Source organism: Nicotiana tabacum, chromosome 5 (assembly GCF_000715075.1).
Source record: "Nicotiana tabacum cultivar K326 chromosome 5, ASM71507v2, whole genome shotgun sequence".
Classification (NCBI taxonomy): domain Eukaryota; kingdom Viridiplantae; phylum Streptophyta; class Magnoliopsida; order Solanales; family Solanaceae; genus Nicotiana; species Nicotiana tabacum.
Genome location: NC_134084.1, coordinates 76002623 through 76146801, shown reverse-complemented (window position 1 = coordinate 76146801; position 144179 = coordinate 76002623). Strand labels below are relative to the sequence as shown.

General features: G+C 38.6%; 1 protein-coding gene across 7 annotated transcripts; it reads left to right on the top strand.

The window, feature by feature from the left end:
- Nucleotides 1-97022: 97022 nt before the first annotated feature.
- Nucleotides 97023-127315, top strand: LOC107831638 (serine/arginine-rich splicing factor SR30). 7 transcript variants are annotated; one of them, XM_075253690.1, is made up of 14 exons: nucleotides 97023-97178; nucleotides 97810-97897; nucleotides 98767-98832; nucleotides 98963-99037; nucleotides 120406-120508; nucleotides 120608-120654; nucleotides 120741-120798; nucleotides 122714-122763; nucleotides 122898-122954; nucleotides 123027-123190; nucleotides 123260-123343; nucleotides 126620-126653; nucleotides 126771-126839; nucleotides 126927-127315. In XM_075253690.1, the coding sequence occupies exons 2-14, from the start codon at nucleotides 97814-97816 to the stop codon at nucleotides 126939-126941; spliced, it is 906 nt and encodes a 301-aa protein (XP_075109791.1). In that variant the 5' UTR covers nucleotides 97023-97178; nucleotides 97810-97813; the 3' UTR covers nucleotides 126942-127315. The 7 variants fall into 7 exon arrangements, with proteins under 7 accessions (XP_075109791.1, XP_075109789.1, XP_075109793.1 ...); XM_075253688.1 differs by having other exon boundaries at nucleotides 126620-126662; XM_075253689.1 differs by having other exon boundaries at nucleotides 97049-97178; nucleotides 97783-97897; nucleotides 126620-126662.
- The last annotated feature ends 16864 nt before the right edge of the window (nucleotides 127316-144179 follow it).

The following is a 144179-nucleotide window of genomic DNA, read 5'->3' as shown; positions in this document are numbered from 1 at the left end:
ACTCTGAGCTGTCAATAGTCAATCCCGAATCAAATTTACCTTTTCTATGACTTGCTGAACCAGGTCTGGTCGATGTAATCCTGGTTCTCTAACATCAAACCACCCTATAGGCGACCTATACTTCCATCCGTAAAAAGCTTTGTATGGAGCCATCTGAATACTGAAATGGTAGATATTATTATATGCGAACTCAACAAGAAGCAGATGATCATCCGAGCTACCTTTGAAGTCCATTACACAAGCTCGTAACGTATCCTCCAGTGACTGAATAGTATGCTCAGCCTGCCCGTTTGTCTAGGGATGAAATGTTGTACTAAGACTTACTTGAGTCCTCAATCCTTTTTGGAAGGACCTCTAGAAGTTAGCTGTAAATTGAGCTCCTCTATCGAGATAATAGATAAAGGGACAACATGCAGTCATACTATCTCCTTGATATAAAGCCTTGCATAATCCTATGGGAAAGATGTAGTTCTAACGGGCAAAAAAGGGCTGACTTTGTAAGCCTATCACCCATAACGAATCGAACTTACGCTAGGTATGAGGTAAGCCTACGCTGAAGTCCATATTGATTACTTCCCATTTCTAAGTCGAAATCCCCAAGGCTTGTAATAACCCACCGGGTTTCTGATGCTCAATTTTAACTTGCTGATAGTTAGGACGCTGAGCAACAAACTTTGCTATATCCTTTTTCATTTTGTCCCACAAATACACTTCCCTGATATCATGATACATCTTTGTTGCTCCTGGATGGATAGAAGAACGAGAATAGTGAGTTTCTCCCATAACCTACCGACGCAGCCCTACAACTTTAGGCACACATAATCGTCCTCGATATTTGAGGACCCCATCTTCTGTAATTTCAAACAGCGTCTTCTCCTTCTGAAGCGTGGTATCCCTATAATGAACTAACACATGATCCTCGTACTAGCATTCCTTTACTTCAGTTACTAAAGAGGATGTTGTCGTATCCTGAAGAGTAATTCCAATGTCACCTGAGTCCAGTAACCGAACTCCAAGACTAGCTAGTTGATGAAACTTATGGGCTATTCCCCTTTTTTGGCTATAAATATGACAGGCTACCCATAGATCTACGGCTAAGGGCATCAGCTACTATGTTCACTTTCCCCGGATGGCATAAAATATCAATGTCATAATCTTTAAGTAGCTACAACCATCTCCTTTGACGTAAATTCAATTCTTTTTTTAAAAGATATACTAGAGGCTTTTATGATCCGTATAGATACTAACATGAATGCCATAAAAGTAGTGCCTTCACATCTTTAGTGCATGAATCACCAAGGCTAACTCTAAATCGTAGGTCGGGTAGTTATTCTCGTGCTTACTTGGTTGTCCAGAAGCATAAGCTACAACCTTACTAAGCTGCATCAGCACACGATCCAATCCCACGCTTGAAGCGCCACAATAGATAACATAACCATCGGTCCTTTCTGGGAGCGGTACAACCGGTGCTGAAGTTAATCTGTCCTTCAATGCCCCGAAACTCTGTTCGCAAGGATTGGTTCATTGAAACTTAGTTCCCTTCTGAGTTAACTTACATGGGTATCCTTTTTTTTACAATTCAGGAAATTCCCCTCTTCGGAGGCCAAAACTTCATCCTTTATCCATCACAATTACGCTGTTATCCCACTATTAGGGTAGTATTTCATCTATTCTAAACATTACTAGTCTTAGACTCCTTTAAATTCTTTCAAGCTATACTGAGCCTTCTGTAACTTAGAGAAATCATCAGCTTTCTTATGAACTTATTCTCAAGGACTTATCCATTCTCGTTACCTTTTTCACTCATCTTTTCTTATCCTTCCTCTTGTCTTCCTAAAACCTTGTCGACCTATCATACTTTAGCTTGCGACCTACACATATTTATTTATAATTATTGGCAACCTTTCTTCAACCTGCTTGCACCATAAATTTCCTTATGTTATTCTCGAACATCAAGGAAGACACCACATACCACTTTGGTCAAAGGTGCTTAGAAGAGAAGAAAATTTTGTTGCAAGATTCTTGTAATAACCTGCCAAACTGAGAAGCTACGAACCTTCATTGGTTTTGTGGGTCTAAGCAAAGTCTTCACTACCTCATTCTCTTGTGTATCCACTCGGATGTCTTTACTCGAAATAATATGCCCGAGGAAAGCTACAGAGTTCAACCAGAATTCATATTTAGAAAATTTTGCATACAACTTCCCTTCTTGTAGCACTCTAAGCACAGTACGTAGATGATCTGCATGCTCAGCCTATGAACGAGAATATACCAATATATCCTCGATAAATACAATTACGAACAGATCTAAGAAAGGCTTGAACACACGGTTCATCTAATCCATGAATACTGCTGGGGCATTGGTCAGACCGAACGACATAACCCGAAACTCAAAGTGCCCATACCTAGTTCTGAATGTTGTCCTCGGAATATCTTCATCCTTAATCCTTACCTGATGGTACCCGGATCTTAGGTCTATCATTGAAAAACTCTTGGCACATTATAACTGATCAAATAGATCATCAATTCTTGGGAGAGGGTAGTTATTCTTGATCGTCACCTTATTCAGTTGCCTATAATCAATAGGCATTCGTAAGGAACCATCTTTCTTTCTCACAAACAACACAGGTGCTCCCCATGGTGACGTACTAGGTCTTATAAAACCTTTTTCAAACAAGTCCCTTAGTTATTCCTTTAACTCTTTCAGCTCTATGGGGGCCATTCTATAGGGGGGATAGATATTGGATGAGTACCTGGTAGTAGGTCAATGGCAAACTCAATTTCTCGCTCTGGCGGAAGACTCGAAAGTTCATTGGGAAAAACATCGAGAAACTCATTAACCACTGAGATGGACTAAATGGTTGGTGACCCTACTTCCATATCCTGAACCCGAACTAAGTGATAAATTCAGCCCTTATTGATCATCTTCCTTGCCTTGAGATATGAGATAAATTTACCTTTTGGTGATGTCGTATTACCTTCCCATTCTAAAACAAGCTCTCCTGGGGACTGAAATTAAACCATCTTTGACCTACACTTGATGTTAGCATAACAAAAAGCCAACCAATCCCTACCTATTATAATATTAAGTTCTACCCAACTGAACACCACGTAGCTTATCCTTGTTTATTATCAAATCTATCACGGGCCATTACGGTGACATCCATATATGTAAGTAACAATATTAAGACTTAACTCGCATAACTAATTTAGAAAAAGGTTTATATACATAGGGGTTGACTAGGCCATAGACATATCATACCCAAAACTATATACAGGATATTGTCTGCAAAACCTCTAAGTAGGCATAACCATAATATATATACAAGTCAGGTCGGGGCTCCCTACATCCTCATAAAACAACCAAACGCATTTAGAACACTGACTTGGTAATATTCCAAGAAGAGGTGGAACTCACCAACCAAAAACTGACACTTGGAGGAAGTCTATAGTAGAGGGTCCTTGGCTCGTCCTATATAAGAACTTCGATCGGACACACTTCGAAGCGGAATCTTCATGTCCTTATCAGTTACCTTCCTCCTCTTGGCCCGATTACTATTTTCTTCCTCTATGTATCCCATAACATACACCGACGAACCTTGATTGACGGACTCCCAAGACTGTGGACTATCAGGAACCTCATAAGAGTTGGTGTCCTCAAATACCTTGACATAGTTTTGAGCCTGAAGGAATTCCGGTTGTGCCAATCCATGCACTACTCCCCTCATACCCTGATCAATGGGCTGTGAAACTAAGGGTCTTGGTGAGGTCGGAACTCCTATCACCCTATCTACTGCCGAAGTGGTCGAAACTACTCGAATGGATGACTCATATGGATCCTCAGATGGATCCTCCTCAACAAAACCCATGATCTCCGATGGATCTGAATCCATGGTATAACTTATCTCTCTTTCTAACACCTTCCTAGCCTTCTAACCCGTGCTAGCGGTTGTAGTCTTCGGAGGCATCACTGAAAACATAACACATCGTTAGGAACATGAATGCTTATATCGCACGATCTAAGATAAGAAGCGAGGATAACATCATATATGTCATGTAGCCTCTTGTCTATAAGTGTGGTGCACAAGACACACATAAACAAGACTCTACTAGACACGGTCTGGAGGCAACCCTAAGACCGAACTGCTCTGATACCACTTTTGTCACGACCCAAACCGATGGTCGCGACGGGTGCCTGAGTCCTACCTGTCAAACACCCATAAGCATGCGTCTAAGATATGAACTTGTATAACATCTGTTGAACTACGAAGATAACATACATGAAGGAAACCTGCCAACAAGGTATATGTACGTATACATGCAGAATACAGTAGGCGAGCCGGCAAGGCTTCTATAGACAACTGCATATCCAATAAGTTGAAAGCCGACAAGGCCATATACAACCCAACTAGACATACTGTCTACAGACCTCTAATAGAAACATAACTGTACAAAGACGGGACTGAGCCATGTCATACCCATATACATATATATGTACAAACATATCGTACCAATATCAAAAGCAGCTCCGGATCAAGTGGAGCACACCAACTCTCGCTGATCAGGGATCCTAAGAAGGGGAACCTTCAGCTTGCCTACCTACACCTACGGGAATGAAACGCAGGCCCCGTGAAATAGGGCGTCGATAAAAAAATGTACTGAGTATGTAAGGCATGAAAATTAGTACGTGAAAGACATAGATGAAACATGGAATAAAACAACACATCTTTAAATCTGAGTAACTTTATAAATTCTGAAACATTTATAATGTCATGCACATGCATATAAATGCCATGCCATGCATTGGTATGGGTGTAAATTATATCATCAAGCCACTGAGGGCATCCCATCATATCGTCTCGGCCACTATGGTCAACATCATCAACATATACCAGTTGATCAGGTGGTGGTGCATATATAACACCGTAACCTTTTTCCATATCCCATATACATATATTTACATATATACGCATATATAACGCTATCAGGTCATGGGTCAATGCACATGTATAAATGAGTGCAATGCATGAAAAATACGTAATAATCTCAATATTCCTTCCGGATAAACTTTTTCATCTGCGTATTATTCTAAGACCCATGAATAGAAGATAATAATAATTCTCATGGGGAATAAAAAATATAGACACCCCTAGTATTTCTATGAATAGAGTAATTTATGGAAACTGTGCGTTTGCTCATTTCTTCTATATAATTCGGACCATGCCAAAAGAAAGAAGGGGTGGCCTTAATATACCTGGAGTAGGAAAAACTTTGTATAATATTCTGTTGGAAACCTATTGAACTTAGAACCAAAAAATCGGATTAAGCTTCTGGGCTTTGTAATTGAGGAACAAAATCTTGCTTTGATTTGAAGTTTGGATGAAATGGTTCCCGTTCACGTTCTTGGTTTCAAACAAAGAATAGATTGAAGCTAAAGACACGAAATGAAATGAAGTCAAAGACACGAAATAAAATGAAGTCAAAGACACAAAGTAAAGCTTGTTTTGAAATGAAATTTGCTTCTGCTTCAACACTTCTTTTGAGCTAAGGTTAATACTTTAACCACATGATTCATGTTCTGATCCTAAATGAAATAAGATTCCTACTAAAGTTACATTGTACCTTAGGTGGCCACATAGATTTAATGACTTATGAGTCATGTTTAGCCATTGTGGCTTTATGCCACGTGGGAGGGTGGGTGAAGATTATTAATCTTTACCCACTTATTAGTTAACTGGGTAATATCCAGTTATCCGATAATTCATTAATTACCCGCATAATTTAAAAATTACCAAAAATTACTTAGAAGTCTATTTATTTTTAATATACTTCATATATACTTTATATATTATACTACCGTGGTCATATGGTACCTTGCATGGTACTAGTTCATAATTATCGGGTATTATCACTCGACCTGTATTTTACTCCAAATTGGTCACTTTCAACGAAACTCGTTTTCGTCTGCTGGCTTTTCTTCGATCTGTTTTGGAGGCCTTGTTTGAGTTGTCCTGGGTAGCACCTGACTGTCACGGAAATAGAGTTTTTGAAATTATGCATTTATCGATAAAAATGAAGTTATTTTCATAGTGAAATATCAAGTAATTTTGGATGAACTAGTGACCTTAACACATTTCAGAGACATTGCAACTCTTCTTATTTTAGAATTTTGAGGGTCCTCCTCAAAATTCTGCCCCAGTTTGGTAAATGATCCTTCGGCCATTTGTGAGCGACGAAACTTGTTGAACCTTCTTCGGACTTTTGAGAATCATTCTCAAAATTCTATCCCAGTTTCTTAACCAATTTTTGACTGTTTGGCATATGCTGGCGTCGGCTAGACTTGCTCGGGAATTTTGTGGGTCCTCCTCAAAATTTTGCCCCAGTTTCTGGTGCTGGGGAAAATGTTGATTTTATTAAGATATGACTGAACCTACAGGACTGCCTACGTATCCCTTCTTAAACGGGAATCAGGTCAAGCGTAGTTCAATTACATCAGATGAAGAAATGTAAATAGTCTAAATATAGTATCTCTTAACAGCGTCTGAATTGATTGGTTTTGTCCAGACTTCTCCGTCCATTTTTGCAAGTGAGTGCTCCTCCTATTTGCACCCGGTGACCAATGTAAGAACCTTGCCAGTTGGGAGAGAATTTCCCTTTGGCTTCATCTTGATGCGAGAAGATCTTCTTTAGTACCAACTGTCCTGGTGCGAATTGCCTTGGTTTGACTCTTTTATTGAAAGCTCGGGACATTCTGTTCTGATAATGCTGATTGTAACATACTGCATTCATTCTCTTTCTATCTATAAAGGCCAGTTGCTCATAGCGGCTCCATATCCATTCTGCATCGCTGAGTTCGGCTTCATATATGATTCTTAAAGAAGGAATCTCTACCTCGGCTGGAATGACAACTTCGGTACCATAAACCAGTAAATAGGGAGTTTCCCAAGTTAATGTACAGACCGTAGTGCAGTATCCCAATAGGGCAAAGGGTAACTTCTCGTGCCATTGTTTGTTATTTTCTACCATCTTCCTTAGTATCTTATTGATGTTTTTGTTGGCAGCTTCCACAACTCCATTCATTTGAGGCCTGTATGTTGTAGAGTTTTATGCTTGATTTTAAAGGTTTTGCACATGGCTTTCATCAGGTCACTGTTGAGATTGGTGGCATTATCAGTGATAATGGACTCGGGAACTCCGAATCGGAAAACAATACGATCCTTGACAAAGTCCGGGACAACTTTCTTGGTTACAGCTTTGTAAGATACGGCCTCTACCTATTTTGTGAAATAGTCGATGGCCATTAAAATGAACCAGTGCCCGTTTGAAGCGGTAGGCTCAATTGGACCAATGACATCATTCCCCAAGCAGAAAAAGGCTGTACATACTGAATGCAATTCATTTCCATGGTCATCCAAAAGTATCCAGCTCTGAGTATTTTCTTGTCTAGGACAAAACCATTCATATGTGGTCCACAAGTTCCAACATGTATCTCCTCGAGCAATCTGGAAGCTTCTTTTGCGTGAACACACCTTAACAACCCCAGATCAGGAGTTCTTCTATACAAGGTCGTTCTGTTTTGGAAGAAGTGATTGGATAGCCTCTGCATAGTGCGTTTCTAAATATGGTTTGCGTGCTTTGGATATTCTCCTCTATCCAAATATTCTTTGATATCGTGGAACCAAGGTTTTCCATCTGTTTCTTCTTCAAGATGAGCATAGTAAGTTGGCCGGTTGTGGATTCTCACCGTGATGGGATCGATGAAATTCTTGTCTGGATAATGTATCATTAATGACAAAGTAGCTAGTGCGTCTGCAAACTCATTTTGTATTCTAGGTACATGTTTGAATTATATCTTTGTGAATCTTTTCATCAATTCCTGCACATGATACAAGTATGGTAGTATCTTGGTGTTCTTCGTAGCCCACTCTCCTTGAACCTGATGTACCAGAATATCTAAATCTCCAATCACCAGTAACTCTTATATATTCATATTGATGGCCATATTGATCCCCATGATGCAAGCCTCATATTCCGCCATGTTGGTGCATGGAAATCTAAGCTTCACAGATACAGGATAGTGTTGACCTGTTTCTGATACCAAAACCGCTCCAATGCCCACTCCTTTGAAGTTTGCAGCTCCATCGAAGAACATCCTCCAACCGTCGTAAGATTTAGTAATGTCATTTCCTACGAACACATAGATAGAGTAGCAAAGGTCTCCCAGGTTCTGGAGGGACTAGGACTGGCTGTGTAGACAAGTATTCCTTGATTTTGTCAAAAGCCTTCTGACAATCTTCGGTCCAACTTATTTCAGCATCTTTCCTCAACATTTTGAAGATGGGTTCACATATAACTATGGACTATGCTATGAAGCGACTGATATAGTTGAGACGTCCTAGGAAGCTCATCATGTCCTTTTTGCTCTTTGGTGGTGGTAACTCTTGGATAGCCTTAACTTTGGACGGGTCTAACTCGATTCCTTGGCGGCTGACAATGAATCCCAGCAACTTTCCTGCGAGAACCCCGAATGCACATTTTGCGGGGTTCAGTTTTAAGTTGTCCTCCTTAACCTGTCAAAGAACTTTCTCAAGTCTGTTATGTGATATGCGGCCCTCTTGGATTTTATGATGACGTCGTCAACATACATCTCTATTTCCATGTGTATCATATCATGGAATATGGTTGTCATGGCTCTCATGTAATTAGCCCCAGCATTCTTTAGACCGAGTGGCATCATCTTGTAGAAGTATACTCCCTACGGTGTGATGAAAGCTATTTTCTCTGTGTCTTCTTCATCTATCTAGATCTGGTGATAACCCGTGAAGCAATCTACAAAGGATTTAAGTTCATGCTTGGTGCAAGTGTCGATCAGGATATGTATGTTTGGAAGTGGAAAGTCATCCTTGGGACTTGCTCTGTTTAAATCTCGATAGTCGACACATACTCTAACTTTTCCATCTTTCTTCGGAACTGGTACAATGCTGGATAACCAGGTTGGGTACTCAACTACTCTAAGGACTTTGGCCTTGATCTTCTTAGTGATCTCCTCTTTGATTTTTAGGCTCATGTCTGGTTTTAATTTTCTAAGTTTCTGCTTTACTGGCGGACATATTGGTTTGGTAGGCAACTTGTGAGCCACTATGGATGTGCTCAGACCAGTCATGTCATCATATGACCATGCAAAGATATCCTCATGTTCCTTCAAGAAATGAACGTACTCCTCTTTCTCTGGTGGTGATAAGTGAATGCTTACGCGAGTTTCCTTAACGGTCTTGACATCTCCCAAATTTACTGTTTCGGTTTTGTCCAGGTTAGACTTAAGCTTATTCTCAAAGTTCTCGACCTCTTGGACAATTTCCTCAGGTATTTCATCTTCTTCCTCCGAGTCACTATCCTTATATTGCGTTGTCTCATTACATGTCACAGTCATCGGTTCATCAGGAAAAGTAATAATAACGCTATAGAAAGAAAAATGTGAAAGATAATAATGAATAATAAATGGCAATGCATTGGTTAAATTTGAAAATATCCAAAACAAGTACGGCTCGACGAATCGAGCAATTATTTTAAAACAAAACAAAATTACTGAAAACATCTGAAATACCTAGCATGGCTATGGAAATAAATTAGGCTATGTGCCAAGCTACCTAGGGACTCTGCGGGCCCGGGATGGTATGGCAGCCCAGTTCCTGAGAATAGCTCCTTTCTCCACAGTCTGAATGGTGACACCTTCTTCCTTCTCCTCCTCAATTATCGCACTGAAATACATATCCTCGTCCTATAGGAACAAATTCCTCAGCCCAGCTAAAGCTTCTTCTTCTGCAGTTCCCCATATTGTATCAGCCTGGTAAAAAGTCTAACCAGATGTGGCATTGGTTGCTCGAGAGGGTAATAAGGTCCTTGCCATGGAGGTGACCAATCATCATACTCTTGCCATGTATACTGGTAGCCGAGCCCGAAGGTTGTAACATGATATGTTAGCTGTGTTGGTTTGGTAATGCCCTAGAGATTCTTCCCAAGCCCTTTGCCTGGTTCATACCCAGACCATGTCAGTATGTTTTCTATTTAGTTACTCCACCATTTGTCTTTCTCAACTGCATTGATATGTTCAATATGGTGATAAGTTTCCCCTCCTAGCCTTCTTCTATTCCCGATAACCGGGATGGTTTGACTGGTGTAAATAGGGTTACTTTCATCTCCGTGAATGATCACTTCCTAATAGTTCCATTCAAACTTTACAGCCTGGTGTAGTGTGGAAGCTATATCCCCAGTGGCATGTATCCAAGGTTGACCCAACAGAATGGTGTATGTAGCTGATATGTCAAGCACTTGGAATTCAACATCGAACCAAGTTGGCCCCATTTGCAGGAAAAGCTTAATCTCCCCAATTATAGCCCTTTGAGACCCATCAAAGGCTTTCTCGTTCATACTTCCTGCCCATAATTCATGGAAACCTTTGCCCAATCTTTTTAGAGTGTTCAACGGATAAATAACCTCCATCGATCAGGACTCTAGCAATGAATTTGTCTTCAAATTGTACCGTCATATGCAGTGCCCGATTATGATTCAATTCTTCAGGCAGTAATTCATCCTCGTGGAAGGTAATCTTATGGCTTTCCAGCACTTGCCCCACCATGTTGGCCATTTCTCCGCAGGTGATATTGTTGGGCACATAAGCATCATTTAACACCTTCATCAAAGCATTTTTGTGTGCCTCTAAATTTTGCAAGAGTTATAGGATGGATATCTGAGCAGGGGTTTTGTTCAAATGATCAATGATGGAGTATTCTCTCGCCTGTGCTTCCCTCCAAAGATCATACAATCCCGTTTCAATGACAGGTTGCTTAGTAGCAGCCTCTTTGCTTGATCCTCCCAAGTGTTCCGGTGTATAGATCCTTCCCATTCTGGTCATTCCTTGTGCGACATCAAATTCTTCCATCTTTGCCTTTCCCTTTCGCCTAACTTCGACAACGTAATCCCAAGGTATGGCTTTGAAATTAAAAGGAGGTGTGGGATACTGTCACTGTGAAAGGCGTGGCCACTTCTACCTCAAATGGAACAAGTGTGGCTGTAGGTGGAACTACCTCTACCTCAAACGGAACTGATGTGGTTACCTCAACCTCGATTGATGACTGCATCTACACCATAATAGGAGTGAGTGTGACTGTAGGTTTAAAGTCGTTGCCTTCCTGAATAAGCCCGATTGCCCTTTCAGGATCCTATTCTTCATACGTCTCTATCACATGTACCAATCACCCCTATGATCTTGGAGAGGATTTTTGCAGACGTTGGGCGCAACTTCCTTTGCCTATATGACCTTGTTGTCAATTAATGTGTGAATTTTTTCTTTCAATGTTCGGCACTCGTCAATGGTGTGACCCTTCATACCGGAATGATATGCACAGGTTTTGTTTGGGTTGACCCATTGAGATAAGTTCTCCACTGTCACAACAGGAATAGGAGTGACATAACCAGCAGCCTTCAACCTTCCGTGCAGTTGGTCGATGGGTTCTGCAATAGCGGTGTATTGTCTGGGTGGTTTGTGATCAAAGTTAGGTCGGGGTTTCTGGTAATTTGGACGAGTTGGAGGTGAATGATAGTAGGCTAGCTTGGTGTTATAAGTATGATAGGCGATGGTGGGTTGAGAATATCTGGGAGATGAGGGTTGGTATGTGGGTAGAGGTGTTTGGTATGTGGGTGGAGGTGTTTGGTATGCGAGTGGAGATTTTAGGCCTTGTGCCACCATTACTGCCCCCACGTCTTTCTTTTTTGATATGCCGCCTGATTGCAATGCTTTGTTCGTGGCCTGTAGTGCCTCAAAATTTTTCAACATCCCGCTGTTGATACCTTCTTCAATCTTTTCCCTGAGTTTAATGATATTAGAGAACTTGTGATCCTCAATGACCATTAGCCTCTCATAATACTATGGATCTTGTGCCCTGATGAAGAAGTTGTTCATTTTTTCTTCTTCTAGTGCTGGTATGACCTTGACTGCTTCTTACCTCCATCGAGTATCATACTCGCAGAAAGTCTCAGTTGGTTTCTTCTTTAAATTTTGGTTGTAGAAGACATTCGGTGCATTCTCCATGTTGAACCTGAACCGGTCCATAAATTCTGATGCCATACTCACCCAATTAGCCCACTTCTTAGGGTTCTGGCTTATGTACGAGGACAGGGCATCTCCAATAAGACTTCTCATGAAGAGCTTCATTCGTATCCTTTCATCTTTTCCGACCCCCACGAGCTTGTCACAGTGAGTTCTCAAATGAACCTTGGGATCACCTGTTCTATCAAACATTTTGAACTTGGGAGTTTTGTAACCCTCCAGCAGTTCCACGTCCTGTTGTATGCATAGATCCTCATAATTCAGACCTTCTATCCATTTGCCTCCTTTGACACTCTGAACTCGACTTGTCAATTTCTTGAGTTCCTCGGCCATGTTCTTGATGAGCAGGTCCTTCTCAGCATATTCTGGTGTATAGGAGATTGGTTGAGTAGAGTGAGGTATGGTTTCCACATATATAGGGTTGTTTTGGTGAGTGCTAGGGACTTGGGTGTAGTGGTGGTCGTTGGCTGAGTTTTGAGGATCGGGAATAGGTTGTGGTGTGATCTGAGGAGTGTGATAGGTAGTGGCTTGTGGATACTGGACTGTTGATGATGGTGTAGTGGTGGAGTTGGTATTGGTAAAGGATTGGGATTCTGAGGTGGAGTTTCATATTGATGTGGTGCGGGAGGAGGTTGGTTTGGTGTGTCTTGGGGAAGTGCTGGGTTTTTCATATTTTGTTAGTTGATGTCAGGGACGTTGAGGGTAAGGGAGAGGTTTGCTAAGTTGCATACCTGCTTGAGTTCTCCCTGTAACTCTTGTATCTTCTGTTCCAACCGCAAAACCAAGTCATTTGGCACTGGAGTACTTCGACCGCCTGAAGTTTCCACATTCTCAGCATTTTCCTTTTGAATACCACTTAAGTCATCCATATTAGCTTTCCCTCAACTTCTCGTGTTACTTGGAGGAGGAGGTGGTGGAGGGCCTCTAGATCTAGTATGATATGTTGATGATGCCAGTATGTGCAAAGGCCAAATACATATCCAGGCCCCTAAAATTGTTCCAATTTTTCATTTTAACACTTTAACTGGAGCTTGTTCCTATCAGACACTCCAACATAACGAAAGTGTCCTAATTAAACACAAACTTCCAAGGCCAAGATAAAAATCAGACGCGTAATCGTAAGCCTTTCCACCTGTAAAAGCCATGAAATAAAAACCTGACACGTGTTTTTAACTCCACATAACTTGAATTTATATTAAAACAAAAAATTATTCCATTTTAGCAAAAAAGTCTCGCTTCCTTATTCCTTTTATGTTATCTGAAATATGAGAAGTGAGAGTAAGTGTCCGGCAATGGAGGTGAAAAAGTTTCATCCACTTATTTCTCCGTTATACTCCGTAGTCACCATTTTGTTATGGTAAAAGATTTTATTTCAGTTTGATTCTAAAACTTATAACAGCAAGAAATTTTTAAAGAAGAAGACACAATCTTCAAAGAAGAAGACACAATTTCATTTTGATTCTAAAAGTTACGCTCTCAACTTTGATAATGGAGATGACTATGGAAATGATAAATTTTTGTGTAATTTCTCATCTCAATTTGCTGGTCCTTTTAGGAGAAAATGAGAAAATTTCTTCCTATGTGGATTTTGATTTCTGCTCTCGGTTTGCTTTTGAAATTATTTGATTTTGAAGTGAAGAGTCGATATTGATTTTGGGTAGGTGAATTACGTGTTTTTCTTAATGGGTTTCTTTATATTTTCTTGAATTTGGTTTGTCTGTGAATCCTTAACCCAACTAAGTTGATGTCTATTTTCTTTTGAAAATTGCTTACTTGCTGTTTGAAATGAATATTAGAAAAATCAGGAGGTGAAATTAGGAGGAAGAAAAGTGGGAGATGGTAATGGTGGAAGAGAAGATAAAGGAGAAAGAAAAGAAAGAAAAGTTGTTTGAAAAGAAGGGAAAAGTAATATTCAGATTAGTTCAAGCGCCTAAGGAAAATGTGGTACACCCCTTTTGCCATGTCAGCTATTTGTGTTTAATTGGGACACTTTGCATCATGTTGGAGTGTCTACTAGGAATAAGGTCTAGTTAAACTTCTAAAATGAAAAATTGGGACAACTTTAGGGGTCTGCCTATGTATTTCGCCAAAAACAAAAAGTAAACAAGTCAGTAAGGATTCTGAAAATTTTGCGGTATTTAAACACATATTGCGGGAACGTAAATTCGTGTCCTAATTTTGGAGCCCCGTTATGTCCGAGGTAGGCCTAGAGACAAATAGATTTGGAGAAATTTAGTGCCAATAATTTCCTCATTTCATTAATGAAAAAATAGATGACCCAAAACAACACTAAATAAGATATTATCACTAATGGCTCTTGGCCTTATTATATTTAAAAAAACAAGTAAACCTAATCTCCTTAGTCCTAGAAGGACCCTCTCCAGACTGGATTCTCTTGTCAATCAGTTCCCCCAGTTCGCGTAGGTTCAATAGTAAAAATGCCCTTGCCAAATGTTCTCCTTCGTTTACCTCAGCATTCTGGCAATCGGTGACTCTCTTTCTTATTTTCCTTTCCAATTCCATCAAATTGTACTCCATATATTCCAGCCTTTCGCTAGATTTAACAGCCATCAATTTCCACTCATTGATCATTTCCACGTCGGCCTTATGCTGTTCCATATGCTCAGTTTCAGACTCACGAATTCTTTTGCGCAATTTGTTGTACTTCACCTATGCTTCGGCAACTTCGTCTATGACCCTGTTTCTTGGAACGACCCTTGGCTCGGAGATCTCTACTATGTTATCATCCAACCATGAGGGGTAAAAGTATGTATGACCCGCATGATATTGATACGGCTCGTTGGTATCCTTTTCCACGATAATCTTCAAGTGCCACATGTGTTGTGCTTCATTTTTATATAGGATGGCGTCACCCTGAATGTTGGCTATAAAGTGACTCATTTTAGCGACTCGCAGTATTACCTGTTTATTGCCTGCCTGTCTCATAACTCTTAGGGGAGCATAAGGGTATATGCCCCTTAACCCAATCAGTAACAAGTGGGGAACATTTCTGGAACTTATGATGAACTTGTCAGTGGGGAACCACTCGAACATCCACTGAACCTGGTCTTCAGTTAACTTGTTGAAAAACTGCACCCATCCTACAGCATCCTTAGGTTGAGCAAACATATCCAGAATGTAGGTCATTCTCTTAGGGTGATGGAAGGCTATGTGGTCGTTCCATGGCCTTCGCGGAAATTCCTGACGATATTGATCTTTTTGGAGATGTTCTAGCAACCAAACTTGCAGCACCAAATTGCAACCCTCAAAGAATATGAACCATTTCTGACAGTATTCCAAGGCCCGGTACATATCTACAATGATCATAGGGACAATGGTATATATCTTCCCCTCGATCCCGTCTATCAAAGTTTTGGCCACCATGGCCAGCCTGGTATAGAGTTTGTCCCCTTGGATCAGGAATACTAGCATGCCCAAGAAACACATGATGAACACAAAGACCCTACGATGAATCTAACCCAAGGAGGTGATAGATAATTCATCATCGAAAATATGGTAAGAGCTGTTGTGACCGTATTGTTCATAGAGGAAGTCAAAATGTACGAGTTCTTCAAGCACTCCAAGTCGTCATTCCTTTTTAACCCCATCATCTTCAGAAATCCCCTAGTAGTCTGATTTTCTGGTGCCAATAAACCAGGGCTATCCCAAGGTAGCCCAGCAAATCCCCCTATTTCTTCTAAGAGGGGGGGTCATTTCTATTTCTCCAAAGTGGAACACAACCCTTTCTTTGTCCCAAAATACGATGGCAGCCTCGATCAACATTTATTTTGGCTAAAAATCCAACAAAGAAGGCAAATTTTGTAAGACTCGTTTCACATGATTTTGGTCACTTGAAGGAAGATCCCTCCACCAATCTAGCAAAAGTGAAGGTATGTTACCGACCATGCCAAACCTGGGGACTTCAAGCCTCATTTTCTGCAAAACAAATAAAGGTTAGGCCCTTTCTCCCTCCAGGTTCATCTATTTATACAACAATGATTGGTATATTGGCACTTATTTCTCCAAAATTAATGCACACAATCGTGGTTGCGTCCGTTGGGATTATGGAAAACCCGATGGACTTTTGGGTGAGGCTTGTCTTAAAGGGTTATTATGTGAACAACAATTAACCCGGCTAGTTTTGACTATGATGCATGCACAATTGATCTGAGTAAGGTTGCTATAGAGGTCTAAACTGGGACCCTCAAGCGGACAACTTGAGGGGAAAAGTCACGGAACCGTCGAATGCACCGATGATCGACTAGTTTTACCGCAAATACGCCTTTTCGAATTTAAAAGGGTGATATATAGGAAGAGTGCAACCATTCATCAAGCGTTGATATAGGATTGATTACGCACGAGTGGAATATGATGTTGAGCATGATTTATGCAACAATAAATAGCATGTTGTCAAGTATTTGCATGTTTGAAAAAGATAAATACGGTATTTAAATAACTGAAAGACAGTTACAAGAAGAAAATAATGAGACAAGTCAGTTTCGGGAAATAAAGGAAATCATAAATGCTTGAAAATAAGCATTTAAATCCAAGTAAGGGGGAAATGGAAAGGGTGCACAGGATAAAGCATGCTTAAGACTAATTTACAAAAACAAGTTTGTTATGGTAAGAGCCTAAAATATCCCCATCAGAGTCGCCATGTTGTCGCGCCCCCTTTTTCCTCGTGGAGTTCGGGTTTCAACATTCATTGGGACCAACTCATTTCCTTTCGGGAATTGGATATTTGAATTTGAAGAGTCGCCACCTAACGGATTTAAGGTGCTTTAGGGCACCTAGAGCAAATAACTCATGAAACCGGTTTGCATTACCAAAGACTTGAGTAAGGGCTCGAAATAACCTTAAGGGGAAGGTGTTAGGCACCCCTCGAGGTCCACAACGGTGGGTCCCGGTTAAACTTATTTTTTGTGGATTAGTCATTTAACAGATAGATAGTCTAAGCACACATATAATATAAAAAAGATTTAACAGATAAGCAGTCTAAGCATACATATGCAAATAAGATGAGGGAAGTCCTAGGTTTGTTAGCCTATAGGATCACATCTGTACAATACCCGTTACATCTTCCTCAACTAGAGGGGTTACATGTGGCATTAGCGCACAATCATCATATCTTTACTACCCAATTACCCTCCCCTTGGTCATAGCCTAAAGCGTTCTAGCAACGTTAAGATGTATCCTATGCGTGCACTACATGTCCCTTTACTTATATAGTCTGGAGGTATTTAGGACTTCTAGTTAAGGTGGATCTAGACTCTTCTACAATAATTAAAAGGAGAAAACTCTAGGAGACAAACAAAACATGTAGGACTGGACCAAGGATAGAACACTTAAAAGGCTCACATTTTACCTCCACAAATAGAGTAAGCAAGTGCACGTCTCAAACAGCAGTGTTTCAGACACATTAAAAAAAATCTTAATAACAGGATATCTAGGTGAGCACAAATCAGAACATATGCAAATTTTTATTAAAGCGGGGAACCAATACCTAATCAGTTGCCTACTGATTTTAGAGGGGCTTTCTGAATCTGGACAGTTAACAAAAGCACAATTTTATAGTATACAGGATTTTAATTGCCCTACAAGCTTTCCTAGGCATGTATCAGTGATATCACATGAGCATGGTATCTAATTAATCGGAAGTACAATAAACCAGCAAACAATTTTGAATAGGCAGTTTGGTTCGTTAGACCCTATAGGCATGCTGTCTAGATGTGAGGACTGATTTTAGACAATGGAAACTAAATGCAGCAATTAGTTTTAAAACCTCGTTGGCATGCATGGACTGATTTTAAATTACAGGCAAAGTGTCCAGAATGCAAGATTGATTTTACCCTATAAGCATGGTTTCTAAGTGCTGAATATGCTGAAATCCTATTTAGCATGACTCCCAAATGCAGGAGATTGATTTGAAACTTATATGCATGGTGTCTAGAATGCACGCAAACAGACAAACAGCACAATGATATGATTTCTGATTGCAAAAGTTGATTTGAACCCAATAGACATGATATCTAGAATGTAACACAAGTGATGAACATTGCAATGTCCTATAGGCATGGTTTCTAGGATGTAAACACTAATTTTAAAACCTATAGGCATGATATCTACCCATTCCCAACAAAAATATGTATAATAATCCCTCCCAGTTTTACTAATTTCCCCAATATCTGTTTGCAAAGAAATTAATATTACAACCCCAGCGTAAATGAATTACACGAATAAACAACACTATACTATAGGGAGCCTGGATAGGCCCAAAGCAAAACCTGGGAAACCAGGCCTTCAAATAGTCCCAAGTGCCATATCTCATAGTGCAAGAGAGGGTACCTTGGTGTGTCAAAGTTCCCAAGGGCCTCAAAGGAAGCAAGAAGCAAACAGAGTCATTCAATTCCTGAAACTTAGGCAAAGGTTCCAGTAAACAAACAACATTAAGAAATAGGATAACTTAAGTTAGCTATTACTAATTGACCAAACACAAAGACAAGTCATGCTGAGGATCAAACAATCACATACAAAGGGGCGGTAGGGATTGTGGACCAAAGTTGTGAAAGGTGAACATCTAGATAGGGAGAACATACTAGTAGGGAAGTAGACAAAGCACAGATCTAATTTAGACATGAGTAAACATGCAAATTTGCTGAAAGTAGAAACATATAGTTCTAATTCAAAACAGAAGTAAACATGTTATTGTAGTAAACACATGTATTGGGTAGTAGTAGGCATGCTAGTGTAGTAGACACATAGATTGAACATTAATAGACATGCTCGGAAACACATAGTTAGAAATGCTATGGAACATACAGATTGAACAGAAGTAACCACGTAGATTAGACATAAGCAATCATGTTAGTAAACACATGGATTAAACAGAAGTAAACATGCTGGTAAACATATGGATTTAAACAGAAGTAAATAAGCTGATAAACACATGGATTTAAACAGAAGTAAACATGCTGATAAACACACAAATTAATTGAATGACAGTAGTAGAGGCATACTAGTTGAAAATTTGCAATAAAAGAGTGAAGTAAACAGGATAAAAGATCTAGTCTTGGCTTCGAGCCGACTAGATAGCGCAATAGGCAAGTAACAGTAGTTTGCAATAGAGAGAGAGAGAGAGCAAGAATTTTTAAGTGTTTTCCCTTAGGTCTGTGTGTGTCTGTTTTAAAACATAGTCTTATACTTATAGGAGTCGAGTAGTGTAAAGTAAAATAGGCAAGGCAACTTAATATTGTAAATAAGGTAAGGAAATCAATCAAATAACCAATTGAACTTGATAGGGCAGACATTCAGGGAATTATTCCCATAAATAACTCAATTTGAGTTTCAAATAAATCAAGGCATCTTAATATTGTAAATAAGGTAAAGGAAGCAATCAAATAATCAATTAAGCTTGACAGGGTAGACAATCAGGGAATTATTCCCATAAATAACTCGAATTGAGTTTCAAATAAGGCAAGAAGTGAGTCTAACAGCCAATTAAGTTTAGAACCCATAAATCAAGCAATCAATTACACAAATAAGGTAACATGAGAAATTAGAGATCATTCTGGGGTCAAAAAGCCCCCTAAATAGGCAAGACACGTTAATTAGAAATCTCAGGATTAAGGAAAGCAAGCGAAAATTCAGTAAATCATTTCAGCAAAAATGATAACCTAGATAATTAAGTCAGTCGGTCAATTATTCAAAACAATAATGGGCAAAATGTTGAAGCAAATAATGAACAGTCAAACAATCAAGCCTGGAACATAGTCATTACCGAAAAATTAAACAAAAACATAAGAAATTTTGGAAAAGCCTTTTGCAAGAAGACGAAGTAGAAACCCTAATTTTGAAATACTTAGAGCCGATTAACAGTAGGGGAATCAAAAGACTCTTAAAGAAAACAGTCATGGAAACTTGAAACCATTTCAAACACAGATATTTGACCAACCAATAATCAAGGAAACCAAAACCCTAAAATAACAAGGTACAGAAATCGATTGACAGTAAGAAACAAGAGATCTTTAAAGAAAAGTCATTGAAGAACTCAGAATCATTCTAGATCGACAAAGATCTGGATAGATTCATATCCAAAGATTAGGTTTTTAAGGGGGAAAAAGGGAGGGGTAACGAGAATCTGGTTTTAAACCAGATATTTGAACCATAAACATCGAGATAGTAGCACTCACAAACGGAGGTGACCATAGGCTGACTCTTAAAGAGTCTCGAACAAGGTATGGGCTAGATCCTTTGGGATTTCTTTCATGGAATAGCAAAATTGAACAGCCAGAAGAAGTAGGAGACCAATTGAGGTCTGAAACAATCGTGGAACCTCATTGAACATGTAGAAATCGAAGGGATTAGGGCTAGGTTTAGGTGGAAGCATTTAGGGTTAGGGTTGGGTCTCAGAGAAAACAGAGAAGAGAGGATTTTCGGGCGGCTGAACGGGAGAAATGATTAGGGTTTTGGGGTCTTTTGGACTAAAAAGGAAAGGGGGAATGGTGGTCGTTGATCTCTGTGATCAACGGCCAAGATCATAGGGGTTTGGGGCCGGGTAGAGTCCTTAAATTTGGGTTGGGGTGGATTTGGGCCTGGTTCTAATTGGATTGGGATTGGGGGATTGAAATTAGGCTGGTTTAATAAGCTAGGTCCGAAAAATAAAAAAGGGTTATTTGTTAAATACCCATTTAATTGATAAAAATAATTTTAAAAATAATTAACAGATTATAAAAATAATTTGCATGCCATGAAATGTTTTAAAACAATTACCGAATATTTAAAAAAATACAAAAAGCTATTTTCTGGTAAAATAATGTAATAATGCATGCATGGGCTATAATTGCAAGGTTATTGTAATTATTACCCCAAAAATGCAAATATGGCTATTTGTGAAATAATTAAAACTTAGTACAAATGCAAATGTTAAAAGTAAGCCGCAAAATTATTATAAAACTATTTGTGATGCAATTAGTAATTGTTTATATAAATAAAAATACTGGGATAAATTAATTAAAACCCTTAAAAATACAGAAATTATGGAAAAATATTAATTGATGCCAATGCATAGTTTTGGAGATATATATGCATTTTGAAAAATATTATAGGGAAAAATTGGGTATTAACATCCGGCACGGGGGATCTTCCCCTGCTTTCGAGGGTTCCGCGTTGTCCCGGTTACGAACATAGTTGTTCTTAGCCCGATCACTTAAAAATTCTCTAAGATGATCATTCTTCAACAACATCACCACTTCTTCCCGGATATGTCGGTAATCCCCATTCTGATGTCCATTCATCCCATGGTATTCGCAGCACAAGTTGGGATCTCTCTGGTTGGACTCAGACTTCATCGACTTCGTAAACTGTGCTTCTTTGATGTTTCTCATAGCCAATATCAACTCTACTACGCTGACATTGAAATTGTATTCTGATAGCCTGGGGTAGGAAGGATCCCGCGTACCTAGCGCTTCCTTTTCTTGCAATAATCTACTATTCCGACCGCGATCAGATCTTATGTTGGGAATAAATCTATCTACTAACCAGAAACCTCTACTGCGGCCTTTGGTCTGTTCGTATGGCAAAAAACCAGCTCCTCGAAGATCGTCAATCCATGTCGAAGTCGTCTCTTGATTTTCTTTATCCTTCTCTCATCCCTTTGCCAACAACGGGAAGCCGACCAAATCATCTTCGATCCTTATCTTTGACTCGTACTAGTTGTGTACATCCGCCTAAGTAGTTGTTTGGAACTCAAGTAAACTTTCCTTCAGTGTTTGGGAAGCGTCTTAACTTTTCAGATTCAATCCCTTGGTGAATGATTTAGCCGCCCATTCATCTAGAACAACCGGGAGCAACATCATTTCCTTTTAGAACCGGGTAATATATTCTCGTAGCAACTCGGATTCTCCTTGTGCAATTTCTAATATGTCGGCCTTCCTGGCTATACCTTTCATGTCAAGGCTCCCCTCGTGAGAGGTTCTCCAAATTTCTTTAGCAAAATATATTCAATCTCATGAGGAGCTAAATCATTCCCTTTTACCGTCGTTGTATAGGTGGTAATATGCTCATGAGGGTCTGACGTTCCATCATACTTTGGCACGTCGGGAATATTAAAGTGCTTCGGGATTAACTCCGGTGTCGCACTCGGTTTGTATGGAAACTGAGTATACTTCTTTAAGTCTAGTCCTTTCAACATCGGTGGTTCACTTGGGATTGGGTCCAGAGGGCGTTCACTTCTCTTATAAACCGTAAAAGTTCGTTCTTAAAAGGATCATTTTCATTATTGAGGCCGGATCCGCTCCCCCCAGCTCCATCAGATCCAACCTCGCCCCTCGGGGTATTATTGTGAACCCTCTGAGTTGTTTGATTTGTGTGAACACCGGGAGGAACTGGGTCTAGTCTATTTGCGTTACTGGAAGCCCCTTATAACGCCTGCTTCAACTCCATCATAACTTTATCCTGTCGCGTGAGATGGCCCAAAATGATTGCTTGTTTCTCTTGTAGGACCCTTACCACATCAACGACATTCTCCTTTTTAGCATCATCGGTAGTTGCTTCCCGAACATGTCGCAGATATCGCCTGTCATGGACTGACGTGGCATCGTTTCCCTCATTGTGGTTGTCACTGATTGAATCCTCGAAATGAGGTTGATGTACTCGAACCTCAGGATTGTGTGCATTGTTAACAACGTTATCTTCCATTTATTATGATTTTTCTAAGACAAATAATTAAAACATGTTAGTAAATGAAGCAAGGATCAACGTAATTACATGGCTGTCTAGGCCCCACGGTGAGCGCCAAACTGTTTACCCATAAACAGTATAGTTAAATTTATATGTGATTTCTAGACAAGTAAATTAATTCAGTCCTGAAATGATAAGATAATCGAAGAAAAATATGTAACACTTAGCCTTGATATGAAGACAAAATGACAAAAGTGAAGCTTCTGGTAGAGAAGCCTCTGGGCGCAACAGTAATAAGAATAGAAAATAAGAAGGTAAAATTGTATAAAGCTTTGAGTAGATTGTAGTCTCAGTTTGCCAGAAAATGCGCCTCTTACAATGATAAAAGAGTTCATTATTTATAGCTACGTCTAAGGAACGGGGTTCTAAGATCATGCCCTTCTTTAATGTCAATTATGAGGGCCATTGATGGAGATGTAACGGTGAGCATAAATGCCAAATTCCTTGTAATGGGCAGCATACTTAATGTTGTGGAATATTATTCATTAATTACACCAGGCAGAAGGTATTTATTGCTTATTTATGAGTGTCCTTCCTTCCAGTATCAAATGGGATAAATATCTTCGGTTTTACATGTCATTCTTTTAAACGGCCACCTGGCATGACATATTTTACCAAATACAACAATATAAAAAGATACAAACCTTCCTTAATATGTTTTTGCTACATAGCCAAGGTATTTAAGAAAATTTAGAATAATGAGTGTTGAGTTGAGCATATTTTAGTTTGGTTGTATTTTGATGATTAATAAAGTTTGATGATGGATAAATGAAGATCAACTTTGTGAAGAAAATGTCAAGTGAACCAGGGGATGAAGTGAAATTTTGATCAGACGCGTAAAATGTAAATAATGTGTGTAACATGGATTCTGTAAGAAGAGTGTTAGTGCGCAAAAAAAAGATATTTATTGAAGGATCCATGTACTAAAATATTTTCTACAAATAAGGAATAACTTGCACATAAGGAAAACGTTGAGGAGGTGGAAATAAAGAAAGAAAATAAATCAAATTAGGAGAAATATTCTAGATTTTGTAGCATTAATTGGAGGAGAATTTAAGCCATCCTCAGAGTTATATATAGAGACCTATTGTTGCAGCGTACAACTAATACTTCACTCAAATCAAGTATTCACTCTTGGCAATAGCAACTATGGCAAGAATGTGCTATCAAAAGTGTCACTACCCAAATCCCATAATAGGTCGTGATGAAGCCCAACTATGTTGCTAGGCAAGCCAACACGTGCACCTCCACTAAATTATTTATTTCAATTTTTTTGTTTTGAAATAAGGAATTTCATTAAATAAATAAAATAAGATCTAGCACTTCTAGAAACCTGTGCTTTTCTTTACCAAATTTCTAAACATAAATAAATTATAAAGTGAAGTGATAATAATAACATGAAATTTAATAATGAACATCCACTAGGAACTCCCAAAACCAATGTCACAAGTGCATGAAAGGGAGTACAATAATAATACAACATCCGATTGGAATATAATGGAGACTCTATGTGTTGTGGCTCGTAGCATGGAATGCAGCTCACCATAAAGTCCCCTCAGCAGCTGCGCTATGCGCCAAGATGACCACTAACTGAACCTATAAGACCCTGCACAACTAGTGTAGATAAGTACATGAGAACCGATCAAATGTACCGAGTAAGTATCTAGCCTAACTCCGGATAAGTAGTTACGAGGGGTCGACATCAACACTTACTAGTGGTCCAACAAATCAAGTATAACAATAGAAGTAGACTAGTACGAAATATGGCAAGTAAGAATAGTGAAAACATATATGAATACATAATAAGATCCTCAACTGAACAGCAAATACAAAGTCCTCATATATCGTATAGTACCTCGAACGGAATACATAATGGTCAACACCAGGTAAAAGGTCACATCTCAAGTCAAGGAAACTCAAGGGTACACTGACTTCTTATTCAACATTACGCACGATTCTGTCGAAGCGAGCGGCGGCCCATAAGAGTATTTCATAGAACTGCTGAGGCGAATGACTCGATGCCATAAGAGTGTGTTATAATATCCTGTGGAGGCGAACAACCCAATCCCATAAAAGTGTATTACAATAATCTTGTCGAGGCAAACAACCCGTTCCCATAAGAATATTGTTGAGGCGAAGGATTCGATCCCATAAGAGTACTGCAAAGGCATTCAACCCGATCCCATTATAATATGAAACTTTAACGGGTCCTTGACCCCACTAACTAAATATACGTGTGAGTTATGAATTTCAAGAAAATGTCTAATTAATTCGTACTATGCGGAAGAAATATGTAAGGTAAGTAGAATTTCCATGTCGGATCTAGTAGCTCGTCAAGTATCTAAAATAGCAAGTCCATTACTCTAGCAAGTCTAGTCTCAGGTTATATGTGAATTAAAGCATTTAAACAGCTAAGAATAACTCAAATAGTAGAATTAAAGCATGGCGTGAGTCTAAGTCTACCCGGACAAAATTAGGAATTCTAGCATATGCACGGACACTCATCACCTCATATGTGCATAGCTTCCACAACATGCAGCACGTAATAAATATAATAACTACGAGATAAATTCTACCTCACAAGGTTAGACAAAAGACTTGACTTGCTTCGAAATCCGGTAACCGGCCCTAATGTTTCTCCAACACCTCAAAATGATTCCAAATAATCTGGAACTAATCAAACAGTGTGCAAACAAATCAAAATATGCTCCAATACTCATAATTTAACAATTTACCAACTCCGCTCGAAAAGTCAACAAACTCACCTCCGGGCCCACATGCCCGGATTTCAAAAAAATTCAAAGATAAACATTACCCATAATGCTACGAACTAAAATATATGATTTATTCCAATTCCATGTCCAATTTCATGGTCAAAATCAAAAAATACAAATTCTAGGTTTTCTTTAAAAATTCCACAATTTCTACAAAATTCCATGTTTAAATCCACATATAATCCATGTATTTAACTTACAACAATTGAGAATAACTTACCTCATTAGAGATGATGAAAACCTCCCCTCAAAGAGCTCCAAAAATCGCCCAACCAAGTGAAAATGAGAGAAAAATGAGCCAAGTCCCGAATAAAAATCAAGTCTGCCCAGGTCTTTCTTCTTTGCGATCGTAGAAATAACCTCGTAATCGCGAAGGCCAAAAATCCAGCTGCCCAAAAAAATTCTTCGCGTTCGCGATCTCCAGGTCACATTCGTGATGCCTCCAGGTCCCAATTCTACATGTTGGTGGTCCCTTCGCAGTGTTCGCAAAGGCTTATCGCCTCCAGGCCCCCAACTCCCCATCCTTCTTAGTGTACGTGACTCCCAGTTGCGTTCAAGTAGGGTAACTCAGGACCTTGTCCGCATTCACGACTCATTTGTCATGTTTATAATGCACATTCTCCAAGCAGCCAAATTCCCTTCTTCGCGAACACGTGCATCCATTCGCGTTCTTGAAGAACAACACCAGACACTAGCACCAGCAGTTGCAAATGAGGAAAAATAGTCCAAAACCACCCCAAAACATACCCGAGGCCCCCAGGATCCCGTACACTCACACCAACTAGTCCTGACTTATCCAAACTTATCCAAAGGCTCGAAATGCCACGAATCAATGATCAAAATCCTTCTTTTGACTTTCAAATATTCCATCTTCATCGAACATGTCTGAATCACCTAAACATTCTGGAATAATGTCATATTTTACGTACAAGGCACAAATCATAATATTAACCTATTCCAAGGATCTGAATCCCAAATGGATGTTAATAACACCAAAGTCCACTTATAAGTGAGGATTTTTACCACTTATTAGTAACTTCTTGCTTTAGTTTTAGTCCGAAAATGCAAATTTCTGGCATGTTGGAGAATTGGACCTTAACAAAGAATTTTAACTCAAAAAGGAGTTTTTTAGGTCAAAAGGCAGGAAGGAGTGCAGCAGGCCAAAGTATGGTCCACTTTGGTCCGCAGAAGAAAGTGTGGTCCGTAGAACTGGCACCTGAAGCTTAGAGGATTTTTGAAAAGGTGTGCTGTCTGCATAGTAAATAGGTAGCCGCAAAATATGGTCGCACTGACAAAAATTCAAAAAGTTCAGAGAATGTGCAAAATAACCAAGTCTGAAGCCTTGCCAAAAGTGCAGCCGCCTAGGGAAACGTGCGGCTGCAAAAGATGAAGTGTAGTCGCGCATGGAATTGTGTGGCTGCAGGATCTCTCTAATTACAGGAGCCAAGCAAAGTGCGAACCGCACATGGAATTGTGTAATTAGTGACTGTTTTGGGTTATGAATTATTATATTTATCAATTTAATCTTAGTTTACGGCTTTAATTAGTTCTTCTTCTTTGTTTTCTTCGATTTCGAGTATAAGTATCTAGATTTTCTCTAGAGTTGTGACCCAAACCTAGTCTGTAAATCTTATGGGTGATTAATTTAGTGCTTGTTTATGATTGAGTGTTTATTATTTAGACTTGCTCATGCACTATTTTTAGAATTAATGGTTGCAAATATTGATTCATTCTTATTTGACTTAGTTTTTACTTGAGAAAGGGGGACTTAGTCTAGAAAAATATGGCTAACAAAAATCGGGCTAGTTAAGGTTTTGGCTAGTCTAATTAAAGGGTTTGAACTTCAGTTAGGGAAAACTCGGCTTGAGCTAATATCAACTATTTGAATTGATACCCAATTGGGCTTGAGAAAGTCAATTTGGACAAAATCACTCTTTAATCGAGAGATATTGAGTGGGTAATTTAGAGTTGAGAATTATAATACACCCCATCACAAAACAAGCATTAACGTGATTTACTCGTTATGTTAGCACCTAGGCGAAGGTAACATCCCTAGGTTTTTCCCATTTGATAAAAACATAAAAAAATAGTTACTCACTTTCTAGTTTCTTCTCATTAGCTTACAATTGTGAGTATTAATTTTAGACTTAGAAAACTACACACTCTGTGTTGGAAGAGCAATTGAGCTATTTCACGTACTCTTATCAAATGTATACCCTAACACCCTATAAAACCCCCAATGGAAATCGACCCCGACTCTTGTTGGGTACTATTCTTCCAATGATCGTTTCACTCACTATTGATTGCGGATTTGACGTGGATCAATTTTTGGTGCCATTGCCGGACATTTTTAACTGTGTTAGCTATATATTTGAGTGTGTTCTTGAAATATCTTCTTTCCTTTCCGTGTTACTAACTTGTTGAAGAAATCGTAGGTACAAAATGGCGAACAATGAGCTCGGAAATATGCTATTGAGGGAATTTGGCAGAGAGGAGGAACAACTCGATGAGATAACTCAAGTGCCACAATCAAATCGTCAAGGTCGGGATCAACAATACAATCTGCCCGTACCACCCCACCTCCACCACCACAACCACAAGTAGAACAACACCGGATATTGCCCAATGAAGGTTATGTTAGTGGAATAGCCCCTCCTCGTATTAGAGCGTACAACTTTCAAATTACCAAAGTGAGTAGGGCGTGCAACTTTCAAATTACCAATGTGATACATACTTTGCTAGAGCAATGAGGCTTTTTCACTGGTGCGCCAAATTGTAATGCATATAACATTTGAAGGGCTATGTGTGTTGGGGGAGCAAGAAAACAAATATTTCCGAGGATGCTTTGAGGCTAAGGGTTTTTCCCTTCTCTATACGGGGTAAATCTTTAGATTAGTTGGAACGCTTGCCTAATCATTCAATACACACTTGGGATGAGTTGGTGGCAAAGCTTATTTCTAAGTTTTTTCTCTCCCAGGCATAAGGTTATTCTTAGGGATGAAATATTGGCTTTCAAGCAAGAGCCCAATGAATATTTGCATGAGATTTGGGAGAGGTATCGGATGATGGTGAAGGAGTGCCTACACAATTATATGACCGACTACATGGTCCAACAAATTTTCTACCGTGGTATTAATACTACGAACCAATGTGTGGTCGATCAATTGGCCAGTGGAAACTTTATGACAACGCCTTATGCGGTGGCATGTGAGATTTTGATGAGATGGCGGAAATGTCATTGGCATGGCAATCCCGAGCTAATGTTCCACATGTGATCCCAACATGATTCACCTCGACAAAGAGTTGCAAGACAATGGGAAAGCCATTGCCGAATTGACAAAAACCAAGCAAAGGCCTAATTTAATAAAGTGCAAGCTCCTAAGCAAGTTCATGCTATGGAGGGATTAAATGTGTTGGTGAACAAGAAGTGGACCAAGGGTCCACAAATGCAAACCCCAGTGGAGAATTATGTGCAAGATGATGGTGGTTTTGATCAAGATGATTTTTATCATGAGAAAGAAGAGGAGATTCAATATGTGACCAATTTTCAAGGGCAAAGGAACAACTTTCAAGGCTCCAATCAACAACAATGGCGACCACAAATTAACCAAAGCAATTGGAGTTATAACAATCAAGGGAATTGGCATAATAACAACAATCAAGGGAATTGGAGTGGAAACAACGAAGGTAATTAGGGAGGCAACAATCAAGGTGGTTGGGGAAAGAACCAAGGAAACCGGGGGTCAGGTTTTCAAAGGACCCCAATATATCTACAATCGAGCAACTCACCTCCTTATCATTCCCATGGTTTAAGTTATTCAAGCAATAAGATGGGTTTCATTGAGAATATGCTTAAGCAAATAATGGAGAAAAATGTCGATTCGGATGGCCAACTTGCCTCACACAACACATCAATCCATAATCTAGAAGTTCAAATGGGGCAAATATCTCAAGCTCTTAATTCTCATCCTAAGGGTGCACTACCAAGTGACATGGTGGTGAACCCAAAAGGTTGTAACAATACGGGGAATGATATGACGGTTATCACAAGAAGTGGAAGAGGCAGGAATGCAGCCACCACAAGTGAAAGGCAACCTGTGGATGATGACCAAGTGGTATAAGAGGAGTAAATCCAAAACAATGTTGTTCAAGTAAATGATGAGTTTTGGATTGACATTGATGATAGTGTTGAAGAGACTCAAGCAGAGGTGAACCCGTCGAGGGAGCACATCATTTACATACCGGAGTAGGTAATTGATAATAGGCTAGATTCATGTAGTTTGGCGACTATTTATGCCCCAACTTGACTGCGTTTCACTATTCTAGGAAGGTTAAATGATGATAAAATGGCTCTAATTGTGAATTTTATGTTTTGTAGGAGCAGATCGTGCTTATGAGGACTTAGGACAGTGTTTGGAGCTAAATTAAAGCAAAGAAAGCCCCTCGGGAGTTGAGTGCGTGTGAAAGAAGAAAGAAAAGAAGAGATAAATTGTTGATCCACTCTAGTGTGGGACAAGCGCGGCCTTAGTGCGGCCCCGCTAGAGCAAGAATTGGGGCAGTGTTGAAGTCGATTAGCACGGCTGCGCTAGTCCAGGAAGCAGCGACAGTGTAGTTTGCCATTTACGCGGCCGCGCTAATCATTCTGAAATGCAAAAATTTTGGGGGTAAACTTGGAAGCTTGGGGGAAATTCCACTTAACCTATAAGATGTCCAGCTTGCCCAATAAAAGGATATTAAGTTTTTGATAGTTTTGTTCAAGGCAAGAAGAGGCAAGAGGCAAGGAGGATAATTCGGCAACGAGTTCTACCTTTATTCCTTTTGTTTTTATCATTTATGATGAATTTTGTCGTTGTTATTATGAATATGATTATGAGTAGCTAATTATTTAGTCTAAGGTTTTGATGGAACCTCTTGAGGGATGAACTTCTTATTGTGTTAATAAAGTTTGCCCAATTTAATCTCTATTTGTTCAACTACGTTCTTGTTGTAGTTAATTGATAGGATCCTCAATTAAGTGTGCCTATTTAATTTGTATTACTCAGGATAGAGTGCATATTTAGGTAGTTGTTAAACAACACCACTCCCAAGTGAGCTGTAGTAAAAGCCAGCTAGCGTAACTTGGGAGAGTGCGTCTAGTACATTGTCATAATTACTCGGGGGAGAGTTACGGTAGTAAGAGAGCTCATGATTGATAGAGACAATTAGGCAAATCTATACGAAACATATCAGGAAGGGATTCCATCAATAAGGGAAATCACAACCTTAGATCCTTCTCTTATTTGTTTACAACTCAGTTATAGTTAGCTCTTAGTTTACTTAATTTTTTCCATTATAGTTAGTAGAAATATCTCCAAGTGTTATTCAAAATATCTGGGAAGTTGATTATAGAGAATTCAGTGAGTCTGACAAAAGTAGTTGGTAGGTTAATTCCTTGTGGGATTCGACTCTAGGCTAAATACCCGGATTATATTTGCAACGATCGCTTGTCCTTTTTATAAGGCATAGTTGGGTGTAATCAAATTTTGGCATCGTTGCCGAGGAATTAACAGTGTTATCAATTACAATTGAAATAAATACAAAAATTCTTAGTTTAGTCAATTTTGTTTATTTTCAATCTATACATTGAAATTTTAACGTTTGTTAACTTGGTTGTACAGGTTCATGCCTAGAAACTCATCGAGAACTGGTGAAGTGTTTGAAGCATTACCAGATCCCGAGAAAGTTTTCAAGGCCTTGAATCGGGCCATCCGGAAAAACAATCAACTGAACAACCTGAAACAGACATGGTAGATCAGGTAAACAACAGAAATAACAATGGGGATAACGTGGTAGACCTGGCTGCGCAGGTAGTGGAGCTTTTTGTGCCAGAGGCTCCTCTATATGACTGGGCGCAACCCACAGCAAAGAATTTGGCCACAGTGATATTAGTCCCGCAGATACAGGTTGAATTTGTTCAAATCACAAACAACATGCTGCATTTGTTGCAAAACAAGGGAATATTTTCGGGGTCATACATTGAAGATACTCAACAGCACTTGAAGAATTTCCTGTCAATCTGCAAAACTCAAAGGCAACCCAACGTAACTCAGGAAGCAATAAAGTTGTTGTTGTTGTTTCCATTCTCAGTGACAGGAGCTGCACAGACTTGGCTAAATTCACTCCCTATTAATTCTATCATGACTTCGGAGGAATTAGTCAAGCAATTTGTGAATAAGTTTCATCCACCCAACATGACTGCTCAGCAAATTGATGAAATTTTGAGCTTTAGACAAAACCAATGGAAACATTGCAAGAAACATGGGAACGATTCAAAGGGATATTGGTTATATGTCTGCACCATGGTATTCCAGAGTAGATGTTGGGGCAGCGGTTTTACATGGATCGGACAGATAACGTGAAGGCTAATGTTGATGTTTCAGCTAATGGAGCATTCTTGAGCAAATCATGGAGAGAAAGCCAGATCCTGCTTAACATGATGGCACAGAATTCGGGGTAGACAACCTACAAATGCACCTATCACTCTAGTAGTTCACTCAGTGGCCTTAGATCCAGCCAACACTCTTGCTAAAAATATGGCCACCTTAATGATACAAATGAGCATACTCACCAAAAAGATGGAAGAGTCAGGGCAGAAGCGGCAAGTGCACATTGTAGATACAACCAGTGGGGGCTTATGCACATCTTGCATTAGTCAACCAATTGGTAGCCAGTGGAATGCGGAAAGTGTTCATCCTCATTACCCTGAGGACATGAATTATGTGTCTAGTTATGGGGGCCAGAGACAATGTGGTAGGAATTGGGGCCAATAGAATCAGCCATACAGGCCAGTCCAGCCACAACACAACAATATGGCTCCCTACCAAAGGCCACAGGGGTACAACAACCAAAATCAGTAGCAGGGTTATCATACTCCTCAGTAGCAACATGGTGGGAGACAAAAAAATGGGTTTGCCAGACTCGAGGCAATGATGCAGTAGGTTATTGCGTCAAATGCAAAAATGAGTAAAAGAGTAGATGCACATGAGTCAGCCATAAAGAATATTGAAGTGCAAATGGGCCAGATCTTGATGTTTTTGAATAATCGTCCTCGTAGGACATTGCCTGCAGACACTCAGGTAAATCCAAAATATCAAGGCCCAAAGCAGTCGATAGCAGTGAGTCTATGTAATGGCAGAGACCTAGACTTGGAGCAAGAGAGGGCTCGAGAAAGAAGACAGGCTAAGACACTTGTACTAGTGCCCATTGAGCTAGATGATTTAGCAAAACTGACAGAGATGTCAGTACAGCCTTCCCAAGAAGAAACCAACACACAGATTGAGGCTGAGAAAGAATCTGAGACAGCCCAGGAACCGGTAGTTGAGGTGGTGTCTGATAAAGAGAAAACCCAAATCACTAGGAAGAAGAGACCTCCAGCACCATTCCTACAAAGGCTGGCCAAATACCAGAAAACGGAACAATACAAAAAATTCTTGGAGATGTTGAAACAAATTCAGGTAAATATTCCATTGATTGATGATTTGAAGGAGATGCCTAGTTATGAAAAAATGATGAAGGACTTGATGTCCCAAAAATTCGACTTCCAAGACTTGGCCACAGTGACTCTAACTCATACCTGCAGTGTTGGGGTGACAAAACTAGTAGCTGAAAAATTGTCTGATCCAGGAAGTTTCACAATTCCCTGCACCATTGGTAACTTTCCCTTTGCCAAGGCACTCTGTGATTTGGGGGCTAGCATAAATATTATGCCCCTAGCGATCTATAAGAGGTTAGGGATTGGAAAATCTAGACCTACGTCTATGTTGTTGCAGCTGGCTGACAAAACTGTGAACAGAACCTCAAGTATTTTGGATGACGTGTTGATACAGGTAGGGAAATTTGTGTTTGCTGCAGATTTTGTGATTCTGGATTGTAGAGTGGATGAAGAAATTCCCATAATTTTGGTAAGGCCGTTCTTTGCCACAGGGCGAGCCCTCATTAATTGTGAAACTGGAGAGCTCGAGATGAGGTTGAACGATGAGGAGATAACATTCAACGTGCAGAAATCTATGAGGCGACCAAGTGAATTCGCCAATTGTTCTCTTATTGATGTCATGGATGTAATCGTAGAAGAGGATGATGAGATATTGACTATTGAGGATCCTCTTGCTGCATGTCTTATGAATTTAGATGAGGTGAATGGGGAAGAATTGGTAGAATGGGTGTTGGCTCTTAACGGTAGAGGCTTTTGGGAGAGATCACTTGAATTCGAGCCCCTGCACTTAGAAAAAAGAGAAACTCCTCCAGCCAAGCCATCCATAGAGAACCACCAAATCTGGAGTTGAAGCCACTGCCCGCCCATCTCAGGTATGCATTCCTAGGACCTAACTCCACATTACTTGTTATTATCTCATCTAGTTTGTTAGATGTGCAAGCACAACAGCTTTTGTAGGTACTCACGGAATACAAGACTGCTATTGGGTGGATCATGGCACACATTAAGGGAATCAGCCCGGCATATTGTATCCATAAAATTCTGCTAGAAGAGGGGCACAAACTTTCTAGGGAGCTCCAAAGAAGGCTGAACACCGACATGAAGGAAGTGGTGAAGAAGGAAATCATTAAGTGGTTAGATGCAGGAATCATTTTCCTATCTCTGACAGCAACTGGGTTAGCCCGATGCAATGTGTTCCTAAGAAGGGTGGTATGATGGTGGTAAAAAATGATAACAATGAGCTGATCTCTACAAGAACCATCACGGGCTAGAGAATTTGTGTAGACTATAGGAAATTGAATCTGGCCACCCGGAAAGACCACTTCCCACTTCTATTCATTGATCAGATGCTTGACAGACTGGCAGGGAGGTCCCACTCCTATTTTCTGGATGGTTACTCAAGGTACAACCAAATCTCTATTGCACCAGAGGACAGAAAGAAGACCTCATTCATATATCCATATGGGATTTATGCCTTCCGGGGGATGCCTTTTGGCCTACGCAAAGCACCCTCCACATTCCAAAGGTGCATGATGGACATATTCACCAACATGGTTTAAGACAAAATGGAGGTGTTCATGGATGATTTCTCAGTGTTAGGAAACTCATTCGATGAGTGTCTTACAAACCTGACCTGAGTGTTGACAAGGTGTATGGAGTCTAACCTTGAACTTAATTGGGAAAAGTGTCATTTCATGGTACAAGAGGGTATAGTCTTGGGACACCTGGTATCAAGCAAGGGAATCAAGGTGGATCGTGCTAAAGTTGATGTGATAGCAAAGCTGCCACCCCCCACATCAGTCAAGGAAATCAAGAGCTTCCTCGGGCATGCCGGTTTCCTCGGGCATGCCAGTTTCTACCGGAGATTCATGAGAGACTTCTCAAAAATTGCCAACCCTCTGTGTAAGTTGTTAGAAAAAGATCACCCTTTCGTGTTTTCTGATAATTGTAGGGTAGCATTCGAGGAGTTGAAAAAGAGGCTAGTCACAACACCCATCATTGTTGCCCCCCACTGGGAGCAACCATTCAAACTCATGTGTGACGCCAGCGACTATGCAGTGGGAACAGTGCTAGGACAACTAAAAGACAAGATAATGAACCCAATTTACTACGCCAGTAGAACGTTGAGTGGAGCCTAGTTAAACTACACTATGACTGAAAAGGAGATGATGGCTATGGTGATCGCTTTCAACAAGTTCAGATCATACCTGATTGGCTCTAAGGTAATTGTATATACTGATCATGCTGCTCTCAAATACTTGATTGAAAAGAAGGAGTCCAAACCATGCCTGATTCGTTGGGTGATGCTACTGCAAGGGTTCAACCTGGAGATTTGTGACCGTAAGGGCATGGAAAACCAGGTCGCTGATCATCTATCGCGGCTTGAAGAAGCTGAAGACTTAGTTGAGGTAGAGGATATTTTGGAAACCTTTCCAGACGAGTAGCTACTCGCTACAAGCCTTGAGGAAGTGCCATGGTAGGCAGACTTTGTAAATACCTGGCAAGCAGTATAGTTCCCTATGACCTGTCCTTTATGCAAAAGAAAAAGTTTTACCGTGACTGTCGCATATATTATTAGGATGAACCTTATCTGTATAGAATTTGTGTTGACAATATGATCTGGAGGTGTGTCCTTGAGATAGAAAAATCTTCTATTTTGTAGGCATGTCAGGCATCGGCATATGGTGGACATTTTGGAGGAGTCAGGACGGCAGCAAAAGTTCTAGAAGCCGGGTTCTACTAGCCAACCGTGTTTAAGGATGCACGTCAATGGGTGAAGGGTTGTGATGAATTTCAGTGAACCGAGAACATCTCCCGTGTACATGAGATGCCCATGAACCCAATCCAAGAGGTTGAAGTGTTCGATGTGTGGGGGATAGACTTCATGGGCCCCTTCGTCAGCTCCTTTGGCAATAAGTACATACTTGTTGCTGTAGATTACATGTCCAAATGGGTGGAAGCTGCAGCACTCCCCACCAATGATGCAAGGGTGGTGGTGGGGTTTTTGAAGAAGAATATATTACCCCATTTTGGGATCCCAAGAGCTATTATCAGTGATGGAGGCACTCATTTCTGCAATCGAGCCTTCGAAAAATTGCAAGCAAAGTACGATGTGCGCCACAAGGTGGCAACCCCATATCATCCTCAGACGACGATACCTCCTGAGTGGCCTATTGCTAGGAACTAGATATGTAGGTCATATTGCAGTTCCTCTGTTAGCTTTTTGGGGTTTGCCATCTTGGTTTCCAATAGCACTAGTATTGTCGGTTTGTGCATCTTCACCATTTCTAAGCAGTGTCTTTTGAACTCGGCATTGTTTGCCTCCCTAACATTCAATATGATAAAATTCATTACGGGGTGAGGGTTTGTTGGGAGATTGCTCATCGATACCTTGTCCTTTTCTTAGGCTGACATCACATACTTCCCCCTAGTTAATTGTGACTGGGTTCTCATCACTGGAGTTAGCGTTAGGAGTTGCTTCAGTACACCCTGACTCTGATGGAAGGACAGACTTAGTCCACATCTTGCAAGAGTTTTTAGGCATAGTAGGATTATCATCTCGCTATGATCCACACTGAACTCCACTGCTCGTACTGTCTTTAGCCATAATGAGTCTATTCGCGTTAGGCTGTAAGATATATGTGGCTCCTTCTCTATGGGTATTTCGTGGCTCTTCAGAATCTCTAGGGCTTTGGATATCTCATTTGAGATAATCTCTAGCAGTGGTGAGTGTTGTTTATCTTGCATTGAAGATGAAGGGTCTTGTTATGCCCATTATTGTAGGACATTGAACTATGGAGTTGCAAATAGGTCTGGAGCTGCAGGATCTGGGAAGAAAGGGATGGTTTTGAAGATATGCTGCATCATGTTGTGGACTGACGGTGGATCATTGGTTGGCCGCAGAGGGTTGAGGTTGCTCTGTAGATCCATCTACTGCCATAGTTGAGCTCCAAACATCGCCAAACCCTTGTTTAGCGCTTCCACAGTGACTCTTGCCATATGGGCCGGATTTTGGATAATGAGGGAAATTGGCTAGTTTTCCAACTAAAAATTGTAGCATAGTGCCTGGCCATGGAAAGCAATCTCCAGCCTGGACGCTGACGTGTGGTCCTGCGGTGGTGGGGTGGAGGTCAGAATTATTGGAGGTTTGGGGGGCGATTCCATTTTTGGATTTTTTTTTTTTGCTTAACCTTTTTTGGGATACTATTAAATGGGGTTATTAGGGTAATCAAGGGGCATGGCTGGTGATGGGATTGGATCAACGCCCATGGTAGTTGCTTCGTAACCTGTGTCTAATACACTGGTTTTAGGACTAAAGGAAGATCCGGTTGAGTAGATGGCTATTGTTAAATCAGTTACAATTTTCTGATTTCCAAGGGTTGGCTTTTGAGTTTCCATGGAAGGATTTTATACAATGTGTGTTGGTAGGGGAAATGTAGAATAGTAGGGTTCATCATTTGGGTCTACTAGGGTGTCCTTGGGTTTAGGGTTGGTGTGGAGCTCCGCCTGAATTACTGTGAGACTCCCCTCTAGGCCCTTTGGGCTTGTTGACTTTGTACTTCCGGGGGGCTGGGTATTTTGCCTTTGGGGTGTAGGCCCCTTTTTCATTATTGAGTGTTGGGTCTCTCCCCTCTCGCTCGGTCTGCTTTTCTTTTTGTACTTGTATTGGGCCGGACCCTTATGGGCTGGTTCTTGGTGGGTTGCTTCTTCATGGGGGGTGAGATGTCTTTTGTGCACTTGGCTGGTTTGTGTCCTGCACAGAATTAGTCTTAGAATTATAATGGAAGGTTTAGGTTTCGAGGAACTTACCAGAGATGGCATCAAACATTCGAACTTGGATGTCGTTCGATTGGGCAAAAATTTTGCCTTTCCTATTCAGGTTCATTGATTGGAATTGCTATGTGGGATGTCCTTGCTTGCATCTCCTGGGGAAGGATACAGTTTTCCATTCCTCTTCTTCGTCACTATTTGCTTTAGTATTGGAGCATCATGGGTTGTCTTGTGCCAGTGGTGAGTTGGATTGTTGCCTACGTGAACACCCTCTCAGGGTGTCACCTAGTCTACCACATCCTGTAAATAGGACGTTCTAACCATCATAGACAATCTATTGCTTATGATCACCAATAGTTACAGATGTTGTGACTTGTAATTCCAGTGGAACTTGGATGCAGATTCTCGCATATCTCCCCCTTAGCATTGCTGAGGTGCACGTATCAGTCTTAAGAAGTTTCCCAAGCTTCTTGCCAACTTTTTCTAGAACTTCTTTGTCATAGAATTCAATGAACAGCTGGGGAAGTCGTACCCATACCCCAGTGAAGGATAGGATGGCTTCTTATGGGACAAATTTTGGTTCCCACCATATGACAGAGAGGAAACTTCCAAATACGAACCATGGGCCTTGGTGTATAGCCTTGATCAAATTTTCTTCCTTATAAAATTTGACTATGAAGAAGTTCCATCCTAGGTCAATCAAGATTAACTATTCTGATAGGTTCCATAGTTCAATTAATTTGGATCGGAGAAGATGATGTGTCATACGCTAGCCAAAGAGCTTAATGATGACCAAGAAGCGTCATGGCTCATATAATCTATTTTTGTCCTTTTGAGAGAGAAAGATTGGGCCTAGATTTTGCTTGCCCTTTAGATCAAATCCTGACTTTTCAAGATCCGACATAAAGTAGTCTGTTTGTAAGGTGTCCTATTTGTCAAGAAATATTTCTTTGTAGGAGTGTGTTTGGGAAGTATCTTCCTCCATGTGATTTGTATCTGGTGATTTCGGTGGTATGTTACGTATATTGGGTATGTTATCCATTGGGTCGGGTGTTGTAAGAGATTGAGAGTCTCTCTCTAAAAAAAGATTCCTTATTTTAGCTTTTTGCTGCTATCATACCCCATTTAGACAGTAATGTAATATGAGGCAACATTGTATTATAATTTCTTATAGCTCATGACATCGTATTACAAGTTCTTTGGAGATTTCTTACATTGCATTATATCAGATCCATGATTATCTATCTACTCTTTATTATTAGACTCTATTTATAATCTTTGTCTAGTATGATAGAGTTTAATTATGTTGATTATACAGTTCGCCTAGTTGACGGTATTTCAGAACCTTAGTGGAATTTGGATCATGACATATGATTAAATCAATAATTAACTTGTAAACATCCTTGAAGATATTTAAATATCTCACATGATCTTTAAACATCTTATATGATTTAAATATCTCATATGATGGTTGAAGATGGAAAAAAACACAACGACACAACAAATATACTTTTTAGAACTTAGATAAAACAATACTTTAAACAAGTATGATGATTGCCATTCGTACGATCATACAATTAATATGCAATTATCATTAAATCAATAGGTTAATATTTAACTATTCATAGATTTACTCGATTAATGATCGAATATCATTAAACAAATAAGTAAATGTTTAACTATTTGTAAAATCTCTTGGCATATGTTTAATTATCATTAAATTAATAAGTTACATTTTTCATGCTAGTTCTTGCTTTAGCATGAAAGTTCCATTTCAGGGAAGGACTGACTCCTACCTTACTCACCGCCCCTCAGGCTTAAAAGCCTTTCCTTCTCGCATTCAGCTATATAACTCAGGTAGCTCGACGACGATATCATCATTAGAGATGAGCGGGTGGCTGAGTGTTATCGCGAGCTAATTTTTAGTCGACCCTAAGCCGAGATACGATATTGTCAGCTAATCACAAGCTTTTGCTAGAATAATATCGTAAAGCTCATGAAAATATGAAAGACTTGGGCCTTCTCCATACTTTCTTTAAACATCGCATGAGTTGTTTATGATTGAATAATCGCCTTAAAAGATTCTATGGGTAATTGGATTTCTGACATTGAGCCACTCTAGCATCTAGTTACTAACTACTACCAAGATCGTTATACAGCCTCTCACATAAATTCTTATAAATCATATCCTACCACTAATTACAATACTCTCTCACAAACTGAAGCTACTACACTTTCACAACCGCTGGCTAATCAAGAAATTTTTCAAGTTGTACAATCTTTCTAACCTCTTAAATCACCTGGATCAGATGGATTACATCCATTATTTTACCAATAATTTTGGCCTCAAATCCAGCACTCCATACTTTTATTCTGCAAAAATAATTTCCAACAAGGGCATATACCCCTGTCGCGCCCCCTTTTTCTCGCAAAATCGGGTTTATGACATTTGGAAGGACAACTCGTTCTTTTTGGGAACTAGGTTTTTGTATTTGAAGAGTCGCCACCTAATGATTAAGGTGCATTAGGACACCAATAGAGGTTCAATTCTAAATTTGTTTGGGTAACCAGAGATTGGGTAAGGACTTGAAATTATCCCAAGGGGAAGGTATTAGGCACCCCTCAGGATCCATTAGTGTGGTTCCCAGCCAAGCAGTTATTGTGAATTTGGGGTGCAATTAACATATAAGAAGATAAAGCTCAAATAAGAGGGGATTTCAATGTACAATAGTTTGAAAGTAAACAAAGTTTAAAAGAGCAATTAAAAGAGTTGATTTTAAATAAGGAGTTACAATGCTTAAAAAAGGAAAGGGGAAATAAAGAAAGGGGGTTATAGGTTTACAAAAAATATGGATCACATCAATGTAATACCCGATAATCACTCCTCAAAAGAGGGGTTACACGTGGCATTAGCACACTGGTCATCATATCCATATCTACCTTTCCCACCTCGTTAAGGTATTGCAGCACGGATTGGTCTCGATTACTATTGCATGCTATTACCTGTCCCATTCCTATTAGTCCCGGAGACACTTTGGACTACTATTCCTAAAGGGAGGGGATATTAGGCTGATTGGTTTCAAGGGATAAAAATCTAAGGCGACATACAAAAACAGATAAGATGGCATATAAAGGGGAAGCATGTAAACAAACAAAAGGCCCATGTATACCTCCTCAAAACAAAAGCACATAACTAGCATGACTTGCACATACTTTTTAAGTCTGATTTAAAGCACATAAAGATGAGGAAAGTTAATTTTTGAGGCAGATTAGTTTATTACATAACTCAGATAAGAAGTCTGAATCAGGCCTACCTGCTAGTTGTAACAAATAACAAAGGCGGATTAAATTTTACAATTATTACTCTAAATCTTGCCTAAGTGTTTAGACGGGGTCCTAAAGGCATGATATCTACTTAATTCAGAAGTTGGTGGAACAATGATAACTCAAAACATACTGCTTGCAATCCTATAGGCATGCTTGCTAAACCTTGTTGAAAATAAGAGAATTATTAAACAGAGGTTCAGAATAGACGAATTTAAATTAGACTAGTTCCAAATTCTGCAGATGATGGTACCTACTATTACTGACTCTAATCCACATGGGCATGACATCTATCATTGAATGTGAATGGAATGACTCAAATTTTAAGAACCCCTATAGGCATGATTTCTATGTGTTACTGATTTCAACATGCTACTGGGTAATAACCAATTGGGCCCTAAAAACATGATATCTAAATGGTGACAAATGTGCATAAGTTTAGATAATCCATATAGGTAGGTTATCTAGATATGATGTTGAACAAGTAAGTCCTATAGACATGGTTTCTAAATGCAATGTGAATATGCAGAATTGGAGCAGTCATATAGGCATGTTTTCTAAATGCGATTTGAACAAGTAGAGAATGTAGTCCTATAGGCATGTTCTCTACCCTTGAGCATGCATAATTTCCCAACCCCTTTTTTTCACTAGCCAGCCCCAAATGTTCATTACAAATTATTACAAACCAGGAATAATAAATTACATCAGAAAAAGTACAAAGAAAAGTTATAACCAAAGGAAGCCTGATTCTTGACTTCTTCTCTGAGTTATGAGATAAACCAACTCAAAATACCATTGATCCAAAGCCTTTCTCAGCCTTGAGTGTGTCAGAGTTCCCTAAGGGCCTCAATAGGACCCTGGGCAGTGCGGACACTCAAGTTTCATAACCAGAATAGGGAAAAGTGTAGTGTGGAAATACCAGCCCTCATGCGTCCAAGTTCAGAGGGAGCTCATGGGTCCTAAGGTAAGGCTCACATGAGGGTGGAAGAACTTAAGTCTAAGAAGAGAGTGAAAGGTGCAGAAACTGAGTTCTAAGAACTGAGGGAATAAATGAGAGGGAAAGGGTGAGGGGAGTCAACCATTAACACTTCAAATAATTGATAACTTCATACAAAGGGGCAGGGGATTGGGAATCCATTGCAATGGGGCCTATATACTTAGGCATGGGTTAATTTTGGGCATGCACAGCAATAAAGGGTGTTGTCATGCTTGTAAATCAACCAGAACACACAACATATAAGGGTAACATGGAGGTTATGATCCTAGGAGGATCAAGTTTGGGTCATGCTCAGCAATATTCAATGTTGTCATGATCCAAACTAACCACAAGTATTAATCACATTGGGGTAGGGGTTTGGGATCCATAATACATTGATTCAAAACAGGAGAAAGGAAAGTACAGCATGCTAAATAATGGTATTGAATTAAATACAAGCAGTAGGCAGACAAGAATGCAAAATCAGTAAGTAAGCATGTTGTTGTTGGTGCTGAAAAACTTAATTAGAACTTACCAGTCAAAGAAGCAAAGTACAGTAAAGAAAAGTAGCAGAACTTCGAAATATAGCCTTGGCTTTCGGCCGGCTAAACATGCAGTAGCACAAGTAATAGTAAAGCAAGAGAGAGTGTTTGAATGTAAGTGTGAGTTCAGAACTAAATGTGCTCGTGTTTTTGAAAGAGAAGAAGTAACGGGTATTTATAGTTTTTGAAAACGAGTAAGAAAGAGGTAATAAGCTACAAACATGAAAACAATCATGATTCAGAATCAATTATACAAGTGATTGCCATTAATTAAGGGGTCACTTGCTTAACGGGCAGTGACAGGTTCAAAATAAGGAAAGCAATCAATTAAAAAGCAAGCTGAAAGTTGCCATAAAAGAATTAATAAAATAACAAGTAAGCAATTCGAGTCTAGCTATAGAGATACTCTAATTTTGGAAAGGATTCTGTAAGGCAAAATAGGAATGAAATCAATTAACCTTAATAGGCGAGTGAAATCAGAATCTCACAAAGGAAAAGTTTAAAATTAGTCACGAGTTTGAAAATTAGTCAAAGAAGGAGACTCGGCATACAAATATGGTGCATAAACATTATGCATGCGAGGCTAGGCCTGTTGGCAAGAAGAAATAGCAATCAACAGTAGCACAAAGATTCAGTAGATAGCAACGTTCGAAGCATGACAGTCCAGCAGGTCAAGTAGTGAAGAAAACATAAAATACCAAAAGCCTGCGAAGGTCTCACAGTAGCAGGTGAGGAAAACCCCTTTAGAAAAATTAGGGTTTCGAGCATATTTGACTTTTAGAGAAGATAGAAACCCAGCAATCAGAAGAATCACACAAAAGGAGCAAAAGATTTCGAAATAAAGAACTTCAAATTGAGTCATGCACTTAATCGAACAGTCTCAGGCCCAAAACCCTGGGATTTTCAACAATAGGAGAGTTTTAAAAGAGAATAAGCAAACAACTCGGACAAAAATTCAGGCAAACAAACATTCGTTTAGTAAACAGTTAAAAGAAATTAGGGGTTTTAACATGCAAACTCAGATAGAAGAATGATATAAGCAGACATAGCCAAACATGTCAAAGAATCAGAGAAACATTTTGAAATAACTTAACAGAAACCCTAATCGAAAAGATAAGGGGTTTTGAAAGCAGAGTTTTAAAAGAAAATTTGATAAAAACACTTAGAAGTTCAGAGCAAACATAGATCTGAAACATATCTAAAAAGAAATCGAAGGAACCTTAAAGGCTAAGGTTTCAGAAGAACTCTAAGTGGTGAGAAAGGCTTTGAAAACCAACGATCTAAGCAGGAGAGTCAAGAGTCTGACTCGAATAGCCTTGGTTGGCTAGAGAAAAAGTTGAAGATGACCGGAGAACAGTCATAAACAGCAATCGAACAAGCCTAGACCAGGCTCTTTCGAGATTTATCCTCGAGACCATAATAATTGAGCACGTAGAAGCCATAGGAGGTGGATATAAGTCTCCGATGACTTTGGGAACCATAGATTTGGAGAGTTATTAGGGTTGTAGTTTATGGCGACGGCTAGGGTTTGAGAGGATTTGAGAGAGAGTTGAGAGAGAAGAGGATTCAAAGGCGGCAGAAATTGGAAATGAGGCTAGGGTAAGGGGTCGTTTGAATTAAAAAAGGCAATAATGGTTGTTGGCTGTTGATCTGAATGATCAACGGCCTGGATCAAAACGGGCGAGTGGGTGGGTTATGAAGATGGGTTTGGGTCGGATTAAATTGGAATAGGGTCGGGGGTTCAAATGGTTTCAATTGAGTTCAATTGGGGTCAGAATTGGGCTATGATCGAAATGAAATTGGGCTAACATTTAAATAGACAATTTTCCTTATTTAATTTATAAAAATAAAAAATTAATTTATGAAAATAAATTAAAGGTACCAAAATGATTTATAGCACATAGTTAACTATTTAAAAATACAAGACCTAATTATTATGAATATAAACATAATTAATCTTAAAAGAGACTACTGTTGTAATTATATACAATTTAACTTTAAAAATACTAAATGACTTTGTAAAAATATGAAAATATTATATTACCTATATTTTAGCATAAATATGAGAATCCAATAAATGAATCACCAAAATGATAATTTTAGGAATAATTATTAGATTTTTATGGATAAAATAGGGCAATAAATATCTTTAAAAATTAAGAAAAATAATAAAACATTTGGACATACTTATATATGCATACATATGCTATTTTGAAAGTATTTTTCATATTAAAATATACATGAAAAAATTGGGTATCAACAGCTGCCCCTCTTTACCCAGGAAGGATGAAAGAGTTATTGGGTAAAGATATGATGGCCAATTTTGACCAAACGAAATGGTTCGAGGAGGTTTAGGTCGCGCCCTGGCTTCTGAGTGGCCTACATATCTCTGGTCTTATAGGAATCAGGCCATATGTAGTTCCGCATTTGTCGGCGGAGTATGCCGATGGAGACTTTTCAAGAACGGACGCAATATCTAGGGTTGGGTGTGTGGTAGGTTTGTGGAAATATTTAGGTTTGATATGGCTGTAGGAACTGGAGCAGGACTGATCCTGCCGAGATGGTCGTTGCTTGCCGGCTTACCTGCGAATAAGCTATACAAGCATATATTGTGCATAAATTTAAACACGATGCAATTTCCCATCGGACCATGAGGATTGTCTTCGGATGGTTAGAATGATGTCCCTAGACCATGATGTCCTAGGACATGAAACGTGTAATAAAGGATTCATGGGCCATGAAATGATGCTCTCGAGCTATGAGGATGATGCCTCCGAACCATGATGCCTTTGAATAATGATATGCAAAAGATTAAAAGGGGTCCTTAGGCCATGACATGGCGTTCTCGGGCTATGAAAATGGTGCCTCCGTACAATGACGCCTTTGGATAATTTGGCGATCTTTCAGCCCATAAGATGTAGTAGGTGGCGATCTTTCAGCTCAAATGTAGAGGTGGCGATCTTTCAGCCATGCAAATGTAGAGGTGGTGATCTTTTAGCCATGCGAATGTAGAGGTGGTGATCTTTCAGCCATGCAAATGTAGAGGTAGCGATCTTTCAGCCATACGAATGTAGAGATGGCAATCTTTCAGCCATGCGAATGTAGAGGTGGCGATCTTTCAGCCATGCGAATGTAGAGGTGGCGATCTTTCAGCCATGCGAATGTAGAGGTGGTGATCTTTTAGCCACACGAATGTAGAGGTGGCGATCTTTCAGCCACGCGAATGTAGAGGTGGCGATCTTTTAGCCATGCAAATGTAGAGGTGGCGATCTTTCAGCCATGCAAATGTAGAGGTGGCGATCTTTCCGCCATACAGAATGTAGAGGTGGCGATCTTTCAGCTATACAGAAAGTAGAGGTGGTGATCTTTCAACCATGCAGAATGAAAAGGTTGCGATCTTTCAGCCATGTAGAATGAAGAGGTGGCGATCTTTCAGCCATGTAAAATGAAGATAAGGAGGCGATCTTTCAGCCATGCAAATGTAGATGGAGACAGTGTTTAGTCTCGGAAGGCAGAATGGTAGCCGTATGCAATGCAGAAAATGCAGATGGAGACAGCGTTTAGTCTCGAAAGGCAGAATGGTAGCCTTATGCAAAAAATAAGGTAGCAAACGGTAACAGAGTTTTCTTAGCTAATGGTAGGTTGCGATATTGTGACTGCTGGGGACATTGTGCCATACGAAATATCACCGGCGTGCATGGATAGCAAATGTTGGTAAGTGTAATAATTCTGAGAATTGTATTCCTGAATAGTGTTTGTCTTGTGAGTGTATAGCATGTCTGATGCTTTCGTAATCTAAGTGCCTGCATCCAAAGAAAAATCGTGAGTTTTGTAAATGGGGGAGGTTAGTTCGTATCCTTGCTGGCTCTGCTTGATCTGCTCGGCTTTGATTTGGTGATACTATATGTATCATTGGGGTAGAGTTGCTAAACAGGGCAATTTCAATAATAAACATGCATGATTTTGTAAAATATGACATAAGTATATAATTAAGAAACAACTTTTAGCTGAACCGACGACTGCGACGTGGTTCAAGACATTGCAACCTCTCTTGCTACGGAATTTTGAGGGTCCTCAAAATTCTGCACCAGTTTAATGGGTTGATGTTTCGAACTATTGCTTGCGATGATTGGCTGAAATCACTTCGGAATTTTGAGGGTCCTCCTTAAAATTCTGCCCCAGTTTCCAATTGTGGGGTGAAATGAAAATTTTATTGAATTGTGACCGAACCCATAAGACTGCCTACGTATCTCCTCTTAAACGAGAACCAGTTCAGGCGTAGTTCAATTTACATCATATAGGAAAGCATAAAGATTACACATAGTAATGTTTGACGGCATCTGAGTTTATAGGCTTTGACCATACTTCTCCGTCCATTTCTACGAGTATGAGGGCTCCTCCTATCAGAACCCAGTGAACCATGTATGGACCCTGCCAGTTGGGAGAGAACTTTCCTTTGGCTTCATTTTAATGAGGAACAAAAAAAAATTAACACCAACTGCCCTGGTGTGAACTGTCTTGGCTTGACTCTTTTGCTGAAGGCTCTACACATTCTGTTCTGATAGAGTTGACCATGGCAAACTGCGTTCATTCTCTTTCCATCTATAAGGTCTAGTTGCTCATAATGACTTTTTACCCATTCTGCGTCGTCGAGCTTGGCTTCTTGTATGATCCTTAGGGAAGGAATTTCTACCTCAGCGGGAATGACAGCCTATGCACCATAAACCAGCATATAGGGGGTTACCCCGGTTGATGTACGGTGTCACACCTCCTTTTTACCTACACCCCATAAATGGCATAAATATAAGGGAGTTTTTCCAATTAAAGGACAATCGAAACGGGATCGTTTATTTATTAAAAATCAGAGTCGCCATTTGGGATAATTTAGGGTGTCCCAAGACACCGGTTTAAAATCCCGAATCAAGGAAGTTTGACTCTATTATCGGTCCGCGAACACAGAAATCCGGGTGAGGAATTCTGTTAACCCGGGAGAAGGTATTAGGTATTCCCGAGTTCCGTGGTTCTAGCACGGTCGCTTTGATCATACTTGGCTTAATTTTTTAAAATATTCATTTTTAAGACCTATGTGCATTTATCCATTAACCGCTTTTAAATCACTTGATTATTCGTAATTAAAAAATTGAGTTATGCGTACGTATACTCTTTTCCTTTGGTGCGTCAAAAATCATGTCACGCAAACGTGTCCATAATTAATAACGCTTTGTTTATTTATTTAAGAAAAATCGGTTGAAGTTGCGCAAACGCATCCCTCGAGTTACCTTTAGAATTTGCAATCATGTCATGCGGACGTGTCCACAATTGCAATGGTATATTCAACGGGCCTAAAGCAAACTATGAACATTTGTTATTCATATCTAAATCATAAGAAATTAGTAGAGGTCCATGCATTTAAGAACATGAACTAACTATGGAAGGCTACTATTATAACTTGCGTAATATGACTCACCCCGAAATCACATTAATAATCCATGTGCGTAATTTGATTGTTAAAAGAATTTAGGCTAGCTATGTGCCTAACAACCAATTGCCACTAGTTTGAACATAACATGAGAACGTAATTGGGCTTAACTTAAAGCCCAAATCAAAAGATGAGCCTGCAGCTAAAAGAAAAGTTCAGTAACTAGACTAACGATATTAAGCTTATGCCATATATGATAAAATAACTCCCATTTACAAACAACCCTACACTCATGCTCAAACGGTTCTGATTTTCCAAATGAATTTAACAGTCCCAAGCTGAAAATAAACAATATATTCATTGGGGGAAATAGGCTCCCGATATCACAGAGTTAAATCACAAGTCTGAAGCAAACATCATTCATGCATGCAAATACTGATGACAGGGAGGCAAAATTCAAGTACTGACTTTAACAGGGTAAATACAATCCAGAAATAGCTCTCAAGCGGTTGCATTGAGTTTTAAAGTTTTTCAACAGAACTCCCAGCATCAGACACTTAATGCTTTCACCACTGTTGCTCACAAGCCAAACAATAGACTCTGAAGCCATTTGAACCCAGAATATAACAAATAACCATAAAATTAACCTGGAATCAAATGCTACCATACAACTCACGTATTGTTCAACTAAGTCAAATCCATATCTCAACAGTCCAAGGTTAAATACAATGGCAGGAAATCAAAGATTAAACTATGGAAAGATTAAGAAATACTGTGAATCTGGAAGTAACACTATGCAATTCAAAGAAAGACAATTAGATTATAAATAGAGAATTTGATGTCATGCTTTGAACATTCATTTTCATTTCATACTTCAAACTTGCTTTGCATCTAGTATAGTCCAAGAATATGTACCTGATGGCAGCAATCAAACAAGGAAAAATGGGTAAGAGAGCTAGAATAAGCAACAACAACAGAACCAATTTTCAGACAGAAAAATGATGCGCAACAGTCCAGAATCCAGTTTCAATCGAGCAATAACAACAGCGAACTCCAAACCAGACTTTTAAAACCCAAATTCAGTCCATTTTTTCAGATGAAATTGTTTCAGAAATTGAGAACCTCAGAAATCACAGAAGAATTTCAATGGAACAGTGATTTTTTATGAAATTTTAGCTGTTTTTTTCATTTTTCTGAATTTTTCTCCTCTTATCTCTGACTCTTCCTTGAATGACAAGGAAGAGATACCTTTATAGGCAAGCAAATAGGGCAGACCCAAGGAGATACATTTTTGTCATTCAGTCCCTTTTTAGTTTCCATTTTAGCTTAAACACCCCTAATTTAAATTTAGTTTTTGCAGAGTAGTCCCCTCCCCAGCTTCTTAGAAGCTTCCCAGATAGTCACAAATAGATTCCCTCACTATGACTACCCAAACTAACCCCCAAACCCTTGTTATTTACCTTAAACCCCAACTGAGATATGGGTCAAATTAACCCGCGGCTGAATTTACCCTAAGAACCCAAACCAATTTGGACGGGCTGCTCTTTGCCAAATGGACCTAAACACAAACCAAAGCCCACACGAACACTTATCTATTTGAAAAGAAAAATCTGCAAGTCATGATAACATGAAATGATTTCAAAGCAAATCTACTAACTTACTGATCAATTAACGATGACTAGGCAAGGATTTAACTCAGTTGAAGTAACTCAATTTAAAAATAACTTGGATGGCTAAACAGAAAACAAGATCGGAGAGTTATCCATGCTATTAACACAATGAACTAAAGAAATCAGAAAACAAACTTTCACGAAGAAGAGAAGAACAATGACCGGAAGACCAATCTAAACTCGAGAGATTAGTCGAGTTTAAGCCATACTAGTATAAGAAGATTAAGCTAAAGAAAAGGGAAGGAAGAAGAGAATAAGACAATCAAAAAGGAAGAAAAGATAAGAGAAGAAAAGAGCTTACCGATTTAGACTCGAAATCCATCGGAGACGAAAGCCCTAACAAAGCTAAGGTCGATCGTTTGAATCTGAACTTCAAAACTCGAAGAACGGTGCCTTCTGACCATGCATGTACCAGGATTGACGAAAAAGTGGTTTTGAACTTTTGGGGTTGACCTCAGATTCGAGATTCACGGAGCTCCGGGCTGATTCGAAGGAGAGTAGTTGTGGATTTGGCCTGAGGGGATCCTGAGGGTTATGGGGTGTTAGTTTGGGGTTGAACGGAGGCGGCGGCGCCACTAAAGAGCACAAGGGCGGCGCTAGGGTTTTCTTTCAAAACTAGATTCGAGATGTTCTGGGTTGATTCGAGGCAAACGGAGCGGGAATTTGGAATGAGGGGATTTTGATGGTCATGGGGTATAATTTTGGGAGTGGTTGGAGGTGGCGCCGCCGGTGGATGGTGGCGGAAAAGGGGGCGGCTCCGTTAGGGTTAGGCTCGGGTCCTCTGATAGGGGTGTTGGAACGATGAAATGAAGGGGGGGTAGGGGCGTTAGGACATATATATATCAAGTAAGGGCTCAGTTCCCAGCCGTCTGATCATATGGGATCAACGGCTGAGATTGGACTCCAGAAAACTACATTGTATGGTACTGGGGAATTTGGACCGGGTGAGGCGGTCTGGGCCTGGGTCAAATGGACGGGTACGGGGAAAATGGCTTTGGGCCTGGGCACTTTTAACTGAAGTCAGCCCAATTCTATTTCTTCAATTCTTTTTTTTCCAATTTTCCATTAATTCAATTCATTTTCTTTTAAAAATCTTTTTCTTTTTCCAAAATTAAAATTAAGACCTAAATTAAATCCTAAACCAAATTATCCGACCAAATTAAATTAATTAACCCTAATAATTGTTACTACAAATAATTAAAAACCAAATTAAAGGAAAAACTACCAAAATTCAAAATAAAAAATTAAAAGTGCAAATAAACTATTTTTATGATTTTTCCCATTTTATAAAACAACTAATTTGTCAATTAATCCTAAAATGTAAAATTAAATCCTAAATGCAAATGCAACATATTTTTTGCAATTTCCATTAATTAAAAAAATAAAAATGCACAGACAAATGCAAACAATTACCAGAAAATGCCACGAAAATCCCCAAAATTGCACACACTGATAGAAATTATTTTGTTTTGAATTTGTTGGAGTAATACATATAGGGAAAAAATTGCGTGCTCACATACGGAATGTGGTGTGATATCCCAATAGAGCGAATGATAACTTCTCGTGCCACTGCTTATGCTTCTCTATCATTTTCCTCTGAATCCATGTCTGTTTGTTGCATTGTCTCGTTGCATGTCACCGTCATTGGTTCATCAAGATAAGTAATAGTAATGCTATGTAAGTAAAGTAATGAGAGAAAAATAATAATGAGTGTTGATTCATAAAAAAGTCAAAATACTTTGATAAATTGCATAATCGTTTTGAACATTAGAGATCTTATTGCAGGAATTGAAAACATGCGAGAAAAAATCTTTTAGTAAATAAGACAGTTCTTGTTTTAGCATTGCTACCCCGAGGCTCGTCAGGCTCTGGTCATCCTGATGGTCCAGTTATTGAGGTGTGCCCCTCTGCTTACAGCCTATATGGAAGGGCCTTCCTCCCCCTCCTCCTCGAGAACAACACAACAGTCTATGTCATTGTCTTCTAGGAACAAGTTCTTCACTGCTGCAAGTGCGTCTTCTTCATCTGATCCATAAATAATGTCAGCCTGTTGGAAAGTCTGCTCTAAATGTGGTATTGGCTGCTCTAATAGATAGTAAGGACCACGCCATGGTGGCAACCAACTATTGAATTCCTCCCAGGTGTATCCATATCCTAAACCGAAGGTAGTGCCATGTTTCTTGAATTTTATGGGTTTAGAGATTCCTTGAAGGTTCTTGCCGAGCCCTTTGTTCTTGCCTTTAATAGGACTAAGAGGAGGAGTGGGTGGAGGGCCCCTGGATCTCGTGGAATAGGATGATGTTGCCAGAGTGCACGAACTAACCTTTGGGGAGAGGGATAATAAAAACAAAAATAAAGAATAAAACAAAAGGTAACCAAGTTAGTGAGGATCATAAAAAGTATTGGAGTATTTAAACACATAGTGCGGGAATTTAAATCGTGTTCTAATTTGGGGACCTCTTTGTGCCCGAGGTAGGCCTAGCGACAAATTGTTTTGGAGAACTTAGAATGCTAAATGCCTCATTTTATTGATAAAAAGTAGACGAACCCCAAATCGACACTAAATAACATGAAATAAAAGTCACTAATGGCCATTGACCTTATTACATTTCATAAAAAGTAAAACTCCTATCTACTTGGTCCCAGAAGGACCTTCCTCAGGTTGAATGCTCTCGTTGATCAAACCCTCCAGTTTGCGTAGGTTCATCAGTAAAAATGCCTTTGCCAGGTGTTCTCCTTCGTTTACCTCGGCGTCTGGCAGTCGATGACTCTCTTCCTCACTTTCCCTTCCAATTCCAGCAGACTGTATTCCAGATATTCCAACTTTTCGCCAGCTTTGGCGACCCTCTCTTTCCACTCGTTGATTTGGTCATTTGATGGAAGACTCCTCCACCAGTCTAGCAAGAGTGGGGGCATGCTAATCATGCCAAAACTGGGGACGTCATGCCTTATTTTCTGCAAAACAAAAGGGTTAGGCCCTTAGCCCCACCAGACTCGACTATTTAATATCAACAATTGGCATAAAGCATTTAGTTCTCCAAATAAATGCACAGAACGTGGTGACGTCTATTTGGGTTTAGGGAAACCCAGTGGACTTTGGACAAGGCTATCTTAAAGAGTCATTATGCAGACAACATATCTGACTCGGCTAGGTTTGACCATGATGCATGCATAATTTAAACAGAGTAAGGTTTCTATGGGGTTTTAGACTGGTACCCTTGAGCGGACAACTCAAGGGGGAAAGGCACGGAACCGTCGACTACACCGTTGATCGACTGATTTTACCGCAAATACGCCTTTTCTGGATTTTGGGGGTGATAATATCGGAAGGGCGCAACCACTCATTATAAGCTATGGGATTTATTTGGCACGAGTGGAATATGATGTTGAGCATGATTATGCAATAATTAAAAACATATTGTCCCGTATTTGCACGTTTATGAAAGCAGTAAATACAATAGTTTCATAATTTTAAAGTAGTAGTAAAGGAAAGAAACAAAAGGACAAGTCAGTTTTGCAATCGAAAAGGGGAATTGAATGCTTAAAGGAATTAAACAAGTAATTGCACATAAATTCACAATAATAGTCTGAAATGGTAAAAGTCTAAAAGTCCCCAGCAAAGTTGTCATGCTGCCACGCCCCATGTTTCTCGGGAAATCGGGTTTATGACATTTGGAAGGACAACTTGTTCCTTTTGGGAACTGGGTTTTTGCATTTGAAGAGTCGCCACCTAATGATTAAGGTGCATTAGGACACCAATAGAGATTCAATTCTAAGTTTGTTTGGGTAACCAGAGATTGCGTAAGGGCTTGAAATTATCCCAAGGGAAAGGTGTTAGGCACCCCTTAGGATGCACTAGTATGGTTCCCGGTCACACAGTTATTGTGAATTTGGGGTGCAATTTACATATAAGCAGATAAGGCTCAAATAAGAGGGGATTTCAATGCACAATAGTTTGAAAGTAAACAAAGTTTGAAAGAACAATTAAAAGAGCTAATTTTAAATTAGGAGTTACAATGCTTAAAAAAGGAAAGGGGAAGTAAAGAGAGGGGGTCCTAGGTTTACAAAAAATATGGATCACATCAATGCAATACCCGGTAATCACTCCTCGAAAGAGGGGTTACACATGGTAGTAGTGCACCGGTCATCATATCCATATCTACCTTTCACATACCGTTAAGGTATTTCAACGCAGATTGGTCTCGATTACTATTGTATACTATTAACCGTCCTATTCCTATCAGTCCCGGAGGCACTTAGGACTACTATTCCTAAAGGGAGGGGATATTAGGCTAATTGGTTTTAAAGGATAAAAATCTAAGGCGACATACAAAAACAGATAAGATGGTATATAAAGGGGAAGCATGTAAACAGACAAAATGCTCATGTATACCTCCTCAAAACAAAAGCACATAACTAGCATGACTTGCACATACTTTTTAGGTCTGATTTAAAGCACATAAAAATGAGGAAAGTTAATTGTTGAGGCAGATTAATTTATTACATAACTCAGATAAGAAGTCTGAATCAGGCCTGTCTGCTGGTTATAACAATTAACAAAAGTGGATTCAATTTTACAGTTATTACTCTAAATCTTGCCTAAGTATTTCGACGGGGCCCTATAGGCATATCTACTTAATTTAGAAGGTGGTGAAACAGTGATAACTCAAAACGTACTGCTAGCAATCCTATAGGCATGCTTGCTAAACCTTGTTGAAAATAAGGGAATTATTAAACAGAGGTTCAGAATAGACGAATTTAAATTAGACTAGTTCCAAATTCTGCAGATGATGGTATCTACTATTATTGACTCTAATCCACATGGGCATGATATCTAACATTGAATATGAATGGAATGACTCAAATTTATTTAAGAACCCCTATACGCATGATTTCTATGTGTTGCTAATTTCAGCATGCTACTGGGTTATAACCAAATGGGCCCTAAAAATATGATATCTAAACGATGACAAATGTGCAGAATTTTAGATAATCCCTATAGGCAGGTTATCTAGATGTGATGTTGAACAAGTAAGTCCTATAGACATGGTTTCTAAATGCAATGTGAATATGCAGAATTGGAGCAGTCCTATAGGCATGTTTTCTAAATGCGATTTGAACAAGTAGAGAATGTAGTCCTATAGGCATGTTCTCTACCCTTGAGCATGCATAATTTCCCAACCCCTTTTTTCACTAGCCAGCCCCAAATGTTCATTACAAAATTTTACAAACCAGGAATAATAAATTACATCAGAAAAAGTACAAAGAAAAGTTATAACCAAAGGAAGCCTGATTCTTGACTTCCTCTCTGAGTTATGAGATAAACCAACTCAAAATACCATTGATCCAAAGCCTTTCTCAGCCTTGAGTGTGTTAGAGTTCCCTAAGGGACTCAATAGGACCTCGGACAGTGCTGACACTCAAGTTTCATAACCAGAATAGGGAAGAGTGTAGTGTGGAAATACCAGCCCTCATGCGTCCAAGTTCAGAGGGAGCTCATGGGTCCTAAGGCAAGGCTCACATGAGGGTGGCAGAACTTAAATCTAAGAAGAGAATGAAAGGTGCAGAAACTGAGTTCTAAGAACTGAGGGAATAAAGGAGAGGGAAAGGGTGAGGGGAGTCACCATTAACACTTCAAATAATTGATAACTTCATACAAAGGGGCAGGGGATTGGGAATCCATTGCAATGGGGCCTATATACTTAGGCATGGGTTAATTTTGGGCATGCACAACAATAGGGGGTATTGTCATGCTTGTAAATCAACCAGAACACACAACATATAAGGGTAACATGGAGGTTATGATCCTAGGAGGATCAAGTTTGGGTCATGCTCAGCAATATTCAATGTTGTCATGCTCCAAACTAACCACAAGTATTAATCACATTGGGTTAGAGGTTTGGGATCCATAATACATTGATTCAAAACAGGAGAAAGGAAAGTACAACATGCTAAATAATGGTACTGAATTAAATACAAGCAGTTGGCAGACAAGAATGCAAAATCAGTAAGTAAGCATGTTGTTGTTGGTGCTGAAAAACTTAATTAGAACATACCAGTCAAAGAAGCAAAGTACAGTAAAGAAAAGTAGCAGGACTTCGAAATATAGCCTTGGCTTTCAGCTGGCTAAACATGCAGTAGCACAAGTAATAGTAAAGCAAGAGAGAGTGTTTGAGTGTAAGTGTGAGTTCAGAACTAAAAGTGCTCATATTTTTGAAAGAGAAGAAGTAACGGGTATTTATAGTTTTTGAAAATGAGTAAGAAAGAGGTAATAAGATACAAACATGGAAACAATCATTATTCAGAATCAATTATACAAGTGATTACCCTTAATTAAGGGGTCTCTTGATTAACGGGCAGTGACAGGTTCGAAATAAGGAAAGCAATCAATTAAAAAGTAGGCTGAAAGTTGCCATAAAAGAAGTAATAAAAGAACAAGTAAGCAATTTGAGTCTAGGTACAGAGATACTCTAATTTTGGAAAGGATTAAGTAAGGCAAAATAGGAAAGAAATCAATTAACCTTAATAGACGAGTGAAATCAGAATCTCACAAAGGAAAAGTTTAAACTTAGTCACGAGTTTGAAAATTAGTTAGAGAAGGAGACTCAACATATAAATAGGGTACATAAACATTATACATGTGAGGCTAGGCATGTTGGCAAGAAGAAATAGCACACAACAGTAGCACAAAGATTTGGCAGATAGCAATGTTTGAAGCATGACAGTCCAGTAGGTCAAGTAGTGAAGAAAACATAGAATACCAAAAGCATGCGAAGGTCTCACAGTAGCAGGTGAGGAAAACCCCTTTAGAAAAATTAGGGTTTAGAGCATATTTGAGTTTTCGAGAAGATAGAAACCCAGCAATCAGAAGAGTGACAAGAAGGGAGCAAAAGATTTTGAAATAAAGAACTTCAAATCAAGTCATGCACTTAAACAAACAGTCTCAGACCCAAAACCCTGGGATTTTAAATAATAGGAGAGTTTTAAAAGAGAATAAGCAAACAAATCGGACAAAACTCAAGCAAACAAACATTCGTTTAGTAAACAGTTAAAAGAAATTAGGGGTTTTACCATGCAAACTCAGGTAGAAGAATTGTATAAGCAAACATAGCCAAACATGTCAAAGAATCAGAGAAACATTTTGAAATAACTTAACAGAAACCCTAATCGAAAAGATAAGGGTTTTTGAAAGCAGAGTTTTAAAAGAAAATTTCAGAAAAACACTTAGAAGTTCAGAGCAAACATTGATCTGAAACAGATCTAAAAAGAAATCGAAGGAACCTTAAAGGCTAAGGTTTCAGAAGAACCCTAAGTGGTGAGAAAGGCTTTGAAAACCAATGATCTAAGCAGGAGAGTCAAGAGTCTGACTCGAATAGCCATGGCTGGCCGAAGAAAAAGTCGTAGACAATCGGAGAATAGTCATGAACTGCAATCGAACAAGCCTGGACCAGGCTCTTTCGAGATCTAGCCTCGAGACCATAATAATCGAGCACGTAGAACCATGGGAGGTGGATATAGGTCTCCGATGACTTCGGGAACCATAGATTTGGGGAGGTATTAGGGTTGTAGTTGATGGCGGCGGCTAGGATTTGAGAGGACTTGAGAGAGAGTTGGGAGAGAAGGGGATTCAGAGGCGGCAGAATTTGGAAATGAGGCTAGGGTTAGGGGTCATTTGAATTAAAAAAGGCAAGGATGGTTATTGGACGTTGATCTGAATGATCAACGGCCTGGATCAAAACGGGCGAGTGGGCGGGTTATGAAGATGGGTTTGGGCCGGATTAAATCGGAATTGGGTCGGGGGTTCAAATGGTTTCAATTGAGTTCAATTGGGGTCAAAATTGGGCTATAATCGAAATGAAATTGGGCTAACATTTAAATAGCCAATTTTCCTTATTTAATTTATAAAAATAATTAATTAATTTATGGAAATAAATTAAAGGTACCAAAATGATTTATAGCACATAATTAACTATTTAAAAATATCAGACCTAATTTTTATGAATATAAATGTGACGACCCAAAGGGTCATCATCTATTTTTAATTGCATTCTGTGCTTCCGAGACATTAAAAACCTCATTTAGCGTCGCCTCGATTTGCGTGTGCATTTCGGGCGCGTAGCCGAAAAGCTTAAATATGAAATTCTTTGAAAAATGATGAAATTTGAGTTTAAAATGAATAAATTTGACTTCGGTCAACATTTTGGGTAAACGGACCCGGACCTGTGAAACTTGGGTGTATGCCTGGAATCGAATTCCGAGGTCCCAAACCCGAGAAATGAATTTTTAAGTGAAATTGTTTAAGAAAATTTGAAATGAAATTTGATTAGAACATGTTTGGTATCGGGCCCGTATTTTGGTTTCGGTGCCCGGTACATGTCTTATATATGATTTAAGTCATTTATGTAATATTTGGTTGAAAACGGAGTCCGTTTGACGTGATTCGGGCCCAAATTTTGATGTTTTATGAAGTCTGAGAAAAATCCTTTGATTTTGAGGTTTGATTCATTGTTTTTGAGGTTATTTTGGCGATTTGATCGCACGAATAAGTTCATATGATGTTGTTGAGTTAGTACGTGTGCTTGGTTAGGAGCCTTGAGTGCTCGGGTGTGTTTCGGATGTGTTTCGGGAAGTTATGAGTTTAAGAGAAGTTGCAGATTTTCTACAGTCAGTGCCCATGGATTTTACCCTTTGCGTTCGCGTAAGGCAAAGATCCTAGGTGCCCAGAGTCTTCTTCTCGAACGCGAAGGTTGTGATGCGAACGCAAAGCTGAGGGGGGAGACCCTTCGCGAACGCGTCCTTCCACTCGAGAACGCGTAATGTTCAGGGGAGGGGTACCAAGTTGTTAACTACGAACGCGGTCTCTTGAATGCGAACGCGAGGCTCGAGCAGTTCCTGCTTCGCGAACGCGAGCCGCTGTCCGTGAACGCGAAGGCCATTGCAGCCTGACCCATCGCGAACGCGAAGGGTCTGTCACGAACGCGATGCATATTTTCTCCGAGTTATTTTAAAGACCCAAAAACATAACACTTACGGGATTTCTCAAAATTTTAGAAAACTTCCTCTTCTCCAAAGCTCCTAGGCGATCCTTGAAGCACTTTTTCACCAAAACTTCTTGGGTAAGTAAATTTTTACTCGTTTTCTTCCATTTTCATCAACATCTATTGAATCTCTAGGCCTAAAACATATGATTAAGGGTAGAAAATTAGGTATTTGGGTAGAGTTAGGGCTTTTTAATTTAATTGTGATTAGGACCTCGTTTTGGGGTCGAATTCTGGAAATAATTATATATTTGGGCTCGTGGGTGAATGGGTAATTTGATTTTGGTCTGAACCTCGTGTTTTGACCAAGCGGGCCCGGGGTCGATTTTTGGAATTTTGGGAAGAATGATTGGAAAGTTATAATTGAACATTGGAATTGGATTGTTTAGCACTTATTGATGATATTGAGTCAATTGTGTATAGATTCGATTGGGTTGGAGCCGAATTCGAGAGGAAAAGCGGTGTTCGAGGCTTGAGTTGGTCGTGAAAGTTTGAGGTAAGTGTTTGGTCTAACCTTAGCTTGAGGGATTAGGAGTTGTGTCCTATTTGCTATTTGCTTCTTGTTGAGTACGACGTTTAGGCATGGTGACGAGTATCTATACGTTGGTGTCAAGCATGACCGTGGGTCTTATATTGTGATTTTCATGACTTCGTTGTATTATTCATGCCTTGGTGAAGATTTATATTTGTTGTGTAAAGTTGTGGAAAAGAATTGTGACCTATGAACATTGAGGAGTGTTGGCTCCAATTGTATAACGAATTGTGAAAGTATAAGCGATAATTGAAACTCAAGAGTATTGGTTCGAGTTGTGAAGTGAATTGTGAAGTAAAAGTGAGAAAGAGAAGAGATCATTATGTTGCCCCCTTGCCGGGCTATTGTTGAGTTGTTGTTCCCTTGCATTGTATTCTTAATTGATATTATGGATGTTTAGGTTGATGATTCTTTGTGTTAGGTGTTGTAACAAGTTTGGTTATATCTGAGGTAGTTAGGTGTTGTAACAAGTTGGGTTATAGCTGAGGTAGTTAGGTGTTGTAACAAGTTTGGTTATAGCTGAGGTAGTTAGATGTTGTAACGAGTTTGGTTATAGCTGAGGTACTTAGGTGTTGTAATGAGTTTGGTTATAGCTGAGGTAGATAGATGTTATAGTTATTTCTCCCTTGCCGAGATATTGTTTGTTGATATTATTGTTCCCTTGCCGGGATTCCTTGTGATTATTGATGGCTTGTACATGGGAGCGGGTGGTACGCTTACCACAAGATATAATGAAATGGGAGCAGGTGGTACACCTACCAGAAGATATAGTGAAATGGGAGCTGGTGGTACGCCTACCACAAGATATAATAAAATGGGAGCGGGCGGTACGCCTACCACAAGATATAATGAAATGGGAGCGGGAGGCACGCCTACCACAAGATATAATAAAATGGGAGCATGTGGTACGCCTACCACAAAAAATAATGAAATAGGAGCGGGTGGTACGCCTACCACGAGATAAATGAAATGGGAGCGGGTGGCACGCCTGCCACGAGATATAATGAAATGGGAGCGGGTGGCACGCCTGCCACGAGATACAGGAAATGGGATCGGGTTGCACGCCTGTAACAAGATATGAAAAGAAAGTGAAATCCGCCTTTGTTTTCCTTATTCTTGTTAGTAGTTGGATTTTGATTCCTTATAGTTCTCTTGATATTCTATTTTTACCTGTTATTCCCCGAAGCATGTTTCCCCCTCCCATCTTTTCATGTTTATTTCCGTATTTCTTTTCCACTATATATATATTCGAAATGCACAGGTTTATTTGGAGTCTGGTCCTAGCCTCGTCACTACCTCGCCGGGGAGGCTAGGCACTTACCAGCACATGGGGTTGGTTGTGCTGATACTACACTCTGCACTCTTTTGTGCATACCTCAGTGGTGTAGACTTTGAATCACGGTGATATTGCTGATTCTTATTCATCAGGCGACCCGAGGTAGCCCTGCAGGCGTCCGTAGACTTGGCATCTCCTTCCATCTATTTTCCTATTTCTTACATGTATTTCTAGAGGCGGTGGTGTATTTAATTCTTTCAGACCTTTATTTGTAGTATTCTTAGATCGTCAGTGAAACTGTGACACCAGTTCTGGGTAGTTGAGACTCAAACAGTTGTATTAAACATTCATGTTTAGATAGCTTATTGTTTTTGTCCGCTTATGTTATATTCCGTTGTTTAAACGTTATTTCTTCGTAATTGATAAAGAGAATAAAATTGGTAAAAAGATAGATGGTTCAACAATTAGTTTGCCTAGCTCACATTAGTAGGCGCCATCACGACCCCCGAGGTTGGAAATCCGGGTCGTGACAAGTTGGTATCAGAGCTCTAGGTTACATGGGTCTCACAAATCATAGAAAAGCTTAGTAGAATCTGAGGGATTGGTACGGAGACGTCTGTATTTATCCCCCAGAGGCTACAGAGTTAGGAAAATTTTCACTTCTATTCTTCCCTGTCGTGCGATTTTGTTCTCTCAATACTAAATTGAAACCTCTACTTTTGTCCTTTCACGAATGGTGAGGTCATGTACCGCTTCTTCAGCCGAGCAGCAGCACAGACCGGTGATAGATCAGCTACGTCTCCGGAGGTTTTGTGGAAGTTGGATAGGTTTTACCAAGCTCTTCACTACTACTTTCAGAGGTGCATCTTCTGAAGATCCCCGATATTATCTAGATAATCGTCATGAGATTCTCAGGAACATGGGGATTGTGGAGACCAATGGGGTCGATTTTGCTACTTTTCACATGTTTAGATCTGCCAAGACCTGTTGGAGGGATTATTGATTGGCTATACCAGTTAGGTCATCAGCTTTGACTTGAGAACAGTTCACGTAGCTATTTCAGGAGAAGTTTCTCCACATCACTTAGAGGGAGGTATTAGAGGTGGAGGTAGAGATGCTAAAGGTGGAGGTAAAGGTATTAGAGGTGGAGGTGCAAGTACTATTCTGGTTTGTGGTAGAGAAGCTTCGGTTTTATTTTGCGCCGTATCTGGTCATGCCTAGTGATTCTTTGAGTGCCCCCGTTTATGTGTCTACGCCGGTGGGTGATTCTAATATGGTGAATCGCGTCAATTGTTCATGTATAGTGGTTATTGGAGATCTTGAGACTCGTGTAGAAATTGTTTCTTCTGGACATGGTTGATTTCGATGTTATATTGGGGATGGACTGGTTATCACCTTACCATGCTATCTTGGACTATCATGCCAAGACTGTGACCTTAGATTTACCGAGTTTGACTTGTTTAGAGTGGAGAGGGACTCCTGGTCATTCTACCCGTACTGTTATTTCTTATGTGAAGGCTCGGCGTATGGTCGAGAAGAGGTGTTTGGCCTATTTGGCATATGTTCGCGATTCCAGTGATGAGGTTCCATCTATTGATTCTATGCTCGTTGTTCGTGAGTTTCCTAAGGTATTCCCTTCAGACCTGTCGGGTATGCCGCCCGACAGGGATATTGATTTTTGCATTGATTTGGCTCCGGGCACTCAGACCATTTTTATCCCGCTGTATCGTATGGCCTCGCCTGAGTTGAAAGAGTTGAAGGAACAGTTGCAAGGCTTGCTTGAGAAGGGTTTCATTCGACCCAGTGTTTTGCCTTGGGGTGCGTCGTTGATGTTTGTTAAGAAGAAAGATGGGTCGATGAGAATGTGTATTGATTACCAGTAGTTGAACAAGGTTACAATCAAGAATAAGTATCCATTGCCGAGGATTGATGATTTGTTTGATCAGCTTCAGGGTGCCAGGGTATTTTCGAAGATTGACTTGAGATCTGGCCACCATCAGTTGAGGATTAGGGCATCCGATGTCCCTAAGACAGCTTTTGGCACTCGGTACGGCCATTATGAGTTCTTGGTTATGTCAGTCGGGTTGACAAATTCCCCAATAACTTTTATGGATTTGATGAACCGAGTGTTCGGGCCTTATTTGGATTCGTTCGTGATAGTCTTCATTGATGATACTTAGATATATTCCCGCAGCCGGGAGGAGCACGAGCAGCATCTTAGAGTGGTTCTTCAGACCTTGAGGGATAGTCAATTATATGCTAAGTTCTCGAAGTGTGAGTTCTGGTTGAGTTCAATTGCATTCCAGGGTCATGTTGTATTAATAGAGGGTATTCAGGTTGATTCGAAGAAGATTGAGGCAGTCAAGAACTGGCCTAGACCAACATCAACTACCGAGATTCGGAGTTTCTTGGGATTGGCAGGCTACTATCGTCGGTTTGTGGAGGGGTTTTCATCTATTGCAGCCCCGATGACCAGGTTGACCCAGAAGGGTGCCCAGTTCAGATGGTCGGACGAGTGTGAGGCAAGCTTTCAGAAGCTTAAGACAACTTTGACTACGGCACCGGTGTTGGTTTTGCCCACAGGTTCAGACCTTTATACAGTCTATTGTGGTGCATCTCGTATTGGACTTGGTGCAGTGTTGATACAGGATGGAAAGGTTATTGTCTATGCTTCGTGGCAGTTGAAGATTCATAAGAAGAACTATTCGGTTCATGATTTAGAGTTGGCAGCCATGGTTCATGCATTGAAGATTTGGAGGCATTATCTGTATGGCGTGGCATGTGAAGTGTTCACGGATCATAAGAGTTTTCAGTATTTGTTCAAGCAAAAAGAGTTGAATTTGAGGCAAAGAAGGTGGTTGGAGTTGTTGAAAGATTATGACATCACTACCTTATATCACCCGGGAAAGGCCAATGTGGTGGCTGATGCCTTGAGTAGGAAGTCAGCCAGTATGGGTAGTCTTGCTTATATTCCGGTCGGTGAGAGGCCGCTTGCTTTGGATGTTCAGGCTTTGGCCAATCGGTTTGTGAGGTTGGATATTTCTGAGCCCAGACGTGTATTAGCTTACATGGTCGCTCGTTCTTCCTTATTGGAGCGTATCCATGATCGGCAGTTTGATGATCCCTATTTATGTGTCCTTAGAGACACGGTGCAGCGTGGAGGTGCCAAGCAGGTTACCTTAGGTGATGATGGAGTTTTGAGATTGTAGGGTCGAGTTTGTGTGCCTAATGTGAATGGGCTTCGAGAGTTGATTTTAGAGGAGGCTCATAGCTTTAGGTACTCTATTTATCCGGGCGCCACGAAGATGTATCAGGATTTGCAGCAACATTGTTGGTGGCATAGAATGAAGAAGGATATTGTTGCATATGTGGCTCGGTGTTTGAATTTTCAGCAGGTTAAGTATGAGCATCAAAGGCCTGGTGGATTGTTTCAGAGGATTGAGCTTCCCTAGTGGAAGTGGGAGCGGATCACTATGGACTTTGTTGTTGGGCTCCCGCAGACTCGGAGGAAGTTTGACGCAGTATGGGTCATTGTTGATAGGCTGACCAAGTCAGCGCATTTCATTCATGTGGTAGTCTCATATTCATCTGAGAGGTTAGCTGAGATCTATATCCGGGAGATTGTTCGTCTTCATGGTGTGCCTGTGTCTATCATTTCGGACTGAAGTACGCAGTTTACCTCGCGTTTCTAGAGAGCAGTTTAGCGATAGTTGGGCACTCAGGTGGAGTTGAATACAGCATTTCATCCCCAGACAGACGGCCAGTCAGAGCGGACTATTCAGATTCTGGAGGATATGCTTCGAGCTTGTGTCATTGATTTTGGAGGCTCGTGGGATCAGTTTTTGCCTTTAGCAGAGTTTGCCTACAACAACAGCTACCAGTCGAGCATCCAGATAGCTCCTTATGAGGCTTTGTATGGTAGGCGATGTCGATCTCCGGTTGGATGGTTTGAGCCAGGAGAGGCTTGGTTGTTGTGTACGGATCTGGTTTAGGAGGCCTTGGACAAGGTCAGGATCATTCAGGATAGGCTTCGTACAGCTCAGTCCAAGCAAAAGAGTTATGCAGACCGCAAGGTTCGAGATGTGGCTTTCATGGTTGGTGAGCGAGTATTGCTCCGAGTGTCGCTTATGAAGGGCGTGATGAGATTTGGGAAGAAGGGCAAGCTTAGCCCTAGGTTCATTGGCCCGTTTGAGATTCTTGATCGAGTGGGAGAGTTAGCTTATAGACTTGCATTACCGCCGAGCTTATCAGTCGTGCATCCAGTGTTTCATGTGTCCATGCTTCAGAAGTATCACGGCGATCCATCCCACGTGTTAGATTTCAGCACTGTCCAGTTGGACAAGTACTTGTCTTATGAGGAGGAGCCGGTGGCTATTCTGGACCGGCAGGTTCGTCAGTTGACGTTGAAGATTTTTCCTTCTGTTCGTGTTCAGTGGAGAGGTCAGCCTCTTGAGGCATCGACCTGGGAGTCCGAGTTTGATATGCGGAGCCGTTATCCTCATCTTTTCCCCGACTCAGGTACTTCTTTCTTCTATCCGTTCGAGGACGAACTATTTTAGAGGTGGAGAATGTGACGATCCAAAGCTCATCACCTATTTTTAATTGCATTCTGTGCTTCTGAGGACTTGAAAACCTTATTTAGAGTCGCTCGATTTGTGTGCACAGTCCGGGCACGTAGCCGAAAAGCTTAAATATGAAATTCTGTGAAAAATGATGAAATTTGGGTTTAAAATGAATAAATTTGACTTCGGTCAATATTTTAGGTAAACGGACCCAGACCCATGATTTGACGGTCCCGGAGGGTCTGTAGGAAAATATGGGACTTGGGCATATGCCCGGAATCGAATTCTGAGGTCCCAAGCCCGAGAAATGAATTTGTAAGTGTAATTGTTTAAGGAAATTTGAAATAAAATTTGATTAGAACATGGTGGTATCGGGCCCGTATTTTGGTTCCGGTGCCCGGTACATGTCTTATATATGATTTAAGTTATTTTTGTAAAATTTGGTTGAAAACGGAGTCCGTTTGACGTGATTCGCACCTAAATTTAGATGTTTTATGAAGTCTGAGAAAAATCCTTTGATTTTGAGGTTTGATTCATTGTTTTTGAGGTTATTTTGGCGATTTGATCACACAGATAAGTTCATATGATGTTGTTGAGTTAGTACGTGTGCTTGGTTAGGAGCCTTGAGTGCTCGGGTGTGTTTCGGATGTGTTTCGGGAAGTTATGAGTTTAAGAGAAGTTGCAGATTTTCTGCAGTTAGTGCCCAGGGATTTTTGACCAAGCGGGCCTGGGGTCAATTTTTGGGATTTTGGGAAGAGTGATTGGAAAGTTATAATTGAACATTGGAATTGGATTGTTTAGCACTAATTGATGATATTGAGTCAATTGTGTATAGATTCGATTGGGTTGGAGCCGAACGTGAGAGTAAAAGCGGTGTTCGAGGCTTGAGTTGGTCGTGAAAGTTCGAGGTAAGTGTTTGGTCTAACCTTAGCTTGAGGGATTGGGAGTTGTGTCCTATTTGCTATTTGCTTCTTGTTGAGTACGACGTATAGGCATGGTGACGAGTATCTATACGTTGGTGTCAAGCATGACCGTGGGTCTTATATTGTGATTTCCATGACTTCGTTGTATTATTCATGCATTGGTGAAGATTTATATTTGTTGTGTAAAGTTGTGGAAAAGAATTGTGACCTATGAACATTGAGGAGTGTTGGCTCCAGTTGTATAACGAATTGTGAAAGTATAAGTGATAATTGAAACTCTAGAGTATTGGTTCGAGTTGTGAAGTGAATTGTGAAGTAAAAGTGAGAAAGAGAAAAGATCATTATGTTACCCCCTTGCCGGGCTATTGTTGAGTTGTGGCTCCCTTGCATTGTGTTCTTAATTGATATTACGGATGTTTAGGTTGATGATTCTTTGTGTTATGTGTTGTAACAAGTTTGGTTATAGCTGAGGTAGTTAGGTGTTGTAACAAGTTTGGCTATAGCTGAGGTAGTTAGATGTTGTTGCGAGGTTGGTTATAGTTGAGGTAGTTAGGTGTTGTAACGAGTTTGGTTATAGCTAAGGTAGTTAGATGTTATAGCTATTTCTCCCTTGCCGAGATATTGTTTGTTGATATTATTGTTCCCTTGCCCGGATTCCTTGTGATTATTGATGGCTTGTACATGGGAGTGGGTGGTACGCCTACCACAAGATATAATAAAATGGGAGCAGGTGGTACGCCTACCACAAGATATAATTAAATGGGAGCGGGTGGTACGCCTACCACAATATATAATAAAATGGGAGCGGGTGGTATGCCTACCACAAGATATAATGAAATGGGAGCAGGTGGAATGCCTACCACAAGAAATAATGAAATAGGAGCGGGTGGTACGCCTACCACGAGATAAATAAAATGGGAGTGGGTGGCACGTCTGCCACGAGATATAATGAAATGGGAGCGGGTGGCACACCTGCCACAAGATACAGGAAATGGGATCGGGTTGCACGCCTGCAACAAGATATGAAAAGAAAGTGAAATCCGCCTTTGTTTTCCTTATTCTTGTTAGTGGTTGGATTTTGATTCCTTATAGTTCTCTTGATATTCTGTTTTTACCTGTTATTCCCCGAAGCATGTTTCCCCCTCCTATCTTTACTTGTTTATTTCCGTATTTCTTTTCCGCTATATATATATTCGATATGCACAGGTTTATTTGGAGTCTGGTCCTAGCCTCGTCACTACCTCGCCGGGGTTAGGCCAGGCACTTACCAGCACATGGGTCAGTTGTGCTGATACTACACTCTGTACTCTTTTATGCAGACCTCAGTGTTTTAGACTTCGGACCGTGGTGAGATTGTTGATTCTTGTTCATCAGGCGACCCGAGGTAGCCCTGCAGGCGTCCGTAGGCCTTGGCGTCTCCTTCCATCTACTTTCCTGTTTCTTACATGTATTTCCAGATACAGTGTTGTATTTAATTCTTTCAGACCTTTATTTGTAGTATTTTTAGACCGTCTGTGAAACTGTGACACTAGTTCTGGGTAGTCGAGACTCAAACGGTTGTATTAGACATTCATGTTCAGATAGCTTATTGTTTTCGTCTGCTTATGTTATATTTCGTTGTTTAAATGTTATTTCTTCGTAATTGATAAAGAGAATAAAATTGGTAAAAAGACATATGGTTCAACAATTGGCTTGCCTAGCTCACATTAGTAGGCGCCATCACGACCCCCGAGGTGGGAAATTTGAGTCGTGACAATAAACGTAATTAATCTTAAAAGAGGCTAATATTGTAATTATATACAATTTAACTTTAGAAATACTAAATGACTTTGTAAAAATATGCAAAAATTGTATTTCCTATATTTTAGCATAAATAATAATCCAATAAATGAATCACCAAAATGATAATTTTGGAATAATTATTGGGTTTTTATGGATAAAATAGGCAATAAATCGATTTTAAAATCTTTAAAAATTAAGAAAAAATAATAAAACATTTGGACATACTTATATATGCATACATATGCTATTTTGAAAGTATTTTGCATATTAAAATATACAGGAAAAAATTGGGTATCAACAACCCCTAGAACTAAAGATAACTTATGTTTGTTTGATTCCAAAAGTTAAGTATCCCTCCATTATGAACCACTTTAGACGATTAGTTTATGCAACACTCTTTATAAAATAATCACAAAAATTATTGTTAATCGTATTGAACCTTTTCTCCACAAATTAATCAACCCTATTCAATCTGCTTTCAAAAAAACAGAAGGGCACCGGATAATGCAATAATGTTCAAGAATTACTAACTCATTTTAGGAACTCTAAATCAAAGTGCCTCAGTATGCTACTAAAAATAGATCTCAAAAAAGCTTTTGACATAATGGAATGGAGCTTCATAAGAAGTTCCTTAACATTCTTTAATTTTCCTCCCCAGTTAATATCTCTCATTATGTTTTGTGTGTCCACCACCTCTACTTCTATACTTTTCAATGGATCTCCCACGAAACTTTTCACATCATCACGCGGTATTAGGTAAGGTGACCCACTTTCACCATACCTCTTTATCATGTGTATGAAAATGTTGTCTAGACAAATAAACAACACAGTAGACTACAACCAATGGAAACCTATTTCATTGAATGCTAAAGGACCTCAAATTTCTCATCTACTCTTTGCAGATGATATTATATTGGCATCCAATATAATAACATCTAGTTGTCATAAAATTATAGACTTACAAAACCAATTTACTGACCACTCAGGGCAAAAAATTAATTTTGAAAAATCAAAAATTTTCTTCTTTAAATATTGCTCCGTAAATGACAAAAATTTTATCTTGTCATCTTTCAACATGGTGGAAGGGACATCATTTGGTAAATATTTAAGTTTTTCTATTTTCAACTCTAAACCCACAAAAAATGACTACCAATTCATCTTATATAATTTCAAAAATAGGTTAGCCGACTGGAAAACAAACTTATCTTACAATGGCAGGTCGTACTACTTCAATTAAAGCAATTCTAAATACCATTCCAAATTATTTAATGCAAATTATGTCCTTACCCACTAATATCATCAATAGATTAGAAAGATATTAAAAAAATTATGGGGCTCTACCTCGCAAAAAAAAAAAGATTCACCTTTTAATTTGGAAAACAATAACTACTACTAAAGAACAAGGTGGACTAGGTATTAATGCCTTACTAGCCAGTACGGCTTGGTGGTTGTTTCATCAACCTCACACACATTGGGCATCCTTCTTAATTTCTAAATATATTACATCCACTAGACCCCCTACTAAACGAACCTCCATCTTGTAGAAACATCTGATGCATGGATGGTGGATTTGCCAAATGGGATTAAAATGACATGTCACGCGAGTTACCCATGTTAATTTTTGGAATGATAATTGGGTTGCTTTGAATATGAATATTAGAAGTCTTATATATGGGCCTTATATAATAATGAATACCTACTCTCAGTAGCAAATGTGCTTCAACTTAATAGCTGTCATAGCTCCACTCTATCCTTTGAATTACCTCAACAGATAATCCATATAATTAATAATACTTGCATCAGTGCTTATGGGACAAACCCTGATCATATAATATTGGGACTAACATCCACGGGTAACTTCTCTATCAGCTCTTGCTATAAAGCTCTTACTGAATCACCTCATAATGACAACAACCATGGTTGGATTTAGCAATTAAAAATTTTTCCCAAAATTAAACACTTTTCATGGCTAATTAGTTACAATAGATTTCCTATCAAACACTACCTGCATAAATTGGGAATCACTTCCTCTAATATGTGTACCATTTTTCAAGTGGAAGTAGAGACTATTACACACATCCTACTACATTGTGTGCATGCAAAACATTGTTGGAAAAATCTCAAACTACTACACCTTACACGATTAGTAAACACCCATGGAACTCCTAACCATATCTTGCTTCAAAAACTTGTTAATCAAAAGGGCAATTTCTACACACATGTCATACCTCTAAAACAGCTGAATCCTTTCATATTATGGCATTTGTGGAATACTCAAAAAAAAATTATTTTGAAAATGTAGTGATCCAGCCTTCAATCAATTCAATTATTCAATTAACTACTAAACATATTTTTTTAACTAACACACACACTTATAAAAGTATTAAAATGCCTATGTATGTCAAATGGAAACCACCTACAAAGGGGCTCATCACATTAAATACAGATGGGGCATTCCATTGGAACAAATCACGAGCAAACTTTGGGGGGATATTTAGAAATCACACAGGTAATTGGGTAATGGGATATACGGGTCACTACCAAGCATCCAATGTCATAGATATAGAACTTATGGCCTTACTACATGGTTTGCAGATAGCAGTCAATTATAATCTAACCCCGCTGGAAATTCAGATGGATGCCCAACAGGTAATATCCATATTGAACACACATACCATACAATATTCATTTTTGTTAACTGATTGCAGGTTCCTGATCCGGCAACTGAGTAATCCAAGGGTCAGTCACACCTATAAGGAACAAAATATGGTAGCAGATCGACTAGCATTTCTTGGAATGGAATTATTGGGCAGTAACATCACCTTTATGGCAGACCCTCCTCCGTTCATCATCAACCTTCTCATGCAAGATAAAGGGCCATGCAACACCTAGAATGAGTAGTGCATAATAGTGCAGTTAACGTTCTTCCTAGCACTTCTTGTAATGCTGCCCAAGAGCAGCCGCTCCCTGTAACATCTTTTTTATTATAATATAAGCTAGTCTTTTAAAACAAAAAAAAAAGTAAGCACTACACTATTTTTGTCTTATTATAGTAATTGTATTATCATCATGCTATTGATGTTCAACTATCGTTAAATCATAAGTTAATGTTTAAATATCCATAAAATCACTCGATAAATTTTCAATTATCATCAAATTAATAAGTTAATGTTTAAATATCTCTCGGAGCTTATCCAAAAGTGATTTGAATCACCTCTGCTAAATCCCAAGAAAAAGAAACATTTTATTACTAATTAAAACGTGAGTCTCTCTCTATATCTTTATTTATTTATTTATTATATTAGTACTCAGAAGTCCCTTTCACATAGAATTTTAGAACCCATTAGAGTTTAGATTTAGACTCTAATAAATTTTAGATAAACTATTAATATAGTATTTTTTTCCTATCTTATTTTATATGACTCTTTTTTATTATTCTACTCTAAAATGAATGAAACATTTTTTATATGTACCAATAGTTTAACTTTAAAATCCATATTCATAATAATATGATTTTATAGCTACATAAATGTCAAGTCTCTTAGTACATTATAAAATGACATATTTCTATACTTAAAAATAATTTAACTCTATATTACATGATTTTATAGCTACATAAATGTTATGAGATTTTATTGACTAAAAGTTTTAAAAATCTATTTTTCTTTCTTGAAGTAGTCAATTAGGTTTCATATAAAATATGATCGATGAAGCAATTAAAAAAAATAATACAACCACAAACCCTATATAATCCCAGAAGTGAAATTTGGAAAGGGTAGAATGTACGTAGACCTTACCCCTACCTTGTGAGGATAGAGATGTTGTTTTCGATAGATCGTCGGCTTAAGGGAAGATGATAGAGGAGAAATAGCAATGACAACAAAAAGTAAACAACAACATGATAATAAACAATCCAAGCGAAAGAAACAAGAATAGGAATAAGAGTGAGAAACAGAAAGAAAACTAAGCATAACAAAATACAAGAGCAATATCAATACTATCAGTTTGTGAAAAAAATACACCTACTAACCTTCTACCCTAATTCTCGACTTCCATACTCTCCTATCCAAGGTCATGTCCTCAGTAAGCTGAAGTTGACATGTCCTGCCTAATCACTTTCTTCCAATACCTTTTAGGTCTACATCTACCTCTCATCATACCCTCCAAGGCTAACCTCTCACATCTCTTCACTGGGGCAGTTGTGTCCCTCTTTCTCACATGCTGAACCATCTTAACCTTGCTTCTCTCATCTTGTTCTCCACATGGGCTACTCCTGCCTTGTCCTTAATAACTTCATTTCTGACTTTATTTCTCTTGGTATGCCTAGACATCCATCTCAGCATTCTCATTTCTACCACTTTCATCTTCTGGACATGGGATTTATTGATTTTCCAACACTTTACTCCATATAATATAGTTGGTCTCACCACTACTCCATAGAACTTATCTTTAAGGCTTGGCAGTACATTCCTATCACACAAAACATCGGATGTGAACCTCCATTTTGTCCATCCCGCTCCAATGCAATGAGTGACATCATCATCAATCTCCCAATTATCTTGGATTACTGACCCAAGGTACTTTAAACTCGCTCTCTTAGGGATGACTTGTGACTCAAGCCTTATGTCCACATCCGTTTCACAAGTCACGTCATTTAACTTACACTCTGAGTATTCTATTTTGGTCCTACTCAACTAGGACCCCTTTGACTCTAGGGTTTGTCTTCAAACCTCCAATCTCGCGTTAACACCACTTCGTGTCTCGTCAATCAGTACTATATCATTAGCAAATTACATGCACCACGACACCTCCGCTTGAATGTGATTTGTCAAAATGTCCATCATCAAGGCAAATAAAAAAGAGCTAAGCACTAATCCGTGGTGCAACCCCATAACAACTAGGAAAAACTTCGAGTCTCCTCCTACCATCCTAATCTTGGTCTTAGCTCCACCATACATGTTCTTAATCACCCTAATGTATGTTATATGAACCCCACTAGCCTCCAAACACCTCCAAAGAACCTCCTTCGGGACTTTGCTATATGCTTTTTCAAGGTCAATGAACATCGTATGCAAGTCTCACTTCTTCTTTCTATACCATTCCACATATCTTCTTACAAGGTGAATGACTTCCACAGTCGAATGCCTTGACATATATTCAAACTGGTTCTAAGAAATAGATGCACTTCTTCTTATCCTCTCTTTCACCACCCTCTCCCAAACTTTTATAGATGGCTTAGAAGCTTGATGCCCCTATAGTTGTTGTAATTTTAGATATCAACCTTGTTCTTGTATAACAGAATCATCATATTCTACCTCCATTCTTCGGGCATCTTGTTAGTCCTAAAGATGATGTTGAACATCCTAGTGAGTCACTCCAAGCCTTCCATGCCCGCGTACTTCCCAAACTCCACCAGAATTTCATCTGGCCCGATCTCCCTACCCCTGCTCATCCTATGCATAGATCCCTCAACCTCCTCAGTCTTAATACCTACAATAACCAACATTCTTTCGACTCTCGGAATGCTTCAACTTGCCTAGCATAATGTTCCTCTCCCCTCTTTTTGTTCAAGAGTTTATGAAAGTATGTTTGCCATCTTTGTCTAATAAGGGCCTCTGTCACCAATACTTTACCTTCCTCGTCTTTGAAGTATTTTACTTGATCCAGGTTACTGGATTTCCTCTCTCTCGCCTTGGAAAGCTTGTACAACTTCCTATCCTGGCCTTTGACTCCCAATTCCTCATCCAAACGATCAAACACTATAATCTTCGCCATCATAACCGCTAATTTTGCCTCCTTCATCGCATGTTTATACCCCTCCCTATTAGTTCTCTAGTCCTCCTCGTCTTCACTCTCCATTAGCTTCATGTAGCCACTTTCTTAGCTTCCAATTTACCTTAGACCTCTCCATTCCACCACCAATACCTTTTGTGGCCACCTATCTAGTCGCTTCCTAAATGTAGCTCACAGTCGTGATCCACATACTACTTGTGTAATGACCTGGTCGATCGTTTCATGAATTATATCCCCGTTCCCTATCTTTCTGCTTCATTTGTGTTCTTCAATTGTATTATATCTTACCAGGTCAGTTAGTTTGGGTTCGGAGTGATTTTGGAGTGAATTGAGACACTTAGTCTCTTTTATGAAGGTTTAAGTTGGAAAAGTTGACCAAATGTTGACTTATGCGTAAACGATCTCAGATTTGAATTTTGATGGTTCCATTAGCTTCGTTAGGTAGTTTTGGACTTGGGAGCATGTCCGGAATGTGATTTAAAGGTCCGTGGTAAAATTAGGCTTGAATTGGCGAAAGATAGAATTTTGGTGATTTTGGTCGGTAGTGGAAATTTTGATATCAGGGCTGGAATGGAATTCCGAAAGTTGGAATAGGTTTGTGGTGTCATTTTTGACTTGTGTGCAAAATTTGAGGTCATTCGGACGTGGTTTAGTGGGTTTCGGTATCGTTTGTGGAATTCGGATGTTTGGAAGTTCTTAGGCTTGAATCCGAGTATAATTTGGTATTTTGATGTTATTTTGAGTGATTCAAAGGTTCAACTAAGTTTTGATGATGTTATGGGATGTGTTGGTATGTTTGTTTAAGGTCTCGAGAGCCTCAGGTGAGTTTCTGGTGGTTAACGGATAATTTTTGGCCTTAGGACATTAGCTGATCTACTGGTATTTTTCTGCTGCTGGTTACCTCTTACGCATTTGTGAGGCAGGTCTCGCATTTGCGAAGAGCATATGGAGATCGAGATAGAATTGTTCTTTGTATTTGTGAATGAAGGAACGCGTTCATGAAGGCTCAGGAGTAAAGTACATCGTGAACGCTAGAGGAGTACCGCATTCGCGAAGAAGAGAAGAGGCAGTTGTGAATCCCATCTATTTGGTCTACGTATTCGCGAGGGGTGGTCGCGTTCGCAATTGGTTGAGTTGGTAAAGCTTCATGTTTGCATACCGAAGGTCACGTTCGCGAAGAGTAAATTGAAGAGGCAGTCCAAGTGGTCTACGTGAACGCGAGAGAGTTATCGCGTTCGTGAAGAAGAAAATCTGGGCAGGCAGTGTTATATTCAAAATCGAGGGTTTGAGCCCATTTTTCATATTTTGAGCTAGAGACCACGGATTTGGGCAATTTTTTAAGGCATTTTCAGGGAGTAGATTGGGTTAAGTGTTCCTCACTTGCTTTTGGTAAATTCCATGATGGTATCTTGATTTCTATCATCTAAATTGGGAATTGGGCTGAAAATTTGGGGGAAAATGGAAGAGTTCCTGAGATGGAATTTTGGAGTTTTGAAGGAGATTTTGTTGTTGGATTGAGTACAATTGGTATGGTTAGACTTGTGAGTGAATGGGCTTTCTAGTTCTGTGATTTTTGTCGGATTTCGAGAGGTGGGCCCGGGGGCCAGGTTTGAGTGAATTTCGGGATCCGACCTATAAGTTGGTATTTTTCTTGTGGAATTGATTCCTTTAGCCTATATTGATCGTATTGTATTGCTTGTGGCTAGATTCGGGGCGTTCAGAGACCGAGTCGAGAGGCAAGGGTTTTGCAGAGTAGGATTTTTGCTCGATTGAGGTAAGTAATGCTTTCAAACTTGGTTCTGAGAGTTTGAAACCCCGAACTACGTGTTACGTGGTTAGTATTGAGGTGACGCACATGCCAAGTGACGGGCGTGCACCGTGAGAATCGCGGCCTGGTTCATTTTATGGCACTGTTTAATGACTCTTTCTTGTTGATATCTGTATTTCCATTATATGGTAAAGTAATTAAGCTGTAAAGCATGCTAGATATCTTGTTAGGGCTTTCACGGTGATACTTTTGGGACCCTTAGTGGTCGTTTCTTACTGTCATTTTACTGATTTCACTTTTATCTTGTACTCAATCATATTCATGCATTTCATACCATATCGCAGTCTTAGTTGTTATTATTGGCTTAACATATCATTATTTTCGGGTTAGTTTCCATGGCATTGTTAGCCCGTGGGTGAGATTGGAGAGTGATGATTAAGTGAGGCAGAGAGCCTGATTTTGAGTGATAGTTATGGGGCCGGGCTGCATGCCACAACAGTTATATTGATTATGATAACGTTTGGGCAATAGGAGCCCCTCCGAAGTCTGCACACCCACAGCGGGCCCGGATGATATTATTGAGGGATGGATTTCCCTAGACATGGATTTGTCCGAAGTATATATACTTGGAGATGGATTTCTCCTCAGGGTTGGATTGCCCTTTATCCTCGGTATTGAGTGACTCACAGTTAGTGTTGTATATGTTCCGGGATGCACTTGAGAGGGAGAGTACATTGTGCATTTCACACAGTCAGTGCATTGGCATGTAGAGGCAGTTGAGTTATATATTTTAAACTATTCAGAACTATATTTACCTTATTACTTTGAGCTGTCTATTGAACTGAAAGCATGCATACGTTTCTGTACGTTGTGTATATTATAGCTGTTGAGGTTGAGTTCATCACTACCATTCAGTTCATAGTTTGGACTCGTTACTTACTGAGTTGGTGTACTCACATTACCCCCTGCACCTTGTGTGCAGATTCAGGCACTTTTAGACCTAGTGGCGGTTGTTGATCGAGGCTTCAGGCTTAGGAGATTATTGAGGTATCTGCACGGCGTTCACAGCCCTTGGCTCTCCTTATTATTCTCCAGTTGTATTTCAGTTGCTTCTTCAGACATTGTAATAGACCATGTATTTCCCTAGACGCTCATGCACTTAGTGATACCCTGGTTTTAGGCTGGATTGTATCTTATCTTGGAATTTCTTATGTTTTAATCAGTTTCTTTAAATGTTAAACGCTTCTGTTAATGTTTTCAAACTTATTATTGTTGTGTTGGTTTGTTGAGTTGAGGCTGGCCTAGTTCCACGATAGGCGCCATCACGACGGGTTGAGTTTTGAGTCGTGACAAATTGGTATCAGAGCCTAGGTTACATAGGTCTCATAAGTCATGAGCGTGTTTAGTAGTCTCATAGATCGGTATGGAGACATATTTACTTATCTTTGAGAGGCTGCAGAACCCTTAGGAAACTTCACATTCTTGAATTCTTGTCATATGAATCTGTTGATTCTGGTAACTAAACTTTTGTTATTCTATTCTCTCACAGATGGTGAGGACATGTGCTACCGGTCAGGACGGACAGCCACCAGTACCACCAGTTGGGGCCGCAAGAGGCCGAGGTCGCGGTAGAGATTGTGGAAGGGGCAGGGGTGTAGCCCGCTTAGCAGCTAGGGCAGCACCTGCAGACCCACCAGTTACCCAATACAGGATCAGGTCTCGGCTGTGGATGCACCAGCGGTACGAGCTCAGCCACTAGTTATGCCCTTCGGGATTCCAGGTCTTCAGGAGACCTTAGCTCAGATTCTGACCATGTGCACCAGTCTTGCTCAGGCGGTCTCTGTGTCTACTACAGCAGCTGCTTCCCAAGTAGGGGAGGCACTCAGACTCCAACCGCTCACACATCCGAGCAGGTTGTTTAGGGATTGCAGACACCGAGGGCACCACCAGCCCAGCCGGTTGCAGCTGCTTAGGACTATGTGGTTCCTTTCATGTCTGATGATGAGCAGCACAAATTGGAGAGGTTTGGTAGACTTCAGCCTCCAACTTTCAGCGGTGTAGAGGGCGAGGATGCCCAGGGTTTCTTGGATAAGTGTTAGAGGATCCTCCATACAGCAGGTATTTTGGAGACCAGTGGGGTCTCGTTCACTACTTTTCAGTTCTCTGGAGCTACCTTCACTTGGTGGAAGGATTATGAGAGGCGTAGGCCGGTTAGTGCAGCGCCACTCATATGGAAGCAGTTCTCCATTCTCTTCTTGGAGAAGTATGTGTCGTAGTCCCACAGAAAGGAGCTGCGCAAGCAGTTTGAGCAGTTGCGTCAGGATGATATGAATGTGACGTAGTGTGAGATGAGATTCTCTGAGTTGGCCGATCATGCTATCTTGTTGGTTCCCACATATAGGGAGAGGATCATGAGGTTCATTGATGGCCTCACAAATCAGGTACGGATTCTTCTAACTAGAGAGAGGGTGTCTGGTGCTTCTTTTGAGGAGGTTGTTGACATTGTTGGGGATATAGAGTCGGTTCGCCACTAGGAGAGAGTAGAGAGAGAGGCCAAGAGGACTCGTGGATCCGGTAGTTTTGGTGGTGTTCCTTCAGGAGGTCAGTTTCACCACGGCAGGGGTCGTCCGTTTAGGCATGCTCAGACGGCTCATCTAGTTCACTGTGGTGCATTATCTGGCCATGGTTCTCACAGTTATCAGCAGGTCCACTCATCTCTTAGTGCCCTTCCAGCTCAGAGTTTATCTTATTCACCATCAGCTCAGGGTTCATCTATGCCTGGTCCTTCCAGTGGGTATCCTGGTGCTCGGGCTCTCTTCAGTCCTCATTGCTAGTGGCCGATAGAGGTTTCATTGAGTGTGGAGATTTGGGTCATATCAAGAGGTTCTGTCCCCACCTCATAGGAGGTTCATCCCAGCAGAGGAGCCAGGCTTCGACTTCAGCACCAGTTACTTCATCACTCGCCCAGCCAGCTCGGGGAAGAGGTCAGTCAGCTAGGGGTCGCCCTCGAGAAGGAGGCCGGTCAAGTGGCGTTCAGGCCCATTTCTATGCACTCCTTGCCATACGAGATGATATTGCTTTAGATGCTGTAATCATAGGTATTATCTTAGTTTGCCACAAGGATGCCTCTGTAGTATTTGATCCTGGTTCCACATTTTCACATTTATCGTTGTATTTTGCTCATTATTTGGATACGCCCCGCGAGACTCTTGTTTAATCTATTCATGTATCTATACCAGTGGGCAATACTATTATTATGGATCGTATATATCGGTCATGTGTAGTGACTATTGGGAGACTAGAGACTAGAGTTGATCTGTTGCTGCTTAGTATGATTGACTTTGATGTGCTATTGGGCATGGATTGGTTGTCTCTGTGTCATGCTATTTTGGACTGTCATTCTAAGACGGTGACATTGGCTATGCCGGGAGTGCCATGGATTGAGTGGCAAGGTTTGTCGAATTATGTCCCTAGTATAGTGATTTCATTCTTGAAGGCCCAGCAGATAGTTAGGAAGGGTTGTCTTTCTTATTTTGCCTTTGTGAGGGACGTTAATGTAGAGACTCCTTCTATTGATTCAGTTCCAGTAGTGAGGAAATTTCTGAATGTGTTTCCTACAGACCTACCGGGCATGCCGCCTGACAGGGATATTGACTTCGGTATTGATTTGGTGCCAGGCACTCAGCCCATTTCTATTCCACTGTATCGTATGGCACCGGCGAAGTTGAAGGAATTGAAAGAACAGCATTAGGAACTCCTTGATAAGGGGTTTATTTGGCCTAGTGTGTCACCTTGGGGTGCACCAGTTCTATTTGTGAAGAAGAAGGATGGTTCCATAAGAATGTGTATTGATTACAAGCAGTTGAATAAAGTCACAATCAAGAACAAGTGTCTCTTACCTCGTATTGATGATTTATTTTACCAGCTTTAGGGAACGAGGGTGTTCTCCAAGATTGATTTGAGGTCAGGGTATCACCAGTCGAAGATTAGGGACTCAGACATTCTTAAGACAATCTTCAGGACCCAATATGGCATTATGAGTTCCTTGTGATGTCTTTTGGGCTGACTAATGCCCCAGCAACTTTCATGCATTTGATGAATAGTGTATTCCAGCCTTATCTTGACTCGTTTGTTATTGTATTCATTGATGATATCCTAGTGTACTCTAGTAGCCAGGAGGAGCATGCCCAGCATTTGCGGATTGTGTTACAGCAGTTGAGGGAGGAGAAGTTTTATGCTAAGTTCTCCAAGTGTTAGTTTTGGCTCAGTTCAGTGGCGTTCTTGGGGCACGTGGTGTCCAGAGAGGGTATTCAGGTGGATCCAAATAAGATAGAGGCGGTCCAGAGTTAGCCCAAACCATACTCAGCCACAGATATTCATAGTTTTCTTGGTTTGGCAGGTTATTACTGCCGGTTCGTTCAGGCTTTCTCGTCTATTGCATCACCCTTGACCAAATTAACCCAAAAGGGTGCTCCTTTCAGGTGGTCAGATGAGTGTGAGGTGAGCTTTCAGAAGCTCAAGGTTGCCTTGACCACAACTCCAGTGTTAGTTCTGCCATTAGCTTCTAGTTCATATTCAGTATATTGTGATGCTTCTCGGATTGATATTGTATGTGTTTTGATGCAGGAGGGTAGAGTGATTGATTATGTTTCTCGTTAGTTGAAGCCCCATAAGAAGAACTACCTTGTACATGATTTGGAGTTGGCTGTCATCGTTCACGCATTGATGATTTGGAGACATTATCTCAATGGTGTGTCTTATAAGGTGTTTACTATTCATCATAGCCTCTAGCACTTGTTCAAACAAAAGGATCCCAATTTGAGGCAGCGGAGATGGTTGGAGCTGCTAAAGGACTATGATATTACCATTTTGTACAATCCGGAAAAATCCAATGTGGTGGTCGATGCCTTAAGTAGGAAGGCAGTGAGTATGGGTAGTCTTGCATTCCTTCCTATTGGGGAGAGACCTCTTGCAGTTGATGTTCAGGCTTTGGTCAATCGGTTTGTGAGATTGGAAAGAGCCCAGCCGGGTCCTAGCTTGTGTGATTTCTAGGTTTTCCTTGTTTGATCATATTAGAGAGTGCTTGTATGATGATCCACATTTGCTTGTCCTCAAGGACAAGGTTCTGGATAATGATTCTAAAGATATGACTATTGGTGATGTCGGAGTATCAAGAATGTAGGGCCGGATATGTGTGCCCAATGTAGATGGGCTTCGGGAGTTGATTCTTGAGGAGGCCCATAGCTCGCAGTATTCCATCCATCCGGGTGCTGCAAAGATGTATCAGGATTTGAGTCAGCACTATTGATGGAGGAGGATGAAGAAAGACATAGTTGGATTTATAGCTCGGTGTCTCAACTGTCAGCAGGTGAAATATGAGCATCAAAGGCCGGGTGTCTTGCTTCAGTAGATAGATATTCCATAATGAAAGTGGGAGCGGAGCACTATGGATTTTGTAGTTGGGCTCCCACGGACTTTGAAGAAGTTCGTGCTATTTGGGTGATTGTGGATCGGCAGACCAAGTTCGTGCACTTCATTCTTATATGTACTACTTATTCTTTAGAGCGGTTGGCTGAGATTTACATCAGAGAGATTGTTCGCCGTCATGGAATGCCAGTTTCTATCATTTCAAACCGAGGCACGTAGTTTACATCGCAGCTTTGGAAAGCCGTGCAGTGAGAGTTGGGCACTCAGGTTGAGTTGAGCACAACATTTCATCCTCAGACGGACGAATAGTCTGAGTGCACTATTCAGATATTAGAGGATATGTTACGTGCTTGTGTAAATGATTTTAGTGGTTCATGGGACCAGTTTCCACCGCTTGTGGAGTTTGCTTACAATAACAACTATCAGTCGAGTATCCAGATGGCTCCGTATGAGGCTTTATATGGGAGGTGGTGTAGATCTCCAGTGGGCTGGTTTGAGTCAAGTGAGGCTGGGCTTTTGGGCACAGACTTAGTTCAGGATGCATTGGATAAGGTAAAATTGATTTAGGGGCGGATTTGCACGGCGCAGTCAAGACAAAAGATTTATACCTACAAAAAGGTCTGTGATGTGTCTTACATGGTTGGGGAGAAGGTCTTGCTGAAGGTCTCACCCATGAAAGGTATTATGAGATTTGGGAAAAAGGGCAAGTTGAGCCCCCAGTTTATTGGGTCGTTCGAGGTGCTTCGGAGGATTGGAGAGGTGGCCTATGAGCTTGCTTTGCCACCTAGCTTGTCGGGTGTGCATCCGATATTTCATGTTTCTATGCTTCAGAAGTATATCAATGATCCATCTCATGTTTTGGATTTCATCACGGTTCAGTTGGATGGTGATTTGACTTATGATGTGGAGCTAGCGGCTATTTTGGAGTGTCAGGTCTAAAAGTTGAGATCAAACGATATAGCTTCAATAAAAGTGCAGTGGAGAGGTCAGCCCGTGAAGAAGGCTACTTGGGATACTGAGCGGGAGATGCGGAGCAGATATCCACACCTATTTGAGGCTCCAAGTATGTTTCTAGACCCATTCGAGGACGAACGTTTGTTTAAGAGGGGGAGAATGTAACGACCCGGCCGGTTGTTTCGTGAGTTATTGCCCCATTCCCCATCTTTCTTCTTCATTTGTGTTCTTCGGCTATATTATGTCTTACCGGGTCAGTTGGTTCGGGTTCAGAGTGGTTTTGGAGTGAATTGAGACACTTAATCTCTTTTTGTGAAGGCTTAAGTTAATAAAGTTGACCAGATATTGACTTATGTGTAAACAATCTTGGATTTGAATTTTGATTGTTCTGTTAGCTTCGTTAGGTGATTTTGGATTCGGGAGCGTATCCAGAATGTGATTTAGAGGTCCATGGTAGAATTAGGCTTGAATTGGCGAAAGTTAGAATTTTGGCAATTTTGGTCGTTAGTGGAAATTTTTATATCGAGGTCGGAATGAAATTCTGGAAGTTGGAATAGGTTTGTGATATCATTTTTGACTTGTGTGCAAAATTTGAGGTCATTCGGACGTGGTTTAGTGGGTTTCAGCATCGTTTGTGAAATTCAAAAGTTTAGAAGTTCTTAGGCTTGAATCAAAGTGTAATTTGGTGTTTTGATATTTTTTTGAGTGATTCGAAGGTTTGACAAAGTTTGTATGATGTTATAGGATGTGTTGGTATGTTTGTTTGAGGTTCCGAGGGCCTCGGATGTGTTTTAGGTGGTTAACAGATCATTTTTTGCCTTAGGATGTTAGTTGAACTGCTGGTATTTTTCTGTTGCTGGTTTCCTCTTACGCATTCGCGAAGAGCATCTGTAGATTGAGGGATAATTGTTCTTTGTGTTCGCGAAGTAAGGGACGCGTTCACGAAGGTTCAGGAGTAGAGTGCATCACAAACACGAGAGGAGTACCGCGTTCGTGAAGAAGAGAAGATGCAGCTGGGAATCCCGTCTATTTGGTCAACGCGTTCGCGAGGGGTGGTCGTGTTCGCATTCGCGATTGGTTGAGCTGGTAAAGCTTCACGTTCATGAAGCGAAGGTCGCGTTCGCGAAGAGTAAATTGAAGAGGTAGTCCAAGTGGTCTACGCGAACGCGAGAGTGCTGTTATGTTCACGAAGAAGAAAATCTGGGGAGGCAGTGTTATATTCAAAATCGAGGGTTTGAGCCCATTTTTCATATTTTGAGCTAGAGACCACAGATTTGGGCAATATTTGAATGCATTTTCAGGGAGTTGATTAGGGTAAGTGTTCCTCACTTGATTTTGGTAAATTTCATGATTGTATCTTGATTTCTATCATCTAAATTGGGAATTAGGGTGAAAATTGGGTGGGGGGGTGGAAGAGTTCTTGAGATGGAATTTTGGTGTTTTGAAGGGGATTTTGTTGTCGGATTGAGTAAAATTGGTATAATTAGACTCGTGAGTGAATGGACTTTTTAGTTTTGTGATTTTTGTCGGAGTTCGAGACGTGGGCCCGAGGGCCGGGTTTGAGTGAATTTCGAGATTTGCCCTATAATTTGGTATTTTTTTGGTGGAATTAGTTCCTTTAGCCTATATTGATCGTATTTTATTGCTTGTGGCTAGATTCAGAGAGTTCGAAGGCTGAATCGAGAGGCAAGGGCATTGCGAAGTAAGCTTTTTGCTCGGTTGAGGTAAGTAACGCTTTCAAACTTGGTTTTGAGGGTTCGAAACCCCGAACTACATGTTATATGGTTAGTATTGAGGTGACGCACATGCCAAGTGACGGGAGTGCGGGCGTGCACTGTGAGAATCATGACCTAGATCATTCCATGGCACCGTTTAATGATTATTTCTTATTGATATCTATATTTCTATTATGTGATAAAGTAATTAAGCTATAAAGCATGCTAGATATCATGTTAGGGCTTTCACGCCGATACTGTTGGGATACCTAGAGATTGTTTCTTGCTGTCATTTTACTGATTTCACTGTTATTTTGTACTCAGTCATATTCATGCATTTCATACCACATCTCAATCTCAGTTGTTATTATTTACTTAGTATATCATTATTTACGGGCTAGTTTTCATGACATTGTGAGCCCGTGGGTGAGACTGGAGAGTAATGACTGAGTGAGGCCGAGAGCCTAATTCTTAGTGATAATTATGGGATCGGGTTGCACGCCGCAGTAGTTATATTGATTATGATAGTGCTTGGGTCGTAGGAGCCCCTCTGGGGTTTGCACGCCCACAGTGGGCGCGGATGATATTATTGAAGGATGGATTTCCCTGGACATGGATTTGTTCGAAGTATATATACCTAGAGATGGATTTCTCCTCAGGGTTGGATTGCCCTTTTTCCTCGGTACTGAGTAACTCATAGTCAGTATTGTATATATTCCGGGATGGATTTTCCTGGGCCGAATGGCCATATCCAGTACCGAGTGATTGAGCACTTGAGAGGGAGAGTACATTGTGCATTTCACACAGTTGGTGCATTGGCATGTAGAGGCAGTTGAGTTATATATTTTAAACTGTTCAAAACTGTATTTACCTTATTACTTTGAGTTGTCTATTTAACCTAAAACATGCCTACGTTTCTATATGTTGTTTCTATTATATCTGTTGAGGTTGAGTTCGTCACTACCATTCAGTTCATAGTTTGGACTCGTTAATTACTGAGTTGGTGTACTCACGTTACCCCCCGCACCTTGTGTGCAGATTCATGCACTTTTGGACCCAGTGACAGTTGTTGATTGAGGCTTCAGGCTTAGAAGATTATTGATGTATATGCACGGCGTTCACAGCCCTTGGCTCTCCTTCTTATTCTCCAGTTGAATTTCAGTTGCTTCTTTATACATTGTAATAGACCATGTATTTCCCTAGACGCTCATGCACTTAGTGACACTCTGGTTTTGGGCTGGATTGTATCTTATCTTGGAATTTCTTATGTTTTAATCGGTTTCTTTAAATGTTAAAAGCTTCCATTAATGTTTTTAAACTTATTGTTGTTGTGTTGGTTTGTTGAGTTGAGGCTGGCCTAGTTAGGCGCCATCACGACGGGTTGAATTTTGGATCGTGACAATTTATATCCGCACTACTCCTCCATGCCCCTATTGCCAGTACAACTCCTGAGCTCTGCTCTTAGTCAAGGCTCTCCACTTAATCTTAAGCTGACCATGGACTGCTCTCTTCTTCCTCTTCCCTTTGATCTCTAATAATTATTAATTGTTGTTAAAAAGTGAATAGTTATACTAAGTACAAATTCTGGTTATAAAAGGTTACACCACTACATCTTTTTTAAAAGATTTTTTCTACCACAACAACAGTTAGTCTCTATTTTTATTTAACCATCTGATACGAAATTTATTGGCTCGACTATTTCACATTCATTTTCCATTCCAACGTTTAAACTCGAGATCTCTAAACTCTAGTTAGAGAAATCTCATCCATCTCATCACATTCCTTTATGGCTAGGAGCGTGGTTAGTGATTAGGATTCTAATCCTTATACACAATTTAGACTAATATCTACTAGTACATTTAATTGCTAGCACTAGCTAATATCAATATAATTTTATATCAAAATCTTGATATTATTTAGTGCATTGGAGGTGAGAAAATAATAAAAGAATTAGTTATCCCTAGAGAAAGGTGTCAAAAAGGCAATACTGCCCCTAATAGCTTTTATGCTTCACCTATATTCGAGATTAATAGCCTGTTTGGCCAAGCTGGAGAAATCAGCTTATTTTGAGAAGTGCTTTTTTCAAAAGTACTTTTTGAGAGAAGCAGTTTGTGTTTGGCTAATCAGTCTGAAAAGCACTTTTGAGAAATAATTTGTGTTTGGCCAAACTTTTTAGAAAGTGCTTTTAAGTGTCAAATTACAAATAAGGACATGAATAGATTTACTTAATAATTAATATTATAAGTAAATAAATAATATCAAAATTTTGTTATTACATGCAATAATTAATAAAAATTCATTTTATTTAAGTAAAATATGAAAATAAAATTAAAAAGTACTTAATTCTTTTACTATAAGTTAAATATATTAAAATTCCTTCAACAAATATAAAAACATTCACCCCTAAAGTCACTATACATTAGAAAGTTTTCCTAAAAATAAGAAAAAATATTTATAAATTAATATCCTAAGTATTAGGTTTAACGGTTATTTTGGTATATACTATATTTTATTAAGGGTATTTTAGGTAAGAAGAAAAGCCAAAACTGCTTTTGCTTCTGCTTTTGGAAAGAAGCTACTTTTTTCTGCTTCTGCTTTTGGAAAGAAGCTACTTTTTTCTTATTCTATAGATATTTGGACTAGAGTTGACAAACAAACAAAACAAGCAATATACTTTCTTAGTATCGAATAGAAATCTAAATGGGGCGTGGCCAAGTGGTAAGGCAACGGGTTTTGGTCCCGCTATTCGGAGGTTCGAATCCTTCCGTCCCAGAACATATATATATTCTATGAGAATATAGATTGCTTTTTTAACAATGTTCTGTTTAAAATCGAAATGTTAGCTGGAATGTGATTGTTGTTTCTGATTTTTTTCTTCGATGAATCATTTTTTTTTCAAAAACGGAATCGAGATGCGAAAGAATCTATATTCCCTATCTCGTATTCTCTATCCCCTAAATTAGCCTAATTAGATTCCATTTTCTTTTTTGTGGATTTCTTGACTTTTTTCAAAAATACTTTTTTTCTCTTGAGAAGCTTAGCCAAACAGACTATAAATTTGAAAACAAAATTTCACTCAAGTTCATTCAACTTTAGATCAAATACATGTTTTGAATTATGCACAGTACCTCTCTCTAATTTCAATAAACCGAACAAAAAACGTACAAATTACTCCACGAATTATTAATATCAATATTAAAATTCTAGCATTTTAATTTTTACATATCTTTGTGACTTTGTCAGCAAACCAAATGACCCAAGCCCTTTCCAATTAGGAAGAGCGTAAACATGATTGAAAACTGTGGCTTAAAACTTATACTTGAAATGACAATATTAATTTAAAATTACGGTAAAAATCGATAAACTTCAAATTTTGAATCCGAGACATGTACACCAATACCGAGAGGCAGAGGGGTTGGAAACAAACAAGAAAATGATAGTTAAAATGCAACTCATAATACATGATATTACAAACTTTAATTTGAATCAAAATGGTTTAGGGACTGATTTTGGAGAACTGGACAGTGAAAGGGAAAAAAATCTGGAAGAAGAAGATAAAAAGAGGAGAACAAAAAATCTGAAAAAGAAAAGAGGAGATAGTTGAGAGAGATAAACTGAAAAGAACACTGAATTCTTTGCCTTCATTTCTTGTGCAAATAGGGATCTACGCCAATAAATTTGGGATATCGTTCGGCATTAATGTTGCTGGTCGTTTGGTCATAGTACTCAACCGCTGCAGCTCCCGCTAACGCTGCAAGTGTAAGTGCCTGTGCGTGCAACCTAAAACAATCAACATTAACAACAATCTTCTAATAGCACGTATAATTTTTTTTCAAAAAAAACGTGAAGGAAACATATCATCAAACAGGTACCTGGCATGGATGAGCCTAACGCTGGTTTTCATGTTAGGTTTTGACCAATTGTAAGCGATCGATCCCGTTATTCCACTCAACCATAGACATCCTTTACGAAGCAGAAATTTCAAACATTAGCCGAACAGAAAAATAGAAATTTCCAGCATTAAACATAAAATGGATTATCTAAGAGTTTACCGACGGTGCGAAGCTTGTGCTCGATAACCCACTTTCTGACAGATTCAAAGGAGGAGTGTTGGTTAGATTCCGCCATCTTTAGATCACAATCAACGGAGAATCTAGAATTATCTTAACAAAAGCTGCAATGAAATAGAGGAGCAAATATAGAAATGCTTGCTGACTTTCAAAAGGCAAGGCGTAGGCTTCCCCTTTAATAGTCTTCGATTTTTCAGGTTCGAATGAGGCGGCGGAAGAAAGAGAAAGACGACTTGGAATTTACAACCTGTGGGAAACCAGTGGGCGCGCATCTTTTCCGCGTGTACAAAACAAATGCTGTTTCTATTCGCCACGACTTCTTTTGGACTTCCCTATTTCCTTCTTTTTTTTTAATTATTATTATTATTTTTTTTTTTTTTGGTGTCATCAAATAACTCATTTCTAAGTAATGAGAATAAGCCGCTAAGTATCTGCTAAAAGTCAAACTCCCTGTTCATTAGAATGTAAAAATACTTTCTATTTCTTATCTCACGATCCAATTTTTCATTGACGGTTTTATTAATGGAATGTTTATTTGGTCTACATTATTAGTGTATTCTAGAAATTTTCTTGCATGTGTTTGTTTACCGTAAAATGGTACAGCTGAATTTATACGTGATTTATAGACAAGCGAATCAATTTGATCCAAAAATAATAAATAAATTAAATAAGAATGTAAGATTTAGCATTGAAATCGAGAGAAGACAATAGAGAGCTTGGTTCCAGAGCAGAGATTTCGAAGGCAGTAATAACGATGTTAAGAAGCAAGAAAATAAAATGTTATTGAGCTTTGAATAGTATAAATCATAAGTTTGTCCAAAAATTCATCTCTTTATAATGGTTGTTGGAATCCTTATTTATAGTGGCACCTAGGGAACAAGGTCCTAGGATCAAACCCCTCTTAAATGATAATTACGGGAGTCATTGATGAATGTGTAACGGCAGGCTATGAATGTCATATTCTCTATAACGGACTATGTATTTAATACTGTAGAATATCGGGTGACAGGTATTCATTTATCTTCATGAGCAACATTACCTTTGGGGGCTTCTCGGTGCCAGCCGAGACTGCTGTCCCCAGTCTTGACTTCCACCTGTCTCGCTTTCTATCTGTCTCTGGTTCCACATTTCACTCTATTATAAGAGCATTTAATATGAACCGATTTTACCCTATACAGATTGTCCCCCTGCTTTCTGGTGGTACATCCTTGTGTCATCGGGAAATTGGTAAAGATACCTTTCTTGGCGAAAAATGTCGTGCGGCCCCAGGTAACGCCTAGTTACTCCTTCTGAAAAATTTCTGACGCTTGATTAGGCGCACGTCTCTCCGCATTTAATGCCCCGAACACGCGTCATCCTATGATTCAGCAATACTTTCGTCGGTTCTCGAGGTAATCATGGCCACGATTTTAATCGCCTATTCCTTTACTTATACGCTTCCATCTTCTTCTCTTACACTTCATAATTTTTCGAACTCTCTCAAACTTTTTTTACTCAACTCACTCTTATTTTTAACTTCCTTCTTCAGAGAAACCCTTACTTCCTTCTGCTAACTATCGCCTCCTCTTCCAGAAACTCTAGCTCTTCAAAGAACAAATAAAGCATTGATGACACTGCTCCTCTTACGGTGAGCACCATTAACCCCAAAAAACTTACTACGACTAAGGACTTCGAAGAGAAATTCTCTTCTTCTAACTCCCGCACATAGGCTGTTGGTGTATACTATTCTTCCATCCGTCCTTCTAACATCCTTACTGTGAAGAAAGACTGTGGTTGCCATGACTTGAACAGCATCGCTCATGACCTAGCGGAGCGGGTAACCTTCCCAAGAACGGTTTTATGTATGTTTATACGTACCCCTTCACTTTGGGCCTGTTTTCATTGAGAAAGGGACTTGACTCCGTAATCTTGGAGTACTGCCTCCGCTATCAAGTCCTTTTGGCTCAGATGAGCCTTTTTGTGTGGCGGGCGGTAGTTTGTCTTCGGCGGTTATGTATCAACCCCTTAGGGAGGGTGCTACTTACAAAACAAATCTAATTTATTACATACAACATTAAGAAGATATTAGGTAAAAAAACATTCAAATTAATTTAGTAGCGAAAATAGGCCCATGCGGTAAGGTTCAAAGTGCAATATTTTTTTTTTTGAAAATACACTCCATAATTCTTTTTAAAATGAATTACAATGTCAAAAAATCAACATAAGATGATATAACCCTTCTTGAATAATCAACACGTTAAAGCAACTTCCTAATAAAATTATACTTTCATTCAACATCACTTCAAGTTTGTATTGTACATAAATTTAAAACTATCGGGTATAGAAAGAAAAACTAATTTTCTCCTTTGTACATATTTACAAGACAAAGTATAAATTCAGCAAATTACAAGACTTGAGTTATTAACACACCCTAAAACAACAAAATTATAAGTACCAAATTCAAGTTACAAGATTTTGGTCTTAAGATCCAACAAGCCTCCAAATAACATACATAAGTGTGACATATATATATATATATCTTGTACATGTCCCAAAACAATATTAAACCAATGTGCATATGCAAATGTGATCTCCATAAGTGCTACCAAAAAAACTTCTTCATAAGGCCGTCTTCAAATTTCATCCTGCACGTTACCTATGATAGAAAACAACTATCGCTAAGCATAAATCTTAGTGGCGTATAAACTTTAGGCTTGGAGCCATTAAATTCTCCAATTCTCCTTTACAGTCATAGGTAGCTCAAATTTAACATAATTTAAAAACAAGTGAACAAATATATCAAAAGTGTCAAATATCAAACTAAGCATAATTAGATATCAAGATGGACCGAAACCCCAAATCAAGTAGGGTCAAAACTCAATAATCAAGAGAATCAAGAACCATATTAAAAATGGCTTCCTAATTCATACTTAACATGGACAAGTTCCATAATATAAGATGTTACACCCTGCAATATTACGATGATGTTACGTCCTGCAGTATTATATTACGATAATGTTACGCCTTACAGTATTACATTACGATGATGTTACGCCTTGTAGTATTGCATTACCATGATGCTACGCCTTGCAGTATTACATTATGGTGATGTTACGTTTCGTAGTATTAAGTTACGACGATGTTGCACCTTGTAATATTGTACGTTGAATTTGTCGTAAGGTAATTGACATCAGTCCAAGGAAAAGATTATTTGGAGATTATAAGGATTATAAATGATGAGTAAATTCATGAAGGTGAGAGGGGAAGCAAGTCGAAGAAAATAAATTTCGTCAAAGTTTGGCATTTTGGGATAAAATACGGCCGAGCTAAAATACTCGGCATTTATGGACTAGTGCCATACAAGGTACTATATGACCATGCTAGTAAGGTGTACCAGGTATGTTAAAAGAGAGTAGTATTTTAAGTAAGTTGAGATAATTCTTAATTATGCGGGTAATTGATTAATTATCGGATAACAGGACATTACCTAATTAATTGGGGATATATTAGATAATTATTAAAAAGCATGAGGTGGCAGCCCTCCATGCAATTGGAATGACTCATATCTCAATTTTAAAGGTGGCAAATTTTGGAAGGGGTCTTTGCTAAGTCATCACCTAGTGGGGCCCACACCCACTAAGGAAAGACTTCCTAAAATTCAACTAAATTCATTCAAGAATGTGATCATTCTTACAAAGAAAGTGTACTGCAATTTCACAAGAATGATTAAGTCACCATCTTCAAATCTAATTCACAAGATACGTGAATTAAAGCTAAGGTGCAATTTCACAAGAATGATTAAGTCACAATCTTCAAATGTAATTCATAAGAAACGTGAATTAAAGCTAAGGTGATGGATTTTGGGCAAAATTTTTATACAAAGTTATACTACGTAATAGCAAGGGGATTTGCAGTTCTAAGATAGTACTGTACAATCTTTTTCAAGAACAACATGCGCATTTTCTCCTACTTTGTTCCGTTGTTACGTGTTATTGCAATCAACGAGTGTTAGAGGGATTGTCAAAAGAATCGGTTCAGGTATGTTATGGCTATCCCTTCTTTCTTTTGGCATGATCTATACGACACAAACAAACCAAGCAAATACATAAATTCCATAAATGACTCTATTCATAGAAGTATTAGAGATATCTATGTTCTTGAATTTTCATGTGTCATAATATTCTATCATTTGTTCATGGGTCTCAGAAAAATACGAAAGTTGAAAAGAGTTTACTTTATGATATTACTCAAAGGCAAAATGATCTTATGACATTCCGAAAGATTTTATTAACGTACTTTTCATGCATTGCATTCATGTACATTGACCCATGACCAGATGACATTATATACACATATATATGTATGTATATATATGTATATGGGAAAGGTTATGGCGTTATATACGCGTATGTGGGATATGGGAAAGGTTATGGTGTTATATACGTACAACCACCTGATCAACTGGTATACGTTGATAATTTTGCCCCCGGTGGCCGAGATGATAGGATGGGACGCCCTCAAAGGCTGATGATGTTATGAAACATGTACCGATGCACGACATGACATTCATACGCATATGCATGACACTATAATTATTTCATGAGTTACAAAGTTTTCCAGACTTATAGGTTGAGTCATTTACTCTATATTTCTTCCATGTCTATTATGTACTTATTTATGTGCCTTACATACTCGGTACATTATTCGTACTGACGTCTCTTTTGCCTGGGGACATTACGTTTTATGCCCGCAGGTCTCGATAGATAGGTTTAGAGCTCTCCAAGTAGGCTATCAGCTCAGGGGAAGAAGTTGGTACGCTCCATTTGCTTCGGAGTTGTTTGTTTGGTTAGTATGATTTAGATGTGTATTGTTTGGTATGGCGGGACTATGTCCCGACCTTTACGAAAATTATGTATTCTTAGAGGCTTGTAGACATGTCATGTACGTAAAAAAAATTTACAGCCTTATCGGCCTATGTTAAGTACACGAGTGGTTATTTTGGTCTTATAGGCCCGTACTTTATATGTATAAGTTTGTATTCCCTTATGCTCTACTCCGGTTCATTTACCTATGATGGAATAGTATGAAAGTTATGTTACGTTGATACTCAGTTGAGTAAGGTACTGGGTGCCCGTCGCGGCCATCTGTTCGAGTCGTGACAAAAACGAACTATAAATCCAAAGTCAAGATAGCAAAAGATCCGAATCAAGAGGCATGCCAAGATGAATGACAAAGTCATTGCCACAAGAAGGACAAAGTCTCAATAAGAATGCAAAATGATCAAGCAATCCGTACGAGTGGGCGATTAAACGAATATCTTACAATACGTGATATAACACGAATACAACAATATAAAGAAGACAAGAAAATTAAAAATTAATCAGGTTGTTTCAAAATATTCCAGCAAGCAAAAAAGAGTACAAAGAGAGGAGCAACTTGAGCTTCACCAAGAACGAGTTTTGCTGGTTGGTTTATTGGAAATTTATGATGGTTTTTATGAAGTTTTTCAGGTGTAAGGAGAGAGTATAGGAGTTTTCTTTGTCTTGAATGAATGAATTATGAAAGGAGTTTATGGAAAAGCAAGTCAATCAAAATAATCTTTAAAAACTTTGGGTAAATATGAAATAAAAGAGGCTGCCCCGACTACTAAATATCTTTAGATAAATATAAAAGAGTGGCAATCCAAAACCTTAATTATCTAATGTATTTAATAACAATTCATCAAATGGTATTAAGTGTTACACATAGAACAACCATGAAACTTCTTTGTCAATATTAACACAACCTAGAGTAAGAAATTTTCATATATTGTTAATTTCACATTTAGGAAACTTTGGGGTATTACAGGTTATGCTAGGAGACGGGGAATAACTCTCCGTGGCTCGATTGATGAACCTTTATTCCAACAAAATTTTTCGTGGGGGAATGATAAATTTCAGCAAACGTGATCATCATGCTTTGCTCACCAACATGGATGACAACAACGACCGTGGCTGGATGGAGTGGTTCGTTGTAGTTGCCACTAGGGACATCATCCCGACCACAACTCCATCCTTTCCTAAATCATGGAATCGTACACGTAAATTCAACGCCTATCCTTTCTTCTGGTTAAAGGTTATTTCATGCTATCATTGATCCTTCTTTTTCCATTATTTCAGCAACCCAGTGGACACCACCAAAGGTTGAAGGCTTGGATCAGTGGGTTGAGAAAATTTTGGATGTTACCATGCCTGAGACCTGCAAGTGAAAAGGACTGGCCCTCAAATACGAGTGGAAGGCTAAAAATCACGGTAAGTTGATTCTTGAGTTTAACTTGTTCTTTATCTCACATATAAGGAAACTAGCCTGATTCTATTTGGATACGTTTGTTGTTTGAGTGAGACTCAGCCATTTTCATTCTTAATCTCATCATTTTGCATATGTTGCAATCGAACTATGCTTTGACCAAATTCCATTTGGATACGTAGGCTGCCTCGGTCAGGCTTGGTTATCTTCATCAGATTTTATCATAATCCACGAACTACGTTCAGACCTGATTCTATTTTAGATATGTAGGCAACCTGAAAGGATTCGGTCATAGCCTTAGGAAGGCCTTGTAATGCATTAATTTGAATTAGGACGTAGTCATGATAGCAAGTAGCCGTGTTATGAAGGAGCATCACGGAAAGTCGACATCAACAGAACAAAGTTCTCAAGAGAATACGCTCGTGTGTGGAGAACCTTTCTTAACATGTCATAATCTACTCCGACGCAACGGATGCTAGAATAGACAGTCGCAAACCTCGTCGCCGATGTTCTGCCAATCGATGACCGCAACTTAGCTTCGCAGTCAAGAGTATCTCTTAGGCATGCTTTCATTTCCTTTGCTATTACTTTGAATATTTTGATGTTTTGCTCATGCAGCTTCAGGCATAATTACGATTTTAGTCAATCACTCTCAAACGGAGGTTATTTTACATTTCTTAGTGCAAAGCTCTCCCAACAAGTAGAGACACACTTTACATATCGAGCTCTCCCAACAAGCGGAGACGCACTCTATCAAGTTCCCCCAACAAGAGGAGACACACTCTATCAAGTTCCCCCAACAAGCGAAGATAATTTTTAAATGCTCCGATAGCTGCAGAACGGTACACAACCCGGCTAACAAATCGAGTCAAAATCAAGTATCCCATCATCCCGATCCTAAATAATGGCTCGCCGACAGCCAGGTATCATCATTCCCACTTCATTTATTTCGCATCTTAGTATATTATGCATTGCAATATATTGTATGCATGTATTTCATCTATTTTGTAAGAACAAACACCACATCGTGGAACTTTTCTAAACAACAGATCAAACTACAACTCTATAAGGGATACCAAACCCATTAGGGGGCCAAGGTTTCAAGCTCAAGACGACTAGCAGAGCTCAAAATTTTCAAGCTATCATGAGCGCCCAATCTTCCGTTTCGCTGTATTTTCATAATACGATACTGGAAAAATTCTTGCGAGTACCACTTCCTCAGAAATATTCACTCCAGAACTATATGAGGCCTGATCCTCATTAAGCCCGAGATATGCAAGCAATTCAAAGACAGAGTTCGGTCCCAATCTCTCCAATCTGATCTTCCCAGAATCTTCCTTAACTCAATCCTGCAACTCACAATCTTCATGCCACTCCTGCAATGCATGCCTAAAATCAGGACAAAATTGGCTTTGGTTCAATTTCTTTGCCCGAAAATTCTTTCATCGTCTCCGTTCAAAGAGGGGCAGCTGTTGACGGCTAATTTTAATCCTCCCTTTTAAAATTAATTTATGTATAATTAATAATTTACAATAAATGTTTTAAAAATATTTTTTAGTAATAAATGCTTATTTAATAAATTAATTAAGTATTAGTTTTAAAATTAATCACGTAGTATTAATATTATGTAATTACAAATATGCTTACTCTTTTAAGGTTATTGAAATAACTTTTAAATACATCACATAATCCTATATAGTTAATTTAATGAATTACTCTCTAATTTCTAGTTAATTAGACTACTATATTAATAATTCAAAATTAGTATTACAATTTAGAAAACAAAGTATTTTTATAAATAATTAATAAAATTATAGGTGGTTATAATTTTTACCATATTTTATTAAAAATTGGTAAGTTTATTTAAATTAATTTTAAAAAGGGATTAAAAGACAAAAGGCTACAATTATATATATATGTAACACAGTAAGTGAATAAGTCTTAAAAAGTTTACATTTTGAGTTATTTTTTCTATAAATAAAATTATTGATATGAGCAAATTATTTGTATTGTAGTTTAGTTATTTGGCTCATTCTCTATTATTCAACATTAATTTACATGCTTGATTCACAGTTTTTTACTTTCTTTTTTGTAGTTTCAGAAATAAGATTTTATTTGTTTCACAGCTAAGTTCACAATATAGATTTAAAAAAGAGAATTGTCATGGTATTTAAAAAATTCAAAAGAGAAAAAATAATAAGGCATGTAAACAAGATATTTAAAAACTCAATTAAGATAGGTAGAAAAATATTTAGTGTTCAAAGTTAAGAAAAAATTTAATGTTTAAAGCAAATCGAGTGGCGTAATTTATTTTCTTACCTATAAAACATTAAGGGGCTTTTTGGTTTGAAGATGAGTTATGCTGTGATTTTATACTAAGATTAATTATATTGAAATTAGTTATTTTAGGATTATTTCTTATTTTAATTGTTTGGTACGTAGTATTAATTCTGAAATTATCAATTTTACTGTTTTATCCTGGGATTACTATTCCACCTTCTGGTATGTTTAATTTATTCAGGTACTATTTTAATCGTGGGATAACTTATCACAAGATTAGTAACCAAACAAAGGATAAGACGGTACCTAGTGGGTGTTTGGACACAAGAATTTTGGAGTTCCAGAAAAATTTGATTTTTTAAAAGTGAAATTGATATTTGAAAATTAGAGTTGTCTTTTGAATTTGGACATCAGTACAATTTGGAACTGTTTTTGATTTTTTCTGAGTAATTTGAAGTGAAAACTTTGAAAACAATTTTTTAAAGTTTTTTAAATTTTTGAGAAATTCCGAAATTCAACTTCAAGTGAAATTTAAATAATTTTTGGCTAAACCCTATAACAACAACAACAACATAACAAATATTATCCCACACCGTGCGATCTGGCCAAACACCTATTCCAAAAAAAATTGAATAGCCTAACGGATAATAAACTTTTATCCCAAAATTATTTTTGTTCGTCGATCGTACCCAAGTGTATTCTCTTTCGAATCCCCCCAAAACAAGTATTCTGCTTGCTTTTCTTTTTGTTTTCATTTTTTTTAAAACTTTCACTGTGATATTTTAATTGCCGTGGACAGATGGCAAGTAATGACGTCCCCTAGCTTTTTGTCAAGTTTCTAGATGTAGCGTGCAACTCTGAACCTCGTACGTTCATTTTCTTTTACTTTTATATAATGTACGTTTGCTGTTCCGCCAGATTACCAGAAGATTTAAAGCCCTCCTCGCCATTTCTCCACTTTGTCTAAAGCAATATTCTTCTTTGTCCACCGTATCTCTTGTTCAGGTAATTTGTCTCTCTTTTTCTTTTGCTTTCTCTGTGTTCAATTATGCTGAAGCATGTCTTTACAGAATTTTCAATATGGTAATTCTTGTTCTTTGGCTGATAAATTTTGATTTTCATATTTTTGGAGAAAAGAGGAGCTGAGATTTTAGGGTTTAGATTTCAACTGCGACGAAAAAGACTGATTCTTCCTCTAGTTTATTTTTGTTCCCTGAGATTTGTCTGCTTTGGTTTTTCCATGTTATAGTAAATAACTTTTTCTGCACGATTTTGAATTTTCCAAATACATGCTTTGTTTCACCCTTTTTTACCCCTTCTCCTTTTTGTTGCTGTTGTTTGCTAGCTGTCATTACTGCTATATGAGCAGACGCATATTTGTATATTTCCAGAGTGCATTTGAGGTGACAATCTTTATTTATTGTTCAGATTTTGGTGATCTCCACTTTTTTGTTGTTATTTTGTGATTGTCACTTTATCAATTTATAACAAATATTATACTGTAATAGAACAATTTCTTGTTCATGCCTTTTGCTGTGATTCAACTATACTTTTGTTTTCCTTTTGTGCTTTCTGAATTTGGGTATCCCTTGTGGCCTTTCACTCACAGCTTTTAATCAGCTGCTCATTATTTCAGCATAATGGGGCGTTTAAGTCGAACTATCTACGTGGGAAATCTTCCCGGGGATATTCGAGAGAGTGAAGTAGAAGATTTGTTTTACAAGGTTAGTTGGAAAATATTACTTACAGCTGAAAACAAGAGTTTTCTGTGCTCACCTGGTTATTACTAAGGATTTAGCATCTACTTTAATTTGCTTCTCCTATTTGTTGGGTTTTTTCTCTTAAGTGTAATCTTTATTCTTTAACTTGGGAAGGTTGGTGGAATGACTTGTCTTTTTGGGTGGAGAAGAAGTGAATAAACTCAGAGTGGATATTTCGGTTAATCTTAAAGGCTAGTTTTAGGAGTTCATGATATTTCTTATTTAGTTTAACTGTGACATGTGCAGTTGAGAGGTTCGAGTTTCTTGTGTTTCTATTGTGATGAAAGACTGGGTTGTCTCTCTCTGTTTTACTAGAGTGCTAATTAATTTTCTTGCATTCTCCTCTTTAATTGCTCTCCTTATTACTTTCATCCACCCATTGTGTTTAAGATGTTAAATCAGCTACAGAATTCTAAAATCATCTTTCCACTTAACATATTCTGATTCGGGATTTTAATCCAAAAGACATGCTGAGCATTGGTGCATGATAAACTTAGGCACTTGAAATTATTGTGATTCCTGTTCGGTGTCTGCATCTCGTTCAAGCTGATATTTTATTGCATTTAATTTCTAAAAGATTTCAGCAAATATGGCAACAATATATTCCGTGAAATTAAACATCGAAAAATGTTTATTTCCTTAGCATATATAAATTTACTTTTTAGGTGCTGGGACCACTTTGTTTAAGTTTCTTTCTCGCTCTTTCTCTTTGTGGGATTATACTGGGTTGTTGATGTTGTTGTTGTTGTTATTGTTGTTGTCTCGCTCTCTCTGTTTGGATATCTATGACAAATATGCTAAACTTTGAAATTGTATGGGCGAATCTCTTGCAGTATGGACCTATTGTGGAAATTGATCTGAAAATTCCGCCAAGACCACCAGGTTATGCATTTGTGGAGGTGCGTTCATTGTTTGGAATTGAATGTCAGAAACACAGCTAGTATCAATGTCGAACGACAACTGTTTATGCAGTGAGTTGTTCGTAATGTCGGATAGATCTCATATGTTCCATTCTTTATTGAGTTTCAGTTTGAAGATCCTCGTGATGCTGATGATGCCATTCGTGGACGTGATGGCTACAAATTTGATGGACATAGATTACGAGTTAGTTGCCTCTCATTTGCCTCCATTTCACCATGGTCATGATTTAGATCTTCGATTATCAGAATTTTTTGTTGTCTTTCATAATCTATGTAGGTTGTGTTGAATTATATGTCAAATTTCCATCCCACATCGGTGGGTTAAGGAGTTGGTGGGAAACTTTTCCCCTATAAAAGAAGGCTTAATGTTTAGGATTTAAACACACCTCTCATTTGCCTTCTCATCTGTTTAAGGCATTTGTATCTTCTCTCTTTAGTATTATTTCACTTGTATTTTTGGAGTGGAATAAAATATTGGTTGTGTCCGAGGAGTAGGCAAAATTAGCCGAACCTCGTAAATTCTGGTGTTCCCTTTATTGTTGCTTTATTGTCTTATTTATTATTTGGTGGCTGTCATAATTTTTGGTATAGTAGTTGTGACTTATTCACACTATATACATTTGGCTTCCGGAACAATTGGTATCAGAGCCAAGGTACTGTCTAAGTATGCTCTGTGGTTGCAGCATAGTCTGATCTTCCACATCAGAAAAGATTTATCTTGGTAACTGAGTCAAGGTTCTGTCTGAGTATGCTCTGTAGTTGCAGCTTAGTCTGATCTTCTACATCAGAAAGGAAATAATCTTGATTTGTGTCGTCAACTATTAAATAATATTTGTGTCAAATATGGGAGACAATAAACAAGAAGAATCTACATCAAGTGTCAACAATACGTCATCGTTGACATCTTCGCTTATGACAAGAATTGTGTCAAATGCGAAATTTACGGTAGAAATTTTTGACGGGTTCGGACATTTTGGGATGTGGCAAGGCGAGGTTCTAGATGTCCTTTTTCAACAAGGGCTAGATCTGGCCATTGAAGAAAAGAAACCAGATGTTATTGGAGAAGAAGATTGGAGAATTATCAACCGTGTTGCTTGCGGTACCATTCGATCCTACCTTGCTAGAGAGCAGAAATATCCATACACAAAGAAAACTTTTGCAAGTAAATTATGGAAAGCACTGGAGGATAAATTTTTGAAGAAAAACAGTCAAAATAAATTGTACATGAAGAAGAGACTGTTTCACTTCACCTATGTTCCTGGTACCACGATGAATGAACATATCACCAGTTTCAATAAGTTGGTCACAGATTTGCAAAATATGGATACAACTTATGATGATGGTGACTTGGTCTTGATGTTGTTGGCGTCACTTCCTGATGAGTACGAGCACCTTGAAACTACTCTACTCCATGGAAATGACGAAGTTTCTCTCAGAGAAGTTTGTTCGGCTTTGTACAGCTATGAACAAAGAAAGCGAGAAAAACAGAAGGGCAGAGAAGGAGAAGCACTGTTTGTGAGGGGTCGTCCTCAAAATCAAACAAGGACAAAGAAGGGAAGATCCAAGTCAAGATCCAGACCCAGCAAAGATGAATGTGCCTTTTGTCGAGAAAAAGGGCACTGGAAGAAAGACTGTCCGAAGTTGAAGAATAAGGCCAAATATAATAATGGAAAGGCCATTATGGATTCAAATGTAGCTGATTGTGATGATTCAGACTTCTCATTAGTTACAATAGAGTCATCAACATCATCAGACATAGACATATGATTGATGGACTCGGCTTGTAGCTATCATATGTGTCCCAACATGGACTGGTTCGTGGATTTTCAAGAAGGAGAATATGGAATCATTCACACAGCGGATAACAGCCCTTTTACCTCATATGGGATTGGTTCAATACGATTAAGGAACCACGATGGAATGATCAGAACATTAACACATGTTCGATATGTACTGTCACACCTCCTTTTTGCGCGCCCGCCCCGAAGGGTTAAATGCGCGGGTGGAGTTTTTCCAATTTAAGTGACAATATTCGAAATGAGATTATTTATTTAATTCAGAGTCGCCACTTGGGAAAGGTTTGACTTTTGGTGTCCCAAGTCACCGGTTTATCTTGAATCCCAAATCGAGGAAATTTTCGACTTTTCCAAATGAAGTCTGCGAACCAGAAATTCTAAGTAAGGAATTCTGTTGACCCGAGGGAAGGTGTTAGGCACCCTCGAATCCCATGGTTCTAGCACGGTCGCTTAAATTGTTATAAAGGCTAAATAACTGATTTAAATACATGTTGTGATTTATATGCTTCTTATTAGATTTATACCGCTTTTATTATTATCATTTATTTTTATAGAATTGCAACGTCGTGAAAATGCATGTCGAACCACGTCACAATCAATGCACCCGTAATCGTCGACACATTCGGACTTCGTTGAGATTCGGATTTGGGTCACATCAATGTGCACCCAAATTTAAGAATATGATTTAATTAAGCCGCGCCTACGGAGTCTAACGCGTTATTATTTTGTAGAAGGCCATGAAATTTATTAAATGGCCTATCCTGAATTCTAAATAATTATCATGGTTATTTATTGAGGGCCCCGCAATTTTGCATTTTTATTTGGCGAGGCTCATCTCTATTTTAGAAAAGGATATCCTAAAGAGACTACATTTCTAATGTGTTTGTCTCTAAAATAGAAGAAAAGATGCATGCTAATTCAATTTTGGCCAAATTAAGATTTTAGTTAATCGTCTGATTAATTATTTACAGAATGAAGAGACGTTGTACCTTATGAAACATGCTTTTAACTTGATAGAAGAATTATATACAAGATTGATGAAATGCTACGACTGCTGCAAGAGCTCCTTAATCCTAACTTATTTAGGCAAGATTAATTAAAACTACTTATTAGAAAAATGCGACTAATGATATTTGAAACTCATCCTATAAACTGCTTCATGAAAACTGAAACTCAAGAGTTTGAAACTGTATTGTCTTTAGCTAGATCTAAACAATTATTTGTCCTTACATATTCGAAACATGCTGAAAGAGCTAGTTTGAATTAGCAATTGTGTTAAATGGCTCTGCATATTTCACGGATTGTATTTACATCTTGTGTGCTCCTAAACGAATAAAATGTCACAGTTTCCAATTGGCATAAACTTTTAATTAAATACAACCTTACTAATCTGTCTCCATTAGGCTAACAGACCCAGAAACTGCATATCTTAACAACATTTATATAAAAATTTGTAAGCAATGCAACAGATGATTATAACATCCTTCAGATCTTTCGATTCAACTTTCATTGCAACATCAGACAGATTCGAAATGTGTACCTGAGGAAATGCTTACAATGAAGAAAGTAGGGCAGTCAGTTGAGCAATAGAAGTGATACCAAACAACAGCAGTAACAGTAGGTACCGATAGAACAAAATCCCAGTGCAAAAGACCAGTAAAGCCAATGGAGGAAGGGTAGAATGAAACAAATTCCCAGTAGTATGGAATAAGAGATCCAGGCAATCCAATTCCAGAAGAAACAAACAATACAAATCCAAACAATAGACTTAGCTGACACTTGAAAGAAGACAGAACTGATTTGGACAGTTTGAACAAAACTGAGAATCGAACAAATAGTAGGAAGGAGACAATTTCTGATCTTTGTGATATCCCTTTCCCTATCTTTCTTTTCAAGTTCGAATGTCAATCCTCAGTTTTGAAATCTATTTGGGTTATCAAAAAGAATTCTTTTCCAGTTTCTGTTTTCGGAATTTGAACTCTCAGGTGTTCCCTCTCAGTGTCTCTCTCTATCTCTGTAGACTCTCTCTGTATGTATTTCAACTCTCTTTCTCTAATCTCTCCACTGTGTGTGTCTATTTTCTATCAGCTCTCAAAGTCTAGAGTGTGTATTTTCTTTCCCCTCTCTTCTCTTCTCTCTTCCAGCCTATCAGATGCCCTCTATGTCTGTCTGTCTCTCTATCTCTTAATGTGCCTCCCTTTTATAAGCCTCAACATCAAACCTTTTACAGCCTGTTAAATTAATCAGATACCCCTCCCATGTGCCCATCTCTTTTCAGTTTCCACTCAGCTATTTAAGTATTAATCCCATGACATTCCCTTGGCAGGCTTTAACTTTTAGCAATGTTTTATTATTTCTGAAACTTACAACAGAATATGGGCAGCAGGATGTAGTCTGACAGCACATGCTGTCAAACTATTTTTAAATCAAACAAAAGCCTTTATGCACATGTTGTGCACAAATGCACATGTTGTGCACAAGTGCACATGCCCTCCAATTCTGACTGCAACTAAACAAAACCAAACCTTTTATACTTTTGATTCAGATTAACAAACTATAAGTAGCTGAATTCAATTCCTAACTGATTCAACAATGCTAAACAGAAGCAGATCAATTTGTATGTTGTTCAAACATCTGAAACTAATTGACGACATATGTCGACTCGACTATACTAGTTATAACTCATACAATCGTAACCTAAAATCAGACATTTAACAGTATCGAACACATGATTCGGATTGCACTGACTAAGCAAAATTACATGGGAGGAATCAGTTGGTCAGTTCACCTTTGAAATTCAATTAATTGCACAGCAAATACATACAAATTATCAGAACAATTAGAAGAAAGACTCAATCAAACAACAAAGGTTCAGGAGAGGTGGACAGGGCACAGTTGATAAAATTCAAAGACACAAAATCAAAACAAACATGAACAAACTTTTAGCCAATCACATGGACTAAACAGAAATAAGAAAAGAAAAAGCAAGACTCACCTCATATCTTTGAAAAATCAAAAGATTCCAACTCGGATTCGGACAGACCTTTCTTAAGGCTGAACGGGCTTTAATCGAAGTGTTTCTCAGATGAGAAACACTTCGATTAAGGTCCATTAGACCTTAATCCTTTGGTTTGAACGGATATGGACCAGTGACGAGGACCTTTAAAGTTCCAAAAAATTAGATCCAGGATTCGGGCTTCCCTGGTCAGATTCGGACCAAACCAAGTATGGTTTGGTCACGAGGGGGTCTGGGGAGTGTCTGGTATGAATTTGAAGCAGATCGGTGTAGATCAGGTTCCGACTCGAATCTTCAAATGAAGATTCGAGAAGGTGGGATAAGATTCGAAGCATGGGGTTGATAGATTTGGGTTCAGGATGGCATGGGGGTTCTATGGTGTTCAGGGGAAGGTCACCGGCGTTCATGCCGCCGGCTTCCATGGTGAAGGATACAGGGGCGGCTCTAGGGTTTGATGGGGGATGAGGTTGAAGACGGAGGCCGGGGTATTGGATAGGGGGGTAGGGTATGTTAAGGGCTTATATATGGAATGAGTAGGCGGATCTCGACCGTTAGATCAATTTAGATCTACGGTCTGGATCTGATGGCTTAAGTGGAACGGTGTCGTTTCGAGGGTAAGGGGTTTGGGTTGGTCCGGGTGGAAACGGGTCGGGTTTGTTGGTGGGTTACGGGGAATGTGATCTTGGCCGTTGATCAATTTGAGATCAACGGCCCAGATCAGACTGCAGTAAAACGGTGTCGTTTGGAAGGCCCCCTGAGGCCAGCTGGTCTGGACCGGGTTTGGGCTGATTTTGTTTTGGGCCAATTTATTTAATAAATTGGCCCAATCCGGAAGAAGAAAGGGCCCTTTTCTCTTTTTTTTTTATTATTTTTATTTCTTTTCTTATTTATTTTAAAAACAAAACTAAGCCAAAAAATCAAATTAAAATTAAATACACACTCAATACAATTATTTGCACACACACTAAAGATATTTCAAACAGGTAAAATCAAACAAAACAAAATTACGGACAAAGGGGCCTGTTTATGCCTTTCTATGTTGCGGTTCAGATTATGCATGACACGTACACATTTATTTTTTTTGAATTTTGTTTTAATAAAGTAAATAAATAAAAATGGGCCAAAGTCGCAAATAAATCAACAAAGTGCCGTACAGAAATCCAAAATTGTACAGCAGGACCAATTTTTATTCTCTTGGAGCGAATGTCGCGCAAAAACAAAAATCACGTGCTCACAGCTGCCCCTCTTTGTTCGGAAACACGAAGAGTTTTCGTGCAAAGATAAAGTGAGCGTGTATGAGCGATTTTTGCCTATGGACCACTCCGTATGAAGCATGTTTTTTTTTGAAAGATCTGACCGAATCTTGCTTCAAAGATTTCCTACATATCCTGGGCTAAACAGGAATCAGGTCAATGTAGTTCGAAAAGTTTTGGTAGCTGGGACTACCATGAGACTGTAATGCTTGCTGCTACTGCTGCTGCTGTTGTCACTGCTACGTTACTGACCGCCTTATTACAACCAAATGGAAATTGGAAACTGAGCTAACTACTTATATGTATGTCAACTGCTAGTTACAAGATTCCTATCTATGATTCTTTTACGACTTGATCTTGGGTCTTAGCTGATTCTGCTTGTAGACTCTGATCTGAATCTTGATGCTTGCGAGTTGCGGCGACTTGTGTAACCTCTGGGATACTGAGTGAGACGCGATTGGCAGGGTTTAGGACCTTAGTCAAACGTTGGAGTCGATCTGCTCTCCATTCACTCTGATATCTCGGGATGTCTCCTTTTGTCTTTTTCTTCTTTGATTCTGAGTTGAGACTCATCTCGTGGGTTATTTCGATCCGTGTGGCTCGAGGTTAGACCTGCGGAAAAAAAACAAACGAACGAAATTTTCTGCCCCAGTTTCACTAGGAAAATTTCGTTAATTATTTACCAGGAAGTTCATAAAATTGATGAAAGAGGATATGCATGTTTAGTTCAGGGTTGGAGCCCTAATACCGGCTAGCTGGGGAAAGGTTCAGTTTAGGGTTTAAAACTCTAAAGCCGAACAAAGGAAGAATTCAGTTTAGGGTTTTAAAACCCTAATGCTGATTGCATGGAAAAGCTCAGTTTAGGGTTTAAAACCCTAATGCTGGCTGAAAGGAAAAGTTCAGTTTAGGGTTTAAAACCCTAATGCTGATTACATGGAAAAGTTCAGTTTAGGGTTTAAAACCCTAATGCTGATTACATGGAAAAGAGTTCTCGGGTTATGCCGAAAAGATTCATCGAGTCGTGCTGGGAGGATTCATCGGGTTATGCCGGAAAATTCATCGGGTTATGCCGGGAAGATTTATCGGATTATGCCGAAAAGATTCATCGGGTTATGCCGAAAAGATTCATCGGGTTATGCCGGGGAAATTCATCGGGTTATGCCGGGAAGATTCATCGGGTTATGCCGGGAAGATTCATCGGGTTATGCCGGGAAGATTCATCGGGTTATGCCGGGGGTTTTGGGTAGGAAAAGTTCCTTGGGTTATGCCAGGGAGATCCATCAAAATGCATGAAAATATTATGGGAAACTTACCTTTGGTCGTTTTCTGCTGCAGGGTTGTTTCAATGCTTGCGCGCTTTATCTCTTTTGGGCTAAACCTGCTTCTTGCACAGCTGCTTTGTGTCGCACCTGTCTCAATTTTCTTAAACAAAGAAAGATTATTAGTTTGACAACGGCGGTTGGTTTGGGGGCCTTGATTGTTCCAATTGCTCTGTCTTGGCCCAATTCTTGTTGAGAAACTCTGCTATTGATTGGATTTCACATGCGAAAACCTTTGGACTACTCAAACTTGCGTTTCCAGATTTTGTGATGATTTGTCTTATAAGGCTTTGGCTTTTCTGTCCCTTTCTGCTTGGGGATTTTATCAGGGAGACTCTGTGGGGATTTTTTTTTTTTTTTTTAGCAAACTTGTTGGGGATGTGCTGGGGTGGACTTCCTTGGGGAATTTGTACAAGGGGAGATTCCATGGGGATTTGTAATAAGGGATACCCTGTGGGGATTTGTCGGTTTTGGAAGCAAATCAACTACCATGGCCAGTCGGGATGGGACTGACGCGCCACTGAAGTCGTACATTTTATTTGACTCTTGCCGAACGGAGCCCTGTAAAACCGGTCCTGCCACCTTTCTTTGCGATTACTACGGAATTAAGAGTCAGATCGAAAAGAACTCAAAGAGAACTATGTAAAGGAGAACATATGAGTTTAAAGAGAAACGCCCCTTTCGGGGAGAAAAGAGGGACTTATCTGAAGTGTATGCCAGTTTCAAACTGACATGACATGCCTTTTGGACTGGATGCCCGACCTCCGAGAACTTGCATTTCCTCATGAATCAAAACAGATCTATATTTTTTCAAAAACCCGGGAACCTTGCCAGGACTTTCTGAGGTGGAATCATCTTTTTGGCCGACAACGCCCTTTGCGGGTTTTCGCTAGTCGACCTCTCTCATTTCTCTTCTTACTGTCGCCTGCTAGTACTCCTTGCGAGTTTTTACTAAACAAGCTCTCTCATTTCAATTTCTCTTCTCTCGTCGCCTCACGGTGCCCAAAGGTTTTCACCGACAAGACTCTCTCATCTTTATTCTCCTCATTTTGTTGTATCAGACCCAAATAATTCCATCTTTCCATTTTGAAACGCTTTGGTGATTGATCAGAAGGACTTGGACAACGGCTTGGGGTGAAAAGAATGTGGATTGAACTACAACTTTGGAACCTTTTGGGTGGGATTATTGCCGAATTATTATAACTTCTGCCCCAGTTTTACTTTCGGGGGAATTCCTGGATTTTATTGTTGGTGTGACTGAACCCCAAGGAGAGGTTGCCTACGTATCCTTTCGGAATCAAGTCAAACGTAGTTCAGGCTCTCCTTTTTTTTTTTTTTTTTTTATCATTTCCTTATTTTTCCAATTCTTTCTTCTTCCTTCTCTTTTTTTTTTTTATTCAATTTTTTTTTTTCAATAATATTTTTCAGGTTCCAAAGAGGGTAATCAAAGAAGAGTAACCAGCTCAAATGGGTTTGCAAAGGGTTGATAGTGTTTGGGTAGCGAGAATGAAAGCCTTCGTCATCTCAAACTGTGCAAAGATATCGCTAGAGTGATTTAGACATATCACTGCACTTGCTTTCCAAGCAAGGCTGACGTCGTTTCTTCCGACGTCGCCCAGATACAAATGCTCCATTAACGTTTTTCGATGATGTATGGACCCTTCTTTCTTTTTGGTACAATTGCTCGTGGCAAACCGCAGTTATTAAGGTTATCATTCTGTACGGGTCTAAACCCATTTACTGCTCTCAAACTCTGTTTTAGTGACGGACATTCTCCAAACCATGAACCAATTTTCTTTAGTTGTTCCTATTTTTCAAATCCTTTATATCTCAAATTTTTGACTCATTATTTGAAATCTGATCGGAGTTCTCGTGATCCGGGCATGAAGTCCTCAAACATGTCATGTTATTTAAAGCTGCATTTATCAGAATTGAAAAGAACACAAAAGAAAACATAGAAGAAGAAAGTGAGTAATCAAGCACGATTTCATTTCTTGGCATTTTGAGGAAGATAAGGAAAAAGGTTGACATTCAGGAAATTAAAAACATGAAACTGAAGAAAAACATCTGAGCCACCCTCTGGGGTTACTCGTGATGCAGAGAAAGTGGCAAGACAGGTTCATTAGGACTTCCGTTTGATCAAGAATGGCGTAGCCTTCTAGTTTTGAAACTAGGTGCTTGGTCCCATGTACGATACTTCAACGGTGCTAGTGCCCTCTCCTGGCTGGACCACGTGCATTTCGCATAGCTTTTCCCTTGTTGCCCCACATATTTCCTCACTTTCGTCGAGCGGGGACACCTTATCATCTTCCTCTTTGTTGTATTTTGGCTCCTGTGGTATGCGTCCGACAAACACTGGCTCGTTCGGCCGAGGTGTTTTGACCGTCCCCCATACCATGGAGGCCTGCTTGAATACATCACTTATTCCCTTTTCTTGTTCCGGAGTTACCCTGGGTCCCTTTTCTGTATCAGCAATAGCAATTATGGCTTTCAGTGCCAGATCGACTTCCTCGTCTTCACAAATCATCCCAACTATCGGCCCGTTGTCGTGGGCGGGCAACGGATTATTGGTCACATTTGGGATATCCTCGTCTCTCAACACAATCTTTCCCTGGTCTAACAGATTCTCTACAGCTTGTTTCAATGTCCAACAGTCGTTGGTGTCGTGCCCTTCTACCCCTGAATGGTACGCACATCTAACACCCCGCTGATATGATGGTGACCCCGGGTTCTGCCCGTTCGGTGGTATGGGCTGCAACAAATTCATTTGGACAAGCTTAAGGAATAGGGTGGAATAGGGTTCGCCGATTGGTGTGTAGTTGGGTCTCCTGGGTGGTTCCCGAGGACGGAAATTATTTTGAGGAGGTCGAGGATTGTAGTGGTTTCGGTGAGGAGGCTGATTCCTAGGATGTGGGGCCTGCCCCCGATTGACTGGTTGTGTCCGCTGGATATAAGGCTGGGTGCTCATGACCATGTAGGGCTGAGGAGCGTAGGTCGCATTTTGGTGGGGGAAATACTGTTGCGAGGTTCTTTCCGAAGAACAAAGCCCGGGATTATGATATTCTCCCACCTCTGCCACTGTCATGGACGTTTCCTCTTTTTTCTTCCCTCTTGCCATTCCTCCAGACCCGCTTTGGACGGCTTGGGAGGTTGCCCTTATGGCTGCCTGACTCAAAATTCTTCCCGTTTTCAAACCGTTCTCCACCATTTCTCCAATCTTAATCGCTTCTGCGAAAGGCTTTCCCATGGCTGACATCATGTTTTGGAAATAGTCGGACTCTTGAGCCTGGAGAAAAGTAGTGACCATCTCTATCTCGTCCATGGAAGGTTTTACCCTTGACGCTTGCTCACGCCATTTGATGGCGTATTCTCTGAAACTTTCCGAGGGTTTCTTCTTTAAGTTTGACAAAGCATTTATGTCTGGCGCGATGTCGATATTATATTGAAACTGCCCTACGAAGTCTCTGGCAAGATCATCCCATATATGCCAGCGAGATATGTCCTGGTCCATATACCATTCCGAAGCGATTCCCACCAAACTTTCTCCAAAATATGCCATTAGCAGCTCTTCTTTTCCGCCGGCTCCCCGCAATTGATTGCAGTATTTTTTAAGATGTGCAATGGGGTCACCGTGCCCATCGTATTTCTCGAACTTGGGGGTCTTGAAACCCGTTGGCAGGTGCACGTGAGGGAACATGCACAGGTCGGCGTAAGAGACGCTCTTTTGTCCGCTCAATCCTTGCATATTCTTCAGACATTGTTCAAGGCTTCTCATTCTCTTGGCAATCTCATTTTGTTCTACAACTTTGGGGTTCTGATCCTACCCTGGTGCGAGCTCGCACTGAGGCGGTAGCGGATTAGTACTGGTAGCGAACCTAGTTGGTTCCATTGAGAACGATGGTGCGTGGAATGTAAAAGAAGAGGAGTCAAAGCTTGGCTTGTATATGGCAGGCTGTGCCGTAGCCGGGCAAGGCGATGCAGTAAAGATGTTCATGCTTGCATCAGTGGCCGACATTCGGGGATGAGGCTCAGAAGGTGATCCGGCAGAGAAGGCGGAGGTGGCTGGGTAACCAAATGGGGTAGCAGGGTAATTTATGGGGACATTAGAAGTCCCACTTGACCTGGAGAATAATTCAGGGAATTCGGGGATGACACTTGGCGGCTCTTTCCCATTGTTCCAGTCATCCAGCATTTCCAACATGCGGAGCCGTAGGATTCTATTTTCCTCCGCAGTTGCGGACTCAGGTGTGAGGACGGCTGAGATCGAGCTTTCCTCGGAAACAGAGATTGTTTGCAATGGAATTTCTGAAGACATTTCTACACTGCCTTTTGACCTGGTGAAGTAAGTGTGAGTACTACTTCTGGTCCTAACAACAGGTAGCTGAACACTTCTCCTTGACCTCGTGAAGTATGAGTGCGAGGCCAGACTTTCACCAAACCAACCGTCTTTCCAAAAACCCTGGATATACTCATCGACAAGCGCACGGTTAATTTGCAGCAAATAACAGATAGTTAATCTCACGTTGGGCATGATGCACCTATACAGTTAAGTGGATTACTATATGTTTGCTACGAGAGCATGCGTCATTCCGACATTTTTCCTCTTATTAGTTCTTCCCCTTTTTTATTATATTTTTTTGTTTTTCTTTTATTTTGCAGTAAAAGAAATGCGACCGGATCCGATGAGGATTGCCTACGTATCACGATGCCTACGTGAATCAGATCATTACGTAGTTCGAAACTAACAAAATAAAGAAGCAAGTGCTCATTTAGCATAGGGCTCAAAAGATTTGGCTATTCTTTGTTTATTTACTTATAATTTTTTTTTATATTTTTTTTTTGGAATTTTTGAAAGGAATACTTTAAAGAAGAAAGAAAATCTTGTTTATTTTGATTTTTGTTTTATTTTATTATTTTTTTAAAAAGAAAGTCTTCTAAAAATTTATTTGTTTTTTGAATTGAATTCTGGAAATTTATTAAGAAAAGAAAATATGTTTGGTTGGTTTTTTTTTTTTTTTTTGTTTTACCTTTTCTACGGAAGAAAGAATGTATATGATGTTGCCCCTTAAATTTTGAAAAAGGGACTTTTAAGAAAATGATGTGAAATTCTGAGTTTTATTTATTTACAAAATCACTTCTAAAGAAAAATCCTAATATTTCGAAATTCAAATTTTCAAATATATATATATATTTTTTTTATTTTATATTTTTATATTTTTTAAAAAAAACACATTTTACAAAAGCGAGACTAAAGCAAAGAGTATTTTATTTTTTAGATTTTCATTGCTGGTTTTTAATTCTTATTACATTATTTCATATGAAAGACTTCAGAAAGAAAGAGACTTTTTGTTTTTATTTGAGTTTAAGAAAACCTTTATATTATATTTTTTTTTTATATATTTTCCAAAGAAAGAACTAAAGGAAATTTTTTTTTTTTTTAAAAATTTCTTTGATTTTTGGAAATTGGGGCCGGAACCGATGAGGTTTGCCTACGTATCTCACATCCGGTGAGAATCAGACCCGCGTAGTTCGGTCCAATTAACCAAATTATTTTAGAACAAAACTCTTTCCTTTTCAACAAACAACTTTCCAAAAAGACTATTTTTCTATCTTTTGTTGTTTTTTTTCTTAGTAAATAAAACATTTTCACCTTTTATTATTGCAAAATTTCAACAGCGTTTTGACGGTAATTGGGCATTGCTATTTTTCAAAGTAGAAAATTAGTCCTATACACTGATATTTTTTTTATTATTATTTTCAAATACTCCAAAGTCAGGTAACATGCATGTCCGAGACAAATAAATGCGCGGAAATAAATAGGATGCAACAAGATGGTCTTTTCATTTCAGGTTGCTAGTCCTAGACGGACCCAACCCCTGTGTTGAGTCCCCTAAGTCAAATGCAACATGATGCAAATAAGCGTTCCTACTAGGGATCCGGCATGAAGTCGAGTTATACTAGGTTTAAACCTTGGTATTTGTTCTAGACTGTGTACCCGAGCGGACAACTCGAGTCGAGGAGGGGCAACTTACTGGGAACCAAAAGGCCGTCCGGCTTCGTAACTTATCCGTCCTCTTTCTTATTCCAGGTATCGACACTAACAGAATAAGGAGTCTCGACCAGCGAGCTTCTCCCCAGAGGTGAAGAGAGAAGGGTTCGGCACAGTTTATGTGCAGTTCAGATAATATCAAAGCGGTAAAAGACAACATTTAGTATGTTATGTCAAAACATGTAATATATATCAGATAGTGAGGCCAAATACAACAATTATTCTAAGCTTGAATTCTTGAACCCTGAACCAGCGGTTCTGGGTCTAATTCTCCAGCAGCGGTTTTGTTATACTGGGTTTATAACCTGGGTATACGTTCTAGACTGTGTACCCGAGCAGACAACTCGAGCCGAGGAGGGGGCTACGTACCGAGGACCCGCGAGATCGTCCGGCTTTGTAACTTGTCCGACCTCTTTCTTATTTCAGGTATTGATACTAACAGAATAGGGAGTCTCGACCAGCGAGCTTCTCCCCGGAGGTAAGAAGAGAAGAGTTTCAGCACAGTTTATATACAGTTCAGATAATATCAAAGCGGTAAGAGACAACATTTAGCACATTATGCAAAAACATGTAATAAAGACCAGATAATAAAGCCAAATATAACAATTATTCTAAGCTCGAATTCTTGAACCCTGAACCAGTGGTTCTGGGTTAATAAGTCCCCAGCGGAGTCGCCAGAGCTGTCACACCTCCTTTTTGCGCGCCCGCCCCGAAGGGTTAAATGCGCGGGTGGAGTTTTTCCAATTTAAGTGACAATATTCGAAATGGGATTATTTATTTAATTCAGAGTCGCCACTTGGGAAAGGTTTGGCTTTTGGTGTCCCAAGTCACCGGTTTATCTTGAATCCCAAATCGAGGAAATTTTCGACTTTTCCAAATGAATTCTGCGAACCAGAAATTCTAAGTAAGGAATTCTGTTGACCCGAGGGAAGGTGTTAGGCACCCTCGAATCCCGTGGTTCTAGCACGGTCGCTTAAATTGTTATAAAGGCTAAATAACTGATTTAAATACATGTTGTGATTTATATGCTTCTTATTAGATTTATACCGCTTTTATTATTATCATTTATTTTTATAGAATTGCAACGTCGTGAAAATGCATGTCGAACCACGTCACAATCAATGCACCCGTAATCGTCGACACATTCGGACTTCGTTGAGATTCGGATTTGGGTCACATCAATGTGCACCCGAATTTAAGAATATGATTTAATTAAGCCGCGCCTACGGAGTCTAACGCGTTATTATTTTGTAGAAGGCCATGAAATTTATTAAATGGCCTATCCTGAATTCTAAATAATTATCATGGTTATTTATTGAGGGCCCCGCAATTTTGCATTTTTATTTGGCGAGGCTCATCTCTATTTTAGAAAAGGATATCCTAAAGAGACTACATTTCTAATGTGTTTGTCTCTAAAATAGAAGAAAAGATGCATGCTAATTCAATTTTGGCCAAATTAAGATTTTAGTTAATCGTCTGATTAATTATTTACAGAATGAAGAGACGTTGTACCTTATGAAACATGCTTTTAACTTGATAGAAGAATTATATACAAGATTGATGAAATGCTACGACTGCTGCAAGAGCTCCCTAATCCTAACTTATTTAGGCAAGATTAATTAAAACTACTTATTAGAAAAATGCGACTAATGATATTTGAAACTCATCCTATAAACTGCTTCATGAAAACTGAAACTCAAGAGTTTGAAACTGTATTGTCTTTAGCTAGATCTAAACAATTATTTGTCCTTACATATTCGAAACATGCTGAAAGAGCTAGTTTGAATTAGCAATTGTGTTAAATGGCTCTGCATATTTCACGGATTGTATTTACATCTTGTGTGCTCCTAAACGAATAAAATGTCACAGTTTCCAATTGGCATAAACTTTTAATTAAATACAACCTTACTAATTTGTCTCCATTAGGCTAACAGACCCAGAAACTGCATATCTTAACAACATTTATATAAAAATTTGTAAGCAATGCAACAGATGATTATAACATCCTTCAGATCTTTCGATTCAACTTTCATTGCAACATCAGACAGATTCGAAATGTGTACCTGAGGAAATGCTTACAATGAAGAAAGTAGGGCAGTCAGTTGAGCAATAGAAGTGATACCAAACAGCAGCAGTAACAGTAGGTACCGATAGAACAAAATCCCAGTGCAAAAGACCAGTAAAGCCAATGGAGGAAGGGTAGAATGAAACAAATTCCCAGTAGTATGGAATAAGAGATCCAGGCAATCCAATTCCAGAAGAAACAAACAATATAAATCCAAACAATAGACTTAGCTGACACTTGAAAGAAGACAGAACTGATTTGGACAGTTTGAACAAAATTGAGAATCGAACAAATAGTAGGAAGGAGACAATTTCTGATCTTTGTGATATCCCTTTCCCTATCTTTCTTTTCAAGTTCGAATGTCAATCCTCAGTTTTGAAATCTATTTGGGTTATCAAAAAGAATTCTTTTCCAGTTTCTGTTTTCGGAATTTGAACTCTCAGGTGTTCCCTCTCAGTGTCTCTCTCTATCTCTGTAGACTCTCTCTGTATGTATTTCAACTCTCTTTCTCTAATCTCTCCACTGTGTGTGTCTATTTTCTATCAGCTCTCAAAGTCTAGAGTGTGTATTTTCTTTCCCCTCTCTTCTCTTCTCTCTTCCAGCCTATCAGATGCCCTCTATGTCTGTCTGTCTCTCTATCTCTTAATGTGCCTCCCTTTTATAAGCCTCAACATCAAACCTTTTACAGCCTGTTAAATTAATCAGATACCCTTCCCATGTGCCCATCTCTTTTCAGTTTCCACTCAGCTATTTAAGTATTAATCCCATGACATTCCCTTGGCAGGCTTTAACTTTTAGCAATGTTTTATTATTTCTGAAACTTACAACAGAATATGGGCAGCAGGATGTAGTCTGACAGCACATGCTGTCAAACTATTTTTAAATCAAACAAAAGCCTTTATGCACATGTTGTGCACAAATGCACATGTTGTGCACAAGTGCACATGCCCTCCAATTCTGACTGCAACTAAACAAAACCAAACCTTTTATACTTTTGATTCAGATTAACAAACTATAAGTAGCTGAATTCAATTCCTAACTGATTCAACAATGCTAAACAGAAGCAGATCAATTTGTATGTTGTTCAAACATCTGAAACTAATTGACGACATATGTCGACTCGACTATACTAGTTATAACTCATACAATCGTAACCTAAAATCAGACATTTAACAGTATCGAACACATGATTCGGATTGCACTGACTAAGCAAAATTACATGGGAGGAATCAGTTGGTCAGTTCACCTTTGAAATTCAATTAATTGCACAGCAAATACATACAAATTATCAGAACAATTAGAAGAAAGACTCAATCAAACAACAAAGGTTCAGGAGAGGTGGACAGGGCACAGTTGATAAAATTCAAAGACACAAAATCAAAACAAACATGAACAAACTTTTAGCCAATCACATGGACTAAACAGAAATAAGAAAAGAAAAAGCAAGACTCACCTCATATCTTTGAAAAATCAAAAGATTCCAACTCGGATTCGGACAGACCTTTCTTAAGGCTGAACGGGCTTTAATCGAAGTGTTTCTCAGATGAGAAACACTTCGATTAAGGTCCATTAGACCTTAATCCTTTGGTTTGAACGGATATGGACCAGTGACGAGGACCTTTAAAGTTCCAAAAAATTAGATCCAGGATTCGGGCTTCCCTGGTCAGATTCGGACCAAACCAAGTATGGTTTGGTCACGAGGGGGTCTGGGGAGTGTCTGGTATGAATTTGAAGCAGATCGGTGTAGATCAGGTTCCGACTCGAATCTTCAAATGAAGATTCGAGAAGGTGGGATAAGATTCGAAGCATGGGGTTGATAGATTTGGGTTCAGGATGGCATGGGGGTTCTATGGTGTTCAGGGGAAGGTCACCGGCGTTCATGCCGCCGGCTTCCATGGTGAAGGATACAGGGGCGGCTCTAGGGTTTGATGGGGGATGAGGTTGAAGACGGAGGCCGGGGTATTGGATAGGGGGGTAGGGTATGTTAAGGGCTTATATATGGAATGAGTAGGCGGATCTCGACCGTTAGATCAATTTAGATCTACGGTCTGGATCTGATGGCTTAAGTGGAACGGTGTCGTTTCGAGGGTAAGGGGTTTGGGTTGGTCCGGGTGGAAACGGGTCGGGTTTGTTGGTGGGTTACGGGGAATGTGATCTTGGCCGTTGATCAATTTGAGATCAACGGCCCAGATCAGACTGCAGTAAAACGGTGTCGTTTGGAAGGCCCCCTGAGGCCAGCTGGTCTGGACCGGGTTTGGGCTGATTTTGTTTTGGGCCAATTTATTTAATAAATTGGCCCAATCCGGAAGAAGAAAGGGCCCTTTTCTCTTTTTTTTTTTATTATTTTTATTTCTTTTCTTATTTATTTTAAAAACAAAACTAAGCCAAAAAATCAAATTAAAATTAAATACACACTCAATACAATTATTTGCACACACACTAAAGATATTTCAAACAGGTAAAATCAAACAAAACAAAATTACGGACAAAGGGGCCTGTTTATGCCTTTCTATGTTGCGGTTCAGATTATGCATGACACGTACACATTTATTTTTTTTGAATTTTGTTTTAATAAAGTAAATAAATAAAAATGGGCCAAAGTCGCAAATAAATCAACAAAGTGCCGTACAGAAATCCAAAATTGTACAGCAGGACCAATTTTTATTCTCTTGGAGCGAATGTCGCGCAAAAACAAAAATCACGTGCTCACATGTACCAGACTTGAAGAAGAATCTCATCTCTGTGGGAGCCCTTGAATCAAAAGGGTTCAAAATCATTGCAGAAAATGGAGTGATGAGAGTATGCTCAGGTGCACTAGTGGTAATGAAGGCTAATCGGAAGAACAATAATATGTACCGCTATCGTGGTAGTACAGTTATTGGGACAGCGACAGTGACATCCAGTGACGACAAAGAGGCAGAAGCAACCAAGCTATGGCACATGCGCTTGGGACATGCTGGAGGAAAATTCTTGAAAACTCTATCAGATCAAGGATTGTTAAAAGGAGTCAAGACTTGCAACTTGGAGTTTTGTGAGCATTGTGTTAAAGGGAAATAGACAAGGGTTAAATTTGGTACATCGATCCATAATACTAAAGGCATTTTGGATTATGTACACTCTGATGTTTGGGGTCCTTCCAAAACACCTTCATTGGGTGGGAAGCACTATTTTGTAACCTTTGTTGATGATTTTTCCCGAAGAGTATGGGTGTATACAATGAAGAGCAAAGATGAAGTGTTGGGAATTTTTCTCAAATAGAAGACGATGGTGGAGAATCAAATAGGCAAGAGGATCAAGTGTATTCGCACAGACAATGGAGGTGAATACAAAAATGATCATTTTAATAAGGTCTGTGAAAAAGATGGCATCGTCCGACACTTCACTGTCAGACATACACCACAACAGAATGGAGTGGCAGAACGTATGAACCGGACCTTGCTGGAGAAGGTACGGTGTATGTTGTCCAATGCTGGCTTGGGCAAAGAATTTTGGGCTGAGGCAGTTACATATGCATGCCACCTCATTAATCGCTTACCATCTGCTGCTATTGATGGCAAGACACCATTTGAAAAATGGTATGGAAAGCCTGCTGTAGATTATGACTCTTTGCACGTGTTTGGCTCAACTGCATATTATCATGTGACAGAGTCAAAATTGGATCCAAGGGCAAAGAAGGTTATTTTTATAGGAATTACTTCTGGAGTCAAAGGATATCGCTTATGGTGTCCTATGACAAAGAAAGTAATATTCAGCAGGGATGTTACCTTTGATGAATCTGCTATGGCAAATAAGGTAACAAAAGATACCAAACAAAATAAAGGTGCTTCTAAGCAAGTGGAGTTTGAGGGAAAATTTATTTTTCCTACACAAGAAGCAGAGGAGGAAACAAATGAAGATTACCCTCTGGAAGGAGAGCCGGTAGAGGAGATTCCAACTCAGGAACCTCAACAACAACTTGAATCAATAGCAACCAACATGCCAAAAAGAACAATAACGAAACCTGTTCGTCTCATAGAGACGGTTGCTTGTGCAACCTCAATTGTAGCTGATGATGTTCCTACCACTTATAAAGACGCTGTCCAAAGTTCAGAAGAAGATAAGTGGAGGATTGCCATGAATGATGAAATACAGTCCCTTCATCAGAATCATACATGGATATTGGTCAATCTCCCGAAGGGAAAGAAAGCAATTGGGTGCAAATGGGTATTTGCAAAGAAAGAAAGATTTCCTAACCAATTAGATGTTCGCTACAAAGCAAGATTGGTGGCCAAAGGATATGCTCAAAAAGAGGGAATTGATTACAATGAAGTGTTTTCTCCAGTTGTAAAACATTCCTCCATTAGAATTGTGTTGGCTTTGGTAGCACAATTGGATTCGGAACTAGTTCGGATGGATGTAAAAACTGCGTTTTTACATGGAAACTTGGAGGAGGAAATCTACATGACTCAGCCAGAAGGATTCAAAATTGCTGGAAAAGAAAATATGGTGTGCAAACTAGAAAAATCGTTGTACGGATTGAAACAATCTTCTAGACAATGGTACAAGCGATTTGACGAGTTTATGTTGCGGCAAGGGTACAAGAGAAGCAAATACGATCATTGTGTGTATTTGCACAAGCTTAAAGATGGTTCTTTTGTATATCTTCTCCTATATGTTGATGATATGTTGATAGCTTCCAAGAATTCGGAAGAAATTGATAAGTTGAAGATTCAACTGAAGAAGGAGTTTGAGATGAAGGATTTGGGTGAGGCAAAGAAAATTCTTGGCATGGAGATAATTAGAGATAGACGTTCAAAGAAACTCTGTTTATCTCAAAAGGAATATTTGAAGAGAGTACTTCAACGTTTTGGCATAGATGACAAGACTAAGCCAGTTAGTACTCCACTTGCTTCCCATTTTAAGCTAAGTACTACTATGTCGCCAATGGATGAAGCTGAACGAGAGTATATGTCAAAGGTACCATACGCAAATGCTGTTGGTAGCTTGATGTATGCAATGGTTTGCACAAGGCTTGACATTTCACAATCTGTTGGAGTTATTAGCAGATATATGCACAATCCAGGGAATGAGCATTGGCAAGCTGTGAAGTGGATTCTACGGTATATTCATAATACTGTAGATGTCGGGTTATTTTTTGAGCAGGAAGACAATCAGTCTGTAGTTGGATATTGTGACTCAGATTTTGCGAGTGATTTGGACAAACGAAGATCAACTACTGGTTATGTGTTTACTTTTGCAAAGGCACCAGTTAGTTGGAAGTCTACTTTGCAGTCAACAGTTGCTTTGTCTACAACAGAGGCAGGGTACATGGCTATTACAGAGGCTGTGAAGGAGGCAATTTGGCTTCAAGGATTGCTAAAGGAGCTTGGTGTTGAACAAAAAGGTATCACAATTATTTGTGATAGTCAAAGTGCTATTCAATTAGCGAAGAACCAAGTTTATCATGCAAGGACGAAGCACATTGATGTTCGGTATCATTTTGTACGAGAAATCATAGAAGAAGGTGGAGTCACAGTGAAGAAAATTCATACTACAGAGAATCCTGCTGATATGCTGACAAAGGTGGTGACTGCGATCAAGTTTCAACATTGTTTGGATTTGATCAACATTGTTGAACACTGAAGATTGAAGATGAAGACACAACCAAAATTTGTTACCGAGAGAAAATTGAAGATGTGGAATTTTGCCAAGGTGGAGATTTGTTGAATTATATGTCAAATTTCCATCCCACATCGGTGGGTTAAGGAGTTGGTGGGAAACTTTTTCCTATAAAAGGAGGCTTAATGTTTAGGATTTAAACACACTTCTCATTTGCCTTCTCATCTGTTTAAGACATTTGTATCTTCTCTCTTTAGTATTATTTCACTTGTATTTTTGGAGTGAAATAAAATATTGGTTGTGTCCGAGGAGTAGGCAAAATTAGCCGAACCTCGTAAATTCTGGTGTTCCCTTTATTGTTGCTTTATTGTCTTATTTATTATTTGGTGGCTGTCATAATTTTTGGTATAGTAGTTGTGACTTATTCACACTATATACATTTGGCTTCCGCAACAGGTTGAACTTGCACATGGTGGGCGAGGATCATCATCGTATGATCGCTATAGCAGTCACAGTAGTGGGAGTCGTGGTGGATCTTCAAGACGATCGGATTATCGGGGTTAGCCTGGTTTTTAATATTTTTCTCATATTTCTGTAACTGCTTAAGGTCAGCGAAGTTTTATAGTCAAAATCAGCGGCTAAGAATTAAATTTTGCAGTTCTCGTCACCGGACTACCATCTTCTGCTTCATGGCAAGACTTGAAGGTTGGCATGTGATATCATGTTTTGATTTTTGATTTCTATGCTTGCTCAGGATTTTGATTAGTTTGGCTTAAACTTGGCCTTGGCAGGATCACATGCGTCGAGCCGGAGATGTTTGTTTCTCTCAAGTTTACCGTGACCGTGATGGTTAGTAGATGCTTCCTTGTGACAATTCTTCAGTTTGCTTTTATTCATGCTTATAGCAATAAATATGCGCTGGTAAACAGATTTTGCTTGTATAAGAATGATAATAGTTTCAGCAATATATATAAGGGAAGTTAGATACACAGTGGTGGATATCATAACATGTAAGTTAGGTAGGTTGCTAATTTTTCAAACTGGTGTATATCAGAAAGAAAGACCCATAACACAGGGCTTTTTGACTGGAGGTCGCTTGTTATATCTTCAGCTTATATGATAACATTAATTAGAAAAAAAAAATATCTTGGTGCTAACGCTATTAATGATGATTTGCGAACCTCCCTAGATGTTCCCTGTTCCTGGAAATTTCTAACTTGATTATATCTTCTCTTTTTTCCTTCTTGTATTTAGTGATACTCTAAGTGGACCATCCTGCTTTCAGACGTGATATCTGATATGAGGTATCTCCTGCCAGAGCATTGATCTGTTCTGTTTTTGACACTATTAACGTTCTATACTTCACCTTTTAGCACCAGCACTTTGGTCATGTCCATGCTTAATTTATTGTCTAATGTGAGGGGCAAAAATAGGTGTTGAAAACTGTACATAAACTTTCAGTCTATCACCGAAATTTCTACTACTGATTTTTTTTGGAGAACAACTAAAAATTACTATTAGTGTAGGTACTAGCACTCTCTTTTCAGTGACTGCAGCGAATAATAATTGTATATACTCTTCAATCTTGTCAATTTCTTTCCTTAATCATTTAAATACAGCCTTTATTTTTTTTAGATTTGGCAAGAACTGTCTATATCACATATTTTACAACAAAAGTTTTCCTTCCTATGTATCTTCTTAGTAGATTGCTCAGCCTGATTCCACTTAAAGAGAGCAGGGGCATCCTTGCTGTTATTTCAACATCCGGCAGTTGGTGAGAAGGGAATATTTACTTCACAAATCACATGCCCCTTTTTTTAAAAGCACATTCCGTATGAGCTACCTTAATCACTTTGAAATACGTCTAGTTTCCTATAGGTTGGGCAAATGACTCAGATGTTTCTTCTTTATATCTTCACAACATTCTAATTGCTAAAGCTTTATTGACTGCTTTTGACATACATAATGGTATTTTCACATGGAAATGCGTAATCGTGCCAAAAAAACAGCAAACACTAAAATGGTTCAGGAAGTATCTTTAGCATGCCTGTTAAACTAAGTTGCTTGGACACGGATGCAGATCTAGAGGTTGGATCCTTCGAGATGAAAATTCTTAGATTCGGGGATACGGATCCTAGTACGGATATGGGTGCCGGGATCCGGCTAAAAGTAATTCAAAAATATAATATCTCTAAAATATGAGAAATATTTTGGAATACTTACGTATAGCATGTTAAGTGTGGATTTCTTTTTTATTCTCTAGTTGTAGATAAGTAAAGGGTTGATTTCCTAGATAAGGTATGCTATTTTCTTCAAATTTACCCTAGATTTGGTTCTGATTTCGAGAATCAAATTGTATCTCATCTCGAATTTTTTCGTCCGTCATGGTCAAAGTACCCAAAATTCTTTGACTAGATCCGGTACAGATCCCATACCCACACCCATACTAGTGTCGACAAGGGTGCGGCACCTAAATTGCCGTATCAGAGCAACTTAGCTATAAAGAAGTAAAAACAGTCAAACAGATGTTCTTGAGAACAAGTAATATCATTTGAAATATTATCCGAGGACAAACCTTATACTGCCCAAGATCAGCCAAAAAGCCGAGTGTTCAGTCAGTTAAACTAAATAGAACTACTCATCTGTGTAAGGCTTCTGGTATTTGAAGAAAAGATCTTTCTTTTCCTAATCCTGATTTTGAACCCAGTAACCTGTAAGCTTTTCAATGCAAGACGTTTATGTCAACAGTTGACAACTTTTGCAGGTGTAAGAGGAATTGTGGACTATACCAACTACGACGATATGAAATATGCGGTAGGATTCTCAAGCCTTTAACTCGCGTACTTTAATCTGTTAATCATCGTAGGTTGTTTCATCTGTAGACTTAAAGGTTCTTCTTTTGTTTCTGTGCATCCTTTATTTACATTATTTTAATATTCTCTCTGCAGATAAAGAAACTTGATGACTCTCTGTTTCGCAATCAATTTTCTCGAGCTTACATACAGGTCTGTTTTCTGTTGGACCCTGGTTCAAATGCTTCTTTTTGCACTAGGTTAATTATTTTTTACTGCCTTCAGGTAGAGGAGTATGATAAGAGGCGTAGCTACTCGAGGAGCCCAAGTCCATATTATTCAAGAAGCAAAAGTTATTATGATAAGAGGCGTAGCTACTCGAGGAGTCCAAGTCCATATTATTCAAGAAGCAGGAGTCCCCTACAAAGCTATAGCAGCCGGAGCAGAAGGTTTAGTGACTAATTTAGCTTTTGAGATTGTGCTTAACATTTATCATTTTACTAACAGATAGCTAGCAGCGTGTCTCCTAGGGGTAAATATACTCGTCGCTCTTTATCTGTATCACTTTCAAGGTCCTTTTCCCCTGCTCACTCTGTTTCAAGGTATCTTTCTGGTTTCACTTCCAAAACTATAATTGTTGTGAATTTAGTTTTTACTATATCTTATAGTGGTTATGTGGAAACTGAAATGGGCATTTAGTGACCCTTGATGGTTTCAAATGTCATGATATTTGAGATTGTCCTGTTTAAATTTTCAAGTCTTTGATGAGCTGTCTATATAAGTTGGTATTTGTTGTCCAGTTGATAATGCGTATCCGGTGATTTCTTGTTTCTTCAAGAACTGTTCTAGATGAGGAATTCTCCGTTCTGCTTATATATATTTTTTTCTTGATTTGCTCCAACACTCATCTGTATAGCTGATGATTAAATTTTCTTTCCGAAAGTTTTCGTTTGACGTGCATGAAGCTGAAGCAGTCCTCCTTTCTCCCTATCTGTGATTTCTGCAATCTAAAGTATCTCTCTCTTCATTCTTTTAATGTCATGAATTTTCAACTAAGTTAAGAGAAAATAAAATGAAAATACAACCATGGTGGAAGGACATGAGTGGTGGGTACGTACATTGTGGAAGGAGATGAGTGGTGGGTACCTACAGATTGTATACTTAACATGACCTTAGAAATAAGATTGTACATTTTGGTGTTATTAGAAATCCAGCAAGGTGGAAGCCGGGGCGGATCTACATGGTAGCAAGGGGTTTAATTGAATCCTCTTCGCGCAAAATTTTATTGTTTTTGATAACCTTACTACTAATAGAAAGGGGAAAGATGCGCTCAATCCCTTGCTTCCTACTCCAACTTAGGAGTGGGGGCTCTAGAGCTTTTTCCGCAGGCTGCAATGCCCCCTTTTGATTAGCCTCTTTCCAAGAGGGAGAAGATCTTATGGCAATCTCAGGCATACTCAAAATTGGTTATGATCGAGCAACCTATGAACAATTGTCGGAAAATGGGGGTCTTTTGAGCAGGTTGTGACACTCTCCCCCACCTATTGTTGCGACGTCCTCGGCGCAAGTACTCCCCAAGTATGCTTGGTTTTATATGTGGAATTTCGCAAAATATCACTAATATCCGAGATATATGCTATCATGGTAAAGGGTGTTTAATATAAGTGACATGTTCCGTGTTTGAGTCGTGTCTGCCGTTTATTCACTATTTTTCATTTACAAAGATAGTTGTTTCACCTTTTTTTCTTCTTTATAATTTCATCAAGGGGATCATAAACCTGCCTCTTGTATGGGATAGCTATAAGTTTAATCCTGATTTGAGTTAATACCTACAACCAAACGCTGAATAAAATTAATCCCAAATTCTATAATGGGATAACCACCCAAATCCCTGTAGGTAAACGGCCACTAAATGTGGATGTAACTATTTATGGAGTATTATATGTCCGAATATCGGAGTTGGGTGGATGAAATGGAGGCTCGCTTACGGTGTCTTGTGTGAAAAGAATCCGTCACTTAGACTTAATGGTAAGTTCTATAAAGTGGTAGTTCGACCGACTATGTTATATGGGGCACAATGTTGGCCAGTCAAGAACTCTCATGTCTAGAAGATAAAAGTAGCTGAAATGAGAATGTTTAGATGGATGTTTGAGCATACCAGATTTGATAAGATTAGGAATGAAGTTATTCGAGAAAAGGAGGGAGTGACCCCCGTAGAGAACAAGATGCGAGTGACGAGGCTGAGATGGTTTGGGCATGTGAAGAGTAACTGATGCTCCAGTTAAGAGGTGTGAGAGGTTTGACATAGGGGGTATGAGGAGGGGTAGAGGTAGGCCTAAGAAGTATTGGGGAGAGATGATTAGGCATGACATGACGCAACTAGAACTTACTGAGGACATGTCCCTTGATAGAAGGGTGTGGAAGTCGAGAATTAGGGTAGAAGGCGAGTAGGTAGCCGAGCGTTTTGCTCTTTCTTTCTCAGACCGGTAGCATTAGTATTAGTATGGTATCCCTTTTACTCGTAGATTGCTATTTTACTTAGTGTTTGATTGATATCATTCGCTTTGGTTTTCTTAATTTCCCGTTGTTACTACTTGTGGCCTATGCTTCTTTTCATCTACTTTGAGAGGAGGGTCTATCGGAAACAACCCCTCTGCCCTCCCAGGGCAGGGATAAGATATGCATACACATTACCCTCCCTAGACCCTAGTTGTGGGAATTCACTGGGTTTGTTGCTGTTGTTGTTGTTCTTTCTTATAAGACAGTGGACCTTATTGTGGTAGGCCAAAGTTTAATTTGAAGAATATGGAAATCTTCTCTCATGTTTTGTACCATAATACACAAATGCCTTTATAAACAATATTCTTTGTCGAATGATGTCTGCTATAGATGATCATCAAGAAGGTGCAGTCCAGTAATTATAGTTATCTTCTGGTTGTCGATGAGTTTGAGTTGTGGACTTTGTAAATGGGTTAGGCGTTAGAAGTTGCTCTAAAACAATTTGAATCTCCTCTTGGTGGTTCAAGCTGTTTGTTTCTCTCTTACTAATATAGTTTTAACGTTGGAACTCTCGAATTGAGAATTTGTCTTCAAACTACAAAAGAAAAAATGAATCCGAAAAGAGATATGAAACAATAACAGTTTGAGAGTGATGTGATGATTTTCTTTTCTAGTTTGTTGTCGGGAAGGAATAGAAGTTAATAGGTCATCTCGTTCTATTTTTGGGGTTTATTCAGAACGGACTTTTCTGCTCCATGGTTATGACATGAAGATTTTGAAAAATTGACTTTTTTTGTTGCCTAGATCATGCTGTTCGCAGCAATCAGGGGTTACTTGTTTAGACATTGATGGTTATGGTGCTCAAATTCACCCAACTCATTTTGTAGTGGCAGTAACTTGTAATAGTGGATGAGTACCTCCCGGTAACTCTGGATGGTAAATCAAAATTTAATATGTTATATAAGGTGGGCGCCACAAGGTGGATTGTTAGCTTAAGTAAATATATAAAATTATCTTTTGGCCCAAAATAATAAAAAAGGAAAAGTAGAGAGCTGAATGGGGTCATGGGATGGTCATTTGATCAGTTAGACAAATAAAAGTAATAGTAATAGTTTGTCTTGTTGATTTTGTTTAAGTTCTGGTAGTCCCATAGGTATGGGCCCTTTCAAGTTTGCAGTTGGGGTGCACATTTTTTTTGGTAGGATTTGATGACTTTTCGTTCAATGGTACTAAAAATTGCTTGCAGCTGCTACTCCGCTACCGTCTCATTGTGGACATAGAAGTAGCATAGATTCATTTGGGATTCAAGGGTTTTCTACAACCTATTGAACTAAGAATTAGCCTGATACTGAATTGAGGTGTTTTTTGGGATTTTGCAGATCTCTATCAAGGTCTAGATCTCCTGTGTCATCCGTAAGTGTAGTAAGTTTTTTGTATCCTTCGCATTTCTCTTTAGATTAGAAAGTTAAAATTTTCTGTACTTGATCTTGTAAATCTGTTAAACTTTTAACCTACTTTGATACTGTGTAGCTACCTCACCGTAAGCTAATCAGAGCAAGCCGCAGCCGAAGCAGGAGTATGTCTTCTTCTCGTTCTTCGGTATGTTCACTTTTTCTACGTTTGGATTTTCTTCTGATCGTTGGACCTGTTGTCATATTTTTAATGTTTTGAGGATTATTATTTCAGGGGAGATCCTACTGAGACCTTTATAGTAACAATGGGCAGATGGTAGCTGAATAAGCAGTTGTATTGTAGGCTGTTATAGGATGTTGAGAAGTTGGCTAGTGTCTTCTGGTTATTTTGCGAACTTCGTCCGTTGTCGGCCTCTGGAGGTCGAGCATCATAATCTTGCTGGCTAGCTCGTGTTCTAGAAATGTAGTTTAATGAATCCGTATGTCTTCCCTAATTGCTTAGCCATCTAGAAGATATTTATACCTGAACTTACTTTGATAATCTATGCTTGTTATTTGTTTGAGTTTTTGACTAAAATTGTCCCTTATGTGAGGGAGTATGATTATTTTTGTCCTTCAAATATGACTCAAAGCATCTTTAATTCCTTAACTTTTTAAATTTCACTTTGTTAGAGTGGAGTACCTTTAGTCTTACTAACAGAATCAAGTTAAAAACTAACGGTGTTAGTCCATGTGATACTCACGTGACTTTGTAAAATACTAAATCTATCCGTAAAAGACCAACTCCAATTGCAATTTTTTCCCAACTTTATTTGCGAAGAAACACTTTACCAAAAATCCTGACCCTCTGAAAAAAGCTTCGATGGACTGAAACAAGAAGAGGATTCGAAGTAAAGAAGCTTACTCGTTGATCTTCTGCAATGATTATTAGATGCTATGGTAGTGAAATACCCAATTACGGTAAGATTTTAGCAAAGAATACTACTTGGGTTTTCATCAAGCTGAAGAAAATGTTATATTTTTTTTACTGCATGTTGACTCAATTTTACATTCTTTAGTTTATTTATAATTTTTATACAACACCTGACAACTTCATTATATTATGATAAAATTAGTAAATTAAATCTTTTCTGTCCTTCGTGCATTGATATAGCACAAGCTTTTTGAATAAAAAAATTGGAGTAGAGACGAACAATAAGGAATAAAAAGTTATTTCTAACATGGAAATATTTGTAACCCTTTTTTTCTATCGTTGGTGAAATTTCCAATTTTTCGCAGACCCCAACCACCAGAAATTGTCCCCGAAAATCGTAATTGTGCAAAAAGTTAAAACCTTATACACAACCTAAGCAAGAGTATAATAATCTTAAAATTAAATATAGCCTCAAAATTGCTCTTCTATGCTCACTTGCTTTTAAGTCCACCCACATTAACATGTCTTTTTCTTCTTATAAGGTTACTCTGTAAAATAAAATAAGCTATTAATTATGTTGCAAAACTTTTTTTAGGTTATCTTTCCACTAGAAAAAGGTCTAACATAAGTTTAATATTTTTGGCAGGCCCTATATATGAGGTTTCTTTTTTCAGTATAAAAGTAACATCGATGAAGCATCAGCCTAGCAGATTAATTCTTGGGGGCATGTAAATTTTATTGATTAAATTAATGACACAGAGTTGAAGTTGTCGCAATTCAAATCCATGGCAGAACTATGTGGTTACGAGAGAGATTTTGTTACTTTTTAGCATAAGTGTGGGAGGTATGGGAATAGAATGCGACTTGTTTTTACTGATCTAGAAGCCATTATTGTATCCAAAAACTTTCCAGATCATAAGGTGGTTGAAGTGTACTTTGATCATCTTGATTCATATATTGGAAAAACTATACATGCTAATGAAGTTGGTGGAGCAGAACAAGAGCAAGAAGTAAATAGCGAGCATTCTTTGACTGATGATGATTTTGAAGACTCACAAAATGAATTTTCAGAGGATAATGAAAATATGAATCATATAGATACGAAGTTAGTGAAGAAGTTAAGGAAAAAAATGTTGCTGAAGAAGGTGATTCAGTGTTGCCTCAAATGATACAAAAAGTTTAGAATGTGACTCTGACATTGAGAGTTTCAACCTTTCTAATTTCAATCCTAAAAATGACGGGGATAAACTAGTGTTGGCATTAAAACTGACATTTGAAAACAAGCATGAGTTCAAATATGCGGTAATAACTCATGAAGTAGATGATGGGAAGTACACTAAGTGATGCAAGAATGATAACTTGTGAGTGAGAGCAACTTGTGGTTATCCAGATTGCAAATGGGAGATTCTAGCTTCAAGAATGCATCGAGATACATTTCAGATGAGAATATATAATCACACTCATGATTGTAAGATTTGGAACCATCGTGACAAATCAATCACATCTTCTTATATTTCACAAAGATATCTTAAGGCAATAAGCTCAAATAGGTCTTAGGCAATCGGTGCATTCAAAGATCGTGTTAGTGTAAAGCTAAGAGTACAAATGACATTATCACAATGCATAAGGGCTAAGAAAAAAGCACTTGCACTGATTGATGGAGATATTAATGATCAATACAAGGTATTATGGAACTATTGCAATGAAATTAGGAGGACAAATCCAAGTACCGCAGTCTATATGAAGTTAGCTGAAAATGAGGTGCCTCACAAGCCTAAGAGGTTCCACATAATCTATATTTGTGTTAGTGGTTGTAAAGATGAGTTCAAGAGTGATTGTAGAAGAATAATTGGGGTGGATGGTTATTGACTTAAGGGTCCAATGTATGGGACTTAATTGTAACTGTTGTTGGGCTTGATCCAAATAACAATATCTTTCCGATAGTATATACAGTTGTAGAGAAGGAAAGAAAGTAATTGTGGGAATGGTTTTTGATCTATTTGAAGCTTGACTTAGACATTGATGATGATGGTACTTGGACCTTGATGTCTGTCATAACTCCAAATTTCCACCTTAGGATATCGTGAGAGATAGACTCTAAGACTAGGTAAGCCTAACACATATTGAAAATTTAGCTACAATAACAACTAAGATAATAAATTAAACTGATAAAATATCATAATAAGCCAAAATGGAACAACAGTCAAGTAATTCCCAAAACCGGTGAAACTGAGTCATAAACTCTAAAGAAAATACACTAGTAATCTCTAAATACAACACTATTTGATATGAATGTCACACCTCCTTTTTACCACCTGAGGGGGAATATAAGGGAGTTTTTCCCAATTAAAGTGACATTAATCGAAATGAGATTATTTTATTTATTCAGAGTCACTGCTTGGAATAATTTATGGTGTCCCAAGTCGCTGGTTTATTTTAAAATCCCAATTCGAGGAAATTTGACTTTATTTAAAAGTCTGCGAACCAGAAATTCTAGATAAGGAATTATGTTAACTCGGGAGAAGGTGTTAGGCATTCCCGGGTTCCGTGGTTCGAGCACGGTCGCTTAAACTATTAAAATTGGCCTAATTATCTGATTAGTTACATGTTTTAAATCTAGTGCATTTTTAACTTTATAACCGCTTTTAAGATTTATGGATTTATTTTTTGAACAAGTTACGATTGTCGTACACTTGTTTGTTTTGGAACACACCGTAAACCACGCTACATGAAATGCACCCGTGATTCGCGATATGTCGATTTTATTAAAAGTTCGAAGTTGTTATGATCGGGTCACATGAAATGCATACCCGAATTTGGGAATTAGGTATCATGACTATGTCACGGGAACCGTAGCCGTAGTTGTAATGATTTAATTGCGTGCCTAAAGCAAACTACGATGTTCAGAATTATTATTTTTTCCTAAATTTGAGGTTATTGCATGGATATAGCTTATTTATCCATCTTTTAAGATTGTACATCCAAGATACTATTAACAATCCAAACTTTAATATACAAAACTAAAATCATGGCACATATAGACTACAATATTGGAGGTGCCCAGGAAACTGGCGCCTGGGAGCGAACCACAGAAGGCATGCTAGGATCATTGAACGACATTGGAAGGTGCCCGCATGGGATGAGCGGGTTGGGCACAGGGGCATTGGTAACCTCACCTGACCTGGGGATCAACTCAGAGAACTCAGGGATTGCACTTGGCGGTTCTCTACCATTAGACCAAGCGTCCCACATTTTCAATATGCGGAGACACAACATCCTATTTTCTTCAACAACTGCTGATTCTAGTTGTGGAATAGCCGGTGCTGGGCTATCCTTAGGATCAATGATTTGGAGATGGTTTATAGAGGCCATAGGAACCTTTCCTTTGGATCTTGTGAAATAAGGATGGGAAGCCAGATTACCAACAAAACCAACCACCTGAACAGAACCTGGCTAATTTGCACACCCAACAACTTTGTTAGTTTTGGGACGTTTAACAGATAGGAAATCACATATTGGGATGCAATGCACCTAGACAGTTAAACGTTTGTACTATGTGTTTGAACGAGTTGCATGTTTCATCCCGGCCTTAATTAACCTTTTTTTTTCAATTTGCACCTCTTTTCTTTATTTTTTCTTCTCTCTAGTCACTCTTGATTTTTGTTTTGTTTCTGTCGCTCTTCTATTTTGGCACTCTCTTTTTCTCTTTTTTATTTTTTTTTTATTTTTGTCACTCTTTTATTTTATGTCACTCTTTTTTTTCCTTTTCACTTTTTCTTTCTTTTTCACTCAATTTTTTCTTTTTCTTTTTTTTTTCGGATTATTTTTCACTCAATTATTTATGGCTATGATCGAATCCGATGGGGATTGCCTACGTATCATGACGCCGCATGACTCAGATCTTGCGTAGTTCGAAAAAATTAGGAATAGAGTAAATAAGCTAACTCTTTTTTTTCTTTTTATAACACTCAAACAATGAAAGCGTTCAGAAAAGGAACATAACTTTTTTTTTTTTTGCATTTCATTTTTTTATTGAATATTCGAAAAAAGGTTATTAAAGAGGAAAGAATTTTTTTTGGATTTTTATTTGTTTTGTTTTTTTATGAAATTTTTTGAAAAGAAAGACTTATAAAGAATAAAGAAAATACTTTTTGGATTTTGGATGTTGCCTCTAAATTTTCAAAAGAGGTACTTTTAAGAAAATATTTTGGATTTTTGAGTTTTTTTTTTATTTTTAAATTTACAAAAGTATTTCTAAAGAAAAAACGAAAATATTTTTGGACTTCAATTTTTTTAATTTTTTTTTAAAGAAAGACTCTTAGACAAGGAAACGAATTTTTTTATTCTTTTTTTTTCTGATTTGTTTTTTGAACTTTTGGGAAAAGACTTCTTAAATAGATAGAAAAATATTTTTGAATTTTGATTTGACTTATGGATTTTCGAAAGAAGGTCTTTTAAGAAAATATTTCGGATTAATGAGTTTCTCTTTTTTTTTTCTCTTTTTTAATTTACGAAATTACTTTTAAAGAAAAGCGAAAATATTTTTGGACTTTTATTTTTCAAATTTTATTATGGACATTTACAAAATAAAGACTTCTAAAGAAGAAAAGAATAATTTTTGATTTTTGTTTCTGATTTTTTTTGGAAAAATACTTCAAAATAAAGGAAACCCGTATTTTGGATTTTAATTTTGTTTTGATTTTTTTTAATTTCATTTTTCCGTATGAAAGACTTCAGAAAGAAGGAAACTACTTTTTTGAGTTAATTTTTTTTTAATTTTCTAAGGAAAGATTTCTAACGAAGGAAATAAAGGAAAATATTTTTGTATTTTTGAAAATTGAGGTCGGAATCGATGAGGTTTGCCTACGTATCTCACATCCGGGTAACATAACACTTGAATATTTTGGCTCAATTTGGAATGACCTTTCTTTTTCTCTCTCTTTTCACAATTTCAACAGAGTTTCAGGAATTTTTCAAATACCTACCTCTCGCTCTTGTTTTTGATTTTTGATTTTTTCTTCTTTTTTTTTTGATTTTCTTTCCCTATTCTATAAGCCGGTCAACATAAAAACCGAAACAAACAGATGCGCAAGTAGCACGTAAGATGCATTAGGATGGTCTTTTTTAATTTGGGTACACCTGTCCTAGACGGACTCAACCCATGTATTGAGTCCCCAAAGTCAAATGCACGTGATGCAAACAAACGTTCCTACTAGGGATCCGACATGAGGCTATGTTATTCTAGGTTTAAAAACCTGGGTTTATTGTTCTAGACCTGGCTTACTCGAGCGGATAGCTCGAGCTGGGGAGGGGGGCAGCGTACCGGGAATACATAAGCTTCACCGACTTTGCAACTTTTCCGAACCTCGTTCTAAAATTGGGATATGATTCTAATAGAAAAGAAGTCACACGAAGTGCACACTTCCCAGATGATTTAGAAGACTCAGGGAGAAGAGGGTTTCGTAACAATTTATATACATTCCAAACAATATCAAAGCGGTAAAAAGAGGCATTTAGCACATTAGGCTCAAATAAGTAAAAATTAGATAATAAATAATAGCCAATTATAAAGTTATTCTAAGCTCGAATTCTGAATCCTGAACTAGAAGTTCTTATCCCCAGCAGAGTTGCCAGAGCTATCACACCTTCTTTTTACCACCCGAGGGGGAATATAAAGGAGTTTTTTACAATTAAAGTGACATTAATCGAAATGAGATTATTTTATTTATTTAGAGTCGCCACTTGGAATAATTTATGGTGTCCCAAGTCACCGGTTTATTTTAAAATCTCAATTCGAGGAAATTTGACTTTATTTAAAAGTCTGCGAACGAGAAATCCTAGATAAGGAATTCCGTTAAGCCGGGAGAAGGTGATTGCAATCCCGGGTTCGAGCACGATCGCTTAAACTATTAAAACTGGACTAATTATCTGATTGATTACATGTTTTAAATCTAGTACATTTTTAACTTTATAACCGCTTTTAGGATTTATGGATTTATTTTTTGATCAAGTTACGATTGTCGTACACTTGTTTGTTTTGGAACACATCGTAAACCACACTACATGAAATGCACCCGTGATTCGCGATATGTTGATTTTATTAAATGTTCGAAGTTGTTATGATCGGGTCACATGAAATGCACACCTGAATTTGGGAATTAGGTATCATAACTATGCCACGGGAACCGTACCCATAGTCACGATAATTTATTATAAACGTGCCTAAAGCAAACTACGAACGTTCAAAATGTTTACTACACTAGGTTATAATATTAATGTGAGGGCCATAGGTGATTTAATTGTGAATGGAACGCCTCGATTTATTTTTAAAAGATTTGTATTTCACTAAAGCAAACTAAGGATGCCCCTATTTAAATCTAATTTGAAATTAGGTATCACAACTACGCCACGGGAACCGTACCCGAAGTTGTAATGATTTAATTGCGTGCCTAAAGCAAACTACGATGTTCGGAATTATTTCTTTTTCTAAATTTGAGGTTATTGCAAGGCCATAACTTATTTATCCATCTTTTAAGATTGTACATCCAAGATACTGTTAACAATCCAAACTTTCATATACGAAATTAAAATCATGGCACATATAGACTACAACGACAATATCCATGGCGTGAGGATTCATCAAGAAAATGACTAGTTTCGCATGAAAAAAAACAAACAAAGTCACCCCAAAAAAATAATTATAAGTGAACGATTGCTACAACAGGTACATTAATGCAAACAAAGCTTCTTTCTTACCAAGGAGGAAAAATACAAAGTAATAAAGAGATACAGGACTGCTTTCCATTATCCTATTTGAATATTCATACGTGACATCTTGTTCCTTAATCTTAAAAACTCTCATGCTGAAGAAAAGGACAAATACATAAGAAGACACTCAATTGACCCTAACACATATCTAGGAGGCAAAGGTTAATTCAATCATCTCTATGTGTATATTCATTGGACTCTATGGCCAAAGATACAGTGACATAGAGCCAAAAAACCAATTTCTTTTGCCAAATGACGATGGTTAACTGCGTACACGTACATCCACCCAACAAATAATGGCCTTTTATTTCCTTGTTTCGTATACCCATTTAAAGGAAAAAAGTAACACAAATGTTCAGCTATTAATGATTTTGCTTATTACAACAAATGAATCAATTAAAATATTACATCTCCTTTTCCAAACTATTCTTACAAGAATTAACAATTAACAAAAACGATTCTCACACTTTGAACATGAAACTGACTTAAATGAATCAACCATTATACAAATAGTCATTTTTAATCATTCAAATGAAAGCACAATACAAGGAATCTTGGAACTTACCTAGCTGAAGCAGCAAATACACTATAAATAGGCCAAATAAAGGCAGAATTCCAAATCTGGTTATTGCGGAACCCGAGCCAAGTAGAAGATGACGAGACCCAGCAAGCAACCACAGATCCAATAGTCAATCAGAAATTTTGGAGAGTTTAAACACTCATAGCAGCAAAACAGAAGGAAATTTCAAGTTTTCTTCACATATTCTATTGGAATTCCAAGTTTTCTTTCGAATTTACAGCCCTCTTTTGGTCTTGGCTTCCTATTTTATTTGATTTAAGATATTCATTTTTTGATGTTTTTAAGTGTGTGTGAGAGAGAGATGGCGAGGGAGGATGATGGCTAAGCTTTTGTTTTTATGGAGGAAGTGTGTGATCTTTGGTTTTGAAAGGGAGAGGCGGAAGAAGATGGAGGGGAAACAAACGCTGGGACTGAAAAAATAGGGAGGGGAGCTGCGCCCTTGTCCTCTGAAGGAGCAGGTGTCGTTGTGTTGAAGAAGAAAGCAAGCGCCGTTTCTCTGTCTTTTTCAGAGGAGGAGGGTCCTTGATTTTTAGGTCTCCATCTGATTTTTTAGGTTTAGCTCTAGGTCTTAATTAAAAGGAAAGGGAAATTGGTATTGGGCTTTAGGCTTGAAGGGATTTGGGTCGTGAATTTGGGCTAATTAACTTTGTACAAATACACTAAGACTAAATCAAAATCTTTTTTCCCATTTTCTTTTTCTTTGATTTTAAAATCTAATAAAATCCTAAAATAACCCTAAATCAATCTAATTTGTAAAATTTAAAATTTTTTATCTATTAAAATAATTAATTAAATTAAAACTAAATAAAAAGACTACTTTCTAAAGACTAAAACTAAATATGTAAAAATAACCATTTTTGTGTTTTTTCTTAATAAAATTAATTCCTACATGCAAATTGAACCTAAGATTGCATGAAATTAAAATGTGGCAATTTTTATGATTTTTCTATGATTTTAAAATAATAAAAATGCATAAAATGTAACTAAATAAAGAAAAACTCCTAAAAATAAATTAAAATTATTTTTGGTCGATTTTTAGGAGTTATTTTCATGTAGGGCAAAAATTAGGTGCTCACAGCTTCCCTCTTTGCTCGGAAACATGAAGAGTTTTCGGGCAAAGACAAAGTGAGAAAATACGAGCAATGTTTTTCCGTTTGAAATTCCATGGGAAGCATTTTGAAAAGGTTTGACCGAACCTTGCTTCGGAGGTTGCCTACATATCCTTGGCTATAAAGGAATCAGGTCAGTGTAGTTCTGGAAGATTTGGTAGTTGGGACTACCGAAAAACTGTGATTTCACTGCTGTTGCTGCTGTTTCTGCTTGCTGATCTCCTTATTACACCAAAATAAAAGATGAAAAGCTAAACTAGCTAAGCCTATCAACTACGAGTTACAAGATTCATATCTATAAACCTTCTAAAGCTTGATCTTGAGTCTTGGCTGGTTCTTCCTGCAGACTATGATCTGAATCTTGATGATCGTTAGCTGCAATCGCTGGTTCATTCTTCTTCATCTTTTCGGATCAAGGCGGGACATGCAAAGCTTGAGAGTTCAATCATATCTTGAGCAGTCCGCATCTTTTGTCCACTTCTACACTTTGAGTTTACTTCTTTTCCTTTTCTTCTTTTTCTTTTATTTTGGATCGAGACTTCTTCTTTTGGTCGTCTCGAAACTTATGCCTCAAGGTAAAAACCTGTTTAGGCACCAAAACAAACAAACGAACGAAATTTTCTGCCCCAATTTTCACTAGAAAAATTTCGTAAGCTATTGTAACAAAAATCTAAATTACTTCTATATTGAAAGAAGTAACATCAAGATTGTGTATCCTTGGGAAAAAAGAGATTAGGGAGTGGAGCCCTATATCTAAAACGAAATAAAATGGGGATTGGAGGCCCTAAGTTGGGAAAGAATACTAGATTATGCTGACATCAACTAAGGAATGGCCGATTCGAGGCCACTAGCTGCAATAGATCTAACCTGACTAGCTTTTGGAAGAAGCTTGAATACGATTCACCAATAGGGGTGAACTAATTCTTTCTGAAAGGCTCTCTTGGGCGAGGATTCTATTGTGGATCATTTGGTTGAGGATTATATGGAGCTTGGTAAGGATGAGCATTTCTGGGAGGTGGAGCTCGGTTTTGTGGATAATGTTGTGGCCGCATGTAAGGTTGCGCATTCATCACCGCATAGGGAGGCGGTGCCACGGCATAAGCATCATCTTGAAGGGGATAATAGTGTGGTGGGACCATAGGAGGCACATATAATTGGCTGAATGACCCGTGGGCCCCTTTGAGCTTGAAACCATCATGGCTTCCTCTTCACTTCCATTGTTGTTCATCAAACCCTCCGAACTATTCTGAGCAGCCTGTGATGTGGCCTTAATAGCAGCATGACTCAAGATTCGACCTGTTTTTAAACCGTTTTCAACCACTTCCCCAATTTTGATAGCCCCAGCGAGCGACTTACCCATAACAGACATCATGTTCTGGAAGTAGTCCGCCTCTTAGGCCTGTAGAAAGACCGTGACCATTTCAATTTCGTCCATTGGAGGCTTTACCCTGGCAGCTTGCTCATGCCATTTGACAGCATATTAGTAGAAGCTTTTGGCAGTTTTCTTTTTCAAATTGGACAAAGTGTTTCTGTCGAGAGCGATGTCCACATTATACTAGAACTGGCGGACAAAATCTCGAGTCATATCTCCCCACACATGCCAATGGGTAATTTCTTAATCCATATACCACTCAGAAGCGATTCCGGTGAGGCTTTCCCCAAAATAGGCCATTAGCAACTCCTCTTTGCTACCAGCGCCTCTCAACTGGTTATAATATCGTGTCATGTGAGCTACCGGGTCTCTGTGCCCGTCATACTTTTCAAATTTTGGCATCTTGAAGCCAGCTGGCAAGTGGACATGGGGAAACATACAGAGATCAAAGTATGAGACACTCTTTTGGCCACTCAGACTTTGCATGTATTTCAGGCTTTGTTCCAGGCTCTTCATCTTCCGAGCCATTTCCTCTTGCTCAGGATTTTTAACCACCTTTTCTTTCTCCACCGATAGATCATATTGCGGAGGTTGAGTGAAAGCGTATGGGGTCACATATGCTAATTCTGACTGAAGCTGTGGACCCTGAAAGGTGAACATTAAGGGCTCAACATACAGCGATGGTAAAGTTGGTTGTGCTCTGGTGCAGACTGGTGCTATAGAGAACAATATTGGAGGTGCCCAGGAAACTGGCGCCTGGGAGCGAACCACAGAAGGCATGCTAGGATCATTGAACGACATTGGAAGGTGCCCGCATGGGATGAGCGGGTTGGGCACAGGGGCATTGGTAACCTCACCTGACCTGGGGATCAACTCAGAGAACTCAGGGATTGCACTTGGCGGTTCTCTACCATTAGACCAAGCGTCCCACATTTTCAATATGCGGAGACACAACATCCTATTTTCTTCAACAACTGCTGATTCTAGTTGTGGAATAGCCGGTGCTGGGCTATCCTTAGGATCAATGATTTGGAGATGGTTTATAGAGGCCATAGGAACCTTTCCTTTGGATCTTGTGAAATAAGGATGGGAAGCCAGATTACCAACAAAACCAACCACCTGAACAGAACCTGGCTAATTTGCACACCCAACAACTTTGTTAGTTTTGGGACGTTTAACAGATAGGAAATCACATATTGGGATGCAATGCACCTAGACAGTTAAACGTTTGTACTATGTGTTTGAACGAGTTGCATGTTTCATCCCGGCCTTAATTAACCTTTTTTTTTCAATTTGCACCTCTTTTCTTTATTTTTTCTTCTCTCTAGTCACTCTTGATTTTTGTTTTGTTTCTGTCGCTCTTCTATTTTGGCACTCTCTTTTTCTCTTTTTTATTTTTTTTTTATTTTTGTCACTCTTTTATTTTATGTCACTCTTTTTTTTCCTTTTCACTTTTTCTTTCTTTTTCACTCAATTTTTTCTTTTTCTTTTTTTTTTCGGATTATTTTTCACTCAATTATTTATGGCTATGATCGAATCCGATGGGGATTGCCTACGTATCATGACGCCGCATGACTCAGATCTTGCGTAGTTCGAAAAAATTAGGAATAGAGTAAATAAGCTAACTCTTTTTTTTCTTTTTATAACACTCAAACAATGAAAGCGTTCAGAAAAGGAACATAACTTTTTTTTTTTTTGCATTTCATTTTTTTATTGAATATTCGAAAAAAGGTTATTAAAGAGGAAAGAATTTTTTTTGGATTTTTATTTGTTTTGTTTTTTTATGAAATTTTTTGAAAAGAAAGACTTATAAAGAATAAAGAAAATACTTTTTGGATTTTGGATGTTGCCTCTAAATTTTCAAAAGAGGTACTTTTAAGAAAATATTTTGGATTTTTGAGTTTTTTTTTTATTTTTAAATTTACAAAAGTATTTCTAAAGAAAAAACGAAAATATTTTTGGACTTCAATTTTTTTAATTTTTTTTTAAAGAAAGACTCTTAGACAAGGAAACGAATTTTTTTATTCTTTTTTTTTCTGATTTGTTTTTTGAACTTTTGGGAAAAGACTTCTTAAATAGATAGAAAAATATTTTTGAATTTTGATTTGACTTATGGATTTTCGAAAGAAGGTCTTTTAAGAAAATATTTCGGATTAATGAGTTTCTCTTTTTTTTTTCTCTTTTTTAATTTACGAAATTACTTTTAAAGAAAAGCGAAAATATTTTTGGACTTTTATTTTTCAAATTTTATTATGGACATTTACAAAATAAAGACTTCTAAAGAAGAAAAGAATAATTTTTGATTTTTGTTTCTGATTTTTTTTGGAAAAATACTTCAAAATAAAGGAAACCCGTATTTTGGATTTTAATTTTGTTTTGATTTTTTTTAATTTCATTTTTCCGTATGAAAGACTTCAGAAAGAAGGAAACTACTTTTTTGAGTTAATTTTTTTTTAATTTTCTAAGGAAAGATTTCTAACGAAGGAAATAAAGGAAAATATTTTTGTATTTTTGAAAATTGAGGTCGGAATCGATGAGGTTTGCCTACGTATCTCACATCCGGGTAACATAACACTTGAATATTTTGGCTCAATTTGGAATGACCTTTCTTTTTCTCTCTCTTTTCACAATTTCAACAGAGTTTCAGGAATTTTTCAAATACCTACCTCTCGCTCTTGTTTTTGATTTTTGATTTTTTCTTCTTTTTTTTTGATTTTCTTTCCCTATTCTATAAGCCGGTCAACATAAAAACCGAAACAAACAGATGCGCAAGTAGCACGTAAGATGCATTAGGATGGTCTTTTTTAATTTGGGTACACCTGTCCTAGACGGACTCAACCCATGTATTGAGTCCCCAAAGTCAAATGCACGTGATGCAAACAAACGTTCCTACTAGGGATCCGACATGAGGCTATGTTATTCTAGGTTTAAAAACCTGGGTTTATTGTTCTAGACCTGGCTTACTCGAGCGGATAGCTCGAGCTGGGGAGGGGGGCAGCGTACCGGGAATACATAAGCTTCACCGACTTTGCAACTTTTCCGAACCTCGTTCTAAAATTGGGATATGATTCTAATAGAAAAGAAGTCACACGAAGTGCACACTTCCCAGATGATTTAGAAGACTCAGGGAGAAGAGGGTTTCGTAACAATTTATATACATTCCAAACAATATCAAAGCGGTAAAAAGAGGCATTTAGCACATTAGGCTCAAATAAGTAAAAATTAGATAATAAATAATAGCCAATTATAAAGTTATTCTAAGCTCGAATTCTGAATCCTGAACTAGAAGTTCTTATCCCCAGCAGAGTTGCCAGAGCTATCACACCTTCTTTTTACCACCCGAGGGGGAATATAAAGGAGTTTTTTACAATTAAAGTGACATTAATCGAAATGAGATTATTTTATTTATTTAGAGTCGCCACTTGGAATAATTTATGGTGTCCCAAGTCACCGGTTTATTTTAAAATCTCAATTCGAGGAAATTTGACTTTATTTAAAAGTCTGCGAACGAGAAATCCTAGATAAGGAATTCCGTTAAGCCGGGAGAAGGTGATTGCAATCCCGGGTTCGAGCACGATCGCTTAAACTATTAAAACTGGACTAATTATCTGATTGATTACATGTTTTAAATCTAGTACATTTTTAACTTTATAACCGCTTTTAGGATTTATGGATTTATTTTTTGATCAAGTTACGATTGTCGTACACTTGTTTGTTTTGGAACACATCGTAAACCACACTACATGAAATGCACCCGTGATTCGCGATATGTTGATTTTATTAAATGTTCGAAGTTGTTATGATCGGGTCACATGAAATGCACACCTGAATTTGGGAATTAGGTATCATAACTATGCCACGGGAACCGTACCCATAGTCACGATAATTTATTATAAACGTGCCTAAAGCAAACTACGAACGTTCAAAATGTTTACTACACTAGGTTATAATATTAATGTGAGGGCCATAGGTGATTTAATTGTGAATGGAACGCCTCGATTTATTTTTAAAAGATTTGTATTTCACTAAAGCAAACTAAGGATGCCCCTATTTAAATCTAATTTGAAATTAGGTATCACAACTACGCCACGGGAACCGTACCCGAAGTTGTAATGATTTAATTGCGTGCCTAAAGCAAACTACGATGTTCGGAATTATTTCTTTTTCTAAATTTGAGGTTATTGCAAGGCCATAACTTATTTATCCATCTTTTAAGATTGTACATCCAAGATACTGTTAACAATCCAAACTTTCATATACGAAATTAAAATCATGGCACATATAGACTACAACGACAATATCCATGGCGTGAGGATTCATCAAGAAAATGACTAGTTTCGCATGAAAAAAAACAAACAAAGTCACCCCAAAAAAATAATTATAAGTGAACGATTGCTACAACAGGTACATTAATGCAAACAAAGCTTCTTTCTTACCAAGGAGGAAAAATACAAAGTAATAAAGAGATACAGGACTGCTTTCCATTATCCTATTTGAATATTCATACGTGACATCTTGTTCCTTAATCTTAAAAACTCTCATGCTGAAGAAAAGGACAAATACATAAGAAGACACTCAATTGACCCTAACACATATCTAGGAGGCAAAGGTTAATTCAATCATCTCTATGTGTATATTCATTGGACTCTATGGCCAAAGATACAGTGACATAGAGCCAAAAAACCAATTTCTTTTGCCAAATGACGATGGTTAACTGCGTACACGTACATCCACCCAACAAATAATGGCCTTTTATTTCCTTGTTTCGTATACCCATTTAAAGGAAAAAAGTAACACAAATGTTCAGCTATTAATGATTTTGCTTATTACAACAAATGAATCAATTAAAATATTACATCTCCTTTTCCAAACTATTCTTACAAGAATTAACAATTAACAAAAACGATTCTCACACTTTGAACATGAAACTGACTTAAATGAATCAACCATTATACAAATAGTCATTTTTAATCATTCAAATGAAAGCACAATACAAGGAATCTTGGAACTTACCTAGCTGAAGCAGCAAATACACTATAAATAGGCCAAATAAAGGCAGAATTCCAAATCTGGTTATTGCGGAACCCGAGCCAAGTAGAAGATGACGAGACCCAGCAAGCAACCACAGATCCAATAGTCAATCAGAAATTTTGGAGAGTTTAAACACTCATAGCAGCAAAACAGAAGGAAATTTCAAGTTTTCTTCACATATTCTATTGGAATTCCAAGTTTTCTTTCGAATTTACAGCCCTCTTTTGGTCTTGGCTTCCTATTTTATTTGATTTAAGATATTCATTTTTTGATGTTTTTAAGTGTGTGTGAGAGAGAGATGGCGAGGGAGGATGATGGCTAAGCTTTTGTTTTTATGGAGGAAGTGTGTGATCTTTGGTTTTGAAAGGGAGAGGCGGAAGAAGATGGAGGGGAAACAAACGCTGGGACTGAAAAAATAGGGAGGGGAGCTGCGCCCTTGTCCTCTGAAGGAGCAGGTGTCGTTGTGTTGAAGAAGAAAGCAAGCGCCGTTTCTCTGTCTTTTTCAGAGGAGGAGGGTCCTTGATTTTTAGGTCTCCATCTGATTTTTTAGGTTTAGCTCTAGGTCTTAATTAAAAGGAAAGGGAAATTGGTATTGGGCTTTAGGCTTGAAGGGATTTGGGTCGTGAATTTGGGCTAATTAACTTTGTACAAATACACTAAGACTAAATCAAAATCTTTTTTCCCATTTTCTTTTTCTTTGATTTTAAAATCTAATAAAATCCTAAAATAACCCTAAATCAATCTAATTTGTAAAATTTAAAATTTTTTATCTATTAAAATAATTAATTAAATTAAAACTAAATAAAAAGACTACTTTCTAAAGACTAAAACTAAATATGTAAAAATAACCATTTTTGTGTTTTTTCTTAATAAAATTAATTCCTACATGCAAATTGAACCTAAGATTGCATGAAATTAAAATGTGGCAATTTTTATGATTTTTCTATGATTTTAAAATAATAAAAATGCATAAAATGTAACTAAATAAAGAAAAACTCCTAAAAATAAATTAAAATTATTTTTGGTCGATTTTTAGGAGTTATTTTCATGTAGGGCAAAAATTAGGTGCTCACAGCTTCCCTCTTTGCTCGGAAACATGAAGAGTTTTCGGGCAAAGACAAAGTGAGAAAATACGAGCAATGTTTTTCCGTTTGAAATTCCATGGGAAGCATTTTGAAAAGGTTTGACCGAACCTTGCTTCGGAGGTTGCCTACATATCCTTGGCTATAAAGGAATCAGGTCAGTGTAGTTCTGGAAGATTTGGTAGTTGGGACTACCGAAAAACTGTGATTTCACTGCTGTTGCTGCTGTTTCTGCTTGCTGATCTCCTTATTACACCAAAATAAAAGATGAAAAGCTAAACTAGCTAAGCCTATCAACTACGAGTTACAAGATTCATATCTATAAACCTTCTAAAGCTTGATCTTGAGTCTTGGCTGGTTCTTCCTGCAGACTATGATCTGAATCTTGATGATCGTTAGCTGCAATCGCTGGTTCATTCTTCTTCATCTTTTCGGATCAAGGCGGGACATGCAAAGCTTGAGAGTTTAATCATATCTTGAGCAGTCCGCATCTTTTGTCCACTTCTACACTTTGAGTTTACTTCTTTTCCTTTTCTTCTTTTTCTTTTATTTTGGATCGAGACTTCTTCTTTTGGTCGTCTCGAAACTTATGCCTCAAGGTAAAAACCTGTTTAGGCACCAAAACAAACAAACGAACGAAATTTTCTGCCCCAATTTTCACTAGAAAAATTT

What these genes read in the sequence shown, in the direction of transcription:
- LOC107831638 (XM_075253687.1), top strand. Translation starts at nt 99,697, where the DNA reads ATGGGAGACAATAAACAAGAAGAATCTACATCAAGTGTCAACAATACG.